Source organism: Pezoporus occidentalis, unplaced genomic scaffold (assembly GCF_034315485.1).
Source record: "Pezoporus occidentalis ecotype Australia unplaced genomic scaffold, CSIRO_AGI_Poc_V1 ctg80, whole genome shotgun sequence".
NCBI classification, from domain to species: domain Eukaryota; kingdom Metazoa; phylum Chordata; class Aves; order Psittaciformes; family Psittacidae; genus Pezoporus; species Pezoporus occidentalis.
In genome coordinates this window covers 694842-839020 of record NW_026916159.1, presented here as the reverse complement: position 1 = coordinate 839020, position 144179 = coordinate 694842, and the positions used below count along the sequence as shown (strand labels likewise).

The following is a 144179-nucleotide window of genomic DNA, read 5'->3' as shown; positions in this document are numbered from 1 at the left end:
CACTGCTTCCAGTGCCAAACTGAAAACATTACTTACACTGAAAGACTAAGGACATGGTTGATGAAAATTAGGGGTTTATTTGCTTCTGTAATTTACATTATCTTGAAATTATTAGAAGTTAAATGTGATATGGCAATAACAGATGTCTTGGATTTTGAGGGATTTTTCTTATACTATTTATATATACTTATTATAGTAACACTAGTACCATTACAGTTATTATCATCGGAGGATTTTTTAAAAAATAAAATATTTATAAGAAGAAAATCTTTTCTTAGGCCAAATGATACAGCTGAGAGAAAAAAGTACCAGGACACAAACTTTTTTCTTGACCCTGAAGTATACATTTGACTTGCCCGCTAAAATGTTACTCTATCTGAAATACTTTTTACTCCTCCTAGAGCAATTGTTAAATATTTCACATGTATTGTATTCTATTTGTATATAAGTTATTTCTGATAAGCCTACCATCAGAAACAAGAAATGTCTATGTATCTTACATACCCACAACTGTTTCAACAGAGCATTTTCACACATCTTTCTTCTAAAAAGACTGTATCATTTAGGAAATGTCATTAAATATCCATAAGACTGCCATTAAATAGCCATGATTTCAAAAAGCTTAAGTATGATCTCCAGTCTTACCATTTCGTAAAAGAGTTAGTGGCTGGACATCAACTGTGAAAAAAGACTTTCTTTTCTCCATTTAGCAGTAATTATCGTATTCAGCTATTTCCGCTGCAATTTATTAACAGGGCAATATTTCCACAGTTCAATATTCTGAAAACAGCTTTTCTGTCTATGAGCAATGAGGCAAAACTCTGCTGCCTAAATATCTCACAAACTAACCTAAGTTATATAGATCATTTTAATTTCACTGATAAATGAGACATTTCAGGGTATAAATGGTCTATACTGTTACCCAACAAGAAGTATAAATGGTCTATACTGTTACCCAACAAGAACTGCATCTGCTGTTGTTTTCTTTGGCATAATTTGGACCAAAATTAAAGCCTGATAAAAATCACAATGAAAATCTAACTCATTAGAAGTAGCAATAAGTTATTTAGTAAGGTGAGCAGATGTGAATTTGGAAAAGGAATCCTTACATAAGAGTGTTTCTAACTTCTGAGTAAAATAATTTTATTTTAGAGATATTTAATTTTAGGGATCCTTAAAATTTTTAACTATTACCACATCTGTGTCTTCTCTTTCAAAATTCTTTGTTATAGGGATCTTGTAACCAAAGGGATCTTCCTCCTTGTGAATTTACTACTAAGAAATAGTGGTTATATCCCAGAACAGGATTTCTATTCATCCTTACTTACTTCTCACTGAAACACACTAAAACCACACTTGTATCCGCATGGATACGTAGTGACTAGCTGAAGAATGAAGAAATAACTTTGTAAATTATACTGCATGTTAGTCACAGTGTTATCAAGTAATGATAAGTTATTAGTTTATACAGTTTAGTAGACTACATAAAAGAATTTTTTAAAAGCCTACTCCAATGCATTCTTTTATCCAAGTCCATATCTGGTTTTATGAGTTTGTTCTCCCTATGAGAGTAAAAATAAATTCTGGTATTTGAGCAACAATAAGCTTTATTCTTTATTGATTTCTATTGTATGTTAATAAATTTGCCTAGAAAATGAACTTCAATCTACATTTAAATTTGTCATTATAGACGTTTTTCCAATGAAAAAGTAAATTAAATGCTACACCAACCATGTATGTGTAAAATGTTGAGATTTGGGAGTTTTTCTAGAACAGTTAAGACGCTAGACTTGATACATTGCCTAAAATATAGCAGGGAGGCATTGTCAGAAGGGAAGGTACAGAAAAACACATTAATGGAATCCTGACGAAAAAGATTATACTTATTACCAAAGGAAACAAAATCTTTTTAATATTAATATTCTATGATTCTAAAATAATAAACTGCTCTTCATCAGCAGTTTTCCTTTGAATCGCTTATTGAAGTTTCATGATATCATAAGGACAGTAAATTCTGGTCATTTGGCTAACCAGTCTGGTGATGTGGGTCTCACCTTTGACTCTGTCACTGATCTGTTCTGAAATATTGAGTGATGTGTTTCATTTCTTTAGGGCTCCATCTTCTTTCTGATTATCTGTCAGCTCTATTTATATAGATTTTGAAATATTTGGAAAGCATTTCTTTTCAGTGTCCCGTGGTGTAGGTTTTTTGATGCACTTAATACATGTAATAAAAATATGCTATTATTTATTATGATAGTCTAAATTAGTATGCACTAAGGAAAACCAGTTACATTTATTGTGACATTTCCAATACATGGTAAATAAGTAATCATTAAAAAATACTTACAGTTCAAAATCAGTTCAGAAGCACGAATCAACCAAATAATAAACAGCTTTTCAAGTGCTGCTTGTGCTAACATGTAAATTATAAAGCTACTTTTTGATTTGTCAGTCTGTGCACTGGAGCCAACTTAAGTTGTTCCTGCCCACAACAAAACTTGAACCACTCTGCACAGCTAAGATTTGTCTTTGTAACTGTTTCTAGGAGTGAGTACTTCTGTGCAAACAAATAAAAACGTATTGGGTCTGACTCTTACCCATCTTCAGAAAGTCTCTGTTTTAAGAAAACTTCTAATTTAATTATGTCTCATCCCTTTTTCTTATACAAAAGGCAGTAATGTTCCTTTTTCCTCCTCAGGACTTTTTCTCTCATTTCTCAAATCTCATGAATTGCAGATCCTATCTAACTTGTAAAAAATGTCTTTGGGCATTCGTAGTCACCCACAAGAGAAATTCAGCAGTCATCTTTCCTTGTTTTCCAAATGCCTAGAAGGACAGGAATTCCTGAAGTTTCTATTTACAAATGCAATCAAATGAAAATGCATTACTGTCCTCCAGGTCTGTTTATTGTAAGTCTTCAGTCACACCACTATTACTGGATATAACAATAATTATTATTTTCCCTCCTTATAATGCTAACAATTTTATAGTTAGAAGAGTGTGCTTTATATCTTATTATCATTTATCTGATTCTCCATATTCTCAGTCCTACAATACTGTTTTATGAGATTCTGTCGTGAGTGTGCCTACCTACCTATTTACCAGTAATAATGTATTCAATGACCTCAAACTCACACGTAGTTTGAAGAAATAACAATTAAAATGTTTTCAACATTTAATTTTAACTTAAGATGATACTAATTTTATGCCTTTTAACACTGTTTTTTTTCACAATAGACTTGAACTCTAAGTCCCAGCAAAAGAGGACTGACTGCCTAAACAGTAGTATGTAAGTCCTGCACTTCTGTTTAATAAGTAATTTTTATAAAATGATGCTCTGTGATGAACAAGCATTTTTTAATTTAAGAGCAGCAGAAAATGCAACAGAAAATTCTATGTTTGGGTTAAGGTTTGTTCAAAGAAATTGTGTCTTTTCTCACAAGAAAGCTTATCTAAGAAGTATGATACCAATATGCCAATTATTTTTAAACCATCTCTACTGAGAATATACTTCAGATCAATTTATATGCTAACATGATGCCTTAGTCCTTGCTGCTGTAAATTGCCCCTAAACTTTTTCCTAAAAGGCAAAAAAGGTGCACTGAAAACCTGCTGAAGCAATATGCTACTATTTAGCAAGTTCAACATTTAAAAATGGAATACATAGTATATCCTCTAGTGGATCATTGTGTAAAACACCAATTTGGCATGATTGAACATGACACATAAAAACCTCTGTGAAGGGAATAGCAACAGTATTACAGTTTTAAAATAAAGTTATATAATGCAAATTATACAGAAGAGTTCACTTACATATCTTCAGCATTAAAATCAATTTATTTCTTATAGCTCTTTCCAGTGCAACTCAAAACATTATGCTTTCTAAATCTCCTGTTTAAAGACTGAAACAAGTCAGCATTCGTCCGGACATCTGCTCTAACTGACAAATCCAGATGAACTTGGGACTTTCTACTTCAGATGTTGCCCTCACAGAATGAAATAATGTAACGGTATGCTATTATGTTTAGCCTCACCCATTTCTAAAATTAAGGTTTTCTAAACCCCATTTATGTTCAAATAAATGATCACAAGTATTCTGTACCAAAAAGAGCCCAGATAAATAAATCACAGAATTCCTAGGCCTTCATTACTTAGGAGGCAAAAGCAGGCTTTTCCAATAAGATTCTATAATTTTATTTTTTTTTTTAAGTTCTAGAATCAGGTGTCAAGCAAAAAATAAGTATAATTGTCACTGATCAACTAAGATTGCTGTATTGTCCTTACACAATTCTGTAAGACACAGTTGATTTCCTGTTCTTAGATCCTCAAGATTTTTTATCAGATTCATGACATTGTATCAGTTTCAGCTTTTTGCTAGTGGCACTGTCAATATATTTCTCTCAAAAGAAAGTGTTACTTAAACAATTTTGATATTAAAAGTATACTAGATGCAAATCTACTCATCCATCTGCCAAAGGCTGTTCATCTCTCTTTAATTCACTCATCTAGGTTATGATTTCTCTTAAAAGGTCACATTTAATTCAGTCTTCTAACTTCTACATTTTGCACAATGTCAAGGAACCTTTATGATTCTTTTTCCTCAAGTGATGGTAACTTTTGAATTGTTCAAATAACACACAAACAAGTGATGTCATATGGCATGGGAAAACAGAAGAAGAAAGAATGAAGTATTTTAAGATGCTGTTTTTTCTTGAATAGTAGGTATAAAGCATAGAATGCAATTTTTTTTTTTTTAATTTAAAACCCCCTAGAGATCCTCACACCAGTCTCTTCAAGCACTGGCCCATCTACTCCCACACTTTGTACAGCTGATAAAAACAGCAGCATTGCTGTTCTCTATGTCTGCCAGCGCTTCTCAGTGAATTTTTGTCTGTCTTCATAAAACTTGGCTCCAAAAGAACCCTAGCACTTCCCTGTATAGTCTACAACTGGATTCCCTTATACTACAGAAGTGCAACATTTTGCCTTTTTAAGTGGCTTCTGATATCTTTATGAATGCTGTTTTATTTTTGCTGTTCTCACAGCACAAAGAAAGCAATGCTCTTTTGAAAACAGACTGACAAGGAATTAATTCAAGCTCAAATAATCTTGACTAAATTAACAAACTTTGTTGTACTATAAAAATAAGATGACTTTCCAACAGTTATGATTAAAATGTCATCATGTGCAGATTATCAAAGCAGGAGGGCCAGCAGATTTCATTCAGTAAATCCTTTTCCTCCTCAGTAGAGGAAATAAAGATGCATGCATTTTATGTGGCAAACTGAAAATAGAGGTTAATGTTGTTTTCTTTCTTTTGCTTTTTGGTGTGACTTGTTTTCTATTTCAGAATTTTAACAAAGTAGAATAATATCAAGGCCAAAAGGGACTGTAACTAAGTTAGCATGACCACACTTCCTATATGGGCCAAGGAATCTCCAGCTATTAAATCAAAACTAAATGTCTTTGTAAAGATTCAAAAAGTCATAACAACCTAAAAAAGTCATAACAACCTAAATCATGTCTTCCAAAGGTTAGGTATCCTTACTGTTAGGCACCTTATTTATTAATCTGAATTTGTCTTCCTTCAGCTTCAAGCTTCTAGACCTTATTAATAACAATATTATTAAACATTTTTAAAACAGCCTGCCATAAAAAGTAGGAGTGATGTCAATGCCTCCTAACAATGTGTCAATACAAAGAACTGAACTATGATAAAGGAAAAACTGGGTGACTTGGGAACTGGAGTAATAGAAGTGTCACGACATTCAATAATACAAAGTATAAGGTTGGGACACAGGCTCAGAGCTTAAGGCTTCTTAGCTGTGTATACCAAATTGGATTTTGATGCCCTTGAGGAGAGGATAAAATTACTTACTTTCTCAGCATGAAGAAGCATCAAAACGATGTTTCATGGTGATGACAGAGGAACCAGGACAGGAACATCTTTCCTGAGAAGTTTGTGTGTTGCTAAGCTAAGCAACATCCCTACCACCAATAACAGATGGCCACAGAACCACTGCCTTCTGCACATTGCCACTCTGACTCAGGGCTGGGTCCATGCATCCTGCCCAAGGAGGACAATGGAACACTGCTGGCAGAGCCTGAGAGGTGAAACAGTCACATCCCAGGTCAAAAAAACTTCCAGATAGCCAAGATCCCACAGTTAGCTCTGTGCTAACCTCTGTCAGTGGCCAAATCGTCCTAGAAGACAATGTCTCCAGCATGGAGAAATGAAGAGAAGGGGAGAAAAGCCACAACTAAGTAAAACTTGCCAGTCCCAGTAATATGTGGCTATGAAACCTAAACCCACACAGCCCTGCTAGAAGTAGAGGCCAGCGTTAAGCCCCTAAATGCATCTTTACCTCGTCCATGCTGAAATGGACTTCTTTCTATTTTGCTATCCCCTCTAGCAGCTGAGTTGATGGAGCTGGGGAAGAGGTGTAGGCTGAAGGGGCTGAGTACACAGCCATCACAGCAGCCACATGAAATTAACCCTTGTGCTATGTTGGCACCCTGAGCTGCTAAGAAAGGATGAGCTGTGGGAGCAATTCCATACCATGATGATTTCACAGACACATTGGTCTGTCACCATACACAACTATTTGTGCCTAAATCTAGTTCTGTGACAGTTCCTTAGAAACTAATACACTGAAAACCTATTAGGGAAATTAAGATCATAACATTATTCAATCTCAGCACAACTGAGCCACCACTGTGATGCAACTCTATGAGGAAAACATGACCTTAAATTAGAAATTATCGTAACAGTAGAGTAAGAAAATCTTTATGCTATTTTACATTGCATTAATGAGCCCCTGTGTATTCAGCTATGCAGAAATCTAGCAAGTTATATTAAAAAAAAATGGATTTAAACTGGGACAAGTGCAGGGAAATGTTACTAGGATGATCAGAGAATGGAAAAAAATCCCCTGTTTTATAAGAACTCATGCCTGCATAAATTGATGTCTCACTACTGTTTTCCCTTTACCCCCCATTCCACCATTGTTTGTTTCTGCCCCAATATCGCCTTCAACTTTCTACCAAGCTAAATGGTCATGTAGCTATACAGTGAACTATGTCAAGTAACCAATCAGTCATTAAAAATCTTTCAATCATCAGTTTCCTGATGATGTTTCTTTTTTTAGCATGTAAACCTGTGCTGGCACACAGAAAATAGGGCCTGAAGCAGAGGTAAGAGTAGCAATGCCAATTTATGGTGCAACTGGAGATCATTGTTCATGAATAAATACATGTTGAATCGCAACACAGAGAAGAAATATAGCTGTTTAAAAATAAAGATAACACATGCTCCAAGAAAATGGTCATAAATCTGTCAGCAATCGCTCCAGGCTGGAAATCAGAAGGCTTTTAACTATGACAAAAGTCCAGTTGCAGTTACAGGTAAAGGGACAAAAGGATAACCAGTTTTTACAGCATAGCAACTTGGTATCTACTAGCATTTTAGAAGTTCTTTTCAATATTGTATTTAAAAATTATGCCATATTTTTATAATAGTTATCTAGTTTATTGTGTTTGAGTATATATTCTTTTTAAATATATGCCCCAGGAAGTCCAGATTGGTAAATTAATAAATTAAAAAATAGTATCACTTGTACAAAATAATATTATGACATCTGGAAACACTACTAATAGTAGTGACTAGTAAAGTTAACAGAATATTCAGACTATCATTTCTCTAAAATTCCAGAACTACTCAGGAAGCTTTTGTCCAAAAATGAATCTCCTGTATGTGGGATGAAACTTCCAAGCATGTGTTGTACACCCTGGCATCCATGACAAAAATTGTAACCTGATTTTTAAGTGAGTGTGGGTCTCAGTATCTTGTTGTTTTGAAAAGTTGCCCAACTGACTATGAGTGTAAAGCCATTAATCTGATTCCAAAAAGGAAAAGTATTCAAAATAAATAACTAGTTAAAATAAAAAAAAATCAAAAAATAATAAAAAAGAAAAATAAATAAACCATCCCACCAAACAATGTAGACACAAAAATCTTTGATTCAAGTTTTGACTATGGATAGAGCTCACCATTTTGCATAAGAAACTTGACAGACTCTGGAGTCTTGAAGCATACCAAGCTGCAGCAGATCATTTCTATTTAGCTGTATATGGTAAACTCTTCTAATACTGATCACTTGTACTGGAGCAGCTCCTTTGGAGGTCCATGCTGAAAGCAATGAACATGTGTTACTTTGTCTGTTTTCACATTCTTTGCAATGAAATAGTGACGTAAGGATTTATTTTTCTAACAACTTGGTGGAGATTGATTATTAGACACCAGAAAAATGTTTTGTTAACATTTTAAAGAAATTCTAACAAATTTAATTACGTTGAGACATACAGTTTAAGGGTTGGCTGAGTTTTGCTTTGGGCATAACCACACAAAATATTTTACATATCACTTGTTAAATCCCATTCATGTGTGACCAAATAAGCCTGAACTATTTCTAACACATCAAAAAACACTAGCCAAGTTTTAGACTTAATATTGCTTTCTTCCTCCTCAAAGATGCTCCCCTGCTGCCTCACAGTTCTACAGTGGGACACCTGAAATAGCTACTTTAAAATGCAGTAAATAAATACACACAAAGAGCATATGAAAAATTTGAAAAACACATGCAAAAATAGAAATATAAAAAAAAAGTGAAACTACAATAATATCTACAAATACAATTGCTTTTATCTTATCTTAAACCACATTATTACAGACCTCTAGACATGCTTTGGCAAAAAAAAAGTTAGTCTATTCTGGCATAAAGATTTGGGTGGTTTGGGTTTTCTGCAGTTACTTGTGCAAACCACCTGAAGAGCTCAAAGTCTAAAAGGTGCTGACAGCAAAAAAAATGGATATGGCAATTAAAAACAACGAAACTAACACCATTCTTATCATCGGTTTAAATCAGAACATTAGAAATGTACATTTTACAACACATTTTATGAGATGTCTCACTCTTCCCTTCAGCATCATTATCACCTGCTTGATCCTCTAATACTGCCAAAACCATTTCAAAACCAATGAGAAGCCACATGTTTTTGACAAACAAAATAAATTATTTTATACTGAGTATTTATGATATAAATGTTCTCATTACTGGTTTAATTATTAATACAGCTGTTGCAATTGATTTAAGTCACAATAAAGAACAATATAAAGTTTCGGCCTGCTTTTCAGATTACTGTCTTTATAGATGGGCAGATCAGTTCTTTGTTCCTATTATTTTAATAAATAATAACATATAGTTAATAAATAACAAAAAAAATCTTTTTGTGTTCTTTTCTTTCTCTCATCCTTTTGTGTATGCTTTATAATGTACATATTAGTCCTGTAGCACGTGTACATATTTAAACATTTATATATATAAATAACAATTCTAGTGAGAGCTGTGATTTCATATGCTTCATTGTTAATTTAATCTTTGTTTAACACTTTATGATACAGCAATTTGAAATATTATTATATTGTTTACAAATAGGTTCAAAGTCTACTGGAGCTCTTGTTTGGAAGATTTTTACATAGGTTAGAAGATTCTGTTTCTATTCTTTGAAAGAGTACAGACTTTGAGAGGTGTTTATAAGTGACAGACTCACATTGTGTTCAGCAATAAAAAACAAAACAAAACCCATATAATGAAAGGCACATATCCAAACATCTGTTTCCAGTGTGCTCCCTCCATACATGCATTCCTTTTGCAAAGCACTTACTTTCTCGTTCACTGTTAAAATGTCACCTTCAATTCGAAGGAACACATTAAGTGTGTTTAATTTTTGGAAATACCCGCTAGGTATCAAACTGTTCCCAGCCACCTGTCATCATGTAAAGGTCAGCAAGTCTGGAACCCTTTGCCGAAGAGAAAAGTGTAAAGTTTGACAACCCTTTTAAGCAGTTTGCCACAAAATAACCAGCGAAGAGCTGTGTCATGCAAGATTTTCATGGTCCCTCCCTACCTATTTCAAAGTCTGGTAAAACTGCTACTATTTGAAGGGTTTGTTCTTATAAAGTTAACCACACTGACATCCTGTAGGACTTTGTGCACTCCAGGCTCTGACTACGGGACCTGATGAGATGCATTCATAGGTCCCAAGGGAACTGGATGTAGTTGCCAAACCAGTATATATGATATTTGAGAACTCATGGCAGTGCATGGAAGCTCCTGCTGACTAGAAAAGGGGAAACACAAGCCCCATTTTTAAAAAAGGAAACAAGGAAGACCCACGTCTGTCTGTCTCACCTTGGTGCCTGGCAGGATCATGAAGTAGATCCTCCTGGAAACTACGCTAAGGCACAAGAACAATAAGAGGGTGATTGGTAACAGCCAACATGGCTTCACTAAGGGCAAATCATGCCTGACAAATTTGGTTGCCTTCTACAATGGGGCCACGGCACTAGAGCAACTGAGTCGTTTACCTGGACTTGTGCAAGGCACTTGACACTGTCCCACACAACATTCTTGTCTCTGAACTGGAGAAACATGGATTTAATCGATGGACCACTCGGTACATAAGGAATTGACTGGAGAGTCTGAGAACTGTGGGCATTGAAATACAAACACTGTAAGCTGAGAAAAGTTAGAAGCTTCTGTATTTTCGTTCAACTGTGTAGCAAACCTCCCACACTATTTAACTTGTTCTCACACTTGTATCTTCAAATTTGCATAGTGTTTTCTATGCAACTTCCAACACTATTTTCTGGAAAAGGTGTGCATTTTTGTTGCTGCATTGTTTTGCATTATTGTTTCAGCTATTTTTATTATAGCAGGAAGACAAGTGTTTTCCCAATGGTACGTTGTCTTTTGCTGTTACCTAAAAACCTCCCAGATATTTAGCATCAAGTTTTGCAAAGTACTGGATTAAGCATCACGACTTGAAATATTGCTGTAAAAAATTGTGAGGGTTTGTCTTTATGTTCTGAATGCTTACTTTCTAAACATCCTGATAATTCTAATGGTTTCATACTCCCACAAGCTAATATCTCAAGTCACAATATACTTAGAGCTAAGTTCAGCTTCTACAACAGCAAATGTCAATCCATACGTCAAACAGTCTCGACAATTTTTAATGGTTTTGATCCACTTATTGTCAGATCCAACCAGATCACCATTGTTTCTGATCTCATGTGGCTGACAGCTCATACAAGGAACAGGAAAAGTGCAAGCTCTGCCATTTTCTTGTTGCTTGCTTGTGCTCAGTAATATCTTCAATCATGGTTTCTTTGGAGGAATCATTTTAAGCCACTTGTCCATTTTGTGGAGGTTAATGTAGTTAAAACTAGATAATATAACCTGTAAATCTATTCAAGCAAGAGCATGTAAGAGTGAGGGCACCAGAAGCAATTTGTGGATTAAATATTAGTAAAACTTTATTTTTTTAATAGAAAATAACTGGAATCACTAATATGTGTGCATCTTGTGTGCATTCTGGTGTGCATATATCACACTCGGGAGACTACTGCTGATAATCACTAACTAAATTATTATATCAATATAAAATTCAAATTCTTCACATTATTTTCTTACAGCTACTATACTTATACTTACAGCTACTATATTTATTTCTGGTGGCACCGTTTAATCTGGAGTTCTACTGAAAACTCACTAGGCCTCGCAGCAAGGCCTAGTGAGTGTGAACAGTTAACGACTGACTTGTGTGCCTGAATGCTGGCATTGCCAAACCCTGAGATGCCATTCAAGTGAGCTCTCAACTTATTTGTGATTGGTTGCAACTAATTCTTATGGCTTGTTCCTCAGACCCAGTTAATACTTGTTTAATTCTGTTTCCCACTCCTGACTAGACTGCCTGCCAGCTTGCTGCTTCTTGAAATAAACTCTTACCCTGTGCTTCAATTTAGTATACATTTTGATTCTACTCTTAATTTCACTTTTGACTTTGGCTCACCTTCACTTTGTTTCCAGCCTAGCAGCAATCACTGAGCCCAGCTGCCATTTGTAGTATCTACCTCCAGATGACAGTTGTTTGATATTGTGTGAAAGTTGACAATATGAATCAAGAAGTGAAACTTTCACAGATACTGAACATGATTAGAAGCTGTTACTTGAAAATATCAAAACAAATTGAATTGAACACTCCTGTAGTTTTCTATATAGTTGCTGAAATGTGAACGCTCTGGGCATCTGCAGGAAATCCAGTGTAGTTCTCTATCTACCACTACAAATGCTGTTCAACTCACATAATGTAATCATTTCGGCAGCACTAGACCTCTGACTAATCACAAAGCTTTAGTAGGTAGGGCGACTTGCTTGCTATAATATTACCTAAGCTAGAGCACTGATAGTTTTCCTACAATTTCTGAAACTGGTGATTATGAACCTGAAAAATTTTAAGGGCAAAATGGAATATAACTTGAAATCAACCATTTTAATAACTATTTCTAAAATTGATACAAGTCCTGGTACTATAATTTATCAAGCATTAAGTCTTCAATACAATATGTTACATTAATAAAAGTTATAAAATCTATTCCTGTAATCTGCTTGAACAGACATACAGAAATAAAAGAATTACAGCCTCAAAATCTATGTTATGGCTTCCATTTAAATCTCATGTCCTTTTCCAATTTCTGGTTTCACAGCTGTAAAGGAGGCTATCTGAAAACCTCTGCAGCGATAGAAGAGCACTGAACTGAATCTTAGTAACTTGATCAAAAAATCTTCCGTGAAGGATCAGAGGAGATGGGGTTTGGGATCGCACTTTCCACCTTCCGACAGGAAAAGAAAGTGAATGACTGCAAGCTTTTGGCTTCTAAACTTAAGCAAACTTTCACACCTGAAAACAGAGATAATCTTCAGCACATTCACAGCCACTTGGATTTTGCTATACCCACGTACAAGGACTGGCATCTGAAGACACCAAGCACTGCTCATATGGAATGAAAAGACTACTTCAAGACTATCAACCCTTATACTTTGAAAATTTTTAGATGGCATTATAACTTGACAGTTCCTATTCAACATGACATTCACCTTGAGTGGAAAGTAATTTAATCACACTGCACCAGATCAACAGTTGTTGGGATCTAATTCAGGTTGCATTAAAGCCATCTGAGAGTGGCATTATCAGACTAAACTGTGACAGTTTGCTATCATCCAAAACCTGTCCCCTCAGGTTCCTGAACAAAATCTGTCTTCTGCTCCATACCACTCTATGGTGGAGTGCTTAACACAATACATCCTGCCACAGTGAATTAAGAGAGTTTTCAATCTTAAGAGTCTAAGTCAATGGGAGAATTAAGCTTATTGAGCATATATTGTTGAAGAAAATTTACTGTTAAGAGTTGCTCCTGTGAATTCTTGTTTGTGGAATCAGCAGCTTTCATGATGAGCTTACAAAATCCTTAACAAATCTCAGGATAAACTAGTGTTCTTCTTAAATCCTATTTCCAAATATAACTATATTATAAACTGGCATAACCAACTGGAAAGTCACTTTTTGCCAGCTTAATTTTAGTCTTGGTTTTGTTTGATCATTTATCAAATGGTAGAGCAAGGACAAATAGTCAAAGGAGAGGATGGGGATTCCTCCTCCAGTGGCACTGTTCTTGAAAGCATTCATAAACAATTACTTCGGAATATCTGAGAGTGAAGTGGCCACATACTGTGTAAATCTCTTCAACTATAATGTTACCTTGAGCAAAGTGAACTTTGACCTCTGTGCATTTTTACAGTAACAGTCAGAAATGCTGCACAGAATATAAGACGTGCATTATTCTCTAGTTAAACTTAGAGAAAAGTATCAAGGAAAAGACAAAGCATAATATTTAAGCAGAATTACTGATTAAGGTACTGACTGCTAAAGAGGAGATGTTAACTCTGTCATGGCTACTCTACATATTTTAATTTGTACAGCTGCAATTAAGGCAATAGTACCTGGAATAATTCCAATTCAAGATAGGAACTTGAGTTAGAATTACAAATGATGATGCACCAGTTAAGTGTGTAGAAAGACTTCGGATAACCCACCAAGTTTTTCAGGGGAATAGGCTAGAACTTTACCCTATAAGAGTCCAGTCTCATCTGAAGTATAGTCAAACTGAGACCTCAATTCTATTAGCACCACATTCAGAGAGAGTAGTGTTCGTAGTAATGCATTTCTTGAAGTTTGATATTTTGAAAGCTTTGGAGAAATTAAATAGTTCACATGGGTTGATGCCAAATGAGCCTTCAGGAATTCAACACACACACACACAAAAACAAAAAAAAATCCAAACAACAAACCCAACAAAATTCCCACGTACCTATCTATCTACAAAAGACTTCCTTTTTTACTCAGATTATTTGCTGGTTGACAGTTTTCCACTGTGTGTGCAGAAGACTGAAGTTCTAAGACCACAGTGGTATAAAATCATGGGGTAAGCGGTGCCATTTTTCCTTTCCAAAGAACTTGCAACTTCTTAGAATAATTTTCCTATTCTCTTGCTTTTTCTTATCACTGAGTTGTGTAACTGGGGTAGATAATGTCAAGGCTGAGGAAACATGCATAGTAATAGTGCAAAGACTATACCAGATGACTTTTAGGATGCAGTGCTGGAAAGTATGGTGTTAGTACAGAGAAAATGGATCCATGCAGGGCTGCTGAATCACTGCTTTGAAGAACCACCATTCTTCAGAGATCCTTCAGCTGATGTGAATACTAAATCACAGCTTACTGAAGAAAATTAATGTAGACGGAAAGACTATTACTTCCACTTGAATTCCCTGAAGAAGTCTGCAAGTATCTGGACAAAGAAATCAGGTTAGCATAATATTCTTGGATTTCCAAAAGTCACTTAGTTCCTTACCACAATCTCTGAAGAGAAGTAAGAATGCCATGGAATATAGCTAAGCCAATGAAAAAAAAAAAAAAGAAAAAGGGATATATGATCTATTTTCTCAGTAATGGCGTTTCACTAATGGAATCCCAAAATGGTCTCTGCTTGGCCTCTGCTGTGCAACATGCTCATAAATTATCTGGAAAGGGAAGGAAACACTGAGATGAATCTCTAAGTACCCTCCAGTGATGATACTAACTTGTTCCAGAAAGATGATAGGCACAGGGACAAGGAACTGAAAAAAACCCCAACCAACCAAAAAACCCCAACCAACCAAAATCCCCCCCCCCCAGCTCACTAGTCCTGACTGGGCAATAAAATGGCAGATGAAATCCAGCACAAATTAAAACCAAGAAATGATGAATATGTGTGAAAGAAATCTTAACTTTACAAATATGACAGGTTCCAATTAGAAAATTGACATGTAAATATGACCTTGAAGTTATGAGAGCTCTGTGAAAACACTGGTTCAATGCTCAGTAGCAATCAAAAAATTAAGTCAAGTATTAGGATTAAGATGGAACAGAGGAAAATATCGCCATGCCCCTGTGATTCTTATAGGCTACATGCATTTTAGTTCCAGAATCACAAGAACATAGAACAAAAAAAAAAGACAAGTAACAAGGAATCATAGTATAGGGTGACTTTTGAGTATCACTATGTAAGGTAAAATATTTTAGTTTAGAAAAGGGATGGCTGATAAAGTGGTAAAATGGAGAACCACTAAATCTTGATTGGCATAAAGAAAGTGAATAAGGAATGATTTCCATTCTCTTTCCTAGCATGAGAAGTACATGTTCAGCACACCTTTGGTGCACTGTAGGCTCTAAAATAAGAAAAGAAGATACTTTATAGAATATGTAGTTACACAGAAGAACTCCTTGCTACATCACATACAAGTTTATATGGGTCCAAAAGCAACTGAACAATTTCTGGACAAGAAAAGCACAAACCACCAAGACTTCTGCTTGTAAAGCAAGGCTCTGACAGCTACAAACTATTGGAGGCTGGGGAAGCATCCTTGAGAAGCTGGCATTGTTTATATACTTTTTGCTGGGCATTCTGTGATGACCGATCAAAGAAGTTAACCAACAGTCTGATTTTACTAGAACTATTCTTATGTTATAATTTCACGTTATATACACTTTCCCATTTCACCAAACCTTCTTTCAGAAAGAGAACCTATTAAGTTATTAAGAGGAAGAATATGAAAACAGGAAAAATTAATATTTTGGAATAAGGAAATTAAAAGTTCATATATTATGCAAGATTAAGAAAGAAAAAACAAAACAAACAAACAAACAACCCAACAACAAATCACAGAAGAGTGCTATATTGGAGTACCAAGTATGAAACAGACTACGTGTTCCAGAGGTGACAAAATAACAGTAGAAAAGAACCACCGGGAGAGGTGGATCAAATTTTTTTTCCAGCAGTGATGGTTTAGAAATAGAATTCTGTGTTCAGAAAAATAATCCTGGCCTGCAGACTAATGAAAGGCCTCTGAACAGCTAACATATTAACAGGAGTATTAGCAACGTGACAGCACTTTCAGATATTTGCCACAACCAAGAAAGAATTCAGAGGCTACTGGAATTCCTGGGAGTTTGTTTGGGTTTTTTTTTTGTTTTGTCTTGGTTTTGTTTGCTTGGGTGTTTTTAAATTCTTACTTAATTACATTTTCTGTTTAACTATGTCTTTACAAAAACATCTGCAACAACAGCAAAATGGAAAAGCTATTACTTAAAAGAGAAAGTAAAGTAGTAAAGCTGTGACGAAAGCCCAGATGAATGTTTATAACAAAACAGAAGTATTTTGACTACCAAGTTAGGAATTGGAGAGCAAATGATAAAGGCAGCTGAAGGTATAATTATTTGCCATTAAGAAACTAGCACTTTTCCAAAGACAGTTTTAGAGTCCGGATGGTGGTGGTGGTGGGGGGTGTGTGTGTGGTGTGTGTGCAATCCTTACAAATAAGATATAAGGAAAGCAATCCGTGGTGTTAAGCCATGTTACACATTCACAGATATGTGTGTGACATCTAGTGATCACACTATGTAAGTGCATTAAAAAAATGCTGTAGAGCATCTTTAGTTTTGCTTTGGGTATTAGAAGCAGAGACCCTCAGGTCATGATCAGTGCTGGGGAGCAGGTGGAATAAAATCAGGAGTATACACTACTTAACACTCTCTATATATACATGGTTATTTTCCTAAACCTTAAGAAGAAGGCTTATTAAGAGGGTGAGGTAGATCTCAGGTTTTAAAGTGTCAAGTTCTGACAATGAAAGAGAAAACAATTGACTCACATGCTCTTCTATTATTAAAGTTGATGTGCTTTCATTAACACTATCAAATATAACTTCAATAACTGAGGAAAAGAGACTAAATGTTGAGCTTAATCTGAACCCCAAAATCACAGCCCACCTCAGCTGCGAATGGAATTGGATTTGAGTTACAATGCATATGTATATGGTATGGTTCTAGCAGACACAAGGACACATGAAATCTTAATTCTCTGCATTTCCAACACTTCTAGTTAAAAATAAACTGCTTAATTGTCTTTCCTTCCAGGTTAATACAGTATATTTAAAATAAGTAATGCACATTAATGGGACTAATGGCATAAATTCATTTTTCATTGTCTTAAGAATAAATGAAGTGCATAAACGTACCTAATGCATATTCATACCTGAGATGTCTCTGTCTAAAAATTTCAGATGAAAGGCATGTGTCTTTACCCAAAGATTTATTTGCAAAGTGAAAGAACTCCTGGACTTTTGCAATTACACTTATTTGCTGCCTAGTCTATTTAAAGTGGTGAATACTCTTTTAAAAGAGCAGAATCTTGCCTTTTAGGACCAGCCAATATCATACTAGCTTTGCTCATGACAGCTTTAAAAATGTTAATATATGTCAAGAGGTCAATAGTGTTGCAAATTACATTAGTCAACCTTTTCTCTTTTAAGTGACTTACAAGAATGTAGCATTAACTAAATAAAAGGCGCATGTGTAATGCTCCTTTGGTATTTAAGCTGCAAGTCCGCTTTCCTAGATGAGAATGAAATATTTTCTTGTGGAATATGGCAATGCGAGGATTAAAGCTTCCTATTGTTCCTTTTTTTTAAGAAAAAAAAAGGAACAATAATGCTGTTTTCAGCAACATAGGCAAAGTGCTTTGTGATTCTGCTAATTTTCAGCAATAGGATGAGATCATGTAACAGAATGACTTTTATTACAAGGACTGAAGTATTACTAAGGCCTTTCAGAAGATTCCTAGTCAAGGTACAAGGTAAGCTCAGACGGAAGACAGAAGTACTCACATAAGAGGCCCAGAAAAATGATAAATATCTAACACAATAAATAAACAATGTGACTAGATACAGAATGAGAGAGACTACATTTTTCAGTGGAGGGCCACAAGGATGAACAGGGGTCTGGAGCATCCCTCTCATGAGGGCAGATTGCAGGAGCTGGATCTGTTTAGTCTGAAGAAGAGCAGACTGAAAGGGGATCTCATTAATGCATGTAAATATCTCAAAGGCAGGTGCCAGGAGGATGGTGACAGGCTTTTCAGTGGTGCGCAGTGACAGGACAAGGAGCGATGGTCTTAAACTATAACACCAGAAGTCTCAGCTCAACATGAGGAAGAAATAACTGCCACTGAGGGTGGCAGAGCACTGGAACAGGCTGTCCAGGGGGTTGTGGAGTTTCCCTCTCTGGAGACCGAAACCAGCCTGGTTGCATTCCTCCTCTGGATGGCCCTGCCTTGGTAGAGGGGTTGGACTGGATGATCTCCAGAGATCCCTTCCAACCCCAATGATTCTGTGATTTGCTTAAAAGTATTTTCTCCAAAGCATAATGCTGTACAGCATAATAACTTCCAGACAGCATCTTTTCTTATGTACAGTTATACTCAGTGTTGCATGAACTAAGCCATGACATAAAGCTTTTCTGAATTAGACATATGGAAAGGAGATATTGGTGAGAGAGTGAGAAAATATCTATACCACTACTGTCACATATGACTAGAAGAAGCCATTATGATACAATGCAATTCACAGTGTCATCTGATTACTAGTGGAATTGACACAAATTTGCAAAAATAAATCCAGTACAAAACTATTTATGGTTAAATTTCCTTGGACTTATATTTGACAACAAAAGCTGAGAACACTTCCTATCCACTAGGTCTTAAATTATCTACAGGTAAATCATTGCACTTCCTAAATAGCAAGCCTAATGCAAGGCCATGACCTCACCAATGCTTGCACAATCTTGAGACTTGCAGTTGAATCCTGCTGGTAGTTTTACATCCACTTGGCAAAGCTAGCATCAGATGTGCTTGAAAATCTAGATACCAATCTCAAAGAGCTACAAGAATGCAAATAAATATTTCCTTTATGTTCATTAAAATACAGATTTCTTATCAGTGTTAGCTGCAAAGATACACCTCTTGCTCAGTTTTGAGGGGAGGAAAGAAGGAGAAGGGTCAGAGTCATGGAACACCTACAGAAAGCTGTATCGCCCACCCTACCCCTCTCAGTCAGAGACAGCCTCTCCAACAGGGAAATCAGATGTGCCTAATGATCAGAACAGATGGAGATAAAAATTGAAGTCCTGAAGCATATATTATCTCGTAATTCTCACTAGCAGGTGGTTCTGAGGAATTTTGGAGAAATGCTCCGTGGACCTCATGTATAGTACCCATTCGGAGTTCATTTTGCTGCCAGTTAGTGCTGTAGGTAATCACCTTCTCAGACAGGTATTAGGAAAAAGTCTAAGAAAGAAGTCAACAGGACTATTAATCTCAGGTGCAATCGTGTTTCTCTTGCAGAGAGGCTTAGCAAGCTTCCTCACAATCTGAACTGCGAGATATGCTTCAGCCAAAGGCAAGAACACAGTAACTTTCATAAAGATTTTTTTTCCTTTACAAGAATGTCCATTCCTGATGACAAAAATTCTTGATTGAGAAAAACAGTGGAAGTGTCTGAAAATAACAGAAATGGGTGTATTAAGAAATATATGAATGCATTGGGCGAATTAAGCAGAAGTAGCACCAGGCACCTGGCAAATACTTTTGGTCAAGCATAAAGGCCAAAGGTTCAGCTTGTCTCCACACACTTAAAAAAAAAGCTATTTCAGCCAATACAAGACAAACTGGAAACCATTTCAATTGTCATCACTGCTTGACAATTTTGTTTGTTTTCTACACCTTAACTTTTTAATGATCTCTTGGAGCTTCTAAAAATCAATGACATGTTTTCTCTCCTAAAGAAACCACTCAAACACTCCTTGGAGACATGAGACGACAGATGGCTTTTTGTGGTTGGCTGACCCAAGCTGGATGCCAGGTGCCCACCAAACCCACTCTATCAGTCTCCCTGCTCAGCTGGACAGGGAGAGAGAAATACCGTGAAATGGTCAATATATGGAGAGGGAGGTCAGTCAGCAATTACCATCGTGGGCAAAACAGACTTGACTTGGGGAAATTAAATTATTACCAATTAAATGAGAGTAGGGTAATGAGAAACAAAACCAAATCTTTTAAAAAAAAAACGTTCCCCCATCCTTCCCTTCTTCCTGATTAACTTTGTTCCAAATTTTCTCTACCTCCTCCCTGCACTGAACAGCACTGGGGGCACTGACATCACACATCCCTGCCTCTCCTTCCTCCTCACACTGTTCTCCTGCTCCAGTGTGGGGTCCTGCCTACGGGAGAAAGTTCCCCACAAGCTTCTCCAGTGTGAGTCCTTCCTACAGGGTGCAGTTCTTCATGAACTGCTCCAGTGCAGCTTCCTTCCACAGGGTGCAGTCCTTCCAGAACAGACTGCTCCAGCAAGGACTGGCAGCACAGATCCTGTCAGCAAACCTGCTCCATTCTCCACAGGGCCACAAGTCCTGCCAGAAGCCTGCTCCAGAATGGGCTCTCCACAGGGTCACAGCCTCCTTTAGGCATCCCTCTGCTCTGGTATGGGGTCCTCCATGGGCTGCAGGTGGATATCTGCTTCACCATGGACCTCCATGGGCTGCAGAGGCACAGCCTGCTTCACCGTAGTCTGCATCACAGTCTGCAGGGGATATGTTATCCCAGAGGCACTATCAAAGTCGATGAAGGGTTTGGCCTTGGTCAGTGGCCCGTCCATCTTGAAGCCAAGTGGCATTGGCTCTACCAGACGTCAGGGAAGCTTCCAGCACTTCCAGCAGCTTCACACAGTAGCCAATCCTGTAGCCCCCACCTCCCAAACCCTACCACGCAAACCCAATACCCCTTTTGTGATTTTTCCTCTTAGAATGATAGTCCAAAAACTAATCAAAACCAACAAAGACATTCACACTTACGTTGCTGAATTTACACATAAATAATTTTGCAGAGAACCAAGACTCCTTTCTGCACAAAAGTATTACATCTATAAGAATTAGTTTTATTTATTTAAAAGCAATTTCCTTTTAATTTCAACATTCAAAATTCCAATTTATTGGTATGCTTGTATGCACAGGTATATATTTACAAATACAAAGCTGTGCTGTGCCTGAATGCTCAAAAATGACAGTACTTTTCCAGTTTCTGGCCCAAATAAGTGAATATTGAGAGTTACAGACTCCTGTGTAAATACAGATCAGTATAAAATACACTATCAGTATAAAATAAGCACTGGCTATGGGTAACACAGCAAGTAGCATGCAATGCATTATTGATTTATTGAATATTAATGACACCTGAAAAATGGTTCATATAATGTCAAACAAAAAAGATGGCACCTCTGAGTTATCTGTTTTGTATTGCTGTAAGTGGGATGTAAGTAGTATCTTCCAGAAAAACGCGTATGCTGTTGAGGAGCAAGTGCTGATGCACTTGATAACAGAAGGAAAAGAGGATTATAGTTGATGACAGCACACAGAACATGCTCTCTTAAAATATCTACAAGCTATTTTACATTCAGAAGTCCAAAATAAATAAGACAGATTTCATGTTTGATTTGTTCTGGCACAAATCTGGATAAACTAGAGTGCAGGGCTACTCAACATGAAGTTATTAAAAGAAAAATTATACCCACAGTCTAGTCGCGGGCAAGCACTCAAAAGCAGTCAAAGCAACAGTCATGAGATAGCTTTAGTTTATGGTAAGTATCTGACATTTTCATTAGTATACATTAGCAAGAAATGCATACTGATGTGCCAAAGTCTATAAAAAGCAAAAATGAACATACATCCCCCCCAAAAAATTACAAGTAACTTAGAAAGTGCTCCTCCTTTTTCATATTAGTTGTAAGCTCCTGTGAAGTTGCCAGCAAGTAAGAGTTCCCCTTTCCTGTTACTCTCTGCCTTCACAATCATAGAAACTTCAGTTGTATTTCTACACTTTCTTTTTTTTTGAAATGGAACTTACAGGTTTGGTTACACTACTTGTTTGGCACAGAACTGCTGTAGATACACACATGGTCTGAAGTATATGCAACTTTCATTTTTAAACCTCCTTTATATTTAAATTTTACTTTTGAATAGAAACTTTTAATTCACTTCTAAAATATGGGTTAACTTCTCAACTTTTGATTCAACACGCAAAACATCTCCGAATTCTCTAAATTATTAGCACATTGTTCATCTGTTAATCCCTGTATAATGTGCAAAATCAATTTCCAACTGCCTTTAAGCATGAATATATACAGTAACTCATATCTGAAAATATCAGTAATTTGTGTATAATGTAATTATTTTCCCAACCTTAAAGGAGTTAATATGTTTTGCTGCAACCATGACTAACCAGGAATTCAATATGATAGCTTTAAACAAAGCCATCTAAATTATAATTCGTGCACTGCCTGTTAATAGCTTTGGAACAAAGTATATAAGGCCACCCTAAAAAGTAACTGAAAGAAAATATGCCTTCTCTGGTAGACTATTTGGGAGATGATTAAATACCTCTGTTACCATCAACTACTGCATGGAATGCATTAGGAGGAAGAAATCAAGTACTTATCTGACTTTGAAAGCTCTCTAAAGATGAGCAATCGTAATACCCATATGGGCTTCATCTGAACTTTGTGACAAACCTCTGTATCAACAGAGCGAGTCCAATCTGACACATTTAACAAATGATAGTCCTGTAGTAGCAGGACACACGATCTGTCCATTTTTTGACTTTATAGATTTGCCTGTTATAATTTTAAAAATACAGACATAAAATTCAGAAGAGCCTTCAAAAATCAAGTTTCCAGTTGTGTTTGTCTTTATAGATATAGATGCTCACAAGCTTTTACCATGGATTTGAAATACCAAGCAATACTAAAATCTAATAGTACTGAGACACAAATATCACAGTTGTGCAACTTCACTCAATTAGGTGTCATCTTTGTATCATCTGACCCCAAAATAAATACTGGTTGTAAAACTTCAATGAAAAGAACTTCCACTGGAATAGCAAGCAAGATGCATGTTGTGTCATTTCTACATTCTTAAAATTGTTATAAAAGCAAAATTCACCATGGGAATTAGAAAGCTTTCCTGTCCCACAGCAAAGGTCTATGCATTCTGTCAATGCTACAGTTGATAAGCAAGAGCTCACCTTTGCTCCAAGAAGCTGTTTAGAATGAACGTAAACAGGCTTGGAAGCTGTAAGCCAGGGCATATGACTGTGAGCACTATAAAAAGCAGTGCTGTAGGTGCTGCATAAGAGAGGGTGGTGCTTGGTGTGAGGTTCTCCAGAGAAATGAACAGCTCATCTGTTAGACAGCATCAGACTAAGATTTGGAAGAGTTGGACATATTCATTTGTGGGAAAGAGAATGGTATGGTTTCTAAAAAAGTAAAATGAATAGAAAGCCCCAAGGAATAGAAAGCATTGGAAAATGCAGGGGTGGGGAGGTCAGGTCAGATTTTGGTCTGTTTGGATGGGTAAGATTAGCTTGCATGTTTCTGTTGTTTTTGTAGACCTAAACCCAAGTCTTAGATCATGATAAAAGTAATCCTTGCTCAAAGGCAACTGGTAAGAAAAATTGAAAATCTCTAACAAAGACTACTTACAAAAGATCGGTCAGTAAAGTAGGTATCAACAGGAACATGAAGTACAGTCTAGTTCAAAAACATCACTGATGCTGAAAATCAGATATAAATCATTTTATCCCAATAAACAAGCACAAATTCAACAGTTTTTAAGTGGGTTTTTTAGAACTCATTTTTATTTTTTATACTAAAACACGCTTGATAAAAAGAGCACACCTGAACTATTTCTGCACATAATATGACGTATTTATATATTTGTATATACATATTATATATTATTTATATATTAGATATATTATTACATATATTATTATATGCATATATTATATACTTATATATTACTTGCATATTTTTTATATATATATTTATATATATATAAGGAAGTATATGCCTTCTCCTGGAAGGCATGCTAAGGCACATGAAAAACAACAAGGTGCTTGGTGACAGCCAGCATGGCTTCACTAAGGGGAAATCCTGCCTGACCAATTTGGTGGCCTTCTATGATGGGGCTACAGAACTGATGGACAGGGGTAGAGCAGTTGATGTCATCTACCTGGACTTGTGCAAAGCATTTGACACTGTCCCACACGACATCCTTGTCTCTAAATTGCAGAGACATCAATTTCATAGGTGGACCACTTGGTGGATAAAGAACTGGCTGGATGACAGCATGCAAAAAGTTGCGGTCAATGGCTCAGTGTCCGGCAGGAGACCAGTAACGAGTGGTGTCCCTCAGGGATCGGTGTTGGGACCGGTCTTGTTCAGCATCTTTGTCGCTGACATGGACAGTGGGATTGAGTGCACCCTCAGCAACTCTGCCGATGACACCAAGCTGTGTGGTTTGGTTGATACACTGGAGGGAAGGAATGCCATCCAGAGGGACCTTGACAAGCTTGTGAGGTGGGCTGATGCCAACCTCATGAAGTTTAAGCATGCCAAGTGCAAGGTCCTACACCTGGGTCGGAGCAATCCCAGGCACAGCTACAGGTTGGGCAGAGAAGAGATTCAGAGCAGCCCTGCAGAGAAGGACTTACGGGGGCTGGTCGATGAGAAAATGAACATGAGCCAGCTTCAGTGTGTGCTTGCAGCCCAGAAAGCCAACCGTATCCTGGGCTGCATCAAGAGGAGCGTGACCAGCAGGTTGAAGGAGGTGATCCTGCCCCTCTACTCTGCTCTTGTGAGACCTCACCTGGAGTACTGTGTGCAGTTCTGGTGTCCTCAACATAAAAAGGACATGGAACTGTTGGAACAAGTCCAAAGGAGGGCCATGAGGATGATCAGGGGACTGGAGCACCTCCCATATGAAGACAGGCTGAGGAAGTTGGGGCTGTTCAGCCTGGAGAAGAGAAGGCTGCGTGGAGACCTCATAGCAGCCTTCCAGTATCTGAAGAGGGGCTATAGGGATGCTGGGGAGGGACTATTCATTAAGGACTGTAGTGATAGGACAAGGGGTAATGGGTTAAAACTTAAATGAGGGAAGTTTAGATTGCCTGTAACGAAGAAGTTCTTTAAGGGTGGTGAGGCACCAGAATGGGTTGCCATTGGAGATGGAGAATGCTCCATCCCCGGCAGTGTTCAAGGCTAGGCTGGACAGGGCCTTGGGTGACATGGTTTAGTGTGAGGTGTCCCTGCCCATGGCAGGGGGTTGGAACTAGATGATCTTAAGGTCCTTTCCAACCCTAACTATTCTATGATTCTACGATTCTATGTCTCAAGAAAGGAGAACCAAAAAGTTAGGATTATAACACCTGCAATCTTATCTTGACTATCTGTACACTTTTCCCAGAACTACTTCCTGGAGGAAGCTCTGGACATGCATATGTACTCCCACTTCTACAGAGCTTGTCAGAAATCAAATACTTATTAAATCACGGATGAGTATCCACACTGCAATACCATGGCTAATTTGTATACACTTATATTGCATAATCACTTGAAAACAGTCTTTGCTTTTTCATTTTTGCTGTGAACCCACACTTTAGCTAGATAAAATTTTGATTTCTTTCAGGCATAAGAAAGTAATTTATTTTTGTCAATAAAAAAAGAAGTGTCAAACTATTTATTCTAAATTTAAAAAAAAGCAACAAAGTTACAGAAACTTGTACAGCAGATTTTGTTTTTCAAGGAAGATTTACTTATCAGTAAAGTTATATTCAATTCTGTTCATGATCTAAAAGTAGTATCTTGTAACAAAATCATTTTATCTTAACACTCACCAAGGATACCAACAAACTGTCAGCAGTGGATATGTAACAGATTACTTCAGCTACTTACTTCTCTATAAACTACTGAAGAAGACAGAAGGAAAAAAAAGGCAGAGAAATGTCATGGAGAAACAGTCAGATTGTGTAAAGTGTATGTCAAGACAGTCTCTTGAGATCTCCATTTCTCCATACTTCTTATATCCAAAAGAATATCATCTATTTAACATGCATAATTCATTATATGCACATTAATGACATCTCAACCATGAAATGTAACCTCCTATTTTCACTCATTTTGTAATGTACAAAACCAGCTGTTTTCTTTTATCACAGAAGCATGACTATACCTTAACACATTTTTTTGCTTTTTAGTTTGTTAAACCACAGTATTGCACAAAGAGAGGAAGGGAGTCCTCTTAAAAATTACTTACTATGATGCTTGAAAATGAGATCAGGTATGGCAGCAAAGAGCTTTGCCCACATTACCAGGTCACTGAATTGATTAAAGAGCGTATTAGGGCAGATCTTAAACTCAGGACTGTTTTAAGTGGTTTAAGCGCAGAATATGATATTGTTGGTACACACATGCAAGGAAGAAAATTAAGTATAAATCAGCAAAGTATACTGACATCAGGATGATGTGCCCGGTCCAGACTCTATTCTATCAGATGCATTCAAGACTATCAAGAAAGGCATCCAGAAATGTATTATCATACAAAAGCCCAGTTGCAGAAAAAAGAAGAAAAAGATGAGAAGTGCAAAAAACATGGAGCCTATCTTCATGACAGAATACCTAATTATACCTCTCTCTTTTCTCATGGTTCAAAAAAGATGGAAGAGCAAGCCCAAAGGAAAACACTGCTTTTCTTCAGAATACACCAGTCTATCCTGAACTGTGATCACTCTTCCAGAATTAACAAAATTAAATCTCTTTCTTGGCCTTCTGGAGCACGCTGCAGATCCATCCACCAAGGAGCAGACTGGGACATCTCTATAAATTAATTTTCACACTTACCAACTTACAGTTTTGAAACTGTCTTAGATCTTGAGTTGTTCAGCAGTATTCAATGGTATAAAACAGAAGTGGAAAATCATGCCAAACAACCTTCCTGGTTCATGAAAGATATCTATCCCTTAGCTACTGCTAAGGGGACGATGTTTATGTTACTAACAGAAGGCCCTGAGAAAGTCCTTCCATTTTCCTGAGAAGTCACAATTTTGTTGAATCAGCTATTTAAAACATTGAAGCCATTGAAAAAGAGTTCCACTGGTCAGGGAAGACTTGAGAATATAGAGCGTTTACAGTGTGTAGGCTTATCACTGACCTCAAATCTTATTAAGCCAGTCTCTAATTAGCATAACTATCTCAGCAGTAAAGGATTAATTCTTCTTATAGTACCAAATCAGCTATTTATCACATTATCACTTAATAACTTCTGAGAACAAGTTGCTCAACCATTTCCTTCATATAGTCTTCCTTTCACAAAACACCTCTTTCACCCACCAAAAAACAAGCACAAAAAGAAGCCACAAGAAACAAACCAACCAACCAACCCCAAAAAGCCCCAACCAACTAATGAAACAAAACCACCCCTAAACAAAGCATAAATTTTCCTTTCCCTGTGCTTTTTATATGTGTTTCACTAAAATTTGTCCAAGAAATCAAGTAAGAAAGTCCCAAATAGTGGGAAAGCCTGTATTTGAGCAAATTGTGAGGACCTTTAGCTACAATAGTGGCTAAATTTCCAATTCTAAATACTCATAAGTGAAAGATGAGCAGTTTGGGATTAACAATGATATAAAAATGTAAAAGCTTAGTCAGAAAAGGGTAATGGAATTTTAACTGCTTTTATCACATTAGCATATGGAAGTTCAAACTTGTTGCAACTATTGAGAATGCATTAGTGAGCTCAGATCCAGACCCTGTTCTCTCTGCTTAGTTGAAATGCTACCAGCACATACTGCCCTAATGGTCAACAGATGCCTCTGGCTCAGGTACCTTGTTTGTATTATGCTGTTAAAGAGTAACAAAATACTACACACCAGCTAGTTCAGAGCATTCCACAAGTGAAGACAGCACTTACAGCTCAAGATATGGTAGTTTTCGAATTCAGACAATTTAACATTTTCAGAGAGCTACAAGTTCTGGACATCTCTACCTTGTATGTTTACATTTTAACAGCATAACAGTTTGTTACTGGGAATAACAATAATACTCATACAATGTAAAGACTTACTATAAGAAGGCTTATGACTAAGATGATGCAAGATGCTCGGTTACTTACCTGTAAACCATTAACCTATATGGGAACTTAAATGAAGAATGCAGTAAAAGTGTATCTCCATGAAAAGAGACATAATTAGCCATAAAAATTTTGACCACTGAATCAAGTGAGCAAGAAGAACAAGTGCTATGGGAAGCTGTCATAGCACACTGGAATTTTATGAGAGTACCATTAGTTCCTACCACCTTCTACTGCTGTAATCCTTGAAGGTAACTGCAAACAGAGCATGATTTCAATTTAGGAGACATCTAACAGACAAATTAAGCCAGTGCTAACTACTACTGTGATAATAAAAATATTACTTACTCAGCTTATGAATTTCGCAATACTAATAGTTACATGTGTTTCTTTATCATACTGAACAGATCTGACTGTTTCCCCTAGCCAATTTGTGCCATGCCTTAATGGTACTGCAGAAGAAAACTGAATGCATACATGAAACGAGTACGAAAAAAAGTAAAAATAGCTCAATAAATAAATAAATAAATAAATGTGTCATTAACTTGATTCCATGTGTCAAAACTCAGGTAATACTCTAAGCTTTCTCTCCCCATCCCTGATTCCTTTCTAATCCAAACCCCACTTCCCTAAAAACTGTAATAAAAGATTGTAAAAATACCATATATGGAATGACAATGCTCTAGTGTCTTGAAGTTTATGCATTTTGTTGACTACACTCTCTTTCAGAACAGTGTTCCATTCATAAAAATGACTGGCTATTCTGAAGCACAGTGTTTGCCAAAAATTAGTTCTGGCCAGACCTCTTTCTGTTCCCTTTCTTTTCTCATTCACCCGCATATTTAACCTCCTTGCAACATCAAACAAAATAAAAATATGACTTCTAAGAATCTTTTCAAGTCATTCGTAAAACTGAACAAAGCTTCAAACAGGTGGCTCTCTCTTTTGATACACAGAATAAGCCCTACAGATATATTTCAACTACACAAAAGTTAATGAAGCTTCCCAAATGCAAACAGAGGCTAACTTGTTTTAAATCTCAAAACCAGAGAAGGGACAAACTAGAAATGTCTGCAAAATATATTCACCTAAGCACAAACAACAAATGTTCCAGTTTTAATGCAAACAATAAAACATACAAAATAATATAGTATTTCTATAAATATATATTATTTATATATATGTTATATATATTAAATATATACATCTAAATCTATAGGCATTAAGGGGACAATAAAAGAAACTTAGCTGAATTCAATAGGCTTGTCATTGATTTTTGCAGCCAAAAAACCCCAACTACTTAAGCTATAGATGATGAAAGTTCAAACCTCAATGTTTTACACTCTCAGCCTTTTTTAAGTACTTTCTTCCTAAAGCCTTAATTTTTCGTCTTCCAAAGCATGTTCTCTGCAAGGATTCACCGTTTGAGCTAGCACGGGTTCTGCGGCATCAGAACTAAGCAAGACACATGTATCTGTGGTGTCCGAAAGCACCCTTCAGCCCCGCGAGCCCCTGACGAGCTTGCTGTCACGGCTTGTACATTTCCAGCAGGGCTTTTCAGACGGAAGAAGGGGGTAAAACCTCCTGCCGCTAATTCCCGCTCGGCTCCGGGCACCGCTAACCTGCGCCGCCCGCTCTCCTCTCGGCGCAACCATCAGAGCCAGTGAGGATACCGGTCCCGCCGCCGCCACCTCAGCGAGGGCAGCACCGCCTGAAGGGAGGAGGCGACTTCCGCCGGGGCCTCCCGCCCCTAACGGGCTTTACTGCCAAATCCCGCCCCTGCAAGGCTCCGCTCGTCCTTCGGTGTTGACGGCCGAAGGAGCCGGGCTGCGCTGCCGGGTTGTGAGGGGAACAAGCAGCGGTAGGGACGTGCCCGGACCGGCTGTTGATGCCGGTGGCAGGCCCGGACTTTATCAGCTCTTGAACCTCTTGAGCTTCACCTTCGCTGCCGGCTGGGTAAGGCAGATGTTACATAGAAACATGTCTTCAGCCCCTCTTCCACTGGCCCCTGAGTCAGCAAGGCCTGCCTAGCAAAACCCAGTTTTACACCTCTTCCTCAAATCCTGCCTTCCCAAGCCTTTAGGAATCATTCTCCCAGTTTATTTGCTACTGCAATAGGAATGAAACCGCTAGTACATACTGTGAAGTTCAAAAGAAAGATGTTCTCTTTTGCCACAGTGTCTGTATGGTGTTTCTTCATCTTTATTAACAGCTTGGGTTATTGTGTGACCCATATCTGTCCCTCATGCCGTACTAAACTTGAATGGGTTTTTCCGGACTACCAGTGGGAAATGTACCACTTTGGATAAGAAAATAAATGTTTTTAGGGTTTTTTTATAAATTTTACTCTTCACTTACTCTTTTAACAAAACCCCTAACAAAGTAGTAAAGTATAAACACATCCCATTTTTTTTTCCCTAAAAGGGACCTATATTTTGTGTGTGTGTTATCAAATACTTTCTTTCACATCCTTCATGAAGAGGCCCTGTAATAACAGCTGGGACAGACCGAGCTATACCTGCCTGATTGACTCACCAAAATCATGGTGCGCTTGCAGCCCGAAAAGCCAACCGTATCCTGGGCTGCATCAAAAGGAGCGTGACCAGCAGGTTGAAGGAGGTGATCCTGCCCCTCTACTCTGCTCTTGTGAGACCTCACCTGGAGTATTGTGTGCAGTTCTGGTGTCCTCAACATAAAAAGGACATGGAACTGTTGGAACAAGTCCAGAGAAGGGCCACGAGGATGATCAGGGGACTGGAGCACCTCCCATATGAAGACAGGCTGAGAAAGTTGGGGCTGTTCAGCCTGGAGAAGGGAAGGCTGCGTGGAGACCTCATAGCAGCCTTCCAGTATCTGAAGGGGGTCTGTAGGGATGCTGGGGAGGGACTCTTCGTTAGGGACTGCAGTGATAGGACAAGGGGTAATGGGTTAAAACTTAAACAGGGGATGTTTAGATTGGATGTAAGGAGGAAATTCTTTCCTGTGAGGGTGGTGAGGCACTGAGTAGGTTGCCCAGGGAGGCTGTGAATGCTCCATCGCTGGCAGTGTTCAAGACCAGGCTGGACAAGGCCCTGGGTGATAAGGTTTAGTGTGAGGTGTCTCTGCCCATGGCAGGGGTCTTGGAACTTGATGATCTTAAGGTCCTTTCCAACCCTAACTGGTCTATGATTCTATGGGGATTTTCCAGCATGTTCTGCTGTCTGTCAAGATAGCCAGGTAAAAATATACCAGCCTAGTCAACTTACAAAGTTTAGCAGTTTTGGCAAGGGGTGTGTTTTTGCATAGCCCAGATTTTTCCAGGCTTTATTACCGCATAGACTTTTTTTTTTTCCCACATATAACAAAGGCCTTGGTTTTATTGGAAATTCGTAACAATGGACTGCAGAAATCACATTGTGAAGTGGTTTGGGTGTTAGTGGGTTTTTCTGCTTGTTTTCAACCTCTACAGCTACTTACCATCCTTGAAGAAACCCAAACTGGTTTCTATTTACTCTTTATCATGCTTAATAGGCATAGAGCTTTGTTCTCATTTATCTCTCTTTAAGACATGGTCTTCAGATAGGAAGATTCTGCTTTCCTACTCTAAGGGTGTTTGAAGGATTAATGGGGTGGCTTCCTGTTTTCCATAGGTCTGTGTATACGCTATTTCTCTCTGAAAGACTTTACTTCCTTTGTGACAAATCCTGTTGTGAGGAGCCTTGATGAGCTGATGAAACAATGTTGTAGAAATACCTTCAGTCTGATGGGTATTTGAAGAAAAAGTGTGATGTAACTTTAAAAACTACATTCAGTACTTCAGTTTGAGTCAAGTAACCTCAAAAAGAAATGATTTCTTCTTGTAGAAGAATTTATGCTTAGTGTAATACAGAGGGGTTAACCTATAAGTAAAACTCAGCAAATGCCCTTTGTATTTAAATGTTACTTGTGCTTCATCAACAGTCTAGAGAAATACATGGCCAAGGATTTTAATTGCATGTTTTAGTATCTAGTACTTCCAAGTTTTTACTGTAACACAGCTTTGTGTCCTACCTTGACTGGTACAGGAGTATTACAAAGAGTGTAAAGACTGCCAAGACATTACCTTTGCACAGGTCAGGTTTTATGATCGTTGTGTAAAATGGCAAGTACAGGAAAGCTCTGAAGAGAACAATTATGCCTTCTTTTTGCATTTGCAAGGATATGCACTGTATGAGGAGACAATAATACCTATGATTACTCACATTTGAAGTTGAGTAACAATTTAATGAATAGATGGGAATGTTTTAAAAAGCTTTTGTATCTGCCAAAGTGAATCTAACATTATGTTTTATAGCATGCTGATTTTTGTATCATTTTATTCTAATATACAATAAACTTCTTGTCTCATTCTAATTATACATTATTTAAATCACACATAATAGAAATAGTCAGAATTCAACAGACTACAGGGAGTAAGCTGTTCTAGGCACATACTTCTAATGCATCAGAGTTATTTAACTGTCTTCTGGGCCCTAACATTTCTGAATGTCTTATCTTACATTTACAGTTTTCTAGATAAAAATGGGATGTGGTTTGGTTTAATGTAGCTGATACTAAACAACCATATTTAATTGCTGATCAGTGTTTTTTCCATTATAGTATTTTTAACTTTTCTGTTTGTAGTAAAACACAGTCTTTCCATACATCTGAAAAACAAGCTATGGAATCAGTTTCTTCAAGGGGTGTACCTTTTTGGTGGGTTATCAAACTGGACTGCATTTAATACTGACAAGTTACTAGTCTCAATGAAGGATACACCTTTTGACAAGGGATGTTCTAGCCCAAATCCTTGTGGCCATTCTGTTGAATTATTTGTAAGAGTTGGAAAATACTTGGGATTTGTTTTTGGTGGGGTTTTCTTGTTTTGTTTTAAAAGTCCAGAATTCTGGTTCTGCAGGCCTATACTTGTGCCTGGCAATATATTTCATTGCATGTGCTTAACGTGTGCTGGAACTAGGATGTCAAGCTGAAGTAGAGAGAAATGCCTTGTGATTCTGAATCACTTGCTAGTTAGATAATAATCCTCAGTAGCTTGCAAGATCTAGGCTGTACAGCTTGCAAAGAGCTATGTATGATGGTGTTTAAAAAAAACCTCAGCCAGTCTAATGATATATTTACTTAGCTCTTATTTCCGTAGTTGTTCAACAGACATATACCAATGTGCAGCTGCACTATATATGTTTTTACACTTTAGCTTTTAATGTATACACTGATCTAGTATTTTCTGTATAAAAGGAGTGATAATAAATTAGTTTTCTCTCTTCAGAAATTAAAGTATGGGTTCTTTGGTTGTTTTTTTTTCCAGAAAAGATAACTGACACCATTAAACTGACACCATTAACTGCTATCCACTTCAACATTTCAAAATAAAAAATCGAGCTCTCTACTATGGGAACAAATTCTGACATTAATTCTAACATTAATTACTCTCTTTAAGCTGGTTTTAGATGTATGATGTAAAACCACCCAGTTTTATAATATTGACCATTGCTTGGGGATGGTTTTTTTTTTTAAACTGCTCTGCAGATCTGACCCAAATTGTGATTTTTAATGGAAAAAAGACAACAAATTAAATACATGGATTAAAAAAATGTGATAATTAGTGTATGAATGCTATTCACAAAAATGGTGGACATATTTGATAGCCCAAATGCTTACACGCTTTTCTTCTGGATTTCATAATGGCATTATTTCAAATCAGTGCTATTTTCTGTAATAAACCCTCTATTCTGTAACTTAACGACATGCAAACACATTTGCATCTATGTCATATTAGCTGTCAGAAAGAGGTGTTAATTTGGAAATGGTGTTTTTTGGACTTTAAAAGAAGGACACTGCTTTTGATAAGAAGGATTTTAAATACACCTGAAAACAGAGCACTGAGCTACTCTGGCTCGTAAAAAAAAAAAACAAATTTTTTATCCCATCTAAACTTCTGGTGAGTCTTGATGAAAACTTTAAAAAGCTGGCTTGAGGTCTATGAACATCATTAATGGAGATCTTGTGGGTTTGGTTTCTAAATGAGGTTCTTGTCCAAATAACAATTCCCTACCTGCAACAGATGGTGAGGTCCTGTTTCCATTTGGCCTTTAAGCATTTGAGGAGTACACAATGCTGCAATATTCTTACATATATAGATTAACTTGGCATGCTACTACACTTCCATTGCTCCAGCTTTGTGCCACAGTTGCAAAAGGCCCTTTGGGACTCAGCTGGGGAACCCTTATCAAAATAAAAGCAAACTGCTTTGGGTTTGTTTGGTTGATTGGTTTTTGTTTGTCTGGTTTTTGTTTTTTAGCTGAAAATTCCTGTTAGTTTTATATCAGTCTTGAACAGTACAGCCACTGTGCCCTGTGGATCTGCATCTGGCTTGTTGAATCATCTTGGTTTTACCCCTAAAACAGAGGACCTGAACTGTGATTTAGATTTATTCTTGATTCACTTTTAAGTTGGTAGAGGGGGGAAAAAAGCCATTTTCTTCAGGTAACGTTGTCACACCAGTGCAGCAACAGACCACTTCTGCCTTTCAGCTCTGCCTTTCCGCTTACCTACGCTTTTTGCAATTAGAAAGAAAAGGAGTATGAATGTGCAGTGTTACACTGGCTCGCCAGGTCTTTAGCCATGCGCGGGTGCGCAGCTATCTCAAGCAGCTGGATAGTTTGGAGCATTAAAATGTCAAAAGCTGGCCGTTCTGTTCCGGAGCTGCGGCAGCTCCCACTGCTGAGAAGCGCCTCTTGGCTGGGGGCAGCTCCTAGGAAAAGGCACGGGTCGTAACTGCTTTATTGCGGTCTTCACGTGACTGGGGAGGGGAATTCGGTGCACATCTGAAAGGTGAGGAGAAGGGATCTTACGCCGCCGTCTCCTGGAGAGGCTGCCCGCTTGTGAAGCACCTGACGGGATGATATCCGTACCCTTACCAGGGCAGCGTGCTAGAGGCGGAAAGGCCGCCCTCCTACCAGCTCCCGCGGAGCCACCACCCTCGTGAGGCTCCCTCGGCGGGAAGCAGGCGGGCTGAGGCCACTTCGGTGCAGGAGCGGAGGGAACCGGGCTTCCCGTGGGGCCCCGCTCGGCTCCCGCCCACTGGCATGCTGGGAGTCGTAGTCCTCCCGGTGGGAGCCGCCGCTCTGCTTCCGGGAGCAGCTAGCGGCCGTTGGAAGGGGAGCGGGACCGGACGGACCGAGGCTCGGGTCACGTGGGGCACGTGTTGACTTCCTCGACAGGCGGGGGGCGGGGCTCCGGGAGCTCCCCGCGGTGGCGGAAGGTGGTTCTGTGGCCATGGGATCCCGAGGGGGCCCGGGCGGAGGCTGCGAGGGCCGGCGGTGCCTCTCCGCCGGGCTGACCGCACACCACTGACTCGCGCGGTCCGAGCGGGGCCTGGAGAGGTTTGTCCTGGCGCGGGGGATGGGCCGCGGGCGGGGCACGGGGGCTGCTGGGGACACATCGGTGGCCGCGGCCCTGCGGCCGGCCCCTCTCCCGAGGGGTGCTGGGGAGCTTCGTACCCTCTTGCCCCGTGGAATAGGAGCGGTTCCCCTGGGGACAGGGGCGGTTCTGGCCGATCTTTAGGCTCTCTTCTTAAAATAGAGGGAGCAAGTTGGTAGTAGAGTGTGATGTACGTGCCTGCCTGTGCTCTGCATGTGCAGCGTGGATAGGTTAAAGAGGGGCATCCCGTTGAAAGACGGTGAGCATGATTTAAAGGTACTGCTAGCGAGCTGGGAGTGGGCCTCAGGTAGGCAATAAAGCCAGTTAAAAACCTACACCCCATTAAGCTGAAAAACCGGTTGAGTTTTTGGAGCAGCAATTTATGTGTTAGAACAGGGGAATCTGGCAAAGGAAATGAACGAAGTAGGATTATTGGCACAAGATGTGGAAACAAATACGATGAAATACTGGAGCAGATTGGAATACAGGTGTCGCAGGCTGTGTTGGTTTGCATAGAAGTACAGGTGTAGGGAGTACAGGTGAGTGTTGATGTAGTCCTAGGTGCTAGTAATGCTTCAACTTTTCAGAATTTACAGCTTTAAATCCTGGTGTTTCACCTGGTAAGGAAGTCACTCGTCTCCTTAAATAAGCCTGCGCCCCACCAATTTGCAAGAGAGTGTGGGTTGGGCTATAAATCATTCCAGTGAGTGATTTAGGAGCTTTTGCATTTCTTGGGGAATCCTTTAGGTTCCTTGCTGCCCTGCACTGTGTGTATGCAGTAACATTGGCATGCTGGAAGCCAGGTCTGGGAGAAGCAGAGTGAGGGGCGGATTATTGTCGTAACATATTGTTTGCACTGGGTGCCAGAGGTTAGGTGCTCTTCTGACACAAGGGTTTTCTCAGGTTACAGTTCAGAAAAGTATAAAGTGAGCATTGGCAGAATACTGGTTATGTTTTACAATGAATATTAAATAGTGAAAAGGCCTTTAATACAGCAAAGGGGATGAACATTTTTTTGCAGCAAAAATGAGTAATAGAGGTAATTTTATGATTGCCTAAATTTCAGCAAATATTCTGATTTGGTTTTCAGTAGGTCTCTTTTTATATATGGCAGTATAAAGGTGGGGAGGGTGTGAAAAGTACCAGATCAAGTACACGAACAGACTGTATTTAGTATAGTCAGGGTGCAGAAATAGAATAATTGCATCTCACAGTGTTGAAAAAAACAGTACATGAAGTTGCAAATCCAGTAATATTTGTGATATCACTAGATACCTTGAATTGAGGATTGTGATTTATATGACTGGAAAATGTTAAGTGTGGGATGTCTACTTATGAAAGTTACCCTGAAAAAAGTGCAGACCTGTCTCTGCATATGTTATCAGTGTCTGACTTCTAAAGAAGAGATTTTGAAGGAAATAAGTGAAAAGGTAGAAGGGAGTGGGATAAAATGCAGTGTGGACGTACTTTTTGATACATGTGTTAATTCTTTCACAGGTATTTTCTGAACAGAGGAAGTCTAGATGGGCAATATTCAGTAAAACAGTTGCAGTGGCAGTGAGTTTGAGTTTGTTAAAATGGCGATGATGGGATTAATACGAGAGTTGGGGTAGTAACTAGCTTGGTGTAAGTCAATGGTGGGTTCTGCTGAGGGGAACTTACAGAGATTCTGTATGTTTGTGATTTATTCACAATCAGCTTTGCAGTCACTCTTATATTTTCATGATATGTTTATACTTTAATTGCATTAACTGTTATTTACATGATTATATAATATTTTTATGTGGAGTTCTTGGTGTGTAAAATCATAAATGCTTCCAAAATTTGACAGGTCATCTGGGAAGAAGTTTGAGAAGGGAAGTGAGGCATAAGTAACTTGGACACTCAGTCATCCACTTAGACTAGAACTTGTGTTCAAATGTCCAGGTTTGTCTGAAATAATGAGATGTAGACCTGAATTGTAGAATAGCCTAGGTTAGGAAGGACCTGGAAAGATCATCTGGTCCAGTCTTTTGTGGGAAAGGGAGCCTAGATGAGATTATCTAGCACCCTGTACAGTTGTGTGTTGAAAACATCCAGATGTTCTGGCAGGATGACCAAGGGCCATCAGTGTGAATCACTTTAACTTGCCTTTTAAGAGCTGTAGTAATATCTTATCACCAAACTTGTGAGCTTATTGAAAATTAATCTGACAGTTGGATTCAATGGGAGGAAATTTATGACTGAGGTAAGATCTACTGTTTGTTTTACAAAAGGAGATTTAAAAATAACCCAACCCAAACTCCCTTTAGTTTCTGTAAATGGCAGTTCTTTACAAACATTTTGAAATGGGAAGGAATTCACACCAAAAAAGTGTCTATTAAAATAATATTCAGTGTTAGCACATATGAGAACATATGGGGTTTTCAGCAACCTTTGAATATATTTACATTTGGTGCTAGAAAAGTTTAACAGCCAGGAGCCGTCTTGCTCCTACTTGTGTTTCTTTGCAATATTGCTTCTAGTTAGTTTCGAGATTACATTTAGTAGTTTAATAATCAGGATTGTATGGTGCTGAGAGGGCAATATTTGACTCCAATTCTTCTGTTCTAACACCCCCCACCCCCCCCCGCCCTTCCTTTCCTTTTCTGGTAGTTATGCGGGAAACTGGTTGTTGTGACGGCATCCACAGACAGGCAGATGGACTACATTATGTTGAGGATGCGTAGGGCTTGCAGATTAGCAGCGAAGGTACTAGAGTATGAAACTGTTCAGATAAAGTAAAATTTATTAAGCACTGTTGTCATAAAATGTATTTCTCGTGAGAGTAGATTATTTATTGTAAAAAGCTTGAGATTGAAAAATTGCCCATTATACCCAAATAGGTTTTGTTTGGCTCCTCTGGCTTACTCAGATTTCACAATACAAAGCAGAAGGTACTCACTGTAGTTCATCTGAGCTGAGAGGTAGTTACTTCACTTCCTGGAGGCAGCAAAATCTGTGCAGTTTGGAGGTGTGATTTTAGCTGATGTGTTGATGTGTTTCTGAAAGATTATCAGGTATGGTGAAGCTGCAGGGATGTGCCCTTATATGCATGAACTTTCAGGGAGTGCTTTGGAGCTGTGGACTTTGTCCATAGGGAAGAATAAGAAGTGGCCAAAGCTAGCAGCTACTGAAATGTGCATGTGCTGGTTTGTTGTTTTTTTTTGCTCTAGTAATGGAGCAAATATCTGTAAAAAGCCATGTTTCTCTCTTAGAACAGACTGTTCACAACTGGAATCAAAGAAACTGAGATTTCTGAGGGAGAGATGCGAAAAGATAGACTGGAAGACTTGCCTGGTTTATGTGTCGTATACTCCATACACTATGGAGTTTTGGATGCTGGCTGCAGGAACTCTTATTTTTTGTTGCTGTGCTGGAGTGTCTTACAAAAGTAAAGCTTGTACAAAACTTTTACAAAAGTAAAACTTCTGAAATGAAGGTGAGGGCTTCAATGCACTCATTCAGGATTCCTGTGGTTCAAAAGAATTTCTTGAACTTAATGTTTAAGTTTTATCTCTACATGCGTATATACAATCTTCTATGTAAGGCAGTGTAAACAGTACAGAAATTATACTCTTGTTATTAGTATTGGAGATTGTTCATGATACCACCATGAAGTCAAACCCCTTAAATCTGGAAGGTAAACAAAGTAAAATGGTTCATTCTCAGTAGCCTTAGTAAAAACCAGGAAAATACTGTGTTGAAATTATTTGCATTTTTCATTTGGAAATATTTTGAAAACCGTTCTAGTCTCTTTCAAGTCAAAAGGTGGGAAAATGGGGATCTGCTCAATACTGGGAAAAATTTAATGTAATCCTGCTTTTACTATTTCTCCTCCTGATCTGAGAATAGGATTAGCATTTCAAACTACAGGAATCTGTTTGTGCAGTGGGTCTGATTGCTGTTAGAGCCTCTGCATCCTGTGTTCCTCTTATATACAATGTGTTTTATATTTAAGTACCACCCATGGTGTTAATGACTAATATTTGTAAAGCTCTGTGAAGAGAAAGTCTCTATGTCTATTTTCCCATTAGTAAGAAATGGGAAAACATTCTTATTCTCAAGGTATTTAATACATTAAATCAAAGCTGATCTGTAACCTACATTAATCATTGATGAGCAATGAAAGTGGTTTCTGCAAACACTTCTGTAGTATGTTAAAGAAAATGTGATACTATATCTTCAAACTAATGCTTATAAACAGTGGAGATAATTACTCCTGTCAGAACTTAATGCTATATCCTGTCAACAGCATATTTGCTTGTTTGTATTTTTCTCTTCAAAAGCATAAATTATTTAATGCAAACACTAATACTGATACTAATTTAATGATCTTATTTTTAGAAGATTAAAGTCCTTTTAAATAGGCTCTTGCATATGCAGAGCAGTCTAATAAAAACTACAGATGTAACATGTTCCTTTGTCACAGGGAGAAGTTAGGGAGACCTTTTTGGGGATGGAATGTGTAATAAGTGGAATTGCAAATCTTGCTTTCAGTAGACCAAGGTGGACATCAGTTGTATTAATAGACATTAGCTTGTCTGTATACTACTTTTAACATTTTAGTGGGAAATCTTTCACTGATTATTCTTGTACAGAATCTCATGAATTTCATTATTTCATTAATTACAACTCCAGAGTGATCAAATTTCAGTGCTTCAGAGTAACAGCTCAGGGGCATTTGCAGCAGTGCATGAGTGTGGTTTTGAACGGGAGTAGCTAAACAAAATAAAGCACGGACAGAATCGTCTGTGCTTGGGCTCGGTGAGCCATCCTGCCAGTCCTTCTGGGACTGCCGGATTTGAGGAGTTGTAACTTTTGGAATAATCTATTCATGTGTGTGTCAGAAAGCATTTCTTGAGTTGTTGCTTACAGTTCATATTTATTAAATGATGTAATTTAATACTGGAGAAACTAAATTTGAATTCCTGCCCTTAAAGAGCAAAATCTAAGGCTACAGTTGCAGTCAGGGATTTCTTACGGATGTAGCCCTATTTTGTAAGGCTTTGTCTTCTAAGGGTATCTGTTTATTGCTTTAATATAATGAGAGAGCTTCTTGTGGAGAAAGTATTTGTGAGCATGCTTTCTGGTTTTGGTTTTTTCTTTTTCCTGACAACAAAACAAAGAGCTGGGTGATCTGTGCATTTCACTATGACCTTTATAGAACTGCTGATCTTAAACTGTTTAATGGCCAGGTTTTATTCTTGTATGAGCTTATATCTTTTATTGGCCTTTTAATACTGGCTTAGCAGGTACAGGAAAAGTAACTTTGTGTTATTCTTTTTCTTCATAAATAGTTCAGAAAGTCTTTTGCAGCATAAACTGTTTGGGTCTTGTTTGTTTTTTAGGTTGTGTTGATATAGTATATGTCAACATAATATATATACTTAGGTGTATTTATCAAAGATGCTATGATTTACCTGATGTGACTGTTTCCTCATGCTCATCTAATCTATACTGCAGTTAGTGGTGCATATAACTTACTTTTGAGTCATTGTGCGCCTATCCAGCACAGAAGTCGGAGTTCTTTTTGTCTTAGGAAATGTTTTATAGTTCTGTAGACTGAGATTGGAAACTTCTTGAAATATGCAATAAAAGGAATATTCAGTAAGCACAAGCAGCAGAATGATGTTTACTAGTAGAGTTCACTGTTGAAGTTTTACCAACTCATACCTGAGATTTGTTAAATGGATTTTTTCTGTAGTTATTTTCCTCTTCTATAAATTTGTTAAAATTTTGCAGAGTTTTGGGGTTTGGTGTGGCTTTTTTGGTTGTTTGTTTTGTTTTTTGTTTTAACTGTGTGGGTTTGTAGAATAACTTATGGCAAAGATGGGGAGCTATTTGGAATAAAATATGTGAAAACTTTTCAGATTGACTGACAACAGTGTCAGGAAATCTCTTAGAAATCATAGTGGCTTGCTTATTTTGTAAAGAAAATGTACTTTTGGTTTCACAAGTAATGCTCTTTTGCAAAAGTAGAAATGTCCTTTAGGAGGTAGTGGTAAATCTCAAATTTTGCTTGCTTACTGTCTATGCTATAGCTTTCTGAGGTGATTTTTTGCTAACCTTAGTCATGTAAATATTCTATTATTATACTTCTTTCATGTGATGCTCTAAAATTCTGAATAAATTAGTACTCAGTGGCATTTCAATTTCAATTTAAATTGATTAGGAAGTGATGTCTGTCTGATGTCTCAGTTTTGTTTCTGTGTTGTTGGGCAGGATGACAGTGGTGATTTGAATTGTGTTTCTTGTAAAGCTGAAACGATTGCAGTTTTTGTGGTTGTGGCACTGTAATATGGTGTATGGGTATCATTTTTTTCCCCTTTTTGATGGGCTGTTGAGCTTCCACTACAGACAAGCATGTTTCATTACTTTTTTTATTTCTTTTTAATAATTTGAGAGTTTAAAAATAGCATGATTCCTTCTGAATAACTCGCTGCATTTTGAAAAATGTGTGTTACAAGCCCCTTTGATTATGTGAAATTATATTCTTATCTTCTAAATAACATCCAGTGTTGGTTTAGAGAGCAGCAACAGAAAACCAGAGCTGAGTAATCCTGTAAACTGAGTTCTTTAAAGTAAAAAAAAAAGCTATTGTAACTAGCCCTCTTGGTAGGTGCAGGTTAAGTGTGTACCAGAATTAATAGTACTTGTGTATGCTGCATCTTACCGTGAAAGGCCTTGGAAGCTTATAAAGGTGGTAAGGTTTAGTCAGCAAAATACAGAACAAATATGGTCTTGTCTGCTGGTGTTGTCTCCTGTTTTCCCTTATTGCCATCTCCTGGTGGAACCGGTGTGTGCAAGAAATAGGGAATGCATGATGCTGAAGTTTAGGAGCTATAGGGAAGTGTGGGGATGAAGATGTATTTTATGTACAAGGTCACACAATCTGCAGCTTTCTTCTAGAGATAATGATAAGCTGTGACACTTCTTTAATGACATTTGGGTCTAGTTCAGAGAAAAGGAGATGTGTTGCCTTGAGAAAGCAAGCTCTTGGAATTTGATGAGATGGGTGACAACTCATAGGGCCCTTGGTACAACGTGGGAGGAAAAGCTGTTATGCTCATCTTAGAAGACAAAATCGGCAATTCTTTCAGTTAGTTAATGCTGTTTGGATGATGTGGTGCTTTTGGTCAAGGTCACCTTGTTCATGGAGCAGTGATATTCTTGCACTGAAAAGGAAACAAACCTTTTTTACTGAAGTATGAGGCAGAGCAACAGGCAAGGGAAGCGTAGGCTACCTCCTGTTTTGTTAGAATACATCAGTGTACAAGGCATCTGTTTGCCTTCTGAAGACAACCATTAAAAGGACTTCAGGTTTGGTTTGTAGTTTTTTCTTGTCTCTTTTCACTGTTGCAACTCCACTGCCATCTGTTTAGTATAAACGAGCTGTCGTTTTTTTTTCTCAAGTTGTCTTAACTGGCTTGGAGCAAATGGAGACAAATGTGGTAACCACACCATTGTTCACCTATAGCTGTACTACAGCTCTTCATAGTGCTGCAGCCCATGTGGCTTTTCCAGTGCTAGCACAGTGAGGGAAGTTTGACCACATGGATAAGCTCCAGGGTAGTTGATCCCTTTACCTCTTAGTATTGCTAAACAAATGACTGTCTAGTTTGAATTTAAATAACAAATACACAGTAGAGGTAGCAGTTGTGTTTGTGGGGTTGCAGTCCTACTGGTGCCTGTCTTTCCTGTGAAGTTGTGATCAGGGCAATTTCTTGTTGAAATAACTCTTTCCTACAATACAAACTGTCTTCATAGAATCACAGAATAGTTCGGGTTGGAAAGGACCTTAAGGTCATCTAGTTTCAACCCCCCTGCTGTGGCCAGGGGTGCCTCCCACTGCACCCCAAGGCGCTGTCTAACCCGGCCTTGAACACAGCCAGGGATGGAGCAAGCATTCACCACTTCTCTGGGCCAACCCATTCCAGTGCCTCACCACCCTTACAGTAAAGAACTTCTTCCTTATATCTAACCTGAACTTCCTGTTTAAGTCTAAACCCATTACCCCTTGTCCTATTGCTACAGTCCCTGATGAAGAGTCCCTCTCCAACACTATACTAATTCCATTCATTACAGAATTTCTGTTGGTTCATCAGGAACCTAAGGATTTTTTCAATGTGAAAAAATGAAAATCTGCTTTTGCTAAAAGTAGCATCAGCAGTTTGTTTAAGGAGGGAGGGAAATATTATCAGCTACTGTATAGCATTGGTTAGTATTGCATATAAATGACCCTAAGTAAAAATGAGCTGTGTCTTTTTTAGTTTGATTGGTTTGGGGTTTTTTGGGATGGCTTGTTTTTAAATCAACCCCCTGTACTTGTTCCTGATAACTAGTAACATTAAGGAAGATGCTGTTGGGGGTTTTCCCTTAAGACCTGGAGTTCAGGAAAGTATATGGAGTTTTTTAAAGATGCTCTTTCCTTTTTGAATGTTTTGCTGTGCTTAAATGACAAGAGTTGTAACAGAAACTCAGTCTAATGGTTAATTTACATTTGTCAGTCAGGTGGATTTGCCTAGTATTTTAGAGTAATACTTTTCTTATGGTCAGATTATTGTCAGTTTTCTCCATGCAGTCAAGAATTACTGCCTCAACATGCCTCAGGCATGTTCAGCAGGATATTTTCTACTGTGACCAAGTAAAGAATAGCTACACATGCAGCCTCCTTGAGGGCTAATGCAAATATACCTTAAGATTCCATTTTGAAGCTTGGGAAAAGTATAAATACTTGCATTCAAGAATGAAGGAAATCTGGCACTTGTGCTCAGGAACCACAGTACTTAGTTTCTTGCAACTACGATCTCTTTTACTGCTCAGTGCTGGCTTGCAAAAACTCTAATAAGATATTCCTTTGGAGCTCAAGTGTTTGGTACCAGCCAAATTGTAGGATGGTGTTAAATGTTAATAAATGTGAATTTGGGGGTTCATAAATCTGATACTCAAAATATTTTTATGAAGTAACAGTGAAAGATGCTGCTTTTCTAACCAGTGTATTTTCACTGTATAAGAAGTTTCAGGAATTTTCTTCAAGATTAAGTTATTTCCTAATTCTTCAGTGGTGTCACAGACAGAAACACCCTGCAGTATTATTTGGAAGCTTTTTAGACTTAGGGCTCTTGATGGATTTGTCTCTGAAAATTTTGCACTCTGTCTTTCTAATAGCTGTCATGGAGGAGTTGGTGGAGGATGACATCTGTATTTTGAACCATGAAAAAGCAGACAACACTCATAAGAGAGATGGGGAGATTCCTGTTTCATCTTACAGCGGAGACGAGTCTGTTGCCTCACACTTTGCACTTGTCACTGCATATGAAGATATCAAGAAACGACTTAAGGAGACAGAGAAGGAGAACTCCTCCTTAAAAAGAAGAGTGAGAGTTCTAGAAGAGAAGGTAAGAAAAAAGTCTGTTTACCAGCTTCTGCTAGCAACTGCTGGGTTTTTTTTGTTCCTGGCTGGAGCAGATGGTTAAGTACTTAAAGTATGTACTTTTTCCAAGTTAAGTCCTGGTAAATTGTTTCATTTGCTTGATTGGAACATAGTTTGTTCCTTTGGTACTCTAGTTACATCATGCTGGGACTTTTGGTTCTTACTGGGCATGTCTGTGATGCAGTGCAGAAGTGCCCTGCAAAGACAATAGCTTTGATTTGGAAAGACACGTAGGGTGCATTGTGTTGTTACTGTATTTCATCTACCTCTTTATGATGTTTATAGAGGTGCCAAGTATACAAATTGTCAGAATCCTGGAACTTGCCTATTGAAAGAATTTCTTGGGTTCAACTTGCTGAAATGATAAGGAAAAATTGGTTGTTAAGAATGGTGCTGATGTGGAAGTTAACAGTTACTTGTAAAATAGTTCAGCTTTGGTTTTTCTCACATAAATAATCTGAAAAAATCTTTGCTTAAGTTATGAGTCACTAAAAAAATCTTCAGTATCCTCTGAATTTTCTGTATGTGGTGTCCTAGTATGCTCAAAACTCTTCTTCCAAAAGGCAGTTTGTATATGTCTAGAAAAATGGGATTTAGGGATTGTCAGTGTGACTTCTGATGGTTTTTAAATACAGCAGTGACCTAGTGAGCATTAAGTATGGTTAGAGACTGCAGAATTTGTAGACAGCCTATGTTGCATTATTGTGCTAAAAATTAAAATGTTCTTAGCTTAAAGTTGCAGGCTGTGCTCTTGCAGTTCTCAGTATAACATACAAAACTACTTGCTTCTCATGTCTGTTAAACTTCTAGCTGCTTGGTTCCCGACTGGAAGAGGAATGCAGTTCAGTTGGACGTGAACAAGTAAATAAGGCATACCAAGCCTATCGAGAGGCCTGCATTGACAGAGATAATCTGAAAAGCAAGCTGGATAAAATGGTACACCTGTTTAAGGAGTGGCATGCATGCATGATATAAAAGTACTGCAGAGTTAATAGATTTTACCGTAGAATTAATATTATTTGCTGAAAGTCTGTGCTGTTTGTTTTATCACTCCTTTAGGTTTTTAAAGTACATGACTGTACTTTACGTAGGGATAACAGTTGTAAGTATCTCAATTTTATTGCTGGGCTAGGTTAATGCTAAACACTCCAAAGAATATTTTTTTTCTTAAAAAGTTGAATTGTCAGGATAGAAAAACGCTTCACAAATGGTTTTGTCCCTTCTCCCTGAAAACAGGTGAAAGAATGTTCAGAATCCTTGAAAACCTTGAATGAACAGTTGCAGTCTAAAGAAGTAGAGCTGTTACAGCTAAGAACTGAAGTGGAAACTCAACAAGGTATGCGTTCGGTTACTTCATCTCAATCTATACTGACTAGTCTTAATGGTGATGTTACGATCTTGGGGCATGAAGAGGTTTCACCTATATAGTGGCTTAGGTAAGAGAGGCGTATATTGCAGTGAGGTACTCGAGAACACGTGTGTTTGTTCTAGTAAACGGTGACATGCATGTTAGATTATCATAGGCAAGGAGCTCCACAGTGAAGATCTGAGGCTGTTCTGTTCTTCTGTTATTTGAGAAATATACACAACCTGACAGTTCATAGGCTAGTGTGTACACCTCTGGGTCCCACCACCCTTTCCTCAGAGTGGGGCAGGAGCATACTTGTTCAAGTATCAAACTCCATTCAGTCAGTACCATTTCCTCTGGTACCTGCAGATGATCTGCTATATTGCTTTGTCCCACTGTTAAGATGTGACAGATAAAAGTGGCTGTTGTATAGCAGTAGCTGCAGTGAACCACAGTTACTTAAAGGGCTGGTAAATGAGGAAGGGTAGAAAGATGGTGGTTGTAGTGAGCCTGGTGGAAAGAAGGAGGAACAATGTGCCTTTGCAATTCCAAAAGCCTGTATCCAGCTTCTGTTACTCCTGTTGCAGGGTGCTGTGTAGATGATAGGGATGTAAAATAAAACACTATGGAAGAAAACAAAATCCGTATTAATATAGTTCAAGAAAGGAGAACAAGAAAGACATCTATATAGAGATATGGGCTGTACTTAAGATTCTGTACAAATGTAGTCATTTGAAAGGCACTTGTAAGTATTCTGTGCTTGAATTGGATTTCTTTCCAAGAGGACCTCAAGCATGTAATGCACTGTTTCAATTGCACAAGTTTTTAAATCTTGAAGAACAAACCGTGTGTAGTAGTAGTAGTAGTGTCATTGATGACGACTTCACTGTTTAAGGAAGTGAGAAGTGCAGAGTTTATAAAGAGAGGCCTTATTCCTAAGTGGGCTCCAAGTACCTTGTTAGAAAAAAAATCAGTGAAGTTTAAGCTTGTTTAAACTGTTAAATCTGGGACCATGTAGTTGAAGACTCAGGGATTTTCTTCTTGTCATGTGCTTCCTTTTCTCACCATCTAATGCCCTACTACTGCTTTGATGCTAGGATAGTCTTAGGTCTCTTCTTACAAGTGAACATGTGAATTTCTTCTGTCTAATAAGACATATGTAACTTCTAGGCTTTACCCTTTTGTTTTGGCTTATCTTTAGTTGCTGTCTTCGGAACTTCTTAATACTAAACTTGCAGAAAACTTACAGTAAATTATGTTACAATATAAATCTGAAGAGAAATAGGCTTTTGTTTTCAAAGCATGTAAGAAGTATGTGAATTGGTGTCTATATCGTGTGCTTGCCTTTAATGGATTTTTGTATTTCTAGTGCCTTTTTATGATGTTACTTCCTTTTTCTTTATGTAAAGTCTCCAGTGCATTCCTGTAAAGTAGGGCTTCATACTTTAAACTCAGAAAATAGACCACTTCTCTGCCGACAACTTTACCAGTTGCCCTGTTGGACAGACTGCAATTTCTTCAGAACGTACAGTATGATGTTTTTGTAGGGCAGGGGCTGGTTGGTTGCTACATGGTGAGTTACATTCCTTGAACTGAGCCTGAAATCTGATTGTCTTGTTTGTCTTCTTTACAGTGATGAAAAATCTGAATTGTACTCAGTCCAACTGGGAAATAGAGAAGCTGAACAGTGACCTGAAAGTGCATAGTCTGGAACAGGATCTAGAAAAACTCAAGCAAGAGTACAACAGTCTCAGAAAGGAGTTGCAAAAATCCAATCAGAAGGTACCTTTTTTTTTAAGGAATTTTTGTATTAGTAGATTATTTTAAATCTCATGCTCAAGCAAAATAAAGGGAGAAAAAAGGATATATCTGAGTGAAAGGTAAACATCTTAGTAAAATTAACCTTAAATATCCTCATAGGCTGTCTTGTTTCTTGGAAGCAGTAACAGGCTGCCCAGGGAAGTGGTCATGGCACCAGGTCTGTCAGGATTTAGGGAGTGTCTGGACAATGCTCTTAATCATTAGGTTTAGATAGTCCTGCAACGAGCAAGGAGTTGAACTCAATGACCCTTATGGGTCCCTTCCAACTCAAAATACCCTTTAATTCTACATTGGTGAGATTTGCCAGCCATTCCCATGTAACAACAGAAAATAAAGCTTTATGATTTCTTGTAAGCAGCTGTTCACATCAAAGTTATTCTGTGTTAGCATTTGTCTTGGGCTGGACTACTCAGAAAGTCTGGGCAAAACCAGACAACAGAATCGACACCGTGCTTATATTAAAAGATGTCGTGAAGTTTGTTTAAGCAGCTGTAGCACTTATTTTTAGAGTAGTAGCCTGAACCTTGTCAGGAAAGTACCATTTCTGGTGCACTTCCCTGCCTTTTTGAGAGACTCTTTGTGTAATGCAGATGTTATTAGGATCTCAAAAGTAGAATTAAGATAGCTTACCAGTAATAAAATGTATTAAGTTAAAGTCTGCTGCATGCTTACCGCTTCACATCTTACTTTGATGAAAGATGCAGTGACAGTCTTTAGAAGTCTGCAGTCACACTGAAGTTACACAATAAATTTGAAAGATGTAACTGTTACGGTTTGAAGTGGCAGGCTTCAAAAAACATTCCTTTTGGTCGTTATACAATCACGATTTTCTAATCTTGATTCACACAGTGTTTGAGTGAGTCAATTTTCAGGGTATGTAAGACTCACAGATAGAATCCATCATTCGTGGCCATTATCTGCCTGCAAACAGGATTTGTTTTAATTTCAGAATGTTTCTTTGGCACGTTTTCTTTTGGGCACATTTACATTATTACAGAAATGTACTTCTGAATCACTGCTGCCTCCTGTGCCTTGCATCACAGAGTAGTCTAGAATATGGGAACTCTATCACTTTAGGATGAGACTAAGATGCACCTGGGCTTTCAGGGATCCGACTAGACCTAGCCTCAAGTCCTTCTCCCCTGCTTCCCTAGCAGCATATACAGTTGTGTTGTTGGGGTATCAGCACTGGATGCATCTGCACTGATGTGCTGCTGTGAAGCCACTCTCCTAGCTTATGTGGACAGGTTTATGTGCATCGATTGATTGCCTAATGCAAGGTTTATTCTGTGTTTTTTCCACTAGGAGGAGATAAAGCACATTACGAGAAAGGCATGCGAGGTGTTCTGTGAATTTCTATAACAGTTAGGTTTATTTTCATTTGTATCTAGACTTCTTTTAGGTGTTTTCAATAACTTGTAAATTCCGAAGGCATACTATAACTTGTATGCGGTTCTGGGGTCTTCAATAGCTCTATAGACTAGAGTAACAGCTATATAAGTAATCAAAGATTGCTTTGTGGGAGTGAATGTATCTGGAAAGAACAGACTAACATAGCTGTTGTAAGGAATACTAGACTTGATGCTGTTTAAATAATGCTTATGCCAGCAGCTTTTGTTACAAAGAACAAATATAAGGAGTAGCTTCTGCCCCCCAGCCTTTTTTTTTTTTTTTTTTAAATACCATTTCTTTTTGATCCTGGTAACTCTTTAATATAGGAAATAGAAAAGTATATTGTGCCTTTTTTAACTATGAAATTGAATCATGGCTGGTGGTTGAGAAAGGCTTCAGGATGGGGAAAAACTGTCAGGTGCAATACAGGGATATGTGATCCATGGGAATGACAAGTCAGCATTGTTTCAAACCCAGCTCATATTTTCATTACTACTGGCTTTAATTGCATCAGTTAGCATTTTCAGATATTTTCTACCTTAGGCAAGTATATTTCCTGTTGTTAAATATTCAGGTTTTGCGTTAACAGTTGATGCAGTGTGTATATTGTATTGACAAGTTGCTTGAAATGCATATAGGCTATCATGAAATCACAGTAAGAAGTGACATAACAGCTTTGGCTGAATGGAACAAGTAACAGGAAGGGAGAATGAAAAGGGATATGAATGGGAAGTTATCACAGGTGAGGGTCTACAGAAACATGACTAACAAAGCGAGCCCAATATTTGATCTATTAAACTGTCCTGTTAACTTCAGTGAGGCTGCTTGTATGCACCATTTTAAAGCAGCTTTTCAGACTCAAGGGATAAATTATGTTGTGTCATAAAAGTAACTTGTAGAAGCAAATCTATACTGAAACAGTTTGGTTTAATTTAATGATTAAATTAATGGACAGGGAAAGAACAAGAAAAGATTGATCACTCTCTTTTTTTTAATAGAAGTCAAAAGCCTTTCTCAGTTCTTGCTCTTCAAAGAATTACAAATTCCAAGAGCTCAGCTGTTTAAAAAGTAGAGTGAATATGGTTGAGTATGGTGAGTACAGTGGCTGTGCAACACTTCTATTTAAGTAGGTAGTTTTAAGCATTTTTAAGCTGAATTCTTAGTAGAAGTCTTGATGTCTGTTTTGAAAACCACTGCAATGAAGTCTACTTTGAATTTCAGTATCAGCAAACTTGTTGTTTCACTGCAGTGTTTGCTAATAGAAGATCTAAAATCATATATTCATTCTGTCTCTGTCTTCCCCGCACTCTGTTATACAGGACCAGGCCCAAAGTGAAAGTCCATTAAATGGAGACATCCTTCGAAGGCAAGACATCCAAAGGTATGAAAATCAAGTGGCTTTCATGTTTTAGTTTACTGAGGGACAGTTATTTGAATAGATAAATATTCTTGCAGCCTGTTCAAATGTGTTACTTCAAATTACATAATGTAATGTCAAGTCTAGGCATACTGATTTAGCAAGATCACTGTAAATTTCTTATGTTCGGCTGATGATGATGATGATAAGAAAACATTTACAACTTCAGCTTGTACAGAAATGAAAGTTAAATTATCTTGGATTTAAACCCCAGCCTTTTAATAACTAGTTGCCTTGAGGAGGTGGTACATAAGCTTCCAAGTCTCATCCCAGCTGTAAAATATCTTCATTCTGCATATGGGGCGGTTTCTGTGTTTGTGTAGGTGATGGCTTCAAATCTTACTCAGGAGTTGGAAAGTACAGTCTTAACTTAGTGCAGTGCAATATTTCTACTACAAGACATATATTGAGCAGCTATTATGTGGTCTATGCAAAAAGAAATAGCAATTTCCAGAAAAATTCTAAAATACTAGAAAGCATTTGTTCTCATTTTGCAGTCATTCAAGTAATAATTGTGCTTAAGATATGAACTCCTGTATTATCTTTTCTTGAGTATGTGTGCCGTATTAAAAGTAGGTATACCCTTTTTTTTGGATGCAAAAGAACAATTCCTGGATGCACAAAAGTTCCCAGATATTCTGTCCTGCAGAAATTAAATACTGACTGCATGTCCTACACCCAGCTATGCCTGTTTGTGTACTTACACGAGTTTCCACAAGAGGGAAGAGTAGTCCTTCATAATGACAGATTGTTCAGCGCAATACCGTGTTGCTTACTTAGGTATTGGATTGGAAAGGAAATAAGTCGCTGACAAGAGAACAGTAGAGATATTTCTTTACATATGTTTTCTGGTGTAATGATGATAATATTGTATCCACTATAGCCAAATTACACTTTCACATTTCACCTTGAGTGGATAGCGAGCTCGCAAACGCGGTTTCTGCTGCAGCTTCATAGACAGTCTTACACGCCTAGAAAAAGGTGTTACCTCAAAGTATAGAAATTACCTCTTTGATCTTCCAGAGCAGATTTATTCCACAAAGTGACATTCAGGTGGCAACCATCTGAATTAGCATACGTACAGTATGCTTATTGTAATAAGACATAAATAGTGATTGTCTAATGTGTACTGAACGTGTAAGCACATCCAAAATCTGTGGGAAAATACTTGAAAAAGTTCCTATGCAAGACATTTCCTGCTGTTCGTGGGACATGGAGGCATTTGCAGTTAGTTAACTTTCAAAGATTTCACATTTGTTAGCAGCCTGCAAATCTGACTTTACATTCTTGGTTTGCAAATCTACTTTGCCATAGATGGGCTGTTATATTCCAGGTTTATACTGTATGTTAGAAGGCAGTACAGGATACACTTCCAGGCATGTGGAATCTTTGGTTTTCAGTTGCAAATTCCTGGAAAATTAGGCTTTGCAATGGCGTTCTACATCAGTGTCCATAAAACCAATTAAAATGGTATGTGTGATTTAAGTGGAATTCTGGTACCTGCATCCCTTCGCAAGATGCCTTTAAAAGCATTAAAGACACGTTACAAAACTTAACTAGCACTTTCCTTCTGGTTGGTGGCAGATGCTGAGCTGTGCTTCCATTTAACGCTTCTGTATTAAATATCAGACTGGTTTTGATGTAACTGAAGTTTGTTTGATCTTATTTTGGAGACCAAACCACATGAATAAATGAAGCAGGATAGCCACATCAACTTAATTGAAACATTGTCTCATGTATTCTGTTGTAAAAAAGCCACAGGTTTAGCTGAACTTCTGGAAGTATCAGTTCTGAAAATTTTAACTTTGTCTATCAGAATTGCTGATTCCTGTCAGTTTCCTCTGTTCTTTAACAGAGCTCTTGAATCTGAGTGTTTGCATTCCGGGGAAGTACATCAGTGCATAGAAGAAAGTTTAATTTCTTCGGTTTAAGAGAACTCGTCTAGTGTTTACTTGCAGAAAAGAATCATAGCTGTTTCTCAGACTGCTTTTGAACACATCCGGGTCTGATCAATCTCATGCAGGAGTGATCCTAGATTGCTATTTTAGAGGGACAGAAATCTGTATATATGCATGTTTGAAAATAAAGTTGATATATGGCCTGAAATAGTTCTTAAGTCATCTCAACACGAGCTTGAGATCGTGAACTGTTTTCAAATAAATGTCTTTTAGGTGACTATAGTGAGGAAGAAAGAAATACTCTGAAAGCTCTCACTCATGATACTTGTCCTCAATAAAGGTGTTTTGATAGAATGTTAAGCATTAAAAAAAAAATCATTCATTTCATGTTTAAGTAACTGCATCCTTATGTCTTTGAACACTAAGTTAATTATTAGTCAAAATAAATGTGGTGTTTGGTGAGCCTTTGCTTGAAGTTTTACCAAGAAGCATATGGTGATGGCTCTTTGATTATTTATTTATTTTTTGTTTCATTCATGATTTCTTTTTACCAGCTATTAATCTGAAACTTCAGTGTTGGAATAGTGCTGCTAAATATGTTTCTCACATTATGGTGCTTATCGGAGAATGAATTGGGTCCTTATTTTTCATACTGTCTGCCAGGGCAGTGTATTAATATAAATTAGAGGACTCGAATCTGAAACAGATGTTCTGTATTTTAGTTTGGTCTGTGTATGGGTGCTCAGTTTGGATCTTGGGTATCTTGTCTGAATTCACTGAACAAAGTGAGTGGTGTAAAGTCCCAAATAATGATTTTGATTCAATACTTACAACTGTGATCAATTAACATTCCTAGGAACATATGATGGCATGTGCAGTCATTTATCAGAAGCCATTCAGAGTTAGTACTCTGCCTTGGTTGTAGGCTAGTGTCCATTTAAATGTATTTTTTTTAAAGTGTTCCTTTGAGATTAATTATCGTCTGATAAACTAGTAGCTTCCAATAGTGCAGTTGGCAAATCTGCATCATATTTGGGAACTGGAAATTATGATTACAATCTAGTATGTTAATACATTATATACTGTAATATGCAACAGTCATCCCTCCATTTATGATGATCATCAGTACTGCTCAGTTAACTTTGAATTATGGTACTCTAGCAAAATCTGTAGTGTATGTCTGGCAAAATCATTAACAGCTAATGCTGGATAAGCATTATTAACATGCTGTTAATAGGCATGAGGGCATTTTAGAGGTGGCAGTTACTTAACTTCTTACAAATGTTTGTTTTGAAAGCTTGCAACAAGCATATTGGGAACTGAAGAGAGAAATGTCCAATTTGCGCCTAGTGGCTGATGTGCAAGCTGAGGTCCTACGAACACTGAAAACAAACCCAGCAGCGACCAAGAAAGGCAAGTCAGTGTTTGCAGTCACAGACCTTACAGAGCATTGATTCAGGCTGTACCATTTTGAAAAGAAACCAGCTATCATATCTTATCAGACTCTGATCAATTGAAGTTGATAAGCTAGACTGTATTATAGTTCCAGCCTACCCATTTTCTGCTTTTGCTTCTGTCTCATACTGGTCAGCTTCACACATAAAGGTGTTGCTGATGTGTTTTTTCTTCAGTACTGTATTCTGTTCCCCTTGTGGCTTTTTTCTCAGTCAAGTGTTGCTTATGTGCACAAGGCTGAGGTGTTAAGTTTACTTGTATTTGACCTTTTACCGCAACTACTTCATATTAAGGTGGAAAAAATCTTTTTGCAGTCTTATTTTCCTAGTATAGTATATATAAAGTATTAATTTTAAAACCAGGCTTTAATAGACTGAAATTCCCTTATGGTTGGCCATTTATTTATGTTGGTGTTCACAAAAGCTCCCTTTTCTAGCAAAATGCTATGAAAAATGACATTTTCTAGTGTCAAAATACTGAGGCTACAAACCTGCCTTATTTCTGCTGCTACGTTGCAAATAATTAAGGGGAAAATAATTTCCACATAAAGTATGTATAATCACTGTAAGCAGCTCATCAGATGGTTCTTCTGTTTCATGCCTATGTTTCTCTCAAGCCAAATACTTTATGAGAGAGTGTTCTTACTATGGTGTGGCCAGACTCTCAGTCTCGCTGTTTATTGCAGTGTTTGTTTCCTTTGTTTTATGCTCACTGCAGAAAGATGGTGAACTTGGTTACAGTATGTTACTGACAGTCTCCGATGCCCCTGTCCATTGCAAGATCAAGACATTTTGTTTCTAACCAGCTTTGACTAGGTGAGGTAATGATGGGATTCACCTCCAGGTGAATCACTGCCTTTGTGGCCAGCAGTGACTCATGATCACTCCCTGGTACTTGGCTGATAAACTATCAGCACATTTTATAGACTCGTATTGTCCCCAGGTGAGTGTGTGTCCCTGCAGTTCCAAGACACATTTGTCAAATAACTTCAGCAGAGAAACTGGGAACTGGATGAGGTTTTAATCCTTAAGCCTGTCAAGGTTTGATGTGATCATACAATGTCTTTCTGTCTTTATTTTTAATTGGGAGTTGTCTGTCTTGCTACTGCCAAGTACTGATTTCTCTCTTGTCCTGCTTGGTCAACAGTCTGATTTTCTGCAGTTGTTAATGCAGTTACGTCCACAGTTATAAAAGGCATTATTGATCAATTGGGAAACAGCAGAGTTTGGCTTTTTGCTCTGTAGGCTTTCTTTGTGATTTTTCACAAGTATGTAAGAGTGGGCAGGTCTGGCACAAATGAAAACAGGATTTAGTTTTTCTGTTTACCTTGCTCATCAGCCACACTTAATGAATGCAGTGCAGACATATCTGTGCCTATAGAAAAATCTTGGCTTATGCAAAATATGGGTAGAATTAAGTCCACTTCCTGTATCTGTGGTACTATCTATTTTACCATACACAAATAGTTGCTACTGTTAGAGGTGCATTAAGTCTGCAGAGCAAATGTATGAATTGCTGTGTGTGTGATGTTAACAGTACAATTAACATGCAGATTCTGCTTAGCTGTCATTTATGTATGGAGGCATTTTCAACAAATGTACCTCTGCCATTTCTTACATTTTCAATCCATTTTCAGTGAATTTCATTTTTCTTGAACTTCTAAAGAAAGGGTTGTGCTTTAAGTAGTTACTGAATACGGTCTGAAAATATATAGCTTGAAAACCCTGACATCTCTGCTGTACTGCAGCACATTTGGAGAGGATGAAAAATGCATTAGATAATGTCATTTTAAAATACTATTTTATCTTTTTCTGTTCAGCTGCCTCTACTGCACCAGTGCAATGTGTTGACTTGAACATTTCAAAGCTGAATTTGACATCTGGGGTGGTCTGTAAAAAACTCTTCCTGAATGATCAAGTACTCTGCAATGCTGTATCTCCCCCTCTGCCAAGAGATGGACAAATCCCACCTGAAAAGGTGATTCTACAAGCATGGACAGATGAGAGCCCCATTCCAATGGATGGCAAGACGTTTCAGGAACACCATTCGTATGGAAAAAGCTCTCTGGAAGATAATTCCTGGGTATTCCCAAGTCCTCCAAAGCCTAATGAGAATGTGTTTTGGGAAATGAAAAATAGATCAACTTTGCTAAACTGTCCAGCAAATTACCTTGATCAGTGTAATCAAAACTGTCTGCACAAGAGTTAAAGAAGTTTTAGAATGAACCAAGGCATTTTTAGAATGGTTGTGAATAGGCACCTTAACACTTGAACTTTTAAAGGGGGGAAACAAACTGCCTGAAATGGTGTTTATTTTTAGTTCTAGTTCTGAAACAGAAAGCCTTGTCTTCCTCTGCTGTAAATCAGGAACAAGTTCCTTGAAGTTAAAGCTGTGCTGGCATAATGTAAATAGAAAGAGAATGAGCGTGGGGCTTGGATAATCTTGTACTGCAAATGACACATATTTGCAAAAGATGACGCTGAGAAGTGAGTTCTTGGAATAAAACAGAATAATCTAGTTCTGTACTTGTTTGCTATTTGTATGTCACCAAGAAAATATCTGGTATCCTGTGTTAATCTTGTGGCAGCTCTGAGCTGATTTTTTGACAGTGGTTTTATTTTCCAGAGTAAGATATGAGAATTGGATTTTCTCTCCCTCCTTCCTTTCAGTTCACTTCCTGTTTTCTCTGGTTTAGAAATGCATTTTTGTGTAATTTTTAACCAAGAAAGGTGAGATTTTCTTCTTCACATCTTGATTTTATATCAGTGACAAGATTAAAACCACTCCTAGGCTGTTCTGTTTAGACTGTACCATTTGGGGCTTTATTGTGAATTACAAAGGATTGTAGGTAGCACTGCTGCACACTGACTCCTGCTTTTCATCCCATGTCCCTTCATTTGGGCTGTAGGAATTCTGCACACCAGGTGCCTGCCACAGAACCACCTTGTTCGTGGTGCAGTCATCCTTATTGTGCCTCCTTTACACAGCGCCAGAACCAGGACTTTGTGTGGTGGTGAAGGCTACTAACTTGTTTTTTATTAAAGAAACAAAGCCTTAATTTAAGTAGGTGTTGCAGTGTTGTTCAAATACACAGTAAGTATCTTTGTGGTATCATCTTTAGTATGCCACTGAGAACTAGAGTTACATGAATTGAAACTGCCTACTTAGACATTATGGGTGTCTAAATACTGATGTTCTTTTTCTCCTCCTGAGGCCAAGAGCTATTGTTAGGCAAATAGAATTTATGCCTTTTTTTAAAAAAGAAACCTGTTCTGCTTCATATCTGGCTTATTACAGCATGGTGAAGTGAAATGTCCTGACCGCTCAATGCGTTTGTATTAGATCCATGATGCTGAGCTTGTACTGGGCGGGAAGATACTTCATACTTAGTGTGTTATTTACAGATGTGTGGTTGGCTGGGTGAAGTATTCAACGCACAGGTCCAGCTTAAGATCAGTGTAATAAAAATTAATGTCACAGCTATTTAGTAGCAAATTATCTTTAAATTGCCTGCAGATGCACAGGTAAGCTACGACTGCAGCACAGCCATAGTAATGATGGGCTGTAAAAGTGTCACTGAGGTGCTACATGGCCTGTGTGGTTCCAGATGCTTTCTTCCCTGTGAACAAAGTACTTCATATGAAGCCCATCATCTTCTCTTTCAGTTTGTCTCTCAAAGGTGAAAAAATGCCTTCTAGGTACCTTCTACTATATTAGTGTGCAGCATACATAAATCATGTTTCTCATTCACCAGATATTGTTTTTATCTTTCTGTTATCTTGCTCACGTCTACTGGCTTGTCTGTGATTAATGGAAATGGTGTCATGCTGGAATTTATTCTGACCAATGAACACAGCTGACTCAGGGGAGTACAATCTCTTGGAAAGCAATAGAACAAAACCCAATATGCATAAAACAAATCCAAGTCACTAGGCTTCACCTGATAGAACCAACTACCTGTGTAATAACAAAGCAGCAGAAACCATTTCTTATGTGGCTGCATAAAGCTCTAAGGTATCTAGTTCTCATGTAGCTTACTTTTGGGGTTCCCCACCTCAACATTACAGAGGAGTTTTATTATGTATTATCCAACAGCCATCAACATGATTAATTAATACTTAGATTTGTGCAATGAAGGAATTCTACTGTGTAAGATTTGAAATAAATTTATTTTTGTTTGAAATTGGTTTCACTACAAGTCTCCTTTCCATACCTGACCCAAAAGTTTTTACTCAGTTTCTTGATTGTGTATAAATGTAATTCCAAATACAAGCAATTACAGTTGAGGTTCATCCTCTTCCATTCAGGAAAAAAAATAACCAAACATCCCCTGTAGACTGCTTCAATCTATTCTGGGAAAAGCTGGATATTGGAAGTTGAAGGATTTCAGTTACCTTAAGCTACAGCGTGTGCCTCTGGTTTGACTACTTGTGTCTAAAGTCTCCTGGTCAGCCTGTGTGATAAGGAAACTTAATTTTAAGCTTCTGTGTGCAGTGTCTGAGAATTTGTTTTGCCTTTGACTCGGTTTATCTTCTGTGCTGCTTCCTGTGATGGAGGAGGGAGCAGCAATGTTTGCTGAGAAGGGACTTCAGAAGTGCTGCTGCTGGAGCGAGGAGCGCAGGCTGATGGTGAGCTTGGTGTAGGCAGCATTTCCAATCCAATCACTCATTGCTGTAGCCAAGCTGTAACAATTGAAAAGGAAGTCCCCAGGTTTGAGGTCACTTGGGAGCTAGCTGGCTGCTGAAGCATCTGTTGGGCTGAAGCATACAATCAAATTCTGACTCAGGATGGAAAAGTCATTAAAACCCAAGCCACTAGTGGCTTACACGGCTCTTTTCATTTTCAGAAGTGAAATCTTTTCATCACAATGACAGCAGATTACATGCAGAAGTAGCTGTAGTAAAGGAGTTCTGGTGGTTTGTGCGCACACGTGCATTTGTTATGTAAACCCATGAAATTACATAAAGGACAGACCAAACTCAAATACATTAAATGATGCCCACAATCCATTAACTTGAATGCAAAACAGTTTAAAACTTCTCCCTGCACTGATCTGACAATTCTTAATTTAAGAAAGCACCACCAGTTAAATTCCATTTAACAGAAACCCAATACAACTTTGGGGGCAAGAGGGAATTGTTGCTTTACATGTTTAAGTGAGCATACAGTGAGCTGACGAATACGTATTTGGTGAGCTGGACTAACCCAATGACTTGTATGTAAACTTCCACTGTTCGATTCATTTAAAATGTTTTAAAAAATCTCATCATTTTCAGTGTCCCTGCTGGTTTTGCAGGTTTACAACTGATGAGTTTCTGTGAACTAAGAGTACTGAAAAAAAGCAAACTCCAAAATTAGCTGTGATGCGCCGTCAAATTTTTACAGCTGGAAAAAGAGGAAAGCAGTGTGATACACACAGTTGGAGTTAAGTTACAGTAAGACAACACCAAGTGATGTAACAAAGGTCCACATCAGTACAATATGAACTACACTAGTGATGTGAAGCAGATTAATGTTATTTCCAAGTCAGCTTGCAGCAGACTTTGAGACTCCTGTGCTCAGACGTGAGTGTTAGTACTGATGCTATGACCTAGTGAAGGAAGAGTGAAAAGACTCACCTGCATTCTCTTCTGATCTTCAGCCCAGCTCTGGGAAGAACACTGGGCGCAGAGTGGTAAGATGTTTCCCTCTCGCTTTGTGTAGTTTGGATACAAAAGGCATGTGTGGTTTGGGTTTCTTTGGTTGTTTTCTGGTATTGTTGAGGTTATTTTTTAGGGGTTGGGCTTTTGCCCCTTTCTTTAGGTGGAGCAGTGAGCTACTTGCAATTGTATCAACATAGGACAGTGGAAAAAAATATTCTATTACTGGCACTAAAGCTAAACCCTAACTTCAGCTGAGTTGCATTTGAACCAGTTAAAAATCTGCTGTGGTAAATGTGATGTGAACTAAGGTCAGTGTCCATCACAATTCCTTTCATTATGTCTTAAGCTGGAAGAGACAATGTGGTTCAAGCATCAAGATACAGTAATAAAGTGGGAAAATGCAAGTGTTCATGTATACATGTTTGATACAGGGGAGAAGTATGAAAGAAATAACCAGACATTGTTACTGACTTTTAACTAGATGGAACGCCTATTTTTCAACTGTATTTGACCATTTTTGGACCAGCAAAGTAAACAGACATCACAGGAATTACTTGAGGGGGAGTATGGCTGTACTAAATACGAGGCAGAGGGGGTTTCTAGCTGACATTAATCGTCTGTGGTATCTCAGACCGCAGCTGTAGGGAGTACCACGCCGCTTTGAAACCCCTGTGCATTACAAATTGCCACTCATTTTTCCTCTTGAGTTTTCATTTGGGCAAACCTTTTAAATAAGTATATGGCACCTTTTTCCTCCTGCCTTTTAGGTCTTGCATTTGTAGGGGGCCTGTCTCAGGAGTTTGAAGAGAGCTTTAATATGCTGGAAGAGTCCAGAAGTGAAATCCATGGGTGTCTGGGGTGCTTGCCCAGTTCTCCGAAGCGCTACAAAGGTGCTCCTGTGCTGCACAATCTGAGACACACACCCTGCAAGACTGCTGGGAGTCAAATCACTGTTACAGTTGTAAGACCTTACTACTGATGTTTCTTACATTGACTAGAATCTAGGGCTGGTTCCTGTTAACCCCAGTAGCAAGGAGAGGTTGCAGCCAGGACAAAAACAAAACTGAAAGCAATTTACTAGTATGAGTTTGTCATCTCACAGTACTCATTCTTTCATTTGAACTTTAAATAGAAGATGTAAATGCAATTAAAATACAGGATATGGCACAAGACATTAAGGAAGTGAAAGGTGTGAAGTGAGGAATTTGACACTAGGAAACATTGCATTAAGGCCATGAGTTTGTTACAGAGAAGCTGATCCCAGAGCCAGGAGCGAAGTCCAGCTCTGTGTGTGCCACGGTACACACAGGAGAAGCTGCAATAACCCAGTTCTTCCTTACACAGTGTAGGTAAAGAGAAACAAAGGGCTGACACCATAATTCAGCACATGCAACTTCAGAGCTTATCAGTGCTGATAATATATATAATAAAAAGTTTTAGAGACTATTTCTAGTGAATCCATTTATGCATTTGAGAGTTCTACAATTCAGCAGCTTCAAGTACCAGTATAAAGAAGATCCTTTGTTATGCAAGTCCCTATTTGTAGGGATTTTTAAGTCCCTATTTAGTTTCTGCAAGAAGCAACCTGCATCTTACACACTTGGGTTAGTTGCTTACTCACCTTTACCCATAATAATTTTGCAAATGTGGTCACTTGCCCACTCCTGAAGCGTGGAAGCTTAAACAATCCATCTTCATTGTGAAATAGGAAAGCAGGGGAAGATGCTGCTCTTGGTGATTTGCCTTCTCCCTTCCTGGGGAAGGTTTAGGTCAGGAAGACTTTTCCCTCTAGTGTCACAACAGTCATTCTGGGCTGCACATAGGCACAGGACAGGCAGCTCTTCTGACACAGTGGTCTTAAAAATGAGTCACAGTGTAGGCAAAAGTGCTGTCAGGTTCTTGTATGGTTCACAATTTTCATGAAAAAGATGAATCAAACTGGTACAAGAGGCTTTTCTGCATTTGCCACCTTTCTCTTCTAGTAAGAGCATTCTCATACACCCTCAGTTTCACATGACAAACAGACCAATTTTAATGCATACCCAATTAGTGATCAGTTAATACAACTTCAGTTATTCACCCTGAGGTTTTGCTGTAGCATAGCTGGCCACACAGAACTAAACACAGGCTTCAAATTCCCAACAGCCATTTGTAAACGAGTAACAACGCCTCGAGTCCAGGCAGATGAACAGAGTGCTGCAAGTTCCCTGCAAGCTGTGACAGCTTGCCTTAAGGATTTCATTACAGGGAATTAAAATATTGACTTTTAAGCTCAAAGATCACTTTATTCTCCATTCATCTCATTTTGTGTATTTCAGTTAAATTCCACACAGAGGGTACAGATGACCTAAGTCCCTTTTAAATCAAAGTTGGATCTAAAATTTGAAAAGTTAATTTTTTAGTTTTAACTACACATTTGAAGTGACCTTCTGCCTTTTTTTCTTAATTCCAGTTGCTCTGTATTCTTCTCTCTGCTTCAAATACTCTGTTTTGCATTCTTCATAGAATAATGGATCAGAATAGCTACAAGACAAATACATAATGCTGGTTTTCATCTTGGAATATGGAACAGATACTGTATGAATAACATTCGGAACTGATCTTCCTCTCACACCCAAAGGAAACTGGCCTAACTGCAGTGATAAAATACCGCACCTAGGCGTTAAGGTTACCTTTGTAAACTCTAAATACTGAGATACTGCATTCTCTCTCACGACATCATAATCCTTTTTAAGCCTCTACAGTGAAGCCATGAAGAGGAAAGGTAGAAAAAGGGGAAGACAGTTGGCATTTCAGTTCAGGGAAGTAATGTATTACTTGCATTTACCTTCTGCAGCACATCAGTCTGCTGCAGAACACTGACATTTGTCATGCACCTGAGCAACTACTGGGAACAGGTTCAAGTGTATATCTTGAACAGCATGTAGCTGTTTGTAGCTCCTTGACCATTAAACTCGATTCATTTTTTTCTCACAGCTTTGTTTTCAAGTAGAGTTATCCAAGCAGTAAGCATTTTTTTTCAATGGTATTTTGGTTGGGTGCTGTTGTTTCGGATATTAAAACCGAATTAATTCTTAAGTTCTCACTGCAGTCAGGCCTGAACTCTTGCCTAGCTGCCTGAGTTTCTTCATCAGTTCCCAAACACTTGAGGATACCTGTCAGTAGTTCAAAGCCATTTAATCTTAACCTCTGGTTTAACAGGGCAGGACACACATTCCACCAAACCCCAAACCAAGACCTTTCTTTCCCCCCACCCTCTCCCTGGGAAATTCAAGGATCCCACATGCCAGCCTCCCCAGCACTGGGGATAAATTAGGACTCTGGAAAGAGACGTTTCAATCCATCACATCATCAAGTTGCCCTCTTTAGTATGTAACAATTTCCCCGCTGCTGCTGCAAGTGCTGTTCACAACAGCAGGGCATTTTCAGGACAGTGACTAAACTGAACTGTTCAAGAAGCAAAATCCAAACAAACTTATCCCACACAGGTAACACAGCACAGTCAGCACAGTGCTGTGTGTCATCTGGGCTGAGAATCTGTGTCTGTCAGCATTTAAATCAAGGAAATCCATACCCATCACCATTTAAATCAAGAGGATGCTTTATAGCCATAGGGCAGCTTTATTAAGGCAATGCAACTCTGTCAGTTAGGGCCCTGACCTTCACAGTTTATAATGAAGCAAAGATACAGTCTTCAGAAAATACACTGAAGTCACTAATCCCACATAACCCTTCAGAGAAGACTTAAGATTTCTACTCATTTCTAGATCAGTATAGGCCAGGCAGCAACAACAAAAGAGAACAAAACCTCATGAGGTACTTACTAGCCAACCAGACAGTCTTTCAGTGCCGTGTTCTCCCGCCGACACTTCACCACCATCAGAAAACCAGTTTCTTGACAGCACTTAGTAAATGCTAGGGAAAGAAAAGAAAAACAAAACCCACCAAGTTAGGAAATGACACTGGTAAAGAACTCCACCTGCGTGTGTACTCTCCCATATAAAAATCCACCTTCTTGTATCCTGAACGCTACTCCTAAAACACTAAGGAGGAAGTGATCCACACACTTCCTCGCACTAAGGAGGAAGCTTCACACAACCCCTAGGGGAGGGTCACCTGCTTGTCCTTGGCTGTATTGGGATTTTGCTAAAACAGTTTACAACTGGAAGTATCATTTGCTAAAAGTGCTGATGACAGTTTTAAGTGTCCTGCAGTCAAAGTTACATATTTGCAAAACTCTGCAAAGAACTGATGTCTTACCTACCTCAAACATTACTTAGGAACACTTAAAACGTGCTTCAACACAGCACGTCACCTAACACCACTGTGTGCTACCTGAAAATGTACAACTGAAGTATGCAAAAAATGGGTTTAAATTAACCAGCTGATTACCAGTTGGGAAGACACTGTGACCTATGCTCAAAGGTATGCATTAACAACCCCACTTAGTTTCCAGGATTTTGTTTGGTATGTGTTTTAGCTTTAGACCTCAAGTCATCCAAATCCACATGCACGCTTTGAGGATATTTCTGGCTACCCGAAGTTTACTCTGAACAATACAAGAAATGTGTTATCAGGTTATCAAAATGTTTCTTTGGCTTTTAAAGGTGAATCTGACATTTCTTCTGTTCTTTCCTGGACTGTTGACATTGAATGTCCCTACATCAGCATCTTTAAAAAAAAAAAAAAATCATACCTCTGATCACATTTCTCAAAATGTCCTTCGTTTTCCCTGGGGAAAACCTCAGAAGCCTTTAAACGCTCATGGTTTGCATAGTGACCAGTTTGATTTCTGTTCTCTACAGGCACTTGTTTAAGTGCTGTGCTGGTTTGTACTAATCATCCCTTCAGGATGCTGTGAAGTCAGAAACGCCAGCAGGAGGTCCCTCTCACTCGTTAGCTCACCAGTCTGACTGGCTGAAGGCGCGATTTCCCGAGAACAAAACCCGAACTGCAATTGCAAACATCCCATGGCTTCAGGAGGCCCTGCTTGCAGTATGTGGCCAAGCACTGCCCTGAAGTGATAAAACTGCTTCCAGCTCTCTAGCTTTAACCTTACTGACACTTAACAACAGAGAGGAAGAATAGGAGCAGGTTAAAGGATACTAGGCATCCTCATATGAGCACACAAAACCTGATTATCCTGCTCTCCTCTCTTCCAGCACTTTAAAATCTCTCTGGCAGTTATGTAAGGAGTGGGGTATAAAACAGGTTTAGTTATAAATGTTTACCATAAACATTCTGGAGAATGCTGGTTTGTTTTTAATTAGGTTCTGTCTTGCCTCACAACCCTTTCATGAAAAACATCTCACTGCTAAGCAGCACAAAGAGTGTTAGAACTACTGGTTTGGAGAACAATCTCACAAAAAGTGCACAATAGTTCCAGATACAATCTCAAACCAAGAATTAATCTCCATCTCTGTAATCTTTACAATCACCACTCATTTCTCACTCAAGCAGTACCTGCACAAAGCTTTAGGGTACACAGCAAGACACCACAAACAGAGCAGATACAGAGGATATGATACAACCCCACTGTAGTTTAACACTTCAGCAGCTCTGAGCAGTGGTTGGAACACTCAGGAACCCTCAAACACTCAAACCGACCTCCTTCATGATACACCACAACATGATACAGAGAGTAGCTGCTCTTTCAGGGCACAATGCATCTTCTAGAAATCTTCTACATCCTCTAATCTTTAGCAAATGGCTTTCCATGACTATACAAGACCATGTCTGCTTTCTCCTTGCAAGCAGCAAGCTACTGAAACAAAACCTTAGGCATCAGTGAAATCAGACATAAATTTAGGCCAGTCTGCAAACTCACTGCAGAAAGAAATGTTTCAAACAAACGATCAAAGTTATCCCCACTATTTACAAATAAAAGCTGAATAAAAGGAGAGACAGAGCTCAACACAAGCGAAAACGCCTTGTCAGAAAGGGAAAAAAAAAAAGCTCATCCTTCACAAAATGAACCCTGATGAGGCTTTGCCAGGACAGCCACATATGTCCATCACTGAGTGCTCTGTGCACAGATAGGGCCAGATCCAGTACTGCGTCAGCAAGCTGCAGGTGCCTACCAGTTACCACGGAAACTGGCCACGGACCCCTCTCTCGTGACATCCTATCTGACACAGGTTAGCCCCACAGGCTCCTCGCCACACCACAGGCTGTGTTTAAGGGGATGCACACTGAGCAAAGGGCTCTTCTCAAGGCTGCAGCTCAGAAATAGTTCACTGACCAGTTCATTGCTGATTCGAGGCCAGGTTTCATCTTATTCCTCTCTCTCTCTCTCAAAGCTTTGTGCGTCTGCTGCAAGGCAAATCCCAAAGTTTTGGGCACAGTTGCTGACCATTTTAAGTCTCCTTATTTTCACAGCATTACAGCCACACAGAGAGATTCTACCTGCTGAAGCAAGCTAGCTATTTAGTACCTTCTCTAAATCAAGCAAGTACGTATGGCCAGACAGTATCTTTGCCAAGACCAAGGTCTGTTTTCAACTGAACAGAAGCTGAACAACCGTATTTGAACACAGAGCAGTTCAGCTTTGCCAGTTTTCACATAATATGTAAGTGATTTTTCTACGGAGGGAAGACCACTTTGCTCCTATGATTTTCAGGGACAGTGACAGCTTTGTGGCTGAGGTCAGTGACAAGTGACCCCTCCACGGACTGACTCTTCAGCAGGGAGCACCTCAGGCCCTGAGCAGCTCTGGGACTTTGGTCCTTGGCACCTCTAGATCCCCAATGGCCCAGGATGCAAAACCTGTATTTCACTGGGTCTCTCCATCTCAACTTACGTCCTTGAGAAAGCAGGACATGGAGAACATGGAGAAACTCAGCTGCTTTTATAGATCCTGGCACATGCAGGGTCACAGAGCCTTTAAAAGGGAAGAAAGAGCTTTTAAAAGCCTTCTAAAATTATTTCTGACACTGTCTGGAAATGCATCATTATTTTTTATAAAAATCCTATTCAGAGATTTTGTATAATTTTGTTCAGATACAGAATTACAGAAATCATGTTGGAGGTATCAAGAATTATTTTTGAATGTCAGATTATTAATTAGTATGTTTGATGGTTGATTAAGAATTGCTTTAAGTTACAGAGTATTCTCTTATTAGAGCTTCTTTGATAATTAGCTAGAAGGTTGACACAGTAAAGAACTGTTCACCAAGATCTTTACATAAATCTCTGCTGAAATATAATCAATATCTAAGAAGGATGTTTTTCTTTAGGGTTTTTAATAGCCTTTTCCCTCAACTCTGTTTTATGACTTTACTACAGGACAATATGGGAAGCAGATGGAAACTGAAGTGAAACTGGGCAGCAGTTCATTTATCTCAGAATGAAGACTCGACAGTTGATTTCCCCTGCCTATGCAAGCAGTCAGAGAGACGTGCAGTAATCAGCACACTGAAGTGTTGATTATCAATTTTTACAAGATCAAATACATTACTAGAAAGTTAGTTACAGCAAAGTTGCATGGTATGGAGGGTGTCCACCAACAGATGACCTGGTACATAACACTTCTTAATTTAAAGACAAGAATATAAAAAGCCACGGTACTACTCGTTTTCATCTCAGAACATAGTCAGAGGTTTGAGAAGTATTTGTTCTTATATGATGAAAATAAAAACTTGTAGGGCTTTGACTCAAAGGGACAAACCAACATCTGGCATAACACAGAGCCACATCTCTGCTGCATAAAGATAATGATTTTCTTCCAAGCCACTAAAGAAGACAAGGTTAAATTTAACACTCCTAACCTCAGTATCTGAAACCTACAAACAGTGGACAACAAAACCAAGGCACCATATTTAAAACACTACACAGCCTACAACCTCCCTCCACCCCAAGCAGAGGTAGGTTGGTCTCAGATTGTGTTTGTAGGGGATTTTTAAAACTAATCTTTAAATACTTAAAAGATACTTCACTATCTCTTTCTGCAAACACAAAGGTCTCTCCTTGTGCAAAGCAAGAGAAGAACGAAAGTGTTTGGTACTGACAACCAGCTGCACAGGAACTGTGTTGATAGAACAGTGCCAAGGGGTCCTTGTTATTCTTTTCAGTGTATGAACTGTAGGCAGTACAAAGACTATTTCTGAAGTTCATTTTTTACAGGTTCAGATTACAACAATACTTGGCAGTTTCATACTGATTCCTGTCACAAAGTGCTGTGCAATTATAATATTAGAACTGTAGCTTTACCAATCATAACTATGTATCTATTTTGCAGATGTTCTTGTACACAAAACAAATGAAATATTCCCCATTATCAAGATAAATTGATCCTCTCAGGTCTGGCTCCAGTTTATTTAAAGACTTTACAATTTTACTACTTAAGAGAAAGTCCTACAGAGGTGTTATCTCACCATTTATATTTTCTCAACACTTATGATACTGCTATCACACTCTTAAAATAAAAAAAAAAGCTTGTATCGTGATCCGGACCAGGCTTGTGCTCTATTCCTGAGGTGGCTTTTTGCTTTTAAACAGAAAGGGAAATAGTTCTGTCCAACATTTAGGTAATTCCTTGAGCTCTGCCATTTGGTGGAGAAAAGATGCCCCAGTAACACTGGGGACTTGGGGGGGGTGATGGTGGAAGGAGGAGGAAACAGTTCTCCTTAAAATGTAAGCAAGTACAAGATTTTTAGATCTACATGTGTTAGATGTATATAAATATTAAAGTGATACAGAACATTATGAGCAATATTCAATGGTGAAGTTGTTCCTCTTTTTATTTTGGTATTAAATTGTGATTTACTAGCTTGTTACTTCGCAGTTACTCAGTATGCACAGAACAGATCACTGGTGAATTTAATGAGCCAGAGGAAGTAGTAGGGTGCACATGAAAAGCTTGTTTTACATTGTAGAGTGAGAGCTATTTGATATTTCTAACACAGTACAAAAGAAAGCTTCTCTGTAGATTGCTCATGGTTCAGTTAACATCACTGAATATCTAATACCTCCAACTCAATTAATTCTCACCTGATTAAGATCAGTCTGATATTCAAACTAAATCATCTCTCCAGTCAAGTAGAAATCAATATTTCTGATTTTACTTTTAAATTACAATAACAAATAAAATACATGCATAGTCAGTAAGCCAGGAATAGCTTTCCTATTCTAGTCTACTATGGCATGCATAACAGCTGATTAAAGAATTATTCTAATTTGAGGAACAATATATATAAGACAGATTAATTTGAATAGAGGGAGATAGCATGAAATAATTCAATGCATCTTATATAGGGCAAAGAAAAAAATTGACATAAAATAACCTTGATTCTTTGAAATTAACTTCTGTTATCAGATCAAACACTTTGTCTCCACAAGTATTCATTTGCTATAACATAAAAATAATCATATACTTTCCCTTTTCCTGCCCATCACCACCCCAAAAAAGCTGCTACATTTCAGCTTCTGTAGCTCCAACATACTGCTGAGGGCACCTGTATCTGTCCTGGGGCAGATGATCAATATGCAGTAGCACACAACACAGGACTGGGGAGGATGGACAATTCCAGGAATTTTAGGAAAGGGATATTCACGGTGTTAAAGATCTCTCCTACGCACCTTTTCCAGGGTGCACTCAGCACTGAACCCCAGGACAGTAGACCCTTACAGTGAAGAATTTCTTTCTTATATCTAATCTACATCTAACCTTTTTAAGTTTCAAGCCATTACCCCTTGCCCAGATAGCATAACTGTGATCTGCAGAGGAAGAATGTATCCACAAAACCCAAGAACTGTTTCTATAAACACATTTCCTTGGGGTAAAGAATATGAGTTATATCCTAGAAAGAAATCTGAACGCTTTGCTTTAGAGGACATATACAGATGACAAACTAACACACGGAATTGGACCAAGGGCCCATTTGTCCTGTGTACCATCTTTCTCAGAAGCAAGTAATAGCTGCTTCAGAAAGAGGTGCCAGAAAGTCTACGTGACAGAAGAACATTTTCTTCCTAGCCCCTACCAACTATAAGCTTGGCTTATACCTTGAAGCATAAAGTTCTCACCTGCCTCTCAAAACCCTTCCACAATGGGTCTTATCTGACGAGCCTCCAAGAGAAGAAGAGGAAGAAAGAGATTAAAAACCAGCCCAATACCAAAGGCACATGCTAGCCTGAATCTCCCCAGCACCTGTCAGCCCCTTCAGTTTAAGTCCTGCTGAAGTCCCACCTACTGCAGTTGCGGTTATCTGTGTCATACTATGGATGCCTTTTTCATTAGCAAGCTTTCAAAATCCTGCTGCAAAAATTAATTGGCCTCCAAGTATCCCTCGGCTGGATGTGGAATAGGCCAAAGCAGCGGGGAGGAAAGGCACTGCACAGGTCAAAAATGTTTGGGGGGTGGTTTTTGTTTTCAGAACTATCCAGGTACTGGCTCTGTAAATGCCACTTGGAAGCAAGTCTTCAAAGTTTTCAAATCTAAAATGCACAGATATTACATGTCTCTGGGTTTGGTCAACTGCCCACACCTGGCAAGAACATTTATTTTCTGACATTACAGCTGAGAAGGGGCTTTCCAAATGAATACAGGAAATCAACGGCTTATTTAAACTTGATTTCAAAAGTCACAGGAAAAAATAAGTTTGGTTTTTTTTTCTTTATTTGTGGTGTTTGTTGGGTTTTTTTAGAAACCACAGTATCATACCAGTTTTGAACACTCCTGTAAGGCATGTACGGATTCTCCAGCATCACTCAGTTCAAAACAGAAGTTGCTGCTCAGCTGCTTGTAGACATAGAGAAGGCCAAGGTACTCAATGAGTTTTTAGCCTCAGTCTTCACCAACAAGAGCTCCAGCCATACTGCCCAAGCCACATAAGGCAAAGGCAGTTACTGGAAGAATGCAGAACTATCCACTGCAGGAAAACATAAGGTTTGAAATCATTTAAGGAACCTGAAAGTGCACAAGTCCATGGGACGTGCCGAGGTGCATCTGCAGGTCTTGAGGGAACTGGTGGATGAAGTTGCCAAGCCATTACCATATTTGAGAAATGCAGGAAAGCTCCTGCTTAGTGGAAAGGGGGAAATGTAACCTCCATTTTTAAAAAGGGAAACAAAGGAAGACCCAGGGAACTACAGGCCGGTCAGTCTCACTTCAGTGCCCGGCAGGATCATGGAGCAGAGTAAAGTAATTAACAGACACACACATGCAACCTCAAGGTGCTTCTCAGCTCTTAGTTCTGCTGCTTGGGCAGGGACAGGTCACCTCTCCTCATTCTCTCTTTCGGTATCCGTGCTGCACACATGAGATCTGAGGCAAGTGACTTTTGGGGGGGTGAGGCTTCGAAAGATTAATCTTTGTTTTCAGTCTGATAAAGATTCCAAAGGCACACAATCCGCTTTGACTGGGGAAGTGTTTTCCCAAGTAATAGAGAGCTGGGAAAGATGTTTCTTAAAAAATGTACACCTTAAAATATCAGATGATCCTTTCCCGATGAAATGCTATGGTAGGCATTATTTGTAGTAATATGCATTTAGTCACAGAATTTTGACAGAACTTGGACTTCAATAGCAAACAGAGCTTTGGCACAGATGATGCTGAGGAATATCTGTCTGTTAGCTTTACTGTGGAGGGCATGAGCTTGACCTGATCTGATCTCACATCCTGGATTTCCAGACTTGTATGCATGTGTATACACACATCTCTATAAATATATGCACATACACACACTTACTTTTTTTTGCCCCAACACACAGAAATACAGTACAGTGCCACATTTATGAAGCAAGTTCCAGCTCTTTCAGGGCTAAGGGACAAAACCGCCTGCCTCTGACTAGGCACAACACTCAGCACAGCAGTACAAGGAGGGTTATGTTGTCAGAAGCCAGAAGAGAAACACCAAAGGCATAACTATTATGTATAAGGCTTTACAGTGACTGTACTTTGTCAGGCAGGGCAGGTTTAGGTGCTCAAAGATGAAAATGTGCTGGGTTAGTCAAATAGATTTGTTAAGAAAAGCAGAGCTCCTTTTCTTCCCACTGAAATTATGAAGAAAAAATAATGTCTTTTTAAGCAAAGTAAGCACATTGCTGTGAAAGTTTCCTTGGGTAGATCATGATTTGTCTACTGAAGATACTTGATTTAGGAATGTTCTGGTCAAGTAAAAGCACTGCCTTCTATGTAAGGTTTCAGGTAAAGCATGCCCAGTGAGCACAGCCACCTAGTTGAACTGCACTATTCCTAAAGAACCGCTTCCTTTATAGCTGCCTTGATTTCATTTTCCTCCCACCCTGCAGTAAGTATCCCTGACATCAAGCATTACTGTACTGGGTGCTGGAAGAGGCAGAACTGGAACAAATGCAAGTTCCCCCATGGCTACTGTCTGTCACTGCCTGCTTTTATATAAAAAAGTGCATCCAACTTGAGCTGCACAGAGAACCCTCGCTGCTGTGCATCCTCCCGCCTCCTCTGGGACCTGCAGAGCCACTCAAGGACAGTGAGAAGTTAGCATAACAGATGATCAAAAGAAACAACATCCCCCTCCCTGTGTCCCACAGTGACTGACTCCTCAGCTGGACTCCAAAGCTGAAGAGAAAAAAAGCGATTTATAGGAGACAGAATGGCAGAAATAGCAATAACCTCCTTCTGCCACACGGTGGAGATAGAGCAGGTCATTTACGGACCTCTTGACGAGGCAATTACACAAATATTCCACCACACCAGCTCTTACAGTGTACTGCTTCAGGGATAGCTTTTCCCCCCTCAGTTCAATTTACCGTATTTCCAAAAGGATGATTTTAACTCCAAGGTCCAATACCGAAGTTGGAAGTAGCAGCAGTAGTTCTCTCTCCTCTGAACATCCTCTAAGCAAAAGTGAAACTGTCTTCAGGGATCAAGATGGGGAGTGGCAGTGGGATGGGGCATACAGAATAGGATCAAAATTTCAGACCTTCTCATAGACATTAAACCGAAGAGATAATGACAAGGCTATTTAGAACAATGCAAGACTGGCAGCTTATTACATACAACCTTACTTGGAGCAGTTCTGTTGTGGACCAAAAGCTTGCCTAAAGAGAGCAATCAGCTGTTGCTTCTAGAAGGGAGGAGAACGAAGTCCTAAAAATGATCAACCCCCTCTCCTCTAACCTGCCACGTCTTCTGTTCTGGTGCATTGCTCCCATGAATCATTCTCTGACCAGCACATTGGGCATAGACATCAATCATCAGAGAAGGGAGAAGGCAGAACTGAAGACATACAGCTCTGCTGATAAAGTCACTGGTTTTGACAAGGAAGCATCAGGCTGAAGCCCTGATGTCATGCCCAAGCATACAGCAGATACAACCAAGGAATGCTTCTGTTATGCTACTACCTGTTGGAACCAAACAGTACCAGGCCAAAGCATTATACCTGTATAAGGGGGTGTAATAATAGACCTGATTCAATAGAGCAATGAAGAAATGAGGCCATTTCGCCAAAGCAAAGGTTCTAATTTTGATGACTGTTCAATTAAATACTTGTTGACAGAGGGTTTACAAACAAGCCTCTGACAAATCCACAACGCAAACCAAAATCCACCAGGAACCAGCAGCTATGAAAGTCCCTCAAAGAGGAAGAACTGTTCTTCAGTGTAAAGCTTAATGGACAAATAGCATAAAAATCTGTGTAATGCCAAAGACTTCACTGGGACAAATCCAGACCTAGTTTGGTGTAACAAAGCCTTGGGGACAGCGTTCTAACTTCTAACAGCTGACTATACTGTGTTCCTCAAGCTGTACTTCTACATGTACTGAGGACATGTACACAGGTACTCAAGCTTGGCAGCAGGTGCTTGTTTAAGTGCATCTACTCTGCCTGCTCCAAGCATCTTGTTTCTGATACAAAAAGATTTGAGAGTAATACAGTCTCAACACTGTTATAAAAGAAACAGCAAAAATACACACTTAAATGTGGTTTCCATATTTAGAAAAAAAAACCCTGCTCTTTAAAAAAAATATTTAGTGATTCTTCAAGCAAGGGAGTGTATATATATATATATATATATATATAATACATATATGAACAAGTATTAGCATGCATCTGCTAAAAAACTATTGGCAGCGGAGACATTAAAAGTTTAGATGAGGAAAAAATATATATGTATATGATACTTCGTACAAAATATCGTATGCTACCCAAACACAAGAGAACTGCTCTGGTATTGTCAACTGCTTTCTAAAGAAGGAAACAAAGTTTGCTTCTAACAAATTCAGCCAGGGCTCAAGCTGCTGTAAAGCAAGATGTGACAGAAGACCCAGTGACAGCTGAGGACACTAAGAATTCAAAGCATCATCAGTGGCAAAGACACCAGCAGAAACTGAGGGTCTTAATGCTGCCATTACTGTGGCCTTCTCAGTAGAACTAGTACATCACTGTCTCAACTTTTGGTCTCTCATGTCTGATTAGGACTGAAAGCTCTTTGGAGTGCATCCTGACTTCTACATAAGGATCTTTTCCAGCTTATGACCTCTCAGTGCTGTGACTGCATGACAGCAAGTACATCGGTACACTTTAATTACAAGAACACAACCTGGCTAAAAATGTTCCCTCCATTTTCTGGGTTCTGAACTAAATGAGCTTTATCCACTGAATGCAGATGTACACATGCCTCCACCACCACAGATCTGTCAGTATGGAAGTTTTCCCAAAGACTTCTCTCACCTTTATTCTGAAAAAAAAAAACAAACCAAAACCCCAATCCTCCCAAAAGCTAGCATATGCTGTATTAATGTAAAACCCCTAGAGGGCAACTCAGCTTCAATTTCAACCTGCATAAATATTCAGCTTTTTAACTAGTTTACAGATTATGTAAACTATTTCCTTCAACCTTGGGTTTTTTTTTCCTCATTTAAAAGAAATGAATCCTTTTCATTATCAAATCACACTACTGCTGCCTATTTAGTGTAAGCTAATCACCACTGCCAACCCAGAGACAGAGTTCTCAACCCAACAAAGCTCAAATGTGTGCAAAAGAGAACAATAAAGAAAACATATGCAAGGGCCTCATTTAAACAAAGACAGAAAACAAGCATATGAATGTCTGAAATCACGCTCTTTGCATTAAAGACCTTTAACAATACATCTTGTTTATTATCCAGCTTAGTATTAATTTATTGCATGGCATCTGTTTTCTTATATAGCAGGCTGGTTGCAAGTCTCAGATTTAGGGATTTAAGTTTATACTGTTGAGATTATTTGCCTATTTTCCTCTATATACTATGATTTAAGCCTTATGTAAGTATTTGAGGACACACACACGAAAAGTGATGAAACAGGAAAAAAGATGTCAAATTAGCCATGGAAGAGAGCTTCATTTATTCTTCAGTCTTCAACTGAAGCCCAGCTCTGCTGCTAGTGGTGAAAAGAAAACAACAGACAACCAGGAAGTAATTTGTGCCATGAAAGTGAAAAACCTTCACTTAATTCCAAATGTTCCCCCCAGATTTTAAAATTGCTAACTCCAATATCTGACTGAGCCTTGTTTGCAATGAAGCAGCAGGCATCAACTGCCTTGCCCCTGCTTTCCACCCAATCTTGGTGGGAGTTGAAAGGCACTTCGTAACCTGCCAGTCCACATGCTCACAGGACCTGCAGACGCACTGATGTTTAACATTAGAGGAGGCACTAACAAATCACAGGACTCTCAAGTGTCTCAAGATAGGCAGGAAGAAAACAGCTCAAGGGAATCCTTCACAAATGCTCACAAAGCCCAAGGGTTTCTACATGGCTTCTGCAGGAACTCAAATACCCTAACAAAAATTCGTAACATAGTCCTCCTTGCTTTATGCGTACTAATGCAATGCCACTTATATAGTGACCATGATAGCTCTCTTCCAGATACGATCTTACCCTCATTTACATGTGCTAACAGAGACTAAAAATGACTACCAGTGGAATTCACTTTACCTAATTTTAGCTGCCCAAAATTTACATGTCTCACCTAAAGCTGATCCTGGGAGTACCTTCTTGTCCTTGACACAAAACTGAGAGACAGAGTGCAAGCTACTTCCAGAATGCAGTTAGGGCTCACCTAAGATTTAAATAGGACGACTGGTGTAGACTAGACATAACTTTCAGATGACTAGAACTGGGATGAAATGTCTCCCCCCTCCTACATGACTTAAGAAAAAATCATAAAGGAGAAGTTCAAGGAGTCCACCTAAGTCTCCAAAGGTAGTGCTCCACTCACAAGGGTCCCCTCTCAGTATGTACTTCATACCCCTCAGCAGTATGAAGTAACTGCTGCCCCACTGGAGCTTTGAAAGACTGCAGAAGGGAGAAGAGCATGACTAGACACTTTTTTATTCAGATTCAACCCCACTGATTGCTTGAAATAAGTTGATCATTCTGACTTTTTGCCACAAGTTCAGCTAAGGCTTACAGACTCGAGTGCTGGAGAACCATTAGTACAAAACTTGCCCAAGTTAAAAAGTTAACAGTGCAATCAGTTAGCGTGGACACATAAATGACTCATTACTATTGCACTCTCTTTATGGATGCCCACAACACATGGCAGAACCTGAATTTCAGTACACCAACTTTGTAATCAAATTTAAGATACTGACTGTATTACATTAGTAACTAGGCAATTCTACCTGCTTCACATAAAGCCTTTGTAGACATTGGTTCAATTTAGCCTTTATGTGAAATGTACCTAGGCAGACCTGAAATATGGTCATGCAAACACTAAATTACCTTCAAGTGCTTTTAACACACTCATAGAGGTGATCTCTTCCCCCTCCTTCTTACAGCGGCTGAATTAGCTTTCAGGCAAGTCAGGTCATTGCAACTCAAGCACTAGGGCAAGGCAGGTCAGTAACATCAGCTCTGGAACAAACAGCACTGCACTGAGACTGCTGCTTATGCCTCAGAATTAATAAACTTTTGTGAACTACAAGCCTTGGGTAAGACCAGGAACGCAAACTAGGTTGCAGTAATAGAACTGCTGCCTGTGGAATGTTGCACTGTTTCCTAAGCTCAACTAGTTATCATCTAGAAGAGAACTTCATTCTGTGGTCATGCCAATCCAGCAATTTTCCACAGAGACAATAACGTATTTTTGCATTTAAAAATCCACCATGGAATCTTACCTTTCATTAACAGCAGCAGTAATAGGATACTAATTAAATTCAGGTACATAAATGCACGTTGGAATATGTAAGTTGTTATCTAGAAGAGAATGGAACCAGCATATTTAACTTCAGCAAAAAATAAAAAAAATTCCTGCACTGATATTTAAACAGCAAGAGAAGAGAAGACAACAGGAACAATTCATCTGAATTACTGGGCTGCTGGAAGAAATCAGCTAAAGCAAAAGTTGTCAGCTCTGTTAAACATCTTCCTTCTACAGAACTGCAAACACTTATTTATGGGGCTTGCAATCTACCAAGTGTTCTCTGCCCAACAATGAATGTTTCTCAAAAGTTTATGGTCAGTCAGTAACCATTATTTACATCAATATGATTGAAGAGTGAAGAGGACAGATTCCCCAAGCAGTATTCTGTTTTAAAACAACTGCTGAAGTTTCACAGTTACTTAACGGATGAAGTGTACCAAAATGAACTTAAACAATAGCCTTGCTGAAGCAAGAGGATTCTTTTCCACACCATTCTCACACCCCACAAAGGACTTCAACTTCCTCAAGCTGTTTTAAATGTATAAAATGAAAAAAACCCAAACCATCACATATACATGCATATGCTTTTAATTTTCCAACTAAGTGTAAGATGAAGACACCTCTTACGAAAGGAAAGCTGAACTATTAGCAGTATTACTCAATGGTAATGAAGCATCATTGGATGTAGATAATATATTTTAAATACAGGACACTGGACAGAAGTCACTGAAGACACCACAGAAACTCTGAGCTCTGTTAGTATCCTCTTAAAAGATTAATTGTTAATTACTAATTAATTAGTAAGTAAATCTTTGGTTATGTAACCATAAGCAGTATACAGTTTTTTATTTTCTATATTCTATGGAAGGCAATGGTAAGTTTCTGTTTATTAACTAGACACATGTTGAAGCCTACACTAACATAACAACACGGAGCACTGCCTGTAAACATTATGGCCTGGCAGAATTTTACCCTGAACTTCAGAGTTTTACCATGAAGATAGGCATAGCTAGAAGGAATACTCCCATCTGAATCCTGACATGCTTGCCCTGCTGCACTGGGTCTCACTCAGCATGCCACGTTTCTTTAACCATGTTGACTTTTGCTTTCAAGTATCTCCCTCACTGGCATGCTCTGCAATCAGGAAAGAAACAGAATGGATGTTTCCTGCACACCCAAACTTCATCCAAGTTGCACTGTTGGGGTAGGAAATGGGATGGCACGCAAGCAGGCACCATCTTCTCCTGGTTACTATTGTACTATCGCCATAACCAAAGTGGGTATTACAGATAAATTAATGCTTGTGCAAATCTTGTAATACATGTTTTTTCTGTATTTGGGAGCTCAAATTCTTCAGCAATGTTACTTTTGTTATACTTCTTAAACAATGAACAGAAAGTATACTGTAGATTGGAGAGTTCATGCACATTAAGGAGGAGCATTAAAAAAGAACACTCAAAATACAAAGAAACAAGCGGTAGAAATCAGGACAGATGAGGAGTGACAAAGATTATTTACACTGGAAAAAATAAAGAGTACTTTTCATCACTGGCCTTATGAATTGTTTTGACTGGTCTGTCAGATTCACTGTAGGAAATTATTACCACCCCAAAGGCAGAAAAAAAAGAAGTAATGGGCAACAAAGTATAGTATTTGAAGTCATTCTTCTTTACTAGAGATCATTTTTTCAACCTGAAAGCACTAGTTCTCCCTAGTTAGTTCCTCTCTAAACATCATTTTTTAAATTGTGACATTAAGTTTTTGTCTGGTTTTCTTTCTTCCTTTATTTTCAATTTTCCATTCTCACAAAAATAACACTATAGAATGCCAGGGTCCAACACCTTCCCTAAGCCACCTCAGAAATTCAGTGGTATAAACAGTTTTCCAAGATGGTTAGCGAACAAGGCTTTTATTTTCACTTTGCTTTCTGCCATTTTTGCCTTTTTTAGATAAAACAGATTGTTCTATTTCTTCCATTCAAACTGCCACTTTTGGTCAGACCACTACTCAGAATTGCCTGAATGTTTGAGAATATAAATGACTTGATACACAAATAAAAGTTAGTTTAGACATTTAAGAAACCCCAAAACTTAGGAAAAAAAAAACAAAAAAAAAAACAAAAAAAAAAAACAAAAAAAAAAACTCACCATGCTTTCAACAGTAAAAACTAAGCATTGGAACATCCTGTCTATAGAAGCTGCAACATAATTCAGGCTACAGGACAAACACAGGGATGATAGCTATGGCCACAAGATAAGATGATGGCATAAAGAGTCTTCTAAGTCCTTTCCAGCCCTGCATTCCTCTTATGCTTGACTGATTGAAGTGATTTTCTAGAGTACTCAGGTTTGGCAGCCTTTCTATGGAATTGAAGCTAATACTATTAAAGCACAGTTAGAACAGCTAGACTGCATCAAGAAATTCTGCTTTCAACTCTCTCTTATGTGCTTGCACTTCCTATACATTTCCCACATTCAGAAGTCCTTTGTGCCAACATAAGCTGTGTCTCCATGAAATGACTTCTAGAAGGTCTGACAGTCTACAGCCACAGGTGGTATTACATCTCAAGCCACACCTTTGCAGTGCTTTTTCACCAACTTCACAAGTATCCCATTACAGCAAGCGTATTATCTTATTTCTGTCACCAAGAAACAAAGCAAGACCTGTATCAAGCCAGGTATGCAAGTGTAACAATGAGTTTATACACATAGTCAGACTGTATGATGTAGTGTTTCAGAAAGAACTATTTAAATATCCTTACAATATGCTCCTGATCTGGATGCTTGGAAGGTATATTTAGTTTCTATTTTTAGAGGAAGGAATAGAAAAATTACTAGATACTTCCTTGAAAGATTCTTGATCACAGGAAGAAAGAAGTATATAAAGTGCAAAACACTGTATGTGATAAAATGCATACAAGGAAATCCTGAACTTGATATTAGAAAGAAAAAAAAAAAAAAAAAAAGGCATTTACAGCTTATAAGAAACCTTTCATTAAATTAATTTTAGGAAAAAGGTATGAAGGCATATCCTTTAATACCATAATTAAAAGTCCAAAATTTCCTACAACTATTTCAAGTCCTTCCCACTACAGTGGATAGCAAGAGAAGAATCTGCTCACTCCATCCAAGGGAAATTTTCATGCACTATTCTTCTACAATATCACCTTCAAAATTCCTAATGTAAACTCCTTTCCTACTCATTATCCCATCAGGATGATTACCTTCCAGCCCTTATACGATTCCTTTCAAATCCTTTACTATCATCCCTCTCAAATCAAGCATGCAGCAGCTAAATTGTTTTTCTCGTTCCCTGATCATCAATTTAAAGCCTCACCCATACCTCCAAAGCTCTGTACAGCTCTAGTATTCCCTGTCCATCCCCCTTCACATCCTCTGACCAGCTCTGTAGCTCTTGATGCCTCAACCAAAACACTTCTCACCTTCTGTCACATACTTACACTTCAAATGAAGGCACCTACACTGATCATATGCAGCACACATTCTGGGTGCTCTTTCTGCAAGTCTGTTAAAATTCAGAAGGATGGCAACAAAGCACAAATGTTTTTTATGACCTTTTATTATTGTAGCCTTAACTCCCAACTTAGGCATCAGACCTGTAAGTACAACATTCTTCAGAGTACAGATTTCCCTACTCTTCCTATGCAACACCACAAAGACAACTATTGAAAAACAATTAGAATAGCAACAAAACAAAATCTGAGGGTGGGAAAGAGGAGGATTATTTTCTGTTGCCATTATTAAAAGGACCTGAACAATAACATACAAGAATGTGGTTTTATTCAGCAACAGGCAACATTGTTTCTACTTTTAAAAGTTGTGCATTGCCAGCATTGTTACCACAGGATCCATTAACTTCTGTATCAAGGAGTACATGGGGGAGGGACAACTCAATTTAAGCGAAGCAATCTTTTAGAGTTATTGCTCCACATGGAAAAAGTTGTTTAAAAGGTTTTCATCCCAAAAGAGGCTGAAAATTTGACATTTCATTAAACACACCCTGACATTTCCAGAACACCAAGAAGCATGAAGAACACTTAGTCCACCGCATCTTGTTGAAAGAGCGCTTATTTGCCAAACTGTATTTCAACTTTAACTTGCCTAGTAAGGCCTGTGGTTCCTGTCTATTTTTTGTGACTGTCTCTGTTGAATCATAATACTCCACACACAGGTATGTACAACAGTATAGCTCTCCAGTCTACAGGAAATAACGTAGATCAAAACTACAACTCTCATAATGCACTGTCTCATAAAAGCAAAGGATATTAGATAAAACTGCAATACTATTCTGATTCCCATTTAGCTCGACTGGAATTAATATTTCCAGTTGCTGTGATCTGGATGAGCAATTTTCTTTGGCAAATACACTTGCCAACTTCATGTGTTTTCTAAAGAATGGTGGACAGAAGTTTTCCCCTATTACCTTACCCTCAATATCCTACATTCTTTACAAGGTCAATACACTGCTTGTAGGCTACCTCAAAGCTCATTATTTTTTGTATTTCTGAACACACAGTAGCTGCGTCTTGGCCAAACTAAGTTCTATTTTCCACTGCTGAACCTAATGGTATCTACACAACACATTTTGACTCCAACATCTGAAAAATAACCTATTTTCTGTGTGAAAGTAACCCCAGGGTAATATTCATCATTCATATACAGTATAAATATTTATACACATGCAACAGGAATATAGCACAGCCTCTTAAAAGTAATAGATATATTTACACAAAGTGCTGTGTTACTGCTGAATGTAGTATCTAAGAGGGGTTTATAATCCAAAACTGCAAAGCAACTACTTAATACATCATTAAGGACATGCAGCTACCGTAATAACGTAAGTTACCATAAGTCACATATGCTGCCATTAGCAATGCATTGCTATGTGCTACTATACCACAGTAATACCATACTTTATGTCATGGTTTAAACCCAGCTGGTAACTAAGTACCACACAGGCACTCACTCACCAAAAGAATGTAAACCCCTTGGGTTTTGATAAGAACAGTTTAATAACTAAAGTACAACATAACATTAGTGCTACTAATAATGATACTGGAAATAACAAGGGGAGAGAGTGTAAAGCTAAAAGGGGAAAAGGAAAAAAAAACCAACAAAAAAACAGCAGTGATACACAGTATAATTGTTCACCACCCGCTGACTGACACCCAGCCTGATCCCAGCAGTGACCGGGGCCTGCTGGGTGACTCCCCCAGTTTATATACTGGACATGACGTGCTGTGGTATAGAACACCCCTTTGGCTAGTTTGGATCAGGTGTCCTGTCTCTGCTCCCTTCTGGCTTGTTGAGCACCTCCTCACTGGCAGAGCATGAGACTGAAAAGTCCTTGATCAAGGTAAGTGCTACTGAGCGACAACTAAAACATCAGTGTGTTATCAGCATTGTTCTCAGACTGAAAACAAAACAGCGCTGCACCAGCTACTAGAAAGAGAATTAACTCTATTTCAGACAAAACCAGGATACTGTAATACTCTAATACATAAGCTACGGTATCTGCAGGTTATCACCACCAACAATGGATAAAAAAAAAAAAACCTACAGACTCCTAAGTGTGCCCTCACTTGCTAGCAGTAAGAATGACTGACACAGAAAAATCAACATGTGTCAACTGGGAAAGAAAACTATGAAAATCAGCAAATAGTGTATATAACATCTTGGAAAAGATACAAATCTGTGTCTGACTGACACAGAAAAATCAACATGTGTCAACTGGGAAAGAAAACTATGAAAATCAGCAAACAGTGTATATAACATCTTGGAAAAGATACAAATCTGGCATTAGTAAGAGACTGCAACAGTTTATAAATTACTTTCATTCCGCAGATGTTAAAACACTATCAATCCACAGTCCGAAAGGCAGTTTTCGCCTAAAACTGAATCACCAAGTTAACTCCGCAATAAAATAATTGTATCTCATCATAAAAGTTTTAAAAGAAGCAATCTCATTGTTCAACCTTCAGCAGTTAGCTTGGTCAGCGCTTGGTCATGGATATTACTACCATGTACTACAATCCAAAAACATGCAAGCATCCCCTATTTAAAACAGCATTTGCTCACATCATGTAATTTATCTGTGCTATGTTAATATAATTATGCTGGACAGGGAACATGACTTGACATTCAGGATCTTAACCGGAAACTAACAAAGCCTCTTAACTTGAAAAAAACAAATTGAAAGACTGGACAAAACACAGGTTAGGTAACCTCCTGAGGTTGTCACCTATGGTGTCTAAACTACCAATATCACTTTAATATCCACACATGAAAATCTCTACCAGGTAACAGAATCAAAATTAAGACAGTGCTTGTAGGATATGGCAACCTGGCTGAAATTGATATTCATTAGAGTACTCTTTGCATGAATAGGAGCATTTGGACTCTGTGGTCTTTATCAGAGCCCCAGCTGGTAATGGTTGAAGGTTAATGCCTTACCCCATTCTGTTCAATTTTCTGTCCTAATTAGTCCTCCAAATCTATAGCTGTGAGCACCAAGTGTCTGTGCTCAAAAGAAACTAATTAATGCTAGCAAATTAGATCAAGACCAAAGATCCAACAGCCAAACTCTTAAATGCTCCTTGTTAATAGGAAGTGTAGCTGTCAATAACTGCTGTTGGTGGCTATAATGAGGCCTCTTTCTTTCATTGAAAGTGATTTCATTTCTCTTTGTCCCTCTAAAAGCTGTTCCAGTCCCTAATAAAAAAACATAAAACCCCCACACAACTAAGTTACAGTGGTAAAGCTAGCAGTCTGACCCATTTCTTGTCATCAGCTGGGTTGAAATGACATTGAGGGCGGAAGAAAAAACAATAATCAAATAGGCTGAGTTCCCTCCCTGAACATTTTCTTCAGAGTCCTAACACCAGATAGAATACTTAAATTGCCATTACCAAGACACACAATATGTTATATTTCTCCCTTATAAAACCTCCTAAACTAGCAATTAATGTTGTATCGCCAAAAAAATAAAGACCATGAGATCTAAGATCTCATTTCTTCAAACTGTAATTTACATATAGCTGTTCTCTCTGCCCAGTTTGTTGGAGCAAAGCTCAATATACCACAATCCCTCTAGAGATTGTATTAATTCACATAGTTAAATGTGTTGAGAGTACATGTTCACTGAAAATGTATAATAAAAGCTGTTGTGCACAAACAAGAACATCATATATAAAATCAGCACCTTACTCTTGAGAAATGCTAGACAGGGAAAAACACATAGGACCTTACTGCTAGTAATAAATACAGCTGTACACTATCAAAACATCTAAAATAACTTAAACAAATGACAACTGCCCAACATGTACAACAGTAATCCCATTAGCTTCATAAAGGGTCATATAGGGTCACACACAACATGACTATAATGTACTGTAATATTCAGATAATAAGCACAGCAACAGAGGGTAATTTTTTCTCGCCTTGTCCTCCTGAAGTTTTGTTGCTGGATTGAAACTCTGTTCTCAAATTATCATAGAATGGTTTTGGTTGGAAGGGACCTTAAAGATCATCTAGTTCCAACCCATGATGCAGCCTAGAATACAGGTGACTTCGTTGCAAGCACACTGCTGGCTCATGTTGAGCTCCTCATCAACCAACAGCCCCAAGTCCTTCTCCTCAGGGCTGCTATCACCCAAAGCAGTCTCCCTCAGCCTGTAGTCGTGCTTGGGATTGCCCCGACCCAGGTGTAGGACCTTGCATTTGGCCTTTTTGTATTTCATGAAGTTGGCATTGGCCACCTCTCCAGCATGTCAAGGTCCCACTGGACGGCATCCCTTCCCTCCAGCGTACCAACTGAACCACACAGCTTGGTGTCATTGGCAAACTTGCTGAGGGTACGTTAATCCCACTGTCCATGTCGCCAACAAAGATGTTGAATAGGATCAGTCCCAACATTGACCCCTGAGGAATGCCACTCATCAGTGGTCTCCACTTGGACATCGAGCCGTTGACCACAACTCTGAGTGAGACCATCCAGCCAACTCCTTATCCACCAAGTGGTCCATCTGTCTGATTACAGACATCTTCTTCTCATGAAGATGAAGGTAATAAGGCAGCCTTTTTTTTCCATCCTCATAAGAGAAGGCTATTCCAGTCATAAAATCAATGATTCCTCCCATGTAACCTCTCAGGCTTTCCATCAAACTCTGAACAATATGTACACAAGCACATGTAATCAATATCTGGTCACAGCAGCTCAGTTAAAAACATTACCAGGAGCTGTCATGTTAACTCATTGATTCTATGATTTTTATCAGTTCCTTGATCTTTTTGCTCTGGTGAATTAGAAGATCACTGCATTCCCAGATAACTCCTAAAATACATGTATTTAAAAAAATAATAATTTAAGGACTATATTTTCACACGGAGGCAAAGCAGACAAGAAAAAAAGACTCATAAAAATTTTTAAGTGTGAGCTGTCATGTAATTTCCCACTACTATCAGTCTTAGCATCTTCCAGTGCCAGGTTTAGAGTCATGACTGTAGGTACCAACAGGTTAATCATTCCCCCATAGCATTCAGCAAGGGCTTGCACCAATTAACAGAACTTGGCCTACAATACAAAGGGAAGTGAGCAACGCCACTGAGTAACATCAAGCTGGAATTTGCTAAGTGTTTCACACATTTCATTATCTGCATTTCTGATGAGAAAGCATACATATTGACTTTCTTTCTTAAGAAGAAAGAATACCTAAAGGTGTGCTTGAGCATTTAAATGTGCAGCATCACATGCAGTTCAATCAGATATTTCTTTGGTTTTATGGGCCTTGATATGTCAGGTGTAAGGGTCATGGTCTAGAGCAGGTGGCCCTTACGGGGACAGATATAATGTCAGTGACAGGACTGTGGAATAACTGCACATTATCAAAACTCTTGGTGACACTGGTCATGCTCAAGTGTACAGAAGCCTGCAGTAGTGTTGCATCCCATCATTTTCACTAAGTATCAACATGAGCCCTAAGGAGGAGAGGGCTAATGGGGAAACTGGAGAATGGGAGGAGGGTGGCTGCTTGGAAATGTCCTTTTCCAGCCACACTTTCCAAACCATTTTTTAAAGCCTTGCCAAGTATCAAGAGTTTTTTCAGCAATGTTAATGCAGCTGCCTTAATTACACAGTTCCTATGGACAACAGAACCAACATAACTTTTTTTTCCCAGATAAGGTCCTCACCTCAGCACAGGTGGAAACAACCCCCATTTGCCTACCTCTCATAGGAAAACAAAAATAAAAAGGATGGAAGAACTTGTCATCTTGGCCAAATGGGTGTCTCCTGCAACAAGCTTCAAATAAGAAATGGACACATTCTTATTTGCAAAGCCACAAACACGATCAGGTCTTCAATCATCCAAATTCATTCCCTTAGTTCACAGCCTTCCTAATGGCACAACCAGGCTGATGTGACTTATCCCTCTATTAACCTGAAAAGTGTGTGAAAAGATCAGTTTCCTACTTGAGTCCCTGAGCCTTACAAATACAACAAATACACAAACCAGATACAACAAATATAACACAAACCTATGATCTCATGACTGACCCACAACCTCTCAGATACCTGTTTCTGTTTTTTTTATTTTCCAAGCCAAGTAACACAAAATCAAACCGAACTGAGTGTACAAAACTTAAAGCTTGGTATTTCTGTCCTCAGTAGTTCTTCTCTACCTAAACCCATCAAATTAAGTTTCAGATTCAGTAACTCTGAACAGCAGAGCATGTGCTCTTAAGAAATTAAATAAACTGCTCTGTAGATATGATCAAGATCAACCAAGCTCTGGCAGGGTTTCTTTTTAGTGAGTATGCATAGTTTCAGAAGAGAGAGGACTCATAAATAGCACAGTGCAGCTAGATGAAATCACAGTTCTGATAAACTAAGAAAAAACCTTTCTGATGAAAAATGCTAACTTCAGGTTCCTGAAATTTGCTATGATTTCGCCTTAAAGAACTTTAGTCAAATTTAAATTTTGTAACTGTAAATTACAGCCAAAACCTTAACAATTTTAAAGGAAAAACAGCTCCCTGAAGAAATTATTTCATAAAAGCAACGGATCAGGCAATGGTAAATAAATGATTCTTTTTGCTGCTTCAGTTTGAAGGCAAGTATTTCTATATGCCAAGGACACACCAATAAAGAAATACATGGATTTAGTATTATTTCACACAAACTCATGCTACAGCCTACAAAATACAGTGAAAAGCCCTTGCATGACAATGTTGTTGGCCATTTTTTTGTTTGTTTGGCTTTTATGATACTCCTGTAGTAGCTCCTTGTAATAACTCGTTTTTTTGATACTCCTGTAATAGCCCACAATTTCACATACATAATGTGCATGGATATTAACACAATAAAGCATATTTACACAACAGTCATGGAAAATTGACTAGTGTTTCACAGAAAGCATGTTTCCCATCTTAAAATTACTAATATACCCATTTTCACTGAAAAAGTGCTTGTAAATGCTTAGAAAGAAATCATTCTTTGACTGAGATGCACTTGTCTTGAGAAACATGCAGCACACACAAGAACTATACTGAAACAGCCTGAAAACAGTTCAAAGTAAAATCAAATAATCTAAATAAAATACTTAGTTGATCTTAAAAATGACCAGATGAACACATTTTCACGGTTATTTCATCCCTAAGGTACTCTGATATGCTAACAACCAAGCACAGCAATGGGTCACCCATTTAACTGCTCTAGGGTAGCAGGATCACCTCTTGAGTTAACAAAACCTTTATTTCTTATTTATTTTTTAACCCTTGGGGTTTCTTTTCCCCGGATGGCTCCTGAACACGTGCTGGACAGGCTGTCACTACTTGCATTATTAGCTCTGATAAGCACACAGCTCTAGGTAGTATAGCTGCAGGCTAAGGTAACCGACTGCATACAGATGGACCTCTGTGCTCACGCAGAGCACTACTGAAAGTATAGGGGCTCCCCATAGGGATACATATGAACATAATGTGATCAAGTAAATAGTAAAGCTTCATTTCCTATATTACCAATGCATTTACCACAACTTCCTAAAGACAAAATGACACAGAAGTGTATTAACAAAGAGCTGTTCAACCAAAATTAAAGCACTGAGAGCAAGTTAAATGAGTAGCTCTGCCACTCAATGTAAACAGCACAATTCCATGCACATGTGTACACTTCGTAGCACACCAACCGGATTGCAAGAGTTTTGATTACTTAATTTCACAGCTTACGTTCATAGCTTAGAATTGTTTACAGCACAAACCCCACAGCCCATTTACTATGATTAATACCTATCTGTGTGTACTAACAAGACAATTTTGACAATGGATTTAAGAGATTATAAACGCTCCTGTTCACAAAACTGCTCAAGCTTATTTTCCTGTGTTTTGGTCTCTCCCCTGTATTCAGATTTAAAAGCTGTACAAAAGTGCTCACTTATACTACCACCTTCTTTTTTTATTAGGGATATAAATGTGGATTTTGCTTGTCTATTTGATCATAAAAATTGCATCAGAAATATTCAGTTTCCATCTCTAACTTCCACATAATTTGATCAAGGCTGGTTTACAGGTAGGTGACAGAGGGATAAGGGGGAGGTGGATGCATCTACAAGCCTCATTCTCCTAAAGATACACAAGTAAATTCTATTCAGGAGAAGGAAGACAACAAAAGATAGCATTTTGCTTTAAGATTTATGGAGGCAAAACTATGGAAAAGCTGTCAGGTAATATTTCACAACTCATAACTCAAGAATCTCCAATATTGGCTGCTGCCACTGAAAATTAAGATGCTGAAAATAAAGTCCTCATCTTACACAGAGAAAGTTCAGAGGAAAAACACACACACACGAACCCCTTAGTCTATCCCCAAATGAAATTATACAACTAGCATGCTCTCAAAATATCTTTAACTACATCCTCTTTCAATGACTCACATTAATTGCTTTTCTTCTTCATTTCCTACTCCCCAACATATACAGAGTTCAAAGTAAAAATTACTCAACTATCGTTCAAATGAAAGAAAAAAAAAAGTATTTTAAATCCTTTTGGCAGCACTGGAAGTTACCTGTCATGTGATGCCACTTCCCTTTAGCAGATATTCCCAACTCTTTTCCCACTTACTCAATCTCAGAATTATTATAACACCACTCGTTTATGTCTTTTGGAGAACCCCTAAAGGCACCTGCTTGAAAATACACTGGTCCTCTTTAACTAGACTTGACTCTAAACCTAGTGACAAATCTCTAGAGGCCCCCTTTGAAGTTTCTTAGGTAATAGCGAAAGACAAAAAGCCACATACCATTAGGGAAACAATTATTCTTTCTCCATGGTAAAACTGCTGAAATAGTGCCGGCAAAAAAGTATGTAAACAAACTAAAATGCACACCTTTGTCAGTAAATACTGTTGGAAGATGCATACAAGACACTGATGAAGATTTGAAGATACAAATATTAGAGCAAGTTACACAATTTGGGAGTTTCTAACTTCTCTCTGCTTACGGTATTTGCATTTCAGTAATGAAACGCATGATGAACTTATCTTTTTATGAGCCACCAACAGAGAGCTGCACCAGAGAAGATTTATTTTTCACAGGAAACAGATTCTTTAATAAAAAACAATGGTTTATGGAAAAACTGTGCAAGTATGGCCATGAATGGAACAGCTCTTTGACTAGAATAAGAAAGGGAATCCAGGCTAAGGTTACAAACAGCCCTGCACATGAAATTCCTTCACTCTATCACTTGTAGGTTAGCTATAATAGCAGAGTAGTCACAGGCAGGAGTGCACAAAGTCCTACAGGATGACATCAATGCAGTTAACTTTATAAGAACAAATCCTTCAGTAGTAGTAGCTTTACCAGACTTTGAAATAGATGGGGAGAGAGCATGAAAATCTCTTGCATCATACAGCACTTCACGGGTTATCTTGTGGCAAAGTTGTCAAACTTTACACATTTCTCTTTTGCAAAGAGACAAGGGCTCCAAACTTGCTGACCTTCACATGAGAGGAGGCTGGGAGCAGTTTGATACCTAGCAGGTATTTCCAAAAATTAAACACACTTAATGTGTCCCTTCAAGGTGAAGGTGACATTTTAACAATGAGTGAGAAAGTAAGTGCTTTGCAAAGAAATGCAGGTATGAGAGAGCACACTGGAAACAGATGTTTGGAATTGTTCCTCTGTTGATGTGGGTTTGTATTTGTTTTTTTGCTGCTGAGCACAATGTGAGTATGTCACCTACAAACACCTCTCATATCTATTCGTAAAAAACATACACATGCAACACCTCCCGATTAGTCTGGAAGAACAAGTGACTGACACCAGGACACAGTTTCAAGCAAAAACTGCAGAATTTGTCGATGGGATTGAAAAATTAGCATCATCATTTAGTAAGTGCAGGGAATGATGCACTGCTTCCACTGGGATCCACACATCTTTGTAAGGTACCTTTTTTAGGTTCTGACAGCCATTAAAACCAAGTACCGAAATAAACTGAACTTTGAACCATCCTTTGAATTGCTGTACCGTTACATGTTAAACAATGAAGTATGCTCAGTAATATGGCACTAAATAAAAAGAGTGTTACTAATACTTTCAGAGAAAAAAAGGTTGTTGTGCCATTGATAAAGAACAAAAATTATTATAAGTACTCTTTATTTCATCTTTATCTCATCTTAATTTCTATTTTTGTCTTATAGTGTACATACCATAGCAGTATGTGCATATAATTTATAAATAAATATACATATATTAGAATTGCATGCTCAGATATTTTTTACTGATGAGGCATGCAATTAAAAAAGTTTAGAGAACACAGATCCAGATGACAAGAGGCAAGTGTCCTTGACTGAAAGCATGACACTTGTATAGAATAATTCTGTGGCCTGATTTCCCTCCTCCCTCCCCGTTCTTACATTCCTCTTATACCAGCATTCTCAGCTAACGTGTGTAAGTAGCTCTATCTTGATGGGACTTCAAAAAGTTTTCTTCCAGGTATATATGAACGTTTGGGTGTCAAAAGTGATGATACCCAACTTTAAAGAGTTATTGTCCAGTAGTCTTCAAAAGAAGATAACAACATAGAAAAGCAGACTGCATCATCCTATTTCAACATCTGTCTAGTAAGTATGTTGTTCATGTGCATGTATAATTAAAATATTTGGGCAGGGAATGGATGCAGTTATTTGGGAATATCCCCTAGATGAAGGCTCACACGGCAATTCCATTTAAGTAAGTGTCAGGTATTATGCATAGAAATACAGTAGCTCTTCTATTGCTCTGTCATCACATAGTCTGGACCAAGATGTGGAAAGTTTTATATTAATCATACTAAATTCCACAGCTCTCATGAACAAGTCATTGTGGAAATACACAGCCAAAGCCAACATGACAGAACTGTATGTTTTACTACTGGTTTCACAGTGAACAGGTAAGATACAGATCATCCATATTAATTCTGTGACTACTTGACTTCAAAAGCAAGGATTATATTCAGGGTACAAAAGTGAATACATGTGATTTCCCAATGAATATTTGACTCTTACCTTGCACTTGATCTGAACACCGCTCCTTGGCTCGGTCCCTCATTATTTGTGGAATCAAAACATCTTCTTCTACATGTCTCAGCTTAGAATTTTCTGCAAGAGTGGGGAAAAAAAAAAAAAAAAAAGGTTTTTTTTTCTTATCTACACATCAGAGAAAGTCAATCTACAGCAACAGCACAGCACTGTTTACATAACATACACTAGTATATTAAAACAGGCAACAAAAAATACGATGGAAAGATGACACAAATCAAAAGGCAGGACAGTCCAAGATTTAAAATTGCTCAGATAAAAATATGAGCATTATTCTGAATACTTCTGTTCTGCTTCACGTGCACAATGAACCAAAAATAAAGGAGACCATTCTGGCAACACATTCTAATTTCTGCCTTACTAAACACAGGGTCTGCTTACAGACTGCACAAATATTGAGAATTACTTTTATTTCCTGTTACTAGTATTTTTCTATTTATGTTATCTGTACAGACTGTTTTATTACTCAGTCACAAAGCTGAGAATACTAGAGCACAGCCTGAAATTTGTATTGCGATATGGAAGACTTCAGCTCTTAAAAAAAAACCCTAAGAAGCCCCTTCAATGAAGGATCTAGGAGTTTTTTCATTAAGAAATTCAACTTTAAAAAGAATATATGCTGCTGCCTGTATTCTGCTCTTAAAAACACAGCTGCAGTTTACTTTCAGTTGTCTCAAAACAGAACTCAGTACGCTGGGTACAACTGGTGATTTTGAATAGCTAAATAATGCACACAAAAAAATACTGCATTTCCAAATCCACTTTTTTCAAAACAAAGGAATGAGAATTTATCAAGCAAGGCTTTTTACTTCCTAGCTTCTGAGTTAAAAACCATTTGAAGGATATTTGTTCAGAAGTTTGTATAGTCCAACACAGTTATAACCAAATATGTGGTTTTCCTCCTTAAACACAATTTATTCATCCTTTGATGTTGATATTATGCTTCAGAATAGCATCAACTGTGATGCTGACATTATGAGAACTTTAGTGTCAGATACACTATTATTTCGAGTGACAATCATTTAATTTAAAAATTGCTTATTTAAGAAATTAGAAGTGCAATGTACTGAAATTTAGGAAATAAGTAAAATTTAAGTTACCTACAGATTTCAAATACTATCTTTCAGAGCATCTTCAGTTACTTCTAGATCAAAAAGCAGAGACCGACATTTCTCTAGTCTTAAGTCATCATCATTTAAAGTTTACTAATGCTATGAGATTATGTTATGAGGTTACACAGTACTGAGTATGTGCTGTTATTAGGGGTATCTGGCAATAAAACAGAGGATTACAATGAGCAATATACACAATCTGAACTAAAAGCATTTCTCCTCAAAAATTTCTTCCTTGGAATTTCTACAGCAAAAGAAAGAAAAAAAAGTGTCTTCTGTAAATACACCAAAATACCAAACGCAAATAGTTTATGACTTAGATTTGGTTTCATGCTCAGATTTTCATGACTGAGATAATTACAGTTAAATATCCTTCATTTTAACTTTCTGCAGAGTATCAGTGCGATTACTGTGCTGAATGTTTATAATGTTACAGACAACATAAAACTTTTAACCATGTTTTTTAAAAAAAACAAACCAGTTCAGCTGAATGGCATGGCAGGGAACAGCACCACCAAGCTAGTACATGCCTCAGCTCTACTAACTCCAGTCACGGCAAGCTGGTACTGCGACAATCTTGCCCTCTCCCAATCCCTATGAGGCTCTTTCCCCTCTTCCCACTCAGGTGTGCTCTGCAGCCCTGTGGTAAACTGAAAAGGGAAGTTAATTTGGATTAGAGGGAAATACATTTATTGTCAGGCAATTTTTCAGGTAGATAAATGATCCATTTCACTATACAGCTGCGTAAATTGCCCATGAGAAGGAACTGCATGAGGCTAGGACAAGAAAGAAGGCTGAACTGCCATGAGTACAAATGGATAAATTACAGGCTGTGTCCCCCTCCCTTTTATTTTTGCTTTTAATTTGAATTGGTTATACTGGTGCTCAGAGTAGGCAGAAATTAAGCTGATCAATGAAAGTGGATACAGATAAGCAAGTGGCTTGCTAGCTGTCACCAAAAGGGAAGTTTTAACAATCCCCCATTCATCATCATATCATCACTATTACACACTTAACCACAGTGAGTGACCAGTTCAAGACAGAAAACTAACTCAAACATATGCAAAAAAAGTACTTCTCAGCTAGCTTACACTTTGGAGTAACTAGATCTACTTATCAGGGTTCTAACCTTATCAGGTTACTTCATTTAACTTTTATACCCCAGCATACATGGAAGTGTAGCGGATAGCACAGAAGTCTCTAGGTCCTTGGAAGGGCAGGTGGGCTTCCCCCAGTGCAGAGGTGGTGAGAAGCATCCAAGGTTCCCACAACAAAGCACAGGGCTACAAGGTGTAGATCAGCCACCCACTACCGGCAAAGAGGAGAAGCAGACAGTAATGTAACTGAAGGCTAGCAAGGAAACAGGACAAGAGCATTCTCAGAAATTAAAAAAAAAAAAAAAAACAAAGAGAGAAGGCTTCACTCTGTTAGCTCAGAACAGTCAAAAAGGATTTTCATGTTTTATCTTAGCTTAAGTACCCAATTTTCTGTTTGATTATTCAAAAGGAAAGGGGCATTAGACTGATAGCAAGTAGCTGCACTGGTGTTAACACCAGCTCAACCAGAACCAGAGGGGTGCTCCAGGCAAACTCCCTCTTTTTAGTCCCAAGTTGTCAAACCTGCACAGGCTGAGAATGCAGGAAGGAGAGGGCACACCCAGACACGCGCAGTGTCCAGTATGAAGAATCAGAAGAGAGCTACAACAGTAATCCAAAGGTCATGATTCAATGATATAAAGGAAACAGGAATAAAGACCACTACAGTTTTTAAAAGAAAGTTTGTTAGTATCAGTTTTTAAGCCATGAAAAGCACTCGCAATTCAAATCTTTTAGTGTCTAGGACATAGTTTTAGGTGTCTGGGTGCAACAGTCTCTCCAAATAGCTCAAATACAGATGTTCAGCTTGGGCAGCACTGTATTTACTCATGAGTTTCAATTCTAACATCTTGAGTATTTTAATATTCTTCCTTTATTCCAAACTATATATTACACTACACTTACAGTGATTTTCCTTCAAGGATAGTAAAACACTTGACTGAAGTTAGTATCCCTAGCATTTATACAAAATATTAAAGAAAAATAAGGTGCAAATATAAACAATACCAGATGCCACTTAGTTTATGTGCAGACTAGCTGCATTTTTTTATATCCATGTATAAGCACTTGCAACATCATCGTCAGTCCAACCTAATCAGTTATGCAGTAACATATATGGTAAGAACTTTCAAAGAAACAACACCTCAGAAGCAAGACCTCATCAAAAAACATGAGACAGCCATGATGTGAAACCAATTCTTTTTGCCTTTTTTCAACTATATTACAGTTTCCAGAATAAATACTTTTCTTCCTTTGAAAGTTCACTATTCTGCACTAATTCTTATTCAAGTACCAGATTTGCTGCAGACTAGTCCCTACAGAAGAATCTGCATTACAATAGACCTACTACTACTGTATCTTCAAATCATCAATAAAATTATCCCGCAACATGCAAGAAACAATGTTTTCCAACAGTTCACCTTGCTGCTGACATCCTCCATGCACTCTGCCTGGTCTTCTGCGTAGGCTGTTTTAGATGATCACAGCCTCTGACCGCAAAGTGAACCAACAAGAACACGTTACCTCTCAGCTTCCAGAGAGCCAGACAAATGTCAACAGCAGCTTTTCCTTCTCACCCTGCCAGCCAAAACTCTGGCATGTTTGTTAGACTAACTTAATACTCCGAGATACTACCTTTACCTTACGTTCTATTGAAATTTCCTAATACCACCAACATTACTAGGGACAGATGGATGAACACAAGCTAATTGAGTAAAGGTTACAAAAAGCAGACTAAATACAATTAACAGTAAAAACGAAGTATTTTGTAAAAATACATTCAGAAGTTAAGCCAGAATTAAAACCAAATGCAAGCTTGCAGGTGTTACAGCATCTAAGTCAGCAGCTCCTTGAAAACGTAAACGAGGCCACAGCCAAGGAATATGTGTGGTGAAACTACTATTTCCTTAGAGATCAGCACATTACAGAATGCTGCTGGTCCTTGTGGGGACAAGGAACAGAGGACAGGATAAAGGATGGGTATCCAGCTTATAAGCTTGCAGTTGCTAGAAAAAAAAAGACAGAAGGGGAGAAGACTACAGAAAAGGGAACACCTCTGTGAAAAAGAAATTGTTTTCCATTCATCTTCAGCCCAGTGTAAAGAATTCAAGGAAGGAGAGAGAGATTACAAAACTGGGAGATATCCCTACTCAGCAAAACACTAAGAATGTATTTAAGACCCCCTCCTTTTTTTTTGCCCCTACAAATAAAACCTGTGGGGTTTGGCAAATCTCAATGCTTGTAGCAGTTCTCTGGTTGTATACAATATGTAGGGCACAAGACTACAATAGTAATAGTTTTTTGTGACTGATCAAAACCCTGAACTGCAAAAGCTGTTTATTGCCATGGAAATCCAAGGACCAGAGCAATCTAGTTTAATGGTTTTCATGATTTCTGTAAAAATTGCAAAAAAAAAAAAAAATCAGGAAATAAATATACCAACAGGAACGCGAGTGTCACAGCAACTACAGCAGAACACAGCCAGAACAGCCCACAATATACATCAATTTCACTCCATATAGAAGCTGGGAAAGCAGATGATGAATATGCTCCTGGCTTCCTAGACTCTGACTGCAGGATTGAGGAAGGCCTTGAGACCAGGGTGCTACCTGTGCTGTAGGCAGCAGACCTTTTAAGAAGACAAGAGGAGAATGCAACACAAAGCTCCTTTACAGTTCTAATAATGAAAGGGACTGTAGTGGCCTGTCATATTAATTAGAAGACTACTACAAAAGGGGGTTACTAAAACAAAAGCTTTCCTAGAACAGTGTCCTAGAGGTCTTACCACCTCTCCTCTTCATTCAACACAGTTGGTAACTGACTTACTCTTTTGTCACTTCTGCTGGTAGTTTACAGCAGGATGTAAGCAATTTATCACTTCCATCTCTCTAATGACTTCAGGTAGCAGGACACAGATTATGCAGAAAAGTTGGGAAAAAGTTGAAAAATTGTCTACCCAGAAATTTACAGAAGCCTCAAACCTTCTGCATCAAAGAAGCAAGTCGAGTCCAGCAACAGTTTTTGAAACATGCATTTCTTGTTATCCAACCTGGATTTTCTTGGTTCAGTTTATTATGGACATTTAAAACTCTAATGTGTACTTTAAATACTATAGCTATTTCAGTAAGAATCACAGCACAGATGAAAAACAGAGAAAGTTTTAGCAAGTTTTAACATTTTCACTAGCAACTACGTTTCTCTGGAAGTCCCAGTTACATAAACTTCTAGATATCTAGCAAAAGTGCTGTAGAAAGTTCACTCATTTGAAGAATACAAATTTAAAAATTAATACTCTTCAAAATGTAAACTTTTTTTTTAATAACTTTCATTATTTTGGAACTTTTTTTTTTTTTTTTAGTGCACCTTGCTATTTTTTTCCCTGCATATTTTCAGCAGCTGCCTTCATAGACTCAACTAGGTTGGAAAAGATCAGCAAGTCCAACCGTTACCCCAGGACAAACATAAACAACCATCAGTGGAGAGATGCCTAAGATGCTTTGGCTTTTTAAGCTAAAAAATAGAACTTGAGAAAGTACTAATGAAAACTTCAGCAGCAGAAATAATAAGAGTTATTACAGTGAAAGGGAAGAGAAACAAGACGATACATCCAGAATTCCCATTCTTTAACTCATATCACATTTAAATTAAATCCCCACCCTAAAGAAGTGTAAGACAGCTGTTTCCCTGGAAGGGAAGGAAGGTCTTGCCTTCATCTGTGATGAGTCCACTAAACTTGAGTTCACCAGCCATTGTCTCATGCTGACCTCTGATACAAACAACACTTGAAGTTAAACTGGGCTGGAGAATGAATAACAAGTTCATAGGTAAGCTATGTAAGTACATTAATTTGAGGGATTCAGTTATTTCTGATATCACTTGATAAAAAAATGTTTCTATGCTGTAAATACTATTGTTTCATCCCAAAGTTTTTGTTTAAAACACTTGCCTGTGAGCCAACTGTAAAACCACACTGAAAAAGTACACTTTCATTAGCAACAGAAGCAGCAGCACAGTGTTAATTTCATGCTTACTGGCAAACATTTCTTTCATCAATCACACTATTGGCTCTAGAAGCTAAACCCATTTCAGATTTATTTTAGTGTACCTGGAATAGTGTTTTGGATAGGCAAAGATAATTATAATTTACTATTCCTCCAGGAAGATAACACATACAACTCAAAATTTTTATCTCCTTTATTCTGCCCAGTTTAGCCACTTTATATTAAATAAAAGTTACCAACCTTATGCTAAGTCATGTGAAATCATCTGCATATACGTGTAGTGTAAAAACAATTATCGAAAAAGTGTGTCACTGAATATACTGGCAATTACTTAAAACTTCTACTTGAGTACACTAAGTCACATACTGGAACAAAATAATTTAGACAGACCCATTAAAATCTTTGGAGGAAAAAACCACTTGTTTCTAAAATCTGGGGGGCTTTCCTACAACATTAATTTTATGTATTGTAATAAATAATTTTAGTACCCAATCCTGTAGCCTGCAAGGGGGCTCTTGTGCCCTTGTTGCCAAGAGATTCATGGGGCCAAAGTAACAAATAGTTTCAGCATACTGCTTTGTAACCTCGGTCCTACAAAAAACATACAGGATCCTGCTAAAGGATTTCACCAGTCAGAAACACCCAGTGTGAACTGGCCTGGTGGACCAGGACCAAACACCTTTATGCATATGTGAAATGCTAAGAAGTTCGTTAAATTCACTTGCACGCAAGTGTTTGCATATGTACTATAGTCTAAGGTTTTAAGGTACTGAAGGACACCATAAAGTGACAGAAGTGTTATAATTCAAGTGAAACAATATTCATGATATCCTGAATCCTGATTTAAAAGCAAAAGAGGCTGATCAGTGCAGCTTCTCTACAGAACAAACTTTTTTTTCTTCTTTAAATGTATATGAATAAATTTTGATTTAAAAAGTTACAGATTTTGAGATCTGTCTAATACTGACATCATTTTAAATTAAGATGGAGTACAGGGATGACAACACCAGAGAAAATTTCCAAAGCTTTAACTTCTCACCATTCTATCGTCACCTCAAAGTCAATTTTCACCTTTTTCACTGACTGAATTTGTTATCTTACATTTTGCTTTAGGGCTCATGTTCTTGCAGTACGGCAGTACTGGATTACAAGAATACTGACAAGCCTGTTTGCCCAAAATGAACAATGGCTATGCTACAGCAAGTCTGTAATATCTAGAAAGAAAAGGAAAAGCACACCAAAAGCAGCACACTTATTTGTAATTACATGAGGATTGCAATGCTCATAGAACTAGTGAGTTATAGGTAAGGCCAACCTGAAGTTGCTTGTGAAGATTTTTGACACAAGGAGACTTTTTTACACTCTTGATCACACAGCAAAGCCAGTTACAGGGCCTGAAAATTAATTACAGATTGTGGCTTGGTATTTACTATTGATAATAATGCATGTTCATTAACAACTAGCCTGAACTGTTCTTCAAGTATGACAAACCTGCAAGTTAGGAAAAGTTAGGGATGCGCACTACCTCTAACCCACCTTAAATCCCTTCTTACAGCTATAGATGAGGATTCCAGCAAAATTCACAGAACACAAAGTCAATAACAAATAGCACCGTGGATTGGCCAAGCACTAAAATAGCATAGACAGCCTTAATTTTGCCATTTTAAAGATTCTGAATGCTTGACTTGGTAACTGATATAAAACCCTCAACACAACTTTCTGTCACTTAAACAAAGACACCATGCAGCAATATTTCAGCAACCAAATAGACATTTGGGATTTTTTTCTGGGACAGCAAAAATACATTAACAGCTCAGATTCCTGTACATAGGGTTCCATACTTCTAAGCAAGGCCCTAACTTTTGAGCACTTCTTGTCTCAATTCAGTCCCAAATGTACAATCCCTATTCCTCCTGTGCCTTTCTAACTCACAATGGAAGTTGTCCAAGAATTCACTTCTTACTTCTATCTGGAGTAAAAAACAGAAAGGCCCTGCAAAAATCACAATCTACCTGGAGTATATAAATCAAAGAGACTCATAAATAGAGTTCTACAGTGAACTCAAGAACTGTGCAGTAACTTGCATCAGAAATAAGAGACGAGTAACAGGTAAAATCTGAATGGAAAGAGCAAAACACCAAAATTAAGAAGGGGTGCAGGAAAATCTAAGAACAAGTGAAACCCCCAAACAATTATGAGATGTCATCCACCTCTGATTTCCCACCACACCTAGTAACACTAATCCATGGCTCCAGCACTGCATCCTCCTCTTTACTGATTTTCAGACCTGTGTGATAAGGCATAAAAAACCACAATGTAAATCACAAATAAAATTTTAATTAAAAAAAAGTCAAAAGTATTACCTAAAAGTTTAACTAAAAGCTGAAACTGTTCTTCCTTTTACTTATAGAATTTTGTCCCATAAATTCAAGATTGCTTTATCTCCCACTACTTCCTCCTATCTTTTGAAGCCTTATTTTCATTCCTTTTAGTATATTCTTCTACCTCTGTCCTACTGCCCTTGTCACTTTGACACAAGTCACAACCATTCTGCAAGCCCAATTCTCTCCTTCCACTGATATCCTACTGCTGTATCTAAGAGCCCAGGTTTCAACATGACTTAAGAAACATACATGTTAAGTAGCTTAGGAAAATTATGAAATCGGTCTTCAACCCCTCTGTTTTTAAGACCCCCAAAAATACCCAGGATGTGTACAAAAGCCAGTACTGTGTATTCAAGCTATTGTCAATAACCCTACTTCTTTACACATTTGTGGATCTTTGATTAGGAATCCAAACATCACCATTTGAAAATGACAGCTATAACCAAGTGCACAATATAAATAAAATGAGTTTTCTAGTAACCCGTAACTTCTACTACTGAAAACAGCATCCTACAAGAGTTTTGGAAGTGTTGCATACAAAAAACAAACTTCAGTGCTGAGCTGCAGCACATTCTTCTGAAGGATAACACATACCAGTATAATATAAAATTCTGTCAAGGGATTTATCTACCAATTTATTTTCTGGACACAGTCACCTACTGACACAGTCACAGTTCTCTTTCAAACTATGGCTGTCAAAAAAACTCCTCCCATAGAAATCATGACACATTTCACAGATCCTAAATTCTGAGCTTCAGAGGACTCCTTGATATTTGATACCCTCTGGCAAAGCCATGAGAATATTTGTGAACCACACCCAGAGTATCCGAATTAACACCTTGGTGATATGACCAGGGCAGCTCACACCTCTTGCAGATATTGTTACAATTTCTCTACAACCTCACTTAGACATTTCAGTTTTAGGTCACATTCTGAGGTTTTTAACAGAGCTGTAATGGCCAGCAACTGATGGAGGGGAAGGGGAGCAAAGGGGGTATAAACAAAAGATACTGGATAACAAGGTAGAGCCAGTAAGCAATACCACTGCTCAGCGGATAAACCTCACTATTGGTGTCACATATCATGTACCCAAACCACAGCTAACCTAAACCACAATACTACACAGGCAGTACTTCTTTCACAGCTATCATACAACATGGATTAGGAGAGACATATAATGTAATTATAGACATAAATAGGCATCTCTGATGAACTTCAGTGTTTGGAGCCCTTCTTTGTGCTAAATAGTTTGAATAGTGTAATAATACACTATTCAAATACGCCTTCTTCCAAAAGACAACTGGGAAGCAAATTTACACTATAGATGAACAACCACCACTTGAAATTCAGTGGTCAGTTTTATGACATTTTTCTTAATTTAAACAAATCAACGCTCAGGTGATACAATCAACAAAACCAGAACCTGATTACTCGAGAAATGGTTTATTTGGAGGGCCTGCAGAGCCAGACTCAGGACAGGTTACCATTACAAATTAAAAGCTCCGCCTTGGCCAGCATCCTTTGGCTTTTGAAAAAGCAGTCACAGTCCACACGTACCAAGATGCACAGTCAGGACCATGGCAGTTCATCCCTAGCTACAAGTGTCTTAACACCCTGTGTTAGCTGGAACACACCAGTACCTTGTTGGGTTCATTCTGCTAGGGGACTGGCCTTTTAACTATAATGTACCCAGCTGAATGCACCTGCCTCAGCAACAGGGCTCATGGGTATCACACGGGTGTAAGCGCACAGGCTTAAATTCACTATGGGGATACATGGCTGTAACTCTCTGGACAAGAGCTTGATAGCACAAACTTAGGAGGACCTCATAACCTATTAAGCTGCAACATATTAAACTAATGATACTGAACAGAGTGAGGAAATGGGCACTTCGGAAGGGAGAGCCACGCTCTAAGAGTGGGCTAACAAGAACCTCATGAAGTTCAACAAAAACATGTGCAAGGTGTTGCACCTAGGTAAACAGAACCTGAGAATGCAGCATAAGCTGGTGTCTACCCAGCTGGGGAGCAGCTCTGTGGAAAGGGACCCGGGAGTCCCGCTGAACAAGAAACTCAGTATGAGTGAAGTGTGCATCTGCTGCAACACAAGACAACAGGATGCTGGGCTACATGGACAAGAACATCACCAGCAGAGATAAACAAGTCATTATTCCGCTCTCCTCTGTGCCTATCAGGCTATACCTAGAAGACAGATTACTCCTGTGGAAGGTGGTGAGGCACTGGAATAGGTTGCCCAGGGAGGTTGTGAAAGCTCCATCCCTGGCAGTGTTCAAGACCAGGCTGGACGAGGCCTTGGGTGACATGGTTTAGTGTGAGGTGGCCCTGCCCATGGCAGGGCGGTTGGAACTTGATGATCTTAAGGTCTTTTCCAACCCTAACTATGATTCTGTTCCAGTTGGACACATGAGGAAAATTGTTCACAACGACAACAATCAGCCATTGGAATAATCTCCCAAGGGAACTGGTGGACTCCCCAACTTTTAAGGCTCGGCTGGACAGAGTGCTGAGACACCTACTCTAGGTCATGCTTTGCCTAGATCCCTGAGGTCTCTTCCAACCCAGTATTCTCTGTTTCTACGATAACCTTGGTAATTTACCTCTCTGTTACACAGCGCAGGAGGCCTCAGCAGGCCGCGCTCCGCAGGCCCCTCAACGCCCCGGTGCTCAGGCAAGGCCGGGCGCCGCGACCCGCGTCTTGCCACTGGATCTCACGGCCGTGGCTGCGGGGAAAGAGGGAAGGAGGCCGCGGAGGCGAATGCGCTGCTCGGAGAGTGGGCCGAGCCCCTCGGAGTGGCCCTTTCCCGGCGCGGCAGCTCAGCCGGCGCTCCTCGCTGGTTAATGTGAAGGGGACAGCGGAAGGCGACGGGGATTACCCCCACAGAGCCCTGGCAAGGCGGGCTGCGGACAAACGGGGAAAGGACGGAGGAAAAAAAAGAGGGGGCGCGCCGTTGACTGCCGCCGCCGCCGCCCTGCCCAGCTGCACGTGCGAACCGGCAGCGCGTGCGGCAGCCGCCCCTACCTGCAGCACCAGAGCTAGGCTCCCTCCGCGCCTCCATGCCACGGCAACGGCTGCGCACGGCCCTATCGTCCCGGTCCCCACCGCGCAGGCGTGGCACAACCGAGCACCGCCTCTTCTTCCCCTCTCTGGGCAGGCAGGGAGGAGGGAAGGCGTGTGTGCCAGTGGTACTGAGGGGGCGAAGCGTCCAACAGGGATGCAGGCAGGCGTGTTATAGGATGGTTTGTGTTTGAAGGAACCTTAAAGCTCATCCAGTTCTAACCCCCCTCCACGGGCAGGTACACCCTCCACTAGAGCAGGTTGCTCTGAGCGCTGTCCAGCCTGACCTTGAGTACTGCTAGGCATGGGGCAGCCACAGCTTCTCTGGGCAAACTGTGCCAGCACCTCACCAGCCTCCCAGTTGCAAGGGAACTCCTTGGAGAGGATGGTGAGAGTGACGTTGGTGGGTATTTTTGTCAATGAGTTAGTTAGTTTGTGCCCTTTAAAAAGAGCTTCCCATTGTAGTGGCTGGGAAAGAGGCAGGACTACCTTCCTGTGGCAGGTGTTAAGGTAACGGAGGAATTAGGACCCCACCAGAAACTCAGGAAACATACTACTACAGAAGTTTGTGGTAGATTACTCTAAACCTCAGTTACTTACAGCTTACATCTTTTTCTCTCTGTGCAGCTCAGCATCAGAGGTATCAAGTATTTTGTGTTGGAAGGGACCTTAAAGCTCGTCCAGTTCTAACCCCTGCCACGAGGAGGAACACCTTCCACTAGACGAGGTTGCTCCAAACCGCGTGCAGCCTGACCTTGAACACTGTCAGGGATAGGGCAGCCACAGCTTCTCTGGGCACCCTGTGCTAGTGCCTCACCAGCCTCACAGGAAAGAATTTTTTCCTAATGTCTCATCTAAATCCCCCCTCTGTCATCTGAAGCCATTCCCCCTTGTCCTGTCACTAAATGCCCTTGTAAAAGTCCCTCTCCAGATTTTTTGTAGGCCCCTTTTTGCATAATAAATGATAGCAATCAAAAGATCAAACAGATGCTTTTTAGGGGTGTGAATAAGGGGTACTAGCTGCTTGGTTGTTAAAAAGATACAAGTTTTAAGGCAAAATTTGAAGAACAGTGCAGTTGCTGTTGAAAAACTTATACAAATAAGGGGGTCTGTAGAAAGATACACGGTTTTGGACAGTGAGACTGAAAGTTTGATACTGTTAAAAATGGCTAATTTATCTGTGTGTGCTTTTGGTCTGCCTGTGTAAGTAAGCATTGAGACATGTAGTTTAATGGCAAAGGAGTAATTCTGAGTCTGTAGTGTATTTAAGTATATGACTGGTCTTTCTTTAGTTTCTAGTGGCATGAGGCAGGGCTGCCCAGTTCCAGAAACAAAACATGGAATATAAAACCTATGAAAAATTACATACATTTAAAAACGTGAGAACCTGATTCCCCAGAAATTAAGATAAATTAAAAACAAGGAGACATAGCTGGAGCTCAGAACTTATTTTAACCAATGCAGTATGGAATTTTCAAAGAGCCTACCTTTTTTTTCCTGTTGTCAACATTTTAGACTGAGAGTTTGTATGGAAAATTAGTCTAAATATGGAAAATCTTCTAAATATAGCATTTCCTCTGTTATCATGTATTATTACTTCCTGTTCAGGGGAAAGGTAAGCTTTAAACATTACATTCTCAGGGAACTGGCAAGTCCAGGAGTCTTCCCCAGACATCTTGTAAGCCTCTGAAAGATAACAATAAGCAGACTAGAAAAAAAATCAGTATAAGGAATTTTGATCACAATTACCATGTTATTTATTCTTAAATGAATTTTCATTAAAGTTTCAAGTCCACCGTTTCCCCCCAGATTTACATTATTTTCCCAGTATGAAAATTCAGTCTTTTTATTTGAAAATGGATTCTTTCAACTGGAGGCCACACAAAGAACTGACTTCTTCGTGCTGATACGTTCACAGAAATTAGTAGAGCGTGATGTCGGCAAAATCTTCCACACGAATGCTTTTGGCCTTACTGATCTAGAGCACTTCTGTTATAAACAATTAAGTGTCTTTATGCTTTTATTTATTTTTTTTAATCCAAAAATTTTATCTCATTCCTTAGACTAAAACGTGGATATCACCACTGTTTTCTGTAACTTTAACCTATAGCAATTCAGTTAATGTTTATACACTGACTTGAGGATTTTAATTGAACAGGGCTGTGAAAATGCAACCTATCAGTTTATTCGTATTCATTTCATTAGGGGGTTTTGGACTATGCTACTTTTGTGATGGATGTAGGAGAGTGTTTAAAAAATATATATATATATATGTACACATATATATACCAGCCAATCTATGAAGAGCTATTATAGCTATTGAGTGAGAAAATACAAGAAAACATTTGACACAAAAAGCAGGTTTCAGCATGAGAACCAAAAAGGAGAATGTAATGGGCATTTACAACAGTAAGTTAAATTATGGGGTTTTTTAAAGGAAATATTAATTTTTGCTGTTCTTAAGCTCTTGGCTACTTGTGTTTATATATGCCCTGCAGAATCAGAACTGTGAAGATTTATTTAAGATGGAGCCCTTTGAACTTACATGTCAGCTTTATGTGTTAATTTGATGATTTTCAGCGACCTGATACTAGCCTAGATAGTACTTAGCTTTGAAGTAGTATTTCTGTCCTTTGATGGAGACAATAAATACAAAATGAAAAGTCCAACAACTTTGTAAGTAAGTAACTGAAGTTGTAGTCTCCTGCTTCTTCTCCGGTAACAGAACTGAAAACAGGATAACAGAGAAAACAGAAATGGGATTTTTCTGCAGGTCTTATTTGCAGGTCTGGCAAGCAAGAATGACGACTGCGATGACCTGCAAGGGAGTAAGATACATCTTGGGGAAATAAAAAAATACAAAGGAACAAATGGATAGAGCAACTTTGTTCTGGAGATTTAAGGGGCAGAAATAGTTTTTGAGTGAGGGCGAGTGCAGATGAGGGTCTGATAATACTCTCATGCTATTTGAGGCTATTAGAAATTATTAGAAATTGTAAAGTACCAGAGAAAGTGTTATATTGACAGATGAGTAAATGAAACTGTCATTACGTGGAGCAGGAATGACATGTGACAGGAGGGCAGAAACTGCCCACAGAGGGCTTTAAATGAAGACAAATAGCCTGTATCTGACTTGGGAGTCAGTGCAGTGATCGCAGGAGGTTGTACGGTGGCTGACTCAGTGACACAAGAGAACTATTTTTTTTACAGCAGTTTGAATAAATATAAGCAGAATAATTTTCACAACCAGAAAAGAGGTTACTGTGTCAGAGATGTGAAGTGTTGAGGTGCATCAAGAATTTTAGTAGCATAGATAAAAAAGCTAAATGCTTTGTAAATACAAGTTCTGCATGCTTTTATATGCAGTCTAGATGTTATTAATATAGTCAATCTATACAGAGAGGAAAGATAAATTTACTTACTTCATTAATGTGGAAGGGCGTCTTATGTGAACTTTGTCCTGTAGAAGCTTAAAGGTATGGTTTCATTAAAAGAAGTAAAAAAGTGCAAAGTGGGTCTTCCTTAAACATGAGGTCTAGCTTGCATCTTATCCCAGGAGGGAGGTTTGGAATGACATCTGGAATATGTAATTTGTGTTTAGTCAGATTGGTTTTATTATGAATATTGCACAAGTTCTGTAGCCCTGTGAAGTTATGCTGAAACACGTAGGGTTTTTCTGGGTAGCACTTTGATACAAGTTAGTACCATGTGCTTCATCTAACTGGCATACTTATGCAAGAAACTTATTTCACTGGGACATCTCCTGGGGCACTGATGTAAGACCAGTAGTGCTTAATACACACAATTGCTACTTAACAAGGCCTTAATGGGACAGTGACATAGTATCAGTCTCTGGTTATACGGTACTGCTTATGTCATCTTGTCACAGTCTTTTGGAACTTGTCTATTGAAAGAAATGTTCTCCGTAAGTTTAAAATACTGGGTGTTCTAGTGAACTCTAGTGCTCTAGACACAATTTCTGCACTGATTATTACAGTGGGGAAGATCTAGTAACTTCCCCTTGAAGGATGCTTGAGATAATGATTTTTTTATGAAATTAAAAATACAGTCATAACTGGTGTTGGATTGCAGTCATTTCTGTGTTTTTAAAATTCATATTGTCATTTGATTAGTTAATTGCCCATTTGCAAAAGTGTGAACATACTTTCACACTTCAACCAAGACAGTGTTAACAATGAAACTATAGATAGCAGTAGACATTCCACACCTTGTTCTTACCAGATAAAGAGAGCCTACCCTTCTGCACACAGGTGTGATTTGGGTGGTCTTTTTTTAGTTCCAAACAATAGCCTTTGTCACATGAGTTCAAAGGGATATTTTCAAATGGCACCTCTCCAGCATGTGTGCTGTTGACATTTTTGACCTTGCTTCCAGTAAAAGGCTGTGATTCTTTGCTAAGCTTAGCCACTGAAATACAGTCAGTCACCCACAGGTGAGAGATGTGGGGGAGCTTTAAATGAGAATTAACATTTAGAATCAAAGAAAAAATTCCTTCTCAAGGGGCATACTTTGACTTAAGCCTCTGTAAAGTTGTTCACAGCCTTATTTGCAATTTCCAGCTGAGACTTTCACATGACTGAAGACATGTCTTCCAGAAGAGGGGAAAAAATGGCGGAGTTTGCAGTGTCTTTTTGTTGTGCAAGTGGCAATATTTTATGCTTATTCCCCCATATAAAATCAAACCCATCCATATATCTGTTTTCTAAAGGTTTGAGGATCCAAGGTCTTCACAGCAGAATCTGCTCTTGCAGGAAGAGGAAGCAATAGGCATGTTGAAATATTTCTGTGCTGTTCTGTTAATCTGTAATTCTGCTCGTTCTAACAAGTGGATATTAGTAACATGCAGAACTCTGAACCTGCAGCCTGTCAAGTCTCACATAGCTAACATAAGTCTGCAGTATCTTAACAGTGGAAGCACTGGTGTTGTTGCCTCGGCCTCTTTCTTGCTCTGGAAGAACTGCAGCTGGTGTGTCAGTCACTAAGTGACACGTGGCCAGTGGTCTGTCTCTTAATGCTTCACCAGGAATGAAACCTTTCCCATTGTGACCCTGGCCTTTCCACTCATGTGTCAAGGGAGTTGGAAACATTCAATCAGGGTGGCTACCATAATTTGTTTGTTGTCTTTCTAGCAAGACATCATTGAAAGACGTCATCTGGGGAGCTGGCCATCTGCTCAAGTAGAAAAATTGCATCAAATAGTAATTGTTTACCAGTCACTACTAGATCTGATTGGCAGAGTGAGAAATACTTCAGTTCCCCTCTTTTTCTGAAGTTCGCACACAGCAGCACAATCTTTCACTAGCTTTTATGTCCTTACAAATTCCTCTTTTATCTCAATGTATTCAGATGTACCCCAAAGTTACAGACTGTATACCAGATGTAGATGACTTCAAGTGTCAAGATTTTCAAATAGTAGTAGTTCAGTAATGTACAAGGAAGGGAAGGTCTGCCACCAAAACAGTCTATAAACTTTCATCATTTGATTTACCTTGCTCACAAGAACAATTACTTTTCACACTATGGTCAGAATGCTTTCTTGGCTGAATCCATTCACAATTACAGGGTGACTGTCACTTGCACTGAAGGTTTTATTTAGAAACTTATTTCAGTCATTATCAAACTTTGGATTTTCGTTTTCCCTCTCTGCTGCTCTGTGTGCAGTCGTAAATTTTCTTTCCATTCATGATTTTCTTAAAAAAGCTGCTGAGCCATTCTCTTGCTTTATCCTTTCCCATTTTTTTAAATGCCATTGGGTAAGTCCCTGATGGTAGGTGTTGAAAAGGAAATTGTTCAATGTGGCTTCTAGGCCACAGTAACCACTGTGTAGTTCTGTATTCCAGGGGTGTGAGCTGGCACTACAGCCCTCCTGCTGTCTTTCCATTAGTACTAGTCTGAACGTTCCCTGACCACTCCCCGGTCTAGTTTTAATTTGTTTGGGTTTTTCGTGCACAGTAGGGAACATCTCTGTGGAGGCAAGCTCTGAAGTTCTAAGGTACATTCTAACACATTCCTTAATGTAGACAGGTGTTACAGCTCCATCCTTGATATCAGGAGTTATTGCGAGTATAGGAAAAGAAACAGAGTATACTTTTAATAACTGCAAGATGCTACTGTAGTCAGTCCTGTTTGTAGTCAAGTGCTAGTTTTGTTTGTACCTAGTCTTTTTTGTGTATTAAATCCCTGCTTAGAGCCACTAATCCTCTTAACTGCTGGTTGATTCCTTAAGAATCATTGTCTATTTCTTTAGTTGTGGAGAGGTTTGCTTCTTATAGGACTTGCCACCCTGTAATGTAGGATCACCATTCTGCCTTGAAGTTCAACTCTCTTCTTTCAGCTCTAAACCTCCGGAAGCCTTTTACACGGGAAGCAACAGCGCAAAGAGCTCGAGCAGTTTGCCTGAAGTTCTGGAGGAATGTTGGTGCTAGAAATCTGAAAATAAAGCTTCTCAGTTCATAGTCCATTGAGATGACATGAGATTGTAACTCATAGTTCAGGAAATTAGGGCTAAGTACAATCCATGCTTTTACATTTGGGTTGGTATAATTGGAAAGGTAAAATCTCAGTCATCAGGGCAGAAGACAAAGGTGATGAAGTGAAAGCTACTTGTTGGTGTATGTAGAGAAGGATTCAGCAATGAATGAGAAAAAAATGTCATTGCTGAATGTGATCCTGATACCTTATAAAGAAATCTTTCTGTCAGGAGATGGCTTCTTTTTGTGTGCATCAAACTCTCAATATTTAGCTTACAGTAAATCCTCATAGCTATTATTATCCACGCTTACAGTAGGGTAGTGTTATATAGTTATCTACAATATTTGCATATCTCCTTAGTTTACATTTTTGAGAAGTCTGTGGTTGGTTGTCTCCTTCTCCATAAAATATAAAAAACAATCTGAGATGCTGGGATTTATGTTCTTTAAAATTTGCAATAGTTAAATATATTCACCTACACTTTTGCTTGCTTCAAATTCAAACTTGACACTTAAAGACTGATAAACAGGATGTGAGTAGAGAAAGATGCTTTTCCTACCACAGCAAATATGATCAAAACATGGTTTTTTTTTTTTGTAAAAGCTTCTCCCATCCCTTTAGTTTTTAGGTGCATGAGAGTTGATGCAACAATAAGAATGCTGAACACTTAGCTTCTCCATATCCACCAGTCTGGAAAATTAAATCTGACTTTAAATTTAACACTGCTCTGCTAAGGAGCCTCAACTGACCAGCAGTGATTCTGTGGTTTTACTTACTGAGACGCAGATGTTATCAAGAGGTAGCATTGCCAGTCACAAGACTCTATAACCTGAAGATCTGTAAGGGGAAAGAAGTCTTAAGTGCTTCTTTCTGTTCATCCATTGTTTTGGAAATCAACTTCTTAGTCACTAGTATCTTACCTATGTTGTGCAGTTAAGCACTTGTCTGTTTTTAAGTACAGGAGTGTTACTGTTGAAGGCAAGGAAATTACCATGTCACATATTTTTGAACTGTGAAGTGAATTCTCCTTGTATCTGCAAACAAATCTGATTTCTCTTCCTGTCTCCCTTTCTCATCTGCTGAGTATGGTTTTATAGCTGATGTACTTTCATCTGCTGGCATTCATTTCAGCATTAAGGGAGCACTGAATTCAGGGAAGGGAAATCTGATTTGAAAACTCAGTTCTCAACATGTAGTTCCCTGCAATATGAGTCTGGTGTGTTCCTGGTATTCCTAATTATCTAACTTACTGGGATATTTACATCCTTAAGTAATACAGGTTTTGTGCAATTCCATTCTGGTGGGGGTGTGGCAAAGGTTAGTTGCTGTTGAGATGGTAAACCATAATATCATCTGTAGAATCCAGAGATATGTTTTGGACTGATTAATGTGACATGATGTAATACATAGAATCCAAATGAAAACTCACAAGTTTTATTCCATTGATTCCAGTTGTGTTTAGAAGGTCATAAGAACCTGATGACTTCTACGTTCAAATTTTTTGCTGTAAAGCATTTAATTAACGATCTCCTGTGCTTTGCAAACAATGTTTAACCTTTATTCACAACTGAAAAGTGTAGGAAGATAATGAATGTATTAAAGATAATGTAATGAAGCTGGATACAAAGATGGATAGTCAGTGGAAACCCTTGGCAAAGTTACTAAAACAAATCGTATTTGATTGTTAGATCTATAAGAAGTGCTAGACAGTTCTGAAACTTCAGTGACAATGGTACCAATTTGAAGTTAGGGGAAACTGAAACTGGGTGTTGAATACAGGTACTATGATTCAGTGTTTCATAGTTAACCTCTTTGCTCTCAAATTAAATGTTTAAAGTGGGTCCTATATTTTTTGACATTTCCTAACAAGCTGCAATTTGAGATTATATATTTTACAAAAATGTTTATATTATTTACCTGTCTCCAGCATTAGTCTGACCATTGTGCATTGTCAGTATCAGGGATTGGGGTCTGTTTCTTCAGGCATTATCTGTGTATCTGTTCCATAAATATCATAGTATAAGCAATTGCACTGACACAACAGGCAGAATTGAATAAGGGCAAAAAGAGCAGGAAGACAAATGTCATATTTGGTATGAACATATCTGCTGTATATCTGTTATCATTATACATATATAATATATGTTAAAAGTAGTATATGTATGTATATAGGTATTTAATTCTCTTTCCTCTTTATCCTATAGATTTGGGAAGGAGTGTAGCAGCAAAGAAGACAAAGATTGAACAGTGATGCGTAAAAGAAAGTTTAGGTTTAACTTTCTGTCATGTTTTTACATAGCTAGGGCTAATAGTTAATCAGCTCCAAAAAGCAGGGATTTTTGATCAGGCTATTTCAAATTCATTGGGTTTTGGTTTACCCCACTTTTTGTAACACCTCTTATGTAATTTCAGTGACTAATTCACATTTTAGAGAAAGGGCAGTCAGTTCTCTGAACTTTCAGTAAGGTTCGTAACATCTCTGGGATTTCCCAGAACTTCTACGACAGAATTATGGGAGAACAAATTTGATATTTCTGGTAAGGCAAAAGCTAGAAACAAACAGAAAATTATTCTTTTAAAATTAACAAGTACATAAATTAGCATAGAGAAGTAGAAAAATATTAAAATGCCCATCCTCACAATCTTTCTGGGCTTTATTTGAATGGGAATTTGTAACTAAATCCACTGCAGAGGATAAATCAACTCTTTTTTTCCTGAGCATCGTGTTCTACAACACAAACATGTAAATCTCCCTCAGTATCATAATTTGTATTCAGTTAAGTACCAAATTTTGATTGCAGAGTGTGATGAATCAATTCTCATGCTGGGATAAGCTGTGGAAAGGAGAAGCTGAAGTCTGAATTTCATCACTGTCTGATATGGAAGAGCAGATTATGAGTAACAGCAAGATTTTAACCCCTGTGTTCTAAAAAACCATTGTATTTGAATGTCTTTTTCACTTGGCTATTCTCTGTAGTGTTGCTGGCATCTATAGAAATAAAAGTTCTGTTAGTTCTGAGGGTTCTTTCTCCCTGTTTAGAAAAGAAGTTTTTAAGATGGGGAAATTTTTGTAGCTCGGTGTTTATTCCCTTAGCTAGGAAATCTTAGCAAAATGAGAGAGCCAAGTTAGTTGGAGAAATACACCTTCAGAGAATCACAATTTTGTTTTATTGTTTTTCAGTATGTTTTGTTGGGTTCTTAACAAGCTTACACCTTCTTGTTACGCCTCTTAATTTTTCATTCCAGACATACATACTGTAATTGTAATATCTTAATATTACATCTTTTAATCCCCTGCTATTTCATGCATAGAAAAGCATTTATTATTCTTTAGCTTTTTATTGCAAGTGTGACATTTTGCCCCTTTGTAATGCAGAAGGATCACTTTTTTGTCAATTTTACCAGGACAAGATGCAGTCTGTTCCAAACCTTTGTCTGCCATATCGGGTAAATGGTATTCTTGTTATGGTTCCAATTCCAAATCCACTGATATGCCAGTTATACTCTCATCCAGTATTCATGAACTGGAGGATATCATTCTATTATTACCAGAGTTCATCTCCACATTTGTCATATGGATTATCTTTCTTGCCATTCCTTATTGTCCATGAAAGTTTTCCTTTACTTTTTTAAGTATACAGGTCTTGTTGGTGAGTGGCACCTGATCTGTACCAGTATTGACAGATGTTCTAATGCACATGAGGTGTGTGCTGAACTGGAGTTTTTGCAGATGCACTTTTACAGTCCCTTCATATTCATTTGCTTCTTGCTTAGTGCTTTACATGTGAACTTGCTTTTTACCATAAAAAGCGATCCATAACCTGGAATGTCAAGCCATTAAAAATACTACATGTGCATGGATGCTACCATTTTGAAGGAGTGAAATGCATTTGTGCTTTTACAGCAGTGATGGTAGCTATGAATACTGTAACTGAAAGTAAATAAATGCCTTTTTAATTCAGCTCTCATTTCTTTGAATTGACTTGAAACTAAGCCTTGTTAGTTTTGTCTAATTGTTAGTAAAAAATTAAAGGAAATTTTGATATTTTTTAAGCTTGTGTATGGATTACATAAGCAGGAATTCATATTAGTTTTAAAAATCAAAGCAGTTTGCTGTATCTTTAAGTTTCTAGAATGGTATGGTGTTTAAGAATGTCTCACATTGATTTCAGTTGTATTTTTCATTGTGGAAAACAGAGCTACTTGTGTGATAGAGACTTAGAATATAATCCTAACTAGGACCATCTGCCATAAGTGCAAGCAAAGCACCTCTAAGAAGGTGTAACTGGTTGTGGCTGTAGTTTAAGCTCCATCCATGTTCTTATCGCATCTTCGACAAAATAGAAATTTAAAGGCTTGTTCCAAAAAAAATACTATGGCATCTAGCTTTGTATAATTAAAAGATCATTTTGAACAATTTAGGCATTACATGAAAATGACTGGGTAATGATTAGGACATCCATCTATTGAATGCAATTTACATTGAATTCTGTCTTGCATAGTCCAAGTTCTGCCTGAGCTAACACTCAGCTAGAACATGTCAACTGCACAGATACAAGTCTTGATATCAGGGGGACATATCTTGACCAATTTATTGGCTTTCTGTTCACCAAACCATGTTCTGCTTTGATCCTAAAAAATTCAAGATATCCGTTTCAGGAAAGTTTTTTCCTTCTAATTTCATTCTGTTGGTATAGCAAAAACCCAGTGGTGTACTAACCACCATCTGCAAATTCCAACTATATCAAATTCTGAATACCAGGTTAGGCTTCTGCAGGGTTCTAGCTGAGGAGCTCTAGTTTCTTGACAGGGGTGACACTGAGTTTCCAGGGTCCGGGCTGCAGAAGGTGCCTTAGAGAGACCTTCTGCTGGTGGTGAACCAGCAGTAGGAGAGTGGGAAGCAGCTGCAGTGAGCGGTGCTAGCCAGCCTGCCTGCTGGAGGTACAGGGCTATGGCAGCACAGAGCCAGGCTGGGGGAAAGCTGCAGAATCTCAGCAGTTCCGTTCTTGCCAGGTTAGGGAATGTGTAACGGAGCAGCTGTTGGATATGCAGTGACAGTTACCCCGACCACCATGGCTTTGCTGGCTGACAGCATGTCTCCCAAAGGGGGTAAAGCATGGGCTACTCTAATCAGATGTTCATTTGGAGAAAAATGAACTTTCTGTCATTCAAGTCCTTATGGGTACTGCAAAGAGGACAAAAGATTACAGTCATTAAAAAAAAAAGTCACTGACTGCTGACCTACCTGTCAATAAGCATTAAATACATATGATGCTAGTGCTGAGAAACTATCAATTTTGCTTTAAAGAACAATGCTAATGTAAAATGTGAAGTCATAATCAGTGTTGATTTGTAATAATCATGCTGGAAAACAAGACATGCTTTTGGGTTTATTGTGAAGGAAAAATTCTTCTTAACTTGCATTTAAAAGGGAGGAAATCTGCTGCTGAAATAGGGAGAGAAGAGAGGGAGGGAAAGATAGTTTTTTCATTCTAGGCACAGTTTGGGTATATTCCTCACAGTTCACAACAGCAATTGGGATCTGGAAATAAGCCCTTAGAAAGGATGAACATATTGTCAGAATAGTTGGGTTTTTAAAGAGGTGCATTCAGTTTGACTCCGGGAGTAGCTGGAGTCTGCAGTGAGGGCAGAGCAGCAAGCACTAACATACTGCTAACTCAGTGGAGTTAGAAACGATGCTAATATAAAAAATATATCTATGAAGCATCTTCAAGACCATGCTTAGAAGAAGACATGCGCACCCCAGTTCCATTTCTACACACTCGAATTCATATCCTGTTTCAGAAGAGAGAAGGAGTTTTGTGGCTTCAGTTCAGTTTTTACTGTGTTTGATGTACACTAGAAATACCCTCCTAGCTCATCACACACTACTGTAATTCTGTAAGTGCTCTGCTGTTCTGGCAAGGTGGTTTTGCCGTTGACTTTTCTTAGCACTTTATCACTCAGTTTCTGTCATTCCCTTCAGACCACTTCTGACTTCTGCAGTAAATAAAACAAACAAACAAACAAGCACAACCCCAAAACCCCAAATCAAAAAAAAAACCTAATCAAAACAAAAAGCCCCAAAACAATACACCAACCAAACTTGTAGTGTATGTAAACTTGAATGATACATGCTTAAACCAATTGGGGTTTTTACTTCTGTCCATTCCATAGTTATGTATGAAACTTCTATGTTTTTCTTATATTTTGGTGGTTAATTGGAAGGCCATATAGACATTTGGGCCTTTGGGAGAGATACTTCCTGCTTTTCATTTGAAAGCAGGTCACTGCTCTTATTGATTTCTGGACCACCAGATATTCTACGTGTCAATGTCAAGTTTTAAGTCTCCTCTAGATTAGTATTGATGATAAAGAATCCAGTATGTGGGTTGTATGGGGGTACACCTAGGTCATTTTACCATTAAAATTACCAGAGAACCAGAAGTGCTGTCCTGTTTTCAACTAACAAATCTCAATGTTGTTCAAATGTATTTAGAAATCTCATTTGTATAATTGCTTGGTTTGGTTTTTGTTTGTTGTGGTTTTTTCTTTTGGTATTTCCAGAAAAATCAATAAAGGATTTCTTTTTTTCTTTTACTATTTTATACAAATTAGTCTTATTCCTGGGATGTTAATATTAGTGTTAACCATTTTAGAGAAAAAAAAAAAAAATTAAGAAAGGTTGAGTTATTTTCTTGCAAAAATGATGATAAATGATCACCAAAACATCCAAGGGGCAATATATAAAAGCAGTAAGGTGTGTAGGAATTAAATGGTGTTTTATTTAAGATTTGTATAATCTGTCTGAAAAACAGAAAATTTTGAAGAATCTTGCCAAACTTTTAGCTTAGAAATGTATGAATCCCTGGTCAAATCTGATTGTAAATGTTAAAATTAATTCTGACTCACATTTGAAAGGAAAGATATTTTTCATATTAATATTATTGATATTTTCATACAGGCAAATTTATGGATAAAGCCTATAAAACTGAATTCCATATTGCCTGGGGAAACTATCTTCTCCCTGTCAAGTAGCACTGGGTATTTTGCAACATCCAGAATTTCAGACTAAGAGCAGTATCTTTGAGGAGAGAATCTCAGAAGATTGAGATCCCTTAAAACTACCCAAACCTTGCCATGAAATTTAAGAATAGAAACTACAGAATAAAGTAGCTGTGTTTATTAATGCCACTCTTACTGGTTTTCCCCTCTTCCACTGTCTGGAGCCTGCAGCAGAAACCATGTGACCAGATAATTGCCTTTCAACTAACTTCTTGAATTAACTTTCCATCATTGAAAACATAAGCAAAACTGGGAGTACCTTAAGCAACCCCAGACATTTCCTATCTCAAGCATGCATTTGGTGGGACAGGCACGTACTATTTCTTCTTCTCACTGACTTATTGAGCCTGGCTTTGAATTGGCTGGTTTTGGACTATACGAACAAAATTTCTCTACTTGTGTCATATCAGGTTACCTTGGCCCAGAGTTCACGTTTCCCAGTAGAAATGGGATAAAGTTACCAGTCAAGTACTTTGTAAGCTGTCTTTGTGTGGTTGAATTGATTCTTTTGTCATGTTTGGTCCCTTTCTAAACTACTCAGAAAGGACCTCTGACAACATCATTGCCTTGGCAGGGTAAACTCTGCCCACCTTTAGTAGCTGTCTTCTTTATATTCTTTCTTTTCTTCTTAAGCAAGGTCAGACTTATTTGCCTTATGCCTGTCACCTACAGTACGCAGTGGTCTGTTCTTCACAGTCACAGGCTTTGAAAAGTGTCCCTAAATCCTCACTGTTCTTGATCCATGCAGCTGTCCTGAGGCAAGTTACTTAAAGACAGATAACTATTATTCAGAGTTTTCTGAAAATCTGGATTGGATCATTCCAGACAGGTTTTTAAGATATTTTGCTTTTGTGCTATGTTATCTTTTAACAATAGCTGCCCATTTTTTTAATGTTATCTTTCTGATGCACCTGTTCCATATTTGAGAAGGGTCCTGGATTTAAACCGTGACACCAAGGGATTGCCCATCTTCAGCAGAAAATACAGATCTGTATTCTTAACATTGTGAGTCTAGAGGATAAGGAAGAGAAAAACAGAGGAGGCTTGTTCAGCAAGGAATGAAAAGTGCAATAAATGACTTATAGGCTCATCAGGATATCACACAACTCTTGAGGTAAGTTAAAGGGCCACTACAAATGTGAAGAAATCATCTGGATCTGTACCCCAAGGTTAATTACAATGGCCACACTGACCTCGGTTTTGGTATGGGAGCACAGATTTTTCCACCCATTCCACTCCAGCAAGGCAGTGTATTAGTCCTTCTACTCAGCTGGAGGAAAGAACAAAGATAATTGCTCACCTGATCCAAGCATTGGCATCTAGGTTTTTTTGTAGGCTGGAACTGTTCCTGTTTATTGCTGAAATATCTTATTCTCTGAAAGCAGTGGTATGTTTAGAGGTTTGTTTGGGTTTTCTTTTTCAAAAAAAACCACCTCTAAACCCTGAAATCCAGTATCCCCACTAGATATGTAAAGTTTACCAGCAATTAATTGAAACTCTGGAGCATGCCAAGGCCAGTGTATTGATGAAATTGCAAAAACTAGTATTAAGTAGTGATGTATGGCTTTACTATGGTGTTGTCAGTGCTTTTAAGACCTCCTCTTCACAGTTCAGCACCTCAGTGTGCTCTGCCAGAATGACCAGGCAACAGCTCCATTTGTCTTGACAATGTGTCCCCCTCTCCTCCTGTAGCTTCACAGTCGTTCAAAACCCAATATACATCAAGGAGAACAGGAGTGTTTGTTCTTGACTGCTGTGTCAGTCCACCAAACAAATAGGCAAAATGGAGAGAAGTGATTTCAGGACTTCCTACTTCCCTGTGGAGAAAGGTAGTAAGCCACAGTGCTTTGGGAAGACATGCCAGGAGGAAGTGGGATAGCCTAAGGAATAAGGGTTGCCTGAGATAAATACTCAGATAAAGGTTTTGGGCTCTGTTTTCAAGCCTCTTAATTTAAAAAAGAACATCCTGTGTTGGTAAGGAGAGTGAACATTTCATGCACTCCATGAGTGAGTTTAGACAGTGGCTCTCTGTCAGCATAAATGCACTGGTAATTTTGCTCGTTTAACCCTATTTTGGTGATAGTTTTAGTTTTACAGATTCTTACTCACTGAAAGATTTAAAGTGATGGAAGCCTTCTGTTATGAGAGGTGTTATGTAATCTCATCAGTCATTCTGTGTTTGCAGTGTAAGCTATAACTTGCATTTTTAGTAATTTGAATTCTTTTTACTTAAATGGCCAAAGTAGCTGGGCTTCCTATCGAGTTTTAATTACAAATTGTTACAGAAATGAATCAGTTACATGAAGCCAATTAGCAAAGCTTGTGGAAAAAACTTTTGGCAAGAGGGCAGCTTAGGACATATTTTATGAGCTTCTGAAGACATTGGCAGAAAATAATGTTTGGCATCATAAAATCAGCAATATCTGAACCTCCCAGTATGAATAAGCACACGATATTTTCAAAGGTTTACCATTTCAGATGTCTGCATTTGAATGAGTGACTTTTTATGTTTAATACTTGTGTTATATGTATAACTGAACTTTGGAAAGTGTGCCCAAAATACAGGGACAATGGTGGTTCTGTGTGGCTTGCTGAAACCATATAAACTCTGTGCCCTTCGGGTAAGATCATTTCTCACCTAATTTTCTGAATATTTGCCTGTTTTCCTAAAATACTGAATAGCCTGTGTCAAATTCTGATCCTCAATGCAACAATAGCACCCAGCTTTGGAGCCAGTGACCAGTCATACAGTAAGCAGCAGAATTTGTTGCTGTGTGTTTGCTGTCCTGTTGCTGTTCCTTCATATTCTCCATGATTTGTTTGGCAGCACATTAGGAAGAAGTCTTACTTAGTGGTTCACTTAAAATAACGATGTACTTGAGTTTGTTGAGGGAATAACTACTACTTAAAATTTGAAGATCCTAACTGTCCCAAGATGAGTCCCCAACAGTTGGTTGCCTTGCACACTAATGCCCAGTGGAAGAAGAACCTGCGCTACAGATAGTTACCACATCAGAAATAATTTGCAAGAAAGAGGAAAATAAAAAGAACTCAAGCTTCAGACAAATTGGCAGGCTGGGCTGTGTAAATAAAATGGCCAACTAATTGTATTCCTTGGTGAATCCAGTCCAAATGGACCAGACAGGTTGAGTGCATAATAGAATACATGCACCACAGTTTGAAAATCTCTGGGAATACTGAGCTGTCTTGTGCCACCCCTGACGGAGCTGAAATTGTAGTGAACAGAATGCTGGAACCATGTTGTATTATCAGAGGACGTGGAACCACTTATTTGAACTAAACACTTAGTGCTGTCATGCTGGTGTGACAGAAAATGGCACTAAAGCACAGCTGAGTGGCTATTTTTGTCTGGATAAATACTCCAGTTTGTGAAGCTCTGCCTTCAGATCTGCTGAAGCACAAATGTAGAGTTCAAAATCAGATGTTAACAACTTCACTTTATGTTAGCTCAGGAAGAAGCATCACTTCCTTTTTTTTTTTCCCCCTTTTTTTCCCCTATGTGCAATTCCAAATGTCTAACAAATTAGAGTAACAGGTTTCAGGCTGTTCAAAGAGAATACTTAAGACTATAGTCATATAGTATTCCATAAAAGCATATTTGGTATAAATTCACTTGTTACTTTATTTCAGTTAATCAGTTTCTGGTTCACGTAGTTTCCAGGTTAAAAGATGTCCCTTGTAAGAGATGGTCTTCTGTATATAAGCATGACCATAGTTCCTTGATACAATTATCTGTACTGTGCTGGAGAACTGCTGGTATTTGCTTTTGTGTCCCCAAACTAACAGCAAAATATAAAAAAGAGAGGTTACAGATGCAATGATTGGAGTCTTAGTGACTAAGCAGTCAGGCTTAGAATATAAATAGGAGTTCAGAGTTTCCGTTAATGAACTAAAAGTCTAATTTAATACTTGCTTAGTAATTCTTTGGGGGCTTTTTTTCATTAAACTTGGCTAAAGTTGGCATTCAGGTAGACCAGGAGAAAACTTACGTTTAGGGAGTCATGATTTCACTGAAGATTTTTCTGAAATGAGTAAAGATGGCCCATTATCCCAAGACATGTTCATGGCAACTTGCAGCTGTGGAATGCTCTGTGGCAAGCTGAAGAGGATCAGTGTGGGGCTGTTGTCTAGTGTTGAGGTGAAGAGCTGATAAATAGTAGATAGATGGTAGAGAAGTACTTCAGGCATATCTCAAGGTGCCCTGGGGGCATAGCTGTCAGGATACAAAACTACAGAGGGAGCCTCAATATATGGGCTACCCATATGGAAAGATGGTGCTTCTGTGCAGGAAAACTGGCTTTCTTGTAGGGACTGTTTGAGTGGAAATATTTTGTTTGATCAATAATCAGAACTATAACGAATTGCAATAATACACAGAACTTAGAGAAAGGACTCAATTATACTGCTTTGATTGTAGCTAATGGGTGTTCTTGTTAGGCTTGCGACTGAATGATGCAGCTGTTGCCTTGAAGCCAGGAGCACTGTGCCCTGGGAGAGCAATGGGAAAAGGTGAAAAGGATGTTTTGCCTCTCTGGTCCCCTAAAGACAGTGCTCTCATACTTCCTGCAGATAAAGAGGAAGTGGTTTGGTCAGTGAGGAGAAGTTCTCTCTTCCTCTTTGTTTTCTTTCATTTCAGTTTTTCTTTACCTGAAACTGATCTGTGTCATGTAAATAGTGGTATCCAAGATACCAAAGTTAAGAGCTGAATATTGCTTTAAAAATACAGCTTATCCAAAACCTTTTACCATTACAATTTTAAGGATGTTTATAACCCATTTTTAAACTCTTCATAATATTCATACTGATTCACAGGTGTTGTTTCTGAAGAATTAGGTCAAATCTTATTAAAAGGTAGAATATATTCTAAAAAAATTGCTTCTGAATGAGGCATACATTGCACAGCCAGATTAAGCATGAATAACTCTGGGGAATTTTTGACCTCTAGTAAGATGTCAGCTGACTTCTGGGAAATCTCCTCCACATTCTCTGGTAAAAGGATTGACAGGCAGAAGCTAAATAGAATAAAAGTTTGAAATCAAGAAATTTAATACATTAACACATTGGAGATCTAGGATGGAAAGATTTTCTTTAGTTGTATTTTCCTGGTTTCAGGATTAATAGCTAAGGCCAAGATCTGCCAAGTATTAAGTGTGTTTGGTTAAATCCTCTATATATTTTACAATTTTAAAATGTATTAACTGGATATGTGCCACAATTCTTCACTACAACCATTCAGTGCAACGCTGTTGGCTATTCTAGTAGCTGAATAATGTACAGGCACAGAGAAATACTGAGTACGGAGGTAGCATCATTGTTGTTCATGGCATTGCTGAAAAAAAAAACCAGAAAGCTGGGTCAAAGATAGGAAGGGAGCAAAGAGGAATTGTGATGGAGACTCGAAACAGTTTGTGTCAGTATTTTTTAATATTAAGTATTGGAAAAGTTTTTTTAAAGTAATATGCATATTTGACTTTGACAATGCCTGTTTTGTAGCAGTAAATACCTTGATATATTTAGTTTATCAGAAAAAAGGAGGATTGGTTCTCATTAAGCATGCAGTAGAATGTTGGGAGAAAATACATGATGGTTCATGCTGTTAACACCCATTAGAGAAATACATTACAAGATTCAGAGGCTAGAAGCAAAAGCAAGGTAAATGAAAATGAGCAGCATGATCCAGTGTTTAACAAGTCAAGTAATGAATTCAGTATCAGTCACTTTTCCAATCAAAATGTTTATTTTTCTTGCTGTATATCCTGTAGCTCAAACAGGAACCATAATTGTCTTCTAGCTCAGAAAGTCAGCCACAGTATTTAGAATTAATCCTTCAAAATATGTATGTAAATATATGGAACTAGCGGAATATGTGTATACTCTATAATAGATTAATTACCCATCTAAGTCAGGAGACTGGTGGAAACAGCAGTGAATCTGCAAGAATGCCTGAGTCTTGGGAATGTGTAATTGTACTCCTCAAATATGTAATTTTTCACTTTTCTACACTGTATTTAGACACAATATTACTTCTTTAGTATTTAACATTTATCCAGGTTAATACAAAAGTTATTTCTGTTACAATCATAGCAGAAGTTCTATTGTGCTGAGAGCACTGTTCTTGCCACAGTGTAAATACCATTAGTTAGGATGGCCTGATATCCTTTACCTTTCAGATATAGGAAGCCGTAACAGTTTGAAATTATTCCTGGTTGGAGTCTGCTTTGAGGCTAACATTTTTTTAAACAGCAGCAAAACTAATAAAATTCAGCTGTTTTCTTGAAAAAAAAAAGGAAAAATATGTTTTTTTCACTGCATATTTGTTTGCTTAACTGCTGCTTTGCTGAGAAATCCTATTGCCTTAATGTTTTCAAACAGCACTTTGCAATTTTCAGAGGTTTTACTCTGTGTGAATCTGTTCAGGATTGGTGACATTTCACTTGGTGCATGGGAATGTAGAATTTAAACAAATATGTCTTTGATTGAGTCTTATGATCAGGTCAGAAGGGCGTGGTCTGAGAGTAAAGTATATGCACACCTAAAAAAGCAGATTGAAACAGCTGCATCATTCAGTTGTGGGGTTTTTTGTCCTGACCTGTAGTTTGAATATCTGTGTAGTAACTTTGTTTTTCATTTATTCTGATAATGCAGAATAGAAAGCCTGTTTCTTTATAAGCAGAACCAAATGGTAGTATTTTGAGGCAAGTGACTTGTAAATAGTTATTTTGGTTTTCCTTTTCACCTTTGAACAGCAGATAGATTCCTCTACTAGCCTACATGTTGTAACTAGTAACACTGACAGATACCATGTCAGAACTGCTGTATGTTCCTCAGGACAAACCCAAAACAAGTATAAACTTCATTACGTATTGCACTCTGTACACAGTTTTACATAGTTTTTCCACAGGGTAGATAGACATTTCCAAATGAGTTTTTTGAGATGGTTCACCCTTGAATTGCATGACACCAACGTCGAAAATTGACAGGAAGCAATTATTCAGATTCTTCTAAATTTTTAATTTTGAAAGCACATTATTATGTATTTTTCTACTAGGTAGGGTAAAACGTCTTCCTGGCAATACTGGAATGCCCTGAGGATCCCCAAAAGCCTTTTAAAGAATATTTTATTTACTGTGAGGACTTGAGATAACCCTTTTAGGTATCTGCAAGGTTTATAATGTATTGTAAGAACAGATTGGCAGTGGATGTTTTCATCTCAGACTTTACTGCAAAAGGTTTACTGTGTATGGTTTCAGGCTACTTGCAATACTTTGCGCACTAAGAGTGCCATTGTAACATCAGTGTTGATGACAGGGGAGCTAGTGAGCATGGCTGAGGCTGAGTCCTGTGGATGCTGATCCACACAAACCTCAGAAGTAAGTTCCTTCCTTCCTTCCTTCCTTCCTTCCTTCCTTCCTTCCTTCCTTCCTTCCTTCCTTCCTTCCTTCCTTCCTTCCTTCCTTCCTTCCTTCCTTCCTTCCTTCCTTCCTCCTTCCTTCCTTCCTTCCTTCCTTCCTTCCTTCCTTCCTTCCTTCCTTCCTTCCTTCCTTCCTTCCTTCCTTCCTTCCTTCCTTCCTTCCTTCCTTCCTTCCTCCTTCCTCCCTTCCTCCCTTCCTCCCTTCCTCCCTTCCTCCCTCCCTCCCTCCCTCCCTCCCTCCCTCCCTCCCTCCCTCCCTCCCTTCTCTATGGTTCCCAACAATTGTGCTTTACATACGAAGTCCAAAGAAAGATGTACTGTGCTGCTACTGGTTTGAAGAGGTGCCATTGATATAGTTTGTTTTCATCTTTTTGATATTTCATGGGACAAACAGAGCTTGTGGCAAAGCACTTTTTGTGCATTTGCAAACAAAGGTAAACTTGCTCTCATTTTATATCAAGAAGGAAATTTTCTTATGAGCATCCAACCCTTTGTAGCAGGTAGATCTCTCCGAGGAAGAGCATGTCAAAAGAGCTACCTGAGATTGCACAAGAAATGGGATTGAATCTGGGTGTGCATACCACTGGAAATGAAAAGGTTTTTTAGAGGAGTGAGTTCTGGAGCAACCTCTGTAAAATATTAATGGAGAGAGCAAACTGGGTTGGTTTAAAGAAGACATTTCACAGTTCGTGAACAGGAATACAGGCCTCAGCTGCCTCCAGCAGCAGGAGTCTGACATGAGTTGTGAGTGACGTAGGAAGACACTTTTGAGATTCCTATGTTAACAGTTATTATAGTTCTAATTCTGCCTTAAATGTTTTATTCCAAATCTTCTGTTTTGGGGACCCCAGTTCAGCTGAGCTAACTAAATGGTTCACTCACAACATTTGTGATCCCTACTAAATACATTTTCACAAATGAACAAGTTCTGCACAGCAGGATCAAAGCAATTTCCTCAGGTCTGTCAGCACTGAGCAGGTTTCTTTCTCTGCTTAATATGAAAACCCATAATAAAGGTGGTAGGCTGCAGTTTAAGAATTATTTGACCAGGCAACAAAAACATAGTAATTTTGTTTAAATGGTATTCAGAACCATCAGTGATGCTTTTGCTTCTGGAATTTGAAGAAAGGTTTTATAAAAATTATGGGGTTTAAGTAACAATTTAACACTGATCTCCGGAATGAGTTATGAAGTCAGAAGTTGATTCTGCCTAATTGAAGTATGGATTCATTCAGTTTAATCACAGGATGATATAAATGCTCTTTGAAAGGAACCTATGGAGGTCACCTAGTCCAGCCTCCTGGTTCAAGTGGGATGATTTTCAATGCTACAGCAGGTCAGCTGTACTGTTGTGAAGTCTTAAAAACATCCAAGGACTCAGATGTGCAGCTTCTTTCAGTAACCTGTTCCAGAGCTACACTGCTCTGCTAGTAAAGTCTTTCCTAAGATCTGTCGTTAGCATTTTAAATAACACATGCATAAGTACAAGTTAAGACTGAGAAAACATCCTCTTAGGCTTTTTGTTTCTATCTGATTGCTTTAAAAAGTAAGAAGGAGTAATTTCCTTTGTGAAAATAGTCACTTGGCCTTAAAACATAAATTGTCACTAACAGATAAGTTACCTACCAATGAAAAGGAGAAAATTAAAATTGCTTTGTATTCAACATATTTAATCTATGCAACATAATGCTAAATGAAATTTAATGGTGCAATGTAACTGATTAGATTTTAAAAAAACTTAGTTGCATCCATTTATGCTTATTCTGTCAGGATATAAATTAACTTCACCCATATTATGTTCTTCTCAGTACACAAGGAGGAGATATAAATCCCTTCTATAAATCTCTTACTTTGCTCTCAGCCTAAGCAAAAATCAGGGTGTTTTTTTTTTTAATTATAACTTTTAAATAAGCTTTAGGGAATAGCAATAACCAGCTGAATAAAGCATTCCTCTTTAGCTGCAGCATTTTCTCTCAGCTGGCTTACATGTACCATATGAGTCAGATTTAACAGAAAAAAATGGATGTGCAAGTTCTTTGACTCAGACTGTACAGCATATGATTGAAGTAAAGAACATCATCTGCTTTGTTCACCAGGGGGTTTTATTATTATTATTTCTTTCTGGTCTTCTACTTTTCTGCTCCTCAAATAAGGCTAATTACAAAGGAAAAAAGTTGAAACTGGTGGAGAGAGATCCTTTAAAGCCATTCCTTTTGCAGAATGGAACAAAAGAAAGTACCAAGGGCATGGATAGGCCTTGATAAAAAGAAAAGAGAAAAACCACCTAATGAGGATGTTGAGATAAGTGCTTGTGAAGAAAACTGGCAAAAAAGGGCTTTTAGTCTAAAATCCATAAATAAGTGGGCATTAGGTGGGTACTAGAACATTTTTAACAAGAGAGGCCACCAAACCATCCTATGCAAGAGCTACAACCCTAAAAACTGTTCATCTTAACAAGATAAGGGTTTTTCTCTTTGAAATATTAATTTGAAAAAGAAATACTTGAAATTTAAGGAGTATTATTCATGTCTGTGAATCCATTATAGAGGAAGACACCATCAGAGCTGCTTTAGATATAATTATGAACGCTGTAGACTTTCTAAAGGTCAAAGATCTTAAACAGTATGAAGAAATTGTTCGCAATATGTGATGGTTCAGACAGGATTTGACCTCCAATCTCTCTTTGGGTCTTCTAGGCTGTGCTAAAGAAGCAGCATGTACAGCGTCAACTAGAGTTTAAGAAGCAGATCATTTGCCCATCCTCCAAACCTATTTCTTAATACTCCTGAGTAATTGGACACTCAGACGTGCTTGGTATCCATAGATGTGCAGGTCAGGTGTTTGAGACTCAATCTAATTACCAGAGAATGACTGCCAGCTAAGCATTGTCCATTTCAGCTCCCGGTACTGCTCTTGTAACACACAAAGGAGAAAAACAAATCTGAAAGGGAGAGAAGATAAAAGGACAGAGAAAAATAAACTATAGGACCTGCTCCAAAGACTGTAGAAGTTAATGGAAAGTTCCATTAGCTTCAGTGAAGTTTAGACTAATCTCTCTTTTTAACAAGGCTGGCAGTTCTTCATCCCATCATGCATTAGATCTCCTTTTACCCAGGTGTACCCGGAAGTTTGCATTTAGTACCAGTGATCTGATTTTTTTAACATGTTCTGACAGGTTTATGAATCTGGTAATTATTTATTTTGGTTTTTTTTTTCAGAAGGTTTTTGTCATGAGAAATTTTACGGGCTTGGAGAAAAGATTGCAGTACAGCAGCAGTAGTTGCCAATATATAATAATAATTTCCTGTAAACCCCTCAGGCCATAACTGAAGATGTGATGCTTTCATTGCCCATGGTGCATTTTGATTGTGAATAATAAAACACAGTCCTGATTTATGAACTGTTTCCTAAACATACGATACACTTTACACTGCTTCTTTCTTACTTGCTTTTAGTGAAACTTCTGGCACATGTTCTGTGCCACAGATGGGCTAGCAAAATACACGTGTATCTAGTGATCAGGTGTTTGAACTTGATTGCCAGCTAGCAGCTTTTGGTGCCATAGAGGATTCACCCACAGTGTCCTACACACAGGAGAGTAATCTTTTGGCACTAACTTTTCACAGCAGGCTACCTGTGTGGCTGATAGGCATTGGCCCTTTTATGTCACTTGGCGCAGCATTCCCCAGATTCTGTGTCAATGCTGAACAAATATAGCAGGATAATGCCAAATAGTTTGATATCTCTCCTGCAATGATGCAGGTTTATTTATTATAGTTTACACTTTGATTTACTGAATAGCAAAGCTGAATTAATAAGAATGTTGAGTGGGTTTCTTTTCATCTATGATTTCCTTGTATCAGGTTTTGTCCTGAACCATCACTCATAAAACTGACGGATTTTGAGTTTTTGATAGCACAGATATTATGATAGTATCTTCTGCATAAAGATTAACAAACTGGTACAACTGCAGAAGAGACAGTATGAGTAGTTTTGTGCTAGATTCAAACTAGAGAGATTAATAATCTTTACTTGTGAGACAGTCTTTTATTTTACTTTATATAGCACTCTCAGTATCAGTGAAACATCAGAAGCAATTCCATAATTAAATTCTGCTGATACTTGCTTAGAAAGCAAAATTATAATCCTTTTGTTTCACACATGAAAGATTGAGTTCAGTTCCTGAATAATGCAGTAACTCTTCAGAGGACACTTGAATTTTCTTTGTCACATTTTAAGACAAATATTTACTGACTGTAGCAGAGGAAATTTGTGTAAATGCTCTCTTTGCACATTTTTCTCATTTATCATTGAGTTCATTTACTAAATAACCACAATTCCTACAAATCACAAACTTCATAGACTCAAATAGTCTCTTAAACTTATTTTTTGTATGCTCAGGTGAGATGGTCTTTCAGTCTCTAGTTGAGGAAAACCAGTGCCAAATCGCCTCAGACTCTAAAATTAGTAGAAGCAATTTCAGCAGAAAATACTGTCAAGCTTATTCACGTTTGATGACTTTTTCCTAAAGGCCAGCTCAGTAAAATATATCACTTATCCGGAAACTGAATATGGCAGATATGTACACAGTGAATGCACTGGATATCACAATATAGTGAGCTAAAGGGTGATAAGGGAGATCTGAAGAAAAAATAGCCACTAACATAGTCTGTTCTGTAACTAACATTCAAATATTAAAATAATTATTCTCAGCTCTGAACTTTTTCTAAGTGAAAAGATCTGCTTGTGTTTCCAGTTGGATTACTGGAATACATCTTAGTGACAGCATGATCCTACCCATTGCACATGATGTTTAGAAAACAGATTTTGCTGGTTAGTGTACCCAACGTCCAGTATTTTGCCATAATATGCACTTTGCTGTATCTTCCTGCTTGCTGAAGACAAACATTCCTGCAAAGCTTTCTATTAATTCTTGTTTTCACGCATTTAGTACTGAAAAGGTGAAGACCAGAAAGCCTAATAAAAAGATACATTGAATTGGCTTTAAAGAAATATTTGGCTAGATGCAGTAATAAATATATAGATAGAACATGGTGGCAGCAATGAGTGCATCTGTATGCTTGTCACACAGAGAAATTTCAAGCTTGTGAAACAGACCTCTATTCTCCCCTATATCTAAATGGCAGCTGGAGTTGGTGCAGAATGTTAGTGCCTAGCGTACACAGCCTTTTGTTCAGGTTTCCACTAGGAGGAAAAGCAAGGTCTGTAAAAGCTCCTGCTCCATAAAAGAGCCTGGTTCCTGTGCTGCCTTATTATCACACCTGCCCCTGTCAGGAGTGCTGGACCCTCTCTGATATCTTTCTCTACTTACACTAAATATGGGGCAGCTGGTTCAGGAGGCACCAGGGGATGTTCCCTACCACAGAGGGAATTTTGTGCTTTATACTGATTATGTGGCACAAAGTGGCCTTCTGTTATTAGGCAATCCAGACAGAAGATGTATTAGAGAGTAAAAATCTTATTATGAGATGGGAAGGGAAAATTTTCATTTTTATTAACCATTCATATAAGCAAACTGAAATTTTGTATCATCATCTTTACCCAGGTCAAAACCAGAACGAGTTTATCAATTTAAAAGCAGAAAAATGGCTTTCTTTTTTAATTAAAATGCCAAGTAATTTGTTCTATAATTGGAAATGGACTCCTAAACACATAGAAAAACTTGTCAGATGTGTGTATGCAGTGAAGACATTGGTCAAAAAAAATGAATAACTTCCAAAAATACTTCACTTCTGGAAACTGGTACATCATCATCTCTGTCACATTGTTTGTGCAGGGGATTCAGTCCTGACTGAGCCAATCGAGAACTGACAGCCAGAGAGATGCTCACACAGTGTTCTAGGAGACCATAAGGCATGTGAGTGCACAAGAATCACTGCTGGAAAGGCCTCTCATTGCAGGGTGCAAAAGCAGATGAACCCAAGAAGCCTGTTAAAGTGAGTTGAATGCAACAGTTATCAGTTGTGAATCAATGTGAGATGACATCGTGGACACAAATGGCTTTGGGAGCTTGAACCTAGCAACCAAGAGCACATGGGCATGCCCATAAAATGCTCCAAAAAGTGTGAGATTAGTAGCCACCTTTTTCCTTCTGGTGATTTACAACGGTACACTGGAACAGAGTAATTTTATCCAGCCATAAGGAATATCTAAGTATATTGTGTGTTACAATAAAATTGTATTCAGAGATTAATCTACTTCATTCCACTTTTTCTTACTAAAATGATATAAATTTTACAGACACCTGCAGGTTTGTTGACCATCCTTATCTAACATAAGCAGAATTTTTAGACATGAGTTTTGCATTTTAGTTGGTGTTGAAGGAATGCAATAAATACTGCTTCAAATTATACTTTCAGCATAAACCTGCGTTCAGATTGATGGCTAAAATAGAAATAGGAATGCAAAAATGAAGGAACAAAACTAAAACTGAGAATGGCAAAGTGAAACAAAGAGGAAATCTGTGCAGCTTTCTTTCCACTGCTACTGCAGGGTTTTAATCATCATTGTGGTTCTGTGCCTCTGGAAAAAGTTGATTGTGATGAGGTACTCAGACCTGGGACTGCTTTAATTCTTTTAAATGACTCTGCTGCTAAATCAGCAAATAATTATGTGAGTAAACATCATTTGTGGAAACAAACTGTATCCATGTACACATGATGTTGGAACAAAGCTATTGCAGAGATAGCTATCCAGCATTTGTGGTAAGTGAAACAGAAACAAGGGGCACAAAAACTGTTTTCTGAATGGCATTTGGCTTGAAGATTCCAGGAGACATAGATGTTATGTATAGCACTACATAATGAAAATGAATCTTTTAAGTACATAATGGTGTATTTGACTAGATACGGAAAATATTTACAAAATATATAGGCTATTTTTATTGCTTAGTGCACAAGTTTACACACATTATAGGGACAAAATACGTATACATTTATATACTATATGTTGCATTTGCAGTCAGTGAATCACCACGTAAACTAGGCCACCATATTTAGCTGAACTTTTATGGTTTTGTTTGTACAACCAGAGGTTTGAGAATTTCATCCTCGTAGCATAGGAGATTTTCACTGACCATCCAAATATGGCTACTTTGAATACAGAATGATTTGCATCAGTTATGCAATATTGTAGGACAGAAAGTGAAAGAAATGGCCTGTTCAGTGGGTCTGAAGGACTTTCTCTTTTAAAATTTACCATGTATTAATTATGTATGACATTTCAGGGAGTGAGAGTTGTCTGTAGCCTGTGGCAATGAGTTAGTGAAATGAGACATCCCTGAAACAGGAAATACAAATATGTCAGCGTATCAAATTACATGGATATTGGTATCCTAGGTGTATTTGCTAGTTTGGAAAGCTATGTTTGATATTGTGAAATTAAATCTCTGCATGCTGGTTTTAGATAGCAGTACCACATCTCTTAAAAAAATAACAATACTGAACTAGTTAGGTGAAAAAAATACGGAAATCTCATCTTGCAGCATCACTACAAAGAGAAACAGTAAATAAAGTATCTTCTTTTAACCTATTCTGCAGCTAATAAAGATGATGATAGAACTACTGAAGTGCATTTCAAAAGTAGAAAAAGCTTAGCAACTTCCTTCTCATTCACAAAATAAGGAAAAACTTATTGAGGATTTATATGCTGTCTATAAATATTTGGTTTTTCCCCTTCTTTGAGAGAATACCTTTCTCTAGTAGTGCATCTAGATACAAAATTCAAAAGAAAATTCATCCTTCACATGGGGAAGGAAAGATTCCCAACTTTCTTGGGAGTAGTTACTGTTTTAACTTAACAATGCTTCATTTTACAGTTCGTTGTTCCGTACTGCATTAGCTATATTTTTACAGTATGTTTGGCTGTTCTTTTTATATCTTTTGATCTCGTTGAAAGAGAAGCTGTCTTGCTCACAGCCAAAGACAGGCTGTTGAAATGGCTGCCAGCAGAACTGTGGTGTTAAAAAAACCCACCCAAACACACGCACACAACTCCCTCCCCAAAATAAAAACCAAACCCAAAATAAACCCAAACCAACAACCATCTTGCAAGCTGGAAATAGTATAGCCAGTGGGAAGTCCTTTAACATGCCTCTTACCCTTCCCACTTGGGTGCCTGCCTCCCTCCCCCTCAAGTGTGAGCTTTGTGAGTGTTGAAACAGACACTTTACCAATAGTATCTGAAGACGATTTCCTTCTAGCACCTCTGACATTTTCAGGACATAATATTTCCCGTTCTTTATTTGCTATGATCTCCATTGTTTTCTTTAGTGTAGGGGTATTTGGACAGGAATTTCTCAGTCTCAGGACTTACTGCTGCACAGTATCCTGGTCTGCATCAAAAGGAGCATAACCAGCAGGTCAAAGGAGGTGATCCTGCCCCTCTACTCTGCTCTCGTGAGACCTCACCTGGAGTATTGTGTGCAGTTCTGGTGTCCTCAACATAAAAAGGACATGGAACTGTTGGAACAAGTCCAGAGGAGGGCTATGAGGGTGATCGGGGGACTGGAGCACCTCCCGTACGAAGACAGGCTGAGGAAGTTGGGGCTGTTCAGCCTGGAGAAGAGAAGGCTGCGTGGAGACCTCATAGCAGCCTTCCAGTATCTGAAGGGGGCCTATAGGGATGCTGGGGAGGGACTCTTCATTAGGGACTGTAGTGACAGGACAAGGGGTAATGGGTTAAAACGTAAACAGTGGAAGTTTAGATTGGATATAAGGAAGAAATTCTTTATTGTAAGGGTGGTGAGGCACTGGAATGGGTTGCCCAGGGAAGTTGTGAATGCTCCATTGCTGGCAGTGTTCAAGTCCAGGTTGGACAAGGCCTTGGGTGACATGGTTTAGTGTGAGGTATCCCTGCCCATGGCAGGGGGGGTTGGAACTAGATGATCTTAAGGTCCTTTCCACCCTAAATATTCTATGATTCTATGACCCATCCTAAGCCTGTGTAAACCTCCACATCTGTGCTGATATGCATTGTTGCTAAGGGTTTGTAGTCCTGCAGCCCATCTCAAGATTAAATCACTTAGTACATGTGATGCTCAGTGGACTTAACATTCCAGTTTATCAAAATTTAAAAGAAACAACCTTAACAGGCAAAAATGTAAAGTGGGAATAGCAGTTCCTACAGTATGTGCAAACTGTGGCTATCAGCTAGAACACCAGTGTCCATCTGCTTTCCTTACAGTGCTGCCCCTGTTCAAGTTCTCTGGTTTCTGCTATCCATATTTAGTACTGCCAGAGCTTCCATATTGACTGTTTTACAGGAGGCTTTGAAACGTGTAGGAAAACACTAACAAATTGTGTCCTTACTGACTTCTTATTTTTTTAGATTTTGTACCATATTCTAGCTCATAGTTCTTTTTTTTTTTAATGTAACTTAAAAAAAAAAAAAAAAATGTGTTTGCTGCAATTTTTAATTATTTTAACAGTTTCCAAAGTAATTTACATTTGTTTTGCAAAAGTAGGGTATATTGTACTGTGGTATTTATAATGATTCACTACTGAGACCACATGCTTTACATAAACAATGAGTGCTTTTAATATCAATGACCAATAGCACTTTACACACAGCTAACCTTTGCAGAGAGAGCTTTCTCTGTTCTTTCTCTTTTCTCTCCTTCATAGCTTTTACCATTGATTCCATGTGCCTTCCACCACTGTGTAAAGCAGCGTACAGATGACTGACTTCTGTCATGTTTGTTCTTGGACTTTAGAGATGCAACACTGTTTGGTAAATAGGCTTTATTTTGAAAAGGTTGTATCAGGAAGCTCTGAAGTATTTACTCTTAACTTGAATAGGCAGACATGAGGTTTCTGATGATCTGTAGTTTCTCAATGTGGCGAACTGAACAAATACTCTAAAATCTGCAACTTGCTTGCAGACAAGATTTTCCTGATTGTTGAAAGCTCTACTGAGCCAAGCATTATATTGTTGTCAATCATCACCTTATCTGTGTGCATTAGGCCGTCTTTCATATTGATACTCTGTGTCAGCAGCTGAGGGCCTCAAATTTTGATATTCAATGGCAAATCAGAACAAGAGGTGGCAGACAGGTTTGATGCACCTGGGATGCGGTTCCTAAGAGTATGCATGGCAGTGTTTTTTGTATCAGTTATGTCATGGTTTATAGTATTACTGTAGCAATTAAACAACCACATGACAGTGGTTGCAGAGGTGCAGTTTTGCAGGGCAGATCATGGTTTAGCGGGATGGAGAAGTTATCTAGCCAACTGAAGATATTGCTCAAAACACTGCTGTGAGGAAAGTCAGTGTTAGCTTGCTAAACTTCATACCAAGTTTGTCAACTGTAGAATGCAAGTCATGAATTATATGGTGGTACAGATAGTGGTTTCTTTATGATAGAAATACTTACAAAATATGTCTCTAAAAAATCAATGTACTACAGATGTATTCCACTTCATCCTTAACTGCATGCCCCAGCTGAATGAGAGGACCTGTGGTAATGGAGAAAGTAGTATTAAGACCAGCAAATGCTGTAAAGGCCACAAAACCTTAATAAAAGGATGGTTTTTTTTGAGATAATTTAGGCACATGCTGAAATTAACTGACAGCAAGTGGAATTTAGTAAAGTTATTTTTCTTAAAAGTGAAAATCGTGGTAAAACATGCTGGTGGTTCTTTAAAACAACACCAAAATCTCTCTCCCATCTTTAGCCAATACAAAACAAAAGCACATTTGAATAAAATGTGGACGGAAAAGTGATTATACTTGAGGTATTTATACTGCATTCATCTCTATCACATAGAACTGTTACTGTGTTCTCTATTACATGTAATAAAAAAATGGATCCCAGTTTTGACAAAAACTAGAAAACTATCTGTGCAGATTGTTTCTTGACAGTGAAAAAGGTCAAATGGCTCTTGCTTACCTAATCTTCCTAGTCCTTTATGTCTATAAGGACGTGCATTATTTCACTCTTGTCATCTTCCTCTTCAGTCCCTGTTAATGTCTTCTTCTGGTCTTATCCTGCTGTGACTGAGCATTGCAAAGTTTTTCACGCCTCCATGCGCAAGTCCATCAACCAATTAGTTCTCAGAGCATGATACATACAGATGGCATGGCAATGGGTTCAGACCTAGGTCAGCATACTCCAAGCTTTCAGTCAATATGAAAAACGTATAGGTCTACATTATCAGTTGTATCAATTTAGTGAGCTTTTCATTGTTGTTTCTTTTTCAAAGTTTTTTCCAACTGTGATTACTGTTGTTACTCTGATTTTTGCCTTGATATTCGGCAAAGAATATCTCACCATCACAAACACAGATTTTAAACAAGCACCTGAAGTGTATCAAAGTATAGGTCTCATATTGACTCTTTATATGTTTTCACTCCATATCTTGCATACCTATCTTTTAGAACATTTTTACATTTAATCAGCTTCTGTTTTCTTGTGAAAAAGTTTGAAGGACTTGTTGGTGAGGACTTCTGTCATAAGTCTGACACAAAAATACATCTTTCATGTAAGCTAATATAGAACACAATGGGTAATGTATATTAATTAAAGTGTCAGGATGTCAAAGCCAAAATTGAAATAATCAGGGATTAATTATTATTGATAGCATTTAATGAAGATGCAAACAAAGGTAACTAAAACAGTGAGACATCCTAAATTAGAATGAACCCACCTTGGCATTTTGATGAAAGCAATGAATAATTGTACAAATATACTGAAGATTTGGGATCAAGCATCTCTCTGCAGAAAAAAAGGGAAAAGGCTTTTCTGAAAAATATGGTGTGTATTTTTTCCTCTGTTGCTATCTGCAACTTTAAGAGTTAAGAAAAAACTCTTCAGTTGGTTGCTTTGTCTTTGATTTTATAGGAAAGAAAGAGATTATACCTCCATAATCTCTTTAATTTTATTTAGTATGTTGACACATAAATCTGTTTGGTTGTGATCTACCTCATCTTGTATTAACTTGATATTTCTTTCTTGTATAATTTCTGGTTTGTCATTGTAACTAAAATGAGAAGTAGACCTAGTAGTTCAAAGCAAATACAGCTTTATATTACTGTAAAGTTTGAGGCTGGAAAATGAGATGGTACTAACTATTGTTAAAGCAACACAAAACTGGAAGCAGCTCCAGCTGCAGTCTGAATGGACATGAAGAGGTTTGTCTGCAATTAGAATGTACTACTTAGCTGGGAACTACTGTTGCTTTGTTCTCTTTCCTTTCAATTCTCCTTTCTCCGTTCTTCTGCTCTGAGGTAAATGAGATTACAAGCTCCCCTGTAACTGGAATATACTGGTATCAAAGCTACCCAAAACATTTATATTGTTGCTCTATTTTTATCCATATAATAATGAGTCTCTAATGGTGAAATCCATGCCCTACCATCATTCATTAATTTTAGTGGGGTCAGAAGTTTATCTTAGATATAGAAACTTTTTGAAAATCTTCTTCCTATTCCCAATTGCATGTCTTTTTGTACAATCAATCTTTGGAATTATGTATGATGAGTATTCTTGTGCTGTGACACACTTCCTCTGAAGTTAAATCAAAGACTACAAGGATCTCCTTGCAGATGCTACATAGCTGAATGGGTTATATATGTATGTTTAAAGGGTTACATCTTTTGTTGTTGTTTTTCATAAGAAAAATGGTAGCAAAAATGCGAAGCTCTCTGTGACATGTAACTTTGAGTTCAGATTACGATATATATGAAATCATCAGAGCCTTTCCTTATTCAGAGGGTTTAAAAAATAACTGTCTAGTCCACACATAGATTTGATCCAAGAAGGAAGGTGAAGGTGCTGCTATGGTTCATGAGATTCTCTTGATAAATCTGAATTTTAAACAAATGAAAGATAATTAGGCTCCTACAGATCATTTCAAAATATCCTCAAGCCTCCAATGCATCATATTTCTACAACAGCTGTGCTAAAGATGTCTGTACTGGAAGAAGCAAAACAAAACCCACAACCCTTCTACCTCTAGGTGTGGAGAGTGACATAACAAAGACTGCTTGCCTACATGAAACTAAAAGTGAGCATCCACAATCAGATGCACAGCCAGCAACTCAAAATACTTCTGGAAAGCCTTTTCAACTTTAATCACATTACCTTTATTACATATTGAACTGCTACTCTATGAGAGCTTCAGGTCAAAGAGATAAAAGCTTGAAAACAATTTAAACTAAATGAATAATTAGTTCATACCAGGTTCAAACCTCAGTTCATGCCAGGTACACACCATGAGTTAAAAGAGGAGGCTTACCAGAAATAATGAAAAAAAATCATCCCAAAAATTTTCACATCTCAAAAATCAAACTGTCAAGATCAGCAGATTTCCATCTTTTCTAGACAAAAAGCCTCTGCTGCTTCTACTTTCTTTGATGGAGGTTGAGCTACTATAACTCCCTATAATACACTCAACAAGTTCATTGTGTACAAAACACTTTTAAAAATAGTTCTGATACTATTAAAAATAATGTTTGAGATATATTTTTCTACAGGAATGTTGGTTATCAATGACTGCAATAGAATGAGGTTGGTAAAATACATGGTTTTTTTTCTGCAAATTAAAAAACAGAAGGCTACCCAAGGTAAAATTCTCAATCATATTTAGGCATCCATAAATTATTTGGCATTGTAGAAGTAATGATTACTTTGTTCAAGGTGTATGGAAGCTGCTGGGTAATGAGCAGTATTGATTATGAGCCTGCCAGACTGAGTAGGTCAGTATAAAATACAGGTCTATAACTTTAGACAAGAATCAAACCTAAAAATAAAAGGTTTTGCATTTCTTCCTTCATTGTCAACTGTGTCCTGCTTTGCCATATTTCCCAAATTCACCTAACTGGATAGCTGTTACCAGTCATCTCAGATCTGTGTAAATATAGACAATTCTTCTTTTTTTGACAAAAAGACCTGAATTTTGCCCAGGTATCTACAAAAGAAAGTATGGAATCCTGAGCTAGATAAGGTACCATTGTGGGAAAGATTGTCTAGAGCCAATTGCTAAAGCCTTATTTCTTTTGCTGTTTACTTTCTTTGAACTATTGATCTTGCAAAAATACTCAGCTTTCTGTGAATTTTGGGTTTTTTTTGGAGTGGCTTTTGGTGCCTGAGCCTTGAAACATGTATGACCAGCCCCAGTTTATGCTGGGTTTTCTAACTCACTGTGCTGGAAAACACACCAACTTTGGGAAATCAAGCTAATGTTTCTCAGCTGTGCAGAAAAAGTGTGAACAGCTCTGTCAAATAAGCTACCCCCATCTCCTTTTTTTCAGGCAGCATCTTATACTCGAGCAGTCACTTCACATTTGCCATTTGAGCAGTTGTGATATAACTGCTGTTTTATTGCCTATAGGAGACTTTCTGTGAGGAATCAGAAGCTGGTCTTTCAGCAACCCTGGCCAAAATAGGTTTTTGTCACAGGACTGTATTACTGGTGAATGAGTAAGGAGTCCTGACAGGATTACAAGTGAATATGAACACATAGCTCTGGCCTAAAGGTTGCTAATTGACCAAGCAGTAATACGAGGGGAAGTATTTTCCAGCCTTGGACCTCTTTACCCCCAGATAGGTATATTAAATGCTATCAGTTAACCCCTTGAGTGCAATGACCCAGTGCTGCCAGGGACATGCCTGGTATGACAGACCCTCAGGCTTCCTAATCAGTGGTGATATATAATGTACAGCCATAGGTCCAGATGAGTTAAAGGTCTGTTCCTTTGTTGGATGAAAAGATGTCTCCGGGGATTTAATAAGTTAAACACCAAATTTTAAGCGCACAGCTATGGTGGCTTAAAAACACATGCAAAGTGAAAATAAAACCCCTCAGGAATTTTGCTTTGGAACTTAGTTGGTGCTTATTCTTTGTTTGGTTTTGCTTTGGTTTGGTTTTGGTTTATTGGATTTTTACTGTTTTCTCCAGATAGTTTTCTGAAGAGTAAATGTGCTGAGTTATCCCTAGGTTAATTCCTTCCCGTACTTATTCTCACATCATGTATATTGCTAAATTTCACTGAAAAATATCAAAGCTATTATGTGAAGTGGGGATAAACTTATTAATAATAAGCTAGAATTAATAAAAAAGCTTAGTTCTGTGAGAAATATTCTCTATTTTTCTGTAGCATCTTTAATTTAATTTCCAGGCAAAGGCAGAATATTTCTCTCACCAAGATATTGTCTTCTAAATCAATGTTTTTCTGTGGTAAAAAGATATAAAGATCTGTATCAAGTTATGTGTGCAGAAGAAATCATTTAAGACTTCACTCTTGTTGTCTTAAAAGTTTAAAGTCAAAATTGTCTGTTCTGGGAGGTAAGTTAAGACTGGAATCTTCTTTGTTCTTACATTGCACAGGATTTCACCTCTTGTCTAATTTCACTGAAATTACTGGGGTTGGTTACTCATGTATTATGGTACCAGTCAGAAGATATATAAGTGGCAGACTCAGCCATGTGGAAGCTGTAGTTATTTAACAAAGGTTTTGTCTTCACTGTCATAGAGGTATTTATGTATATTTTACAGTGTAATGGCTACTACTGTTGTTTTTGATGGGTATCCTACAAATAACATCTATTTGTCCACCAGAAACTATCTCAGTTGCCTTGAGGCACCTCACATTGTTGCTTTAATGGATGAAAAATTACATCTGCCATTTCATAATTTGCTTCAGGTTTTTTCTTAGTTTGGCATCAAGTCTGATAAACTTAGAAAGCGGTAACTCATCAGCTATGCTGTTGGCTCTTGGATATGAGATGTGTCACAGAGGCTTAATCAAAACCAACATTCCCCATTGGAACTATTAACAGAGCCAAGTGGTTCTTCAGGCCAGTCCAGAAAGCAGAGCTAGAAGGCGAAAGTTCTCCTTAGGTATGCAGTCATTAGATACTGTAGGCTTTGCATGTGGCCTTTAAGCATGAGCTGGTATAATAATAGATGTAAATTGGCATTCAAAGAGGAGCAGTGAAAACTGTAGGGAAGAAAAGAGAGATACTCGAGCTGCGTGTTATACAGCAGTGCACACCAGCAGTTCTATAGTATGGGAGTTTTTTTAACTTCTCGTTTAAAAAATCCTTCTTTCAAAGCACAATTCAGTTCTCATTTGACCACACGGCGCTGTATTAACCAAGGTTAGAGCAGCCTGCTTCTCAGCCTGATTCTGTGCACCCACATTGTTTCCAGCATCCACTCTGTAAACTGCAACCTGAGCTGAAGCTTCCTACAAATACTAGCTGCCAATCTGGCAGGTGATATTCTAGAAGAGGTCTCTCTGTCATGTGCCACCTGTGTACACTTCAGACTTATGTATGCTTGGACACAAACTAAACAGTAGCATGAACTTGAAATTTTCTCTGCGTGGCCAGTTGAAAAATTTGCACTTACCCAAACCCTGGAGGAGCTATCCTGCCCAGTTTCCTGCCTGTGATGTCTCTGGTTTCTTATAGCTCCATAAGAAGTTTTAGCCTGCCTAGAAACAACTGAGGAATCCACACTTGAGTACTTGCCAGCTGCAGGTCAGTTGCCACACTGTGTAGATGTGTGCCCATCAAAATGCAGCACAAGTACCAAATAAAAACTGGGTATCCCAGTATCCCACCTACAGGTGAATAATTGTGGTTGTGTTTCACTGTCTGTTTTGCTTATAAGATCCTGCTTTACAAGTGCAAGTTGCTGAGATACATGGTTCCCTGCCATATGTCTGTTTGTAGTCATTGGCTTGGAGACATACTGACAATGCAACTGAATGATACCATAATATTAATATCCATATTAAACATAACCTCAAACATGTGCATCTTGTCTTCAGACTGATAACAATATGCGTATTAGTGCTGCATTTAAATTTATTTTTTTTTGATTAGGAAGAAGTCACCATTTTAAATGTAATTGGTAGTGTGGGTATTTTCTAGGAGGAATGAAAATATTCTCCTTTTGAAATCTCAAACTCTAAGCAGAAGCAGTCCTAGGTTTGCCTCCCATACTCTGAGCTCCAGCGCTGCATTCTGCCTTCCCCAGTGTACATGTACGCGCAAGGTCCATTTCTTCTATAAGGCATCAGAGCAGGCCAGTCGGAAGTCATACTTTTTATACTGGTTTTAATTTGTTTTGGTTTCTGCATTATAATAAATTTAATCAGATTGTGGCCACTTGACCCCCAGGGCTCAACTCTAATTTGCTCCTAATGCCTGATCATTGGTTACTAGATCTAGACATGAACCATTCCTGGCAGGGTTCTCTACACATTAGTTTAAGAAGCTATCATTTTTGTGTTCATCACCTTTGCCTTCATTCAATCACACCTTTAAAGTTTCCCAGTTATACAAGAGGTAGATATTCCCTATGTCAAATTGCCCTTTGCTATGTATGCCATCTTTATCCCATCACGTAATACACATCATTCTGAACTCCCTCATTTCTCCTGCTGGTAGTGAGGTTTGTGCCATTCCATGGGCCAGCAGAATTTGTGTCCGTGTACTGTACCTTGCTCTGACTATAGAGGAATTTGTCCATCACTCCTATGAAATTTATTAAAACAAATTCACAACTGTACATCAAGAAATGCAATAAACATAAAATTGATAAATATTCAGATCTGAATTTTACATAAGTTTTAGCTTCATTTTCTGAGGAAACAAGACTTCCACAATTTCCCATGGAATATGTATATATATATACACATATATACAGGAACCCTGAACCTATTGAACAGCTTCAACCAAATCTGACAGAGATGTCTCAAACTGTCAAGTTCATCAAGTTGCCTGAAACAAAGCATGAGAGCAGTGTGATAGAGCATGATCCACAAGACAAAAATTGCAGCGTAAATTCAACAAAGATTAGATCCTAGAGAATACACACAGGGGAAGCTATTTAGTAAGACCTGTCACAGAAGGAGCTTTAGTTACTGATAAAATACAAACCCAAGACAAACCAAGAGACATCAGTTCTACTTTCCATGAATTACCCATTACTTTTTTTGTATAAGTAACATACCTTACTATTCTAAATAAAGCTGTGTGGGTGATCTGTAAAGTGTTATCCCCAGCTCTACTGTAGACTTCATTATAAAAAGTAGCTTAAAAGATGACCTAAAATGTGAAAGAGTATTTTATTTCATCTTCTTTTTTATCTTTCCTTGTCAAGAACATTGTATTAGAAGGAAATATTTGACTACTGGGTCCAGACCCTGCTAACCATGGAGATCACACTATGTTATCCTTTTAAGCAACTGGCCAAGCTCCACATACAAAATAACTGTTTCTTGTCATGCATCTTGCTTTACTCTGGGCACACTTGATGAATTACAAGGTCTAGCTGATGCAGTGAAAAAAACACCATTTAGGAAGGCATGAAACTGGTTCATATTTACTGCTAATACCTGCCTTACCCAAACAATTAAAAGGGAAGTTTGCTGTGTAATGCTTTCCACATTTCATCTCTTCGTTTCAGGGCTAAAACTCAGCCACAGGAAATTATTAGCAAAGCTGGAGTTACAGGAATACTTCCACAGCAAAAAAAAATAAGAACTGTATACATAAAGGTGGAAAAATGGAAAATACAGCGGAGATTGCAAGAAGAAGGGGGGGAGAAAAATATTCACAGTTGCTGAAAACATAATATGATCAATCTACATTGTTCACTTGTTCCTAAATCCCTATATACATTATCAGAAGCCCAAATTTTTTCAACTATTTCTTGCTTCCATCTATTGTATGCTTGTGTCTCACAAGACATGTTTAATTTTTCTGGTATATTTATTGCTTCCCACACCAAATGTAATTAGCAAGCATGAAGTGCTTCCTTCTTTTGTTTTCTCATTGAGTTGAAGAAAAAAAATCCTGTTTCTCCTAGAACAGGCTGAGTTTGTTGACTTAGTGTTATTACTAATTTATGAGTGTTAATGTGTTTACTTTCTGATATAGTTTATAATAGGCCTTAACTCAGTAATTTCCACCCACTGTAATTAATATGTCTGATTATGTTGTAAGAAGATACCTTTGCAACTCTTCCACTTCAGTTACTGGGAAACCTTTCTTACTGTTCTCTTTTTCTCTTTTCAGATGTCACCCCTCGCTAACTATAAATCTGTTAGAATCTTTGATTTTATTATCTCTCCCATCTGGCTGTTCTCCATTTCTCTGATATTTTTTTTACCAATTTTTCATCATTTTCCAGATTTCAGTAAGCACATTTTCAGGCATACACAACTGAAAGATGTGAAGCATTATACTCTGGTTAGCTTGTATAGTTATAAGATTGCAGAAGTTATCTGTTCCCTAGAACACAAAATAAATCAAACTCTCACAACAAAAATTCAAGTGATTCCAGAATCACTAGTTGTAGGTAGAAGGATAAAATAGCCCACATGAGAATAGATAAAATAGAGTGAAACACTAAAATCTTGCCTAAAAGCTTTCAGAAGGCTTGCTAGTGGGTTTCATAACATATAATAGAAACCAAAAGAAACCTGTGGTTTTTTTTTTCCCCTCCTTGCCCTGTACAGAATGCAGAAGGGATTTCAAAATAATATGAATTCTGAAGATTAGACAGCTTCAAACATGAAATGTGATTGTTGTAACCACCATGCCCCTCTAGATTATGAGCACAAAATCCAAAACTGAAGATGGGAATAGGTTTGAGAAAGGTATTTTTGTTCTATCACTGGTACCTGTCCAGTTCAT

General features: G+C 38.3%; 2 protein-coding genes across 4 annotated transcripts; one reads left to right on the top strand and one right to left on the bottom strand.

Annotated features, from left to right (window-relative positions):
* The first annotated feature begins 35556 nt into the window (after positions 1-35556).
* AZI2 (5-azacytidine induced 2) lies at positions 35557-57030 on the top strand. Of its 3 annotated transcripts, none has more exons than XM_062603541.1 (8): positions 35557-35693; positions 44920-45149; positions 45995-46120; positions 46421-46520; positions 48166-48314; positions 51065-51126; positions 54358-54473; positions 56335-57030. In XM_062603541.1, exons 2-8 carry the CDS (start codon positions 44925-44927, stop codon positions 56721-56723), a joined length of 1167 nt encoding a protein of 388 aa, XP_062459525.1. In that variant the 5' UTR covers positions 35557-35693; positions 44920-44924; the 3' UTR covers positions 56724-57030. The 3 variants fall into 3 exon arrangements, with proteins under 3 accessions (XP_062459525.1, XP_062459528.1, XP_062459527.1); XM_062603544.1 differs by lacking the exon at positions 35557-35693 and adding an exon at positions 37581-37656; XM_062603543.1 differs by lacking the exon at positions 35557-35693 and adding an exon at positions 40419-40515.
* Positions 57031-58665: 1635 nt separating this feature from the next.
* On the bottom strand, positions 58666-103576 carry CMC1 (C-X9-C motif containing 1). Its single transcript, XM_062603546.1, has 5 exons — positions 103483-103576; positions 91820-91912; positions 63982-64072; positions 61779-62680; positions 58666-59900 (listed from the first exon to the last, which is right to left on the bottom strand). Exons 1-4 carry the CDS (start codon positions 103517-103519, stop codon positions 62566-62568), a joined length of 336 nt encoding a protein of 111 aa, XP_062459530.1. The 5' UTR covers positions 103520-103576; the 3' UTR covers positions 58666-59900; positions 61779-62565.
* Positions 103577-144179: the final 40603 nt, after the last annotated feature.

Bases quoted from the DNA above. Each gene is read 5' to 3' on its own strand.
- AZI2 (XM_062603541.1), top strand. From the start codon at position 44,925: ATGGAGGAGTTGGTGGAGGATGACATCTGTATTTTGAACCATGAAAAA. The intron at 46,521-48,165 runs GTATGCGTTCGG...TCTTCTTTACAG, and splicing joins TGAAGTGGAAACTCAACAAG to TGATGAAAAATCTGAATTGT. The intron at 54,474-56,334 runs GCAAGTCAGTGT...TTTTCTGTTCAG, and splicing joins CCCAGCAGCGACCAAGAAAG to CTGCCTCTACTGCACCAGTG.
- CMC1 (XM_062603546.1), bottom strand. From the start codon at position 103,519: ATGGAGGCGCGGAGGGAGCCTAGCTCTGGTGCTGCAG. The intron at 91,913-103,482 runs GTAGGGGCGGCT...CCACTCTTGCAG, and splicing joins GCCTAGCTCTGGTGCTGCAG to AAAATTCTAAGCTGAGACAT. The intron at 64,073-91,819 runs GTAAGAGTCAAA...TTCTTTCCCTAG, and splicing joins GTGTTCAGATCAAGTGCAAG to CATTTACTAAGTGCTGTCAA.